The sequence below is a fragment of the Trichoplusia ni genome, chromosome 8, assembly GCF_003590095.1.
Source record: "Trichoplusia ni isolate ovarian cell line Hi5 chromosome 8, tn1, whole genome shotgun sequence".
Lineage (NCBI taxonomy): Eukaryota > Metazoa > Arthropoda > Insecta > Lepidoptera > Noctuidae > Trichoplusia > Trichoplusia ni.
Window position 1 is genome coordinate 6,589,113 of NC_039485.1, and position 121,896 is coordinate 6,711,008.

General features: G+C 35.4%; 10 protein-coding genes, 1 long non-coding RNA gene and 2 other non-coding genes across 18 annotated transcripts; 5 read left to right on the forward strand and 8 right to left on the reverse strand.

Moving 5' to 3' along the window:
- Positions 1-8,403: 8,403 nt before the first annotated feature.
- Positions 8,404-25,205, reverse strand: LOC113496441. Its single transcript, XR_003400815.1, has 2 exons — positions 25,121-25,205; positions 8,404-8,642 (listed from the first exon to the last, which is right to left on the reverse strand). It is a non-coding gene; the product is annotated as an uncharacterized LOC113496441 (long non-coding RNA).
- On the reverse strand, positions 22,974-23,045 carry Trnae-uuc. The gene has a single exon. It is a non-coding gene; the product is annotated as a tRNA-Glu (tRNA).
- Positions 25,206-28,442: 3,237 nt separating the features above from the next.
- LOC113496938 (myosin light chain alkali) lies at positions 28,443-32,562 on the reverse strand. 3 transcript variants are annotated; one of them, XM_026876341.1, is made up of 7 exons: positions 32,459-32,562; positions 32,082-32,109; positions 30,631-30,788; positions 30,257-30,407; positions 29,691-29,777; positions 29,239-29,302; positions 28,443-28,908 (listed from the first exon to the last, which is right to left on the reverse strand). In XM_026876341.1, exons 1-6 carry the CDS (start codon positions 32,459-32,461, stop codon positions 29,277-29,279), a joined length of 453 nt encoding a protein of 150 aa, XP_026732142.1. In that variant the 5' UTR covers positions 32,462-32,562; the 3' UTR covers positions 28,443-28,908; positions 29,239-29,276. The 3 variants fall into 3 exon arrangements, with proteins under 3 accessions (XP_026732142.1, XP_026732140.1, XP_026732141.1); XM_026876339.1 differs by lacking the exon at positions 29,239-29,302; XM_026876340.1 differs by lacking the exons at positions 29,239-29,302; positions 32,459-32,562 and adding an exon at positions 32,241-32,337.
- Positions 32,563-32,949: 387 nt separating this feature from the next.
- Positions 32,950-35,894, reverse strand: LOC113496937. Its single transcript, XM_026876338.1, has 9 exons — positions 35,819-35,894; positions 35,597-35,707; positions 35,227-35,403; positions 35,006-35,070; positions 34,539-34,937; positions 34,286-34,364; positions 34,068-34,210; positions 33,841-33,996; positions 32,950-33,263 (listed from the first exon to the last, which is right to left on the reverse strand). Exons 1-9 carry the CDS (start codon positions 35,832-35,834, stop codon positions 33,045-33,047), a joined length of 1,365 nt encoding a protein of 454 aa, XP_026732139.1. The 5' UTR covers positions 35,835-35,894; the 3' UTR covers positions 32,950-33,044.
- LOC113496935 (protein unc-80 homolog) lies at positions 35,891-65,828 on the forward strand. 2 transcript variants are annotated; one of them, XM_026876335.1, is made up of 66 exons: positions 35,891-37,970; positions 38,203-38,354; positions 38,907-38,933; positions 39,494-39,514; positions 39,917-40,062; positions 40,294-40,459; positions 40,544-40,760; positions 41,055-41,242; positions 41,503-41,663; positions 41,814-41,916; positions 42,000-42,103; positions 42,176-42,557; positions 42,632-42,774; positions 43,030-43,062; positions 44,143-44,287; positions 44,527-44,724; positions 44,944-45,132; positions 45,225-45,361; positions 45,536-45,774; positions 45,895-46,088; positions 46,478-46,632; positions 46,801-46,930; positions 47,224-47,416; positions 47,636-47,816; positions 48,252-48,346; positions 48,580-48,770; positions 48,942-49,059; positions 49,154-49,218; positions 49,301-49,436; positions 49,600-49,774; positions 50,721-50,877; positions 51,139-51,307; positions 51,494-51,586; positions 51,732-51,877; positions 52,203-52,322; positions 52,413-52,534; positions 52,685-52,841; positions 53,155-53,384; positions 53,657-53,882; positions 54,111-54,297; positions 54,529-54,698; positions 54,820-55,068; positions 55,147-55,276; positions 55,356-55,496; positions 55,588-55,781; positions 55,935-56,080; positions 56,353-56,547; positions 56,630-56,825; positions 57,019-57,237; positions 57,587-57,732; positions 58,004-58,169; positions 58,506-58,667; positions 58,998-59,201; positions 59,561-59,677; positions 59,910-60,044; positions 60,203-60,326; positions 60,669-60,881; positions 61,195-61,379; positions 61,727-61,892; positions 62,265-62,447; positions 62,916-63,035; positions 63,145-63,258; positions 63,501-63,694; positions 64,016-64,203; positions 64,633-64,754; positions 65,264-65,828. In XM_026876335.1, the coding sequence occupies exons 2-66, from the start codon at positions 38,217-38,219 to the stop codon at positions 65,380-65,382; spliced, it is 10,275 nt and encodes a 3,424-aa protein (XP_026732136.1). In that variant the 5' UTR covers positions 35,891-37,970; positions 38,203-38,216; the 3' UTR covers positions 65,383-65,828. The 2 variants fall into 2 exon arrangements, with proteins under 2 accessions (XP_026732136.1, XP_026732137.1); XM_026876336.1 differs by lacking the exon at positions 43,030-43,062 and having other exon boundaries at positions 52,670-52,841.
- Positions 38,757-38,828, forward strand: Trnae-uuc. Its single transcript has one exon. It is a non-coding gene; the product is annotated as a tRNA-Glu (tRNA).
- A 33-nt stretch (positions 65,829-65,861) lies between the features above and the next one.
- Positions 65,862-67,824, reverse strand: LOC113496936 (nucleoporin NDC1). Its single transcript, XM_026876337.1, has one exon. It carries the CDS (start codon positions 67,599-67,601, stop codon positions 65,910-65,912), a length of 1,692 nt encoding a protein of 563 aa, XP_026732138.1. The 5' UTR covers positions 67,602-67,824; the 3' UTR covers positions 65,862-65,909.
- A 1,110-nt stretch (positions 67,825-68,934) lies between these two features.
- Positions 68,935-84,112, forward strand: LOC113496939. Its single transcript, XM_026876342.1, has 12 exons — positions 68,935-69,487; positions 70,012-70,104; positions 72,920-73,032; positions 74,988-75,072; positions 75,397-75,476; positions 75,829-75,969; positions 78,820-78,924; positions 79,904-80,036; positions 80,225-80,283; positions 80,667-80,756; positions 80,838-80,978; positions 81,048-84,112. Exons 1-12 carry the CDS (start codon positions 69,387-69,389, stop codon positions 82,322-82,324), a joined length of 2,418 nt encoding a protein of 805 aa, XP_026732143.1. The 5' UTR covers positions 68,935-69,386; the 3' UTR covers positions 82,325-84,112.
- Positions 84,113-85,305: 1,193 nt separating this feature from the next.
- LOC113496835 (protein YIPF5) lies at positions 85,306-86,647 on the forward strand. Its single transcript, XM_026876198.1, has 2 exons — positions 85,306-85,523; positions 85,636-86,647. The coding sequence occupies exons 1-2, from the start codon at positions 85,415-85,417 to the stop codon at positions 86,316-86,318; spliced, it is 792 nt and encodes a 263-aa protein (XP_026731999.1). The 5' UTR covers positions 85,306-85,414; the 3' UTR covers positions 86,319-86,647.
- LOC113496836 (transmembrane emp24 domain-containing protein 3) lies at positions 86,644-88,185 on the reverse strand. The gene is made up of 4 exons (XM_026876199.1): positions 87,919-88,185; positions 87,628-87,745; positions 87,074-87,201; positions 86,644-86,919 (listed from the first exon to the last, which is right to left on the reverse strand). The coding sequence occupies exons 1-4, from the start codon at positions 88,072-88,074 to the stop codon at positions 86,689-86,691; spliced, it is 633 nt and encodes a 210-aa protein (XP_026732000.1). The 5' UTR covers positions 88,075-88,185; the 3' UTR covers positions 86,644-86,688.
- Positions 88,186-89,253: 1,068 nt separating this feature from the next.
- LOC113496832 (glutamate dehydrogenase, mitochondrial) lies at positions 89,254-106,318 on the reverse strand. Its single transcript, XM_026876196.1, has 9 exons — positions 105,737-106,318; positions 100,027-100,227; positions 98,014-98,153; positions 97,306-97,399; positions 94,638-94,795; positions 91,897-92,058; positions 91,111-91,315; positions 90,113-90,267; positions 89,254-89,608 (listed from the first exon to the last, which is right to left on the reverse strand). Exons 1-9 carry the CDS (start codon positions 106,167-106,169, stop codon positions 89,492-89,494), a joined length of 1,665 nt encoding a protein of 554 aa, XP_026731997.1. The 5' UTR covers positions 106,170-106,318; the 3' UTR covers positions 89,254-89,491.
- A 608-nt stretch (positions 106,319-106,926) lies between these two features.
- LOC113496833 (F-box/LRR-repeat protein 7-like) lies at positions 106,927-108,621 on the forward strand. Its single transcript, XM_026876197.1, has 2 exons — positions 106,927-107,274; positions 107,422-108,621. Exon 2 carries the CDS (start codon positions 107,425-107,427, stop codon positions 108,460-108,462), a length of 1,038 nt encoding a protein of 345 aa, XP_026731998.1. The 5' UTR covers positions 106,927-107,274; positions 107,422-107,424; the 3' UTR covers positions 108,463-108,621.
- Positions 108,622-109,768: 1,147 nt separating this feature from the next.
- LOC113496831 (transcription elongation factor B polypeptide 3-like) lies at positions 109,769-117,014 on the reverse strand. Of its 3 annotated transcripts, none has more exons than XM_026876194.1 (10): positions 116,832-117,014; positions 116,304-116,502; positions 114,942-115,105; positions 113,638-114,832; positions 113,475-113,563; positions 113,027-113,202; positions 112,567-112,655; positions 111,947-112,146; positions 111,419-111,568; positions 109,769-110,251 (listed from the first exon to the last, which is right to left on the reverse strand). In XM_026876194.1, the coding sequence occupies exons 1-10, from the start codon at positions 116,901-116,903 to the stop codon at positions 110,054-110,056; spliced, it is 2,532 nt and encodes an 843-aa protein (XP_026731995.1). In that variant the 5' UTR covers positions 116,904-117,014; the 3' UTR covers positions 109,769-110,053. The 3 variants fall into 3 exon arrangements, with proteins under 3 accessions (XP_026731995.1, XP_026731994.1, XP_026731996.1); XM_026876193.1 differs by having other exon boundaries at positions 114,942-115,108; XM_026876195.1 differs by lacking the exon at positions 109,769-110,251 and adding an exon at positions 111,245-111,343 and having other exon boundaries at positions 114,942-115,108; positions 116,832-117,013.
- Positions 117,015-121,896: the final 4,882 nt, after the last annotated feature.

Consider the following 121,896-nt stretch of genomic DNA (forward strand, 5'->3'; position numbering starts at 1 on the left):
AATATAAACGTCGAGCCAAATAATGGTAGTGTGCGTTTGCTATGGTATGGCATGAGAGGCACGCAGCGGACACGTGGGATGTGAATGGGACTCGCCATTTCTGTGATACTTCAACCGGAGTATCTGGGTGATTCTCTGAGGAAAAATATAAGTTTGGGAAAACATTAACTATTGAAAAACATGATAATGTGAGTGTAGTGTTTATTACTTCGATAAAATTAGAAGAAAAACATTTTAATTTCATAAATTTCACTGTTAAACAACGTGATGACGGTTACTATTTAGTTGACGTGTTATTTTCTTTTCTGAGAATCGCCCCTGCCTTCTTTCTGCTACTTCGATCGCAGTACTCGTTACTCTACCACTCCCATGGGAGCAGCTGGCCATGGGTGGGCCCAACCTTCAAATATCATTACGATTTCTCACCTCTAACCCTTTGTTCTATCACCTTGAAGGTTATTTTACTCCATAACTACTTACAATTGTAACTACAACGTAATTCGTGTTAGTTATGCGTGATTCAAAATATTGTTCAATACTCAGTAACGTTCTTGTTTAATTACTAACAATAAACTATGTTGCTTTTACACGCGAATTATAAATAAAATTAGTATTTAAAGCTTCTAGTTTAATTTCTCAGCTTGTGTGTAAATAGAAAATGTACTAAATATTACGAACCTAATTATAAATAAATACCTAGAAGAGCACGTGGCGACGCACGCGCACTCATTGTAACACTTATAAAATCCTTAACAAATCAAAGACACTGACTCTGTTCAAACTTGTTTCGTAAGGAGTTCAAAGCGAAGAGTAAAAAAAAAAACAAAAACTAAAGTTCTTTACGTCATCTCGTCACCCACACGTCAATTTAACATGCAGATCACACTAACAAGACGTGAACGATACAGTAAACAATTTCGAAGAAATGCAGCATTAGGTACATTCGGTGTAAAGGAATTATCAACAATCGATTGATAGAAAAGATGTTATCCTGAATTTACGCGTGTCGTGATTAAGACTTGCGCGGGCCGCAGTCACAGACGTCAAAAAGATATAATTAAAGTAGATGATATCAAAATTATAATTATGCAGTAGCACAGTTCAGTACGGATAAATTTAGATCAAAGAGGATCCAACAAACGTTATCACACGTTTGGACCGTGTTTTAATCCACAAAAGTCGGGTCCGTTTTTACATCGGGTTTTTACTATTGGGGTTTTTTACTGCCCAATTGTATAACACTGGGTATTTCTAAACTTAATAAAAAGAAGGATCTCATTCCATTTTAATAAATCAATTAATGGCAATGACAAAGGTAAATTACAATTGTTTTACTCCGGTCAAGGCGACTCTACATAGCGATGAACATTGAACTCCTTAATTGCTCACGTGTTGTGCCAATTGAAATCAGGTTTTCTCACAAAGTTTTCCTTTAGATGAGTACAGATCAGATATAGTTACATACCAGTGTAAGAGTTACAAGTACGATAGCGTAATTAGGTACATTAGCAGTAGAAAACCAAGAGAGAGATCAAGACCGGCTCTTGAAAGAGAGTATACCTACTGAAGGTATAAGAAGTCTATGCGAGAAGGTAGTAAAGCACAGAATATTATAAAAAAATACACTTTGAGCTGGCTTCCTAAAATTAGAAACTAATTAGAAACCGGAGAGAAAGAACTTTGCTCTAAACCAACACAATACACGTCATTAAGTATTATATAGAGTATGTAAGTAGGTGGATTAAAAATAAGTGTACATTTTATAACAATGTCTATTACGCTTAAAGTACAGTTAGGTTAACCCAATTGCTGGTACCGTAAGGACCCAAATCCCACAATAGGTTTTAATGTCAGATGCTCTACTAAACAATTTCACTTCTAATGCGAATTTGCGGAATACTGTTGATGTTCTTTATTCATAGTATCAGTCTCGAAGAAGTGCCATTTTATTATTAGTTTATCCTTATTTCTGTCGTATACCTACTATGAAAATTATCGAAACATGACTCATAAAATAAACTTTTCAGTTAATAAGGAGACTATACATAGATGTTAAATACGGATTAGCTTACAAACAATGACCTCACGATCCGAATAATCTTGTTTGGCAATAATATCTGACTAATTTTTCTGTTCTCAATTTTACGAAATTTAGAAATTGTTTTCCGTACAAGTTATTGTAACGTACTCTTTACTTCAATACTTATAACTATTCAAATAAATCTTACATAGTAACTACGTTGATTTTCCATCAAGATAATTTGTAAAACTACAAGCATTTATCTGACGTATCTTTGTCATATCTATGAACTAAATTGCCTATACAATTAACATGTTTGTATCCACTTAACTTTATCATAAAACAATTAGTATCATTAGTTCCTGTTACTTAGGTATTAATTACATCAATGCATTTGTCATGGTAAAGAAATTATCTTTACGGACAATTCCAAAAATTACCGGATTTAAGTGTTCCAAATACGAATTGAATCACTCTGTTGTCATAACAATTAGTTATCAATTCCTATTAATACATTCAGGCTACAACAGTCATTTATCTTTAGGTATCAGGTGCATGTTATTAGTACATGTTTTCAACTTAAAACTGGGGTATTTCTAAACTATACAAGAACAGGTTTTCCGCAATTTCCCTTTTAATAAATTAGATACAAATTAAATTACAATTCGTTCTTTTTTGCTTTTCATTATGACACTCATGAGCGACATGTTCTTCTGGTACATGGTTCGTGATTAGAACATGATATAAAACAGTCGTAAATGTAAAATAAAAATCATATTAGGATAGCCATCAACACCTAATAGTGTATCAAATCGATATGAGATATCTATTCGATACCTGGATTGTAAACTATTTATCAAAGGACGAACATAAACAAGTGCAATCGTACTGAAAATCGCAAAACGTTTGAAATTCAACTAAATCGATAAAGTCGACCGTGACATACTTTTATCATACTATTAATAACCTTTATTTTTATTATTGTAAATAAGAACGCAACTGATGATGCCGATTTAGCTGAATTTATGATAGTAGTTATGGTAAGCGAGCATAAACGTTAAAGAAGGTAACGACGTAAAGAAATACTAATATTACTAATGGGAAAAGAACATTCTACGACAAAGTGAAAGATGAGTCGGTAAGGTCAGGTCACGAGCACCTTACCGACGAATATTTGAGTAATAGGACAAGACGAAATAAAAATATCGTGTTTTTTTAAAAGAGAAAATTCCGTCATTAATAACCCACAGACGGCCTGGGAAAACGTCATGATTAAGAGGTTGTTCTTTCTTTTATACAAATAAATAAAACCTACTAATCTTAACTCCATCTATAATCATCAACTTATCAATTTAGTCATGTGTTTTCGGAAATACCTGCCATATAAAGTCATCGTTTTATGTCTGATTTACTTTTGGATAAGCTAAACTATCGCGTTGAGGCCATCCGTTTTTTTAGCAGTAATAATAGCGTCTGTATGTCTGGATACACGAATGTAAACAGGAAAAGGTTGCGGCTCAATAAATCGCAATTTCATCGATGAGATACCTACGGAATCTGAATTCACACACACTACGTTTAAAGACGCATTAAATGGTTTTAGCTAACTTTGGCGAATCACAATTATAGGACGTGAGGGCTCGTCACTTGCATGAAACTTCCTTGTACGTACAATAGTTCTTACCCGTTGAATGACCATGTAATTAAGAATGCAAAGCGGGGCTAATTCCTCAATAGACGTTTTGGGTTTACGGACGCGTCGGCCTGAAGCGAGAAAAACGCGTTGCCGTCATAACAGCGGGCGTCAGCCGTCAACGGCCAGTGACGTGTCACAGATAGAGAGCTCTCTTGCCAAATGTGAGTCAGAAGCGATATAAAACCGCGCGGCCAATCTAACCATCGCACATTTTACATTGCACAGCGAACCAACGCTGTACGCTCGTTAATAAATACATTTAAAATATTAATGTTTGTAAACGGTGAACAACTCATCATCTCTAAACTCGAAAAAATCAGTTTAAACTCAAATAGTACGTATCTTTTTTATTTAATTTTTGTTACAATTAGTAATTACTTAGAATAAAATTCTTTTGTTTTATGTTTATCAAAACATTCGATAAGAATAAAAAAATGTTTTTTTTTTAGAACTGTTTTAACCAATTAATATTTTTGTTACAGTAAACATGCAGCCGAAGGCAGATAGACCACCAGTGTGTCCTAAAAATCTACCTCAACTACATCTGACTCCATCAGGCGGTGGTCAGAAGCGAGGCGACGGGTCCCAGCAGGGTGGCAGTAATCCGTGGCTACTGAAGCCACAGCACGACATCCCTGCCACCCCACCGCCTCAAACCAACCCTCAACCCCTGGAATTCTTCCCACAAAGAATAGGGTAGCTTCGCATTCTGGACTCTCGAATAAAATTATTGAAATATAATAATAATAATAATAATAATAATATCTTTATTTCGAACCAGAGTCCATATTTAGAAATACAATTTAAATACTGTTAAGGAACACATTAACTCACTTAACGCTAAAAACAAGAATCGACGGTTTTGTATAGCCATCCAGTGCCTCATGATATCATTATTTATGTCCTGAGATACAACGGCCAGAAAACTGTTAGCGCATCCCTCACCCGCCGCAATAGGGATGCAATTCTTTTTCGCCTTATGGCAAAAAAGTCGTCTATACGAGCCTCTGCGAACATCCCGAAGCGCTGCAGAAGCGAGGTAGACCCAACAGCATCCTGTATCCGTTATTATACTGGACCCGTAAGGCACTGTAGGCCTTCTGCGTATACTTGACCCATAGGCTGCACGTGTAAAAAGATTGACAGTACGCTTTGAATAGCGTGTTTTTAATTGGTTTTGAACAACGTGCAAACCTACGAGCCAGCATATTGCATCGAACCGACAGTGCCCTACGTTCCCTCTCCAGATCCATATCATCACTCAGACTATCTACGACCCAGTGACCCAAGTACTTAAATTGTTTGACCCATGTTAGTGGTGATCCATTAAGTAGGACTGGTGGAACGTCATAACTTTTAGTGCCCGCTTTAAAAAGCATTAATTCACTTTTTTTAATATTGTACTTGAGCCCATGAGCCGCCGCATATGCTTCACAAATTCGAATCAATTTGTTCAATGCACTGATCGAAGGACTCAGCAAAACCATGTCATCTGCGTAGCTAATATTATTTGTCGTGTTCCATTGATGGAACACCCAACATTGCTTGCTGAGTCAACGATCAGCCCATTAATACAGATAAACATTTGCGAGGTTATACCCCCGCCTGACTCCGCAATCTAATCTATACTCTCAGAATATGAGTCTGCCCACCTCAAACATTATTGATTTAAATGGCAACCTGCCATTTTGTCAGTCGGGCCGTTCAAGAAAGTCGTATAAAAATACGCCTCGCTACGTTAAGCAGAATCTGCGTAAATGTCGGAGACAAACCGAGGGAAATGGCAGCCAGGCTTCATGTGACGTGCGTCAGAGCCATGTGTGGTCAACCTTTGGTATGGCGATAAGTGGTGTGATCGTGATCATTGTGTACAAACCGCAAGACTTCGTTACTTAAGTTTCCATGATAAGTAATGTTATGTGTAATGTTTTAAGTGGACAAATCGTAAATTTCGTAAATTCTAATAAGTGAGTCTCAGAATGCAGTGTCAGTTGTTTTATCGATGAAAACAGAGATTTTTATGTGAGATGCAAACTGGTTGGTGTCAAATCAGATGTTATAGTAATTTATAAAACATGTAAAAATGACTATAAGTACTAAGCAAAAAGAAATAATAATATCCATAGTAAATGTAGGTACTTCTTGAACCTCAAATACAATAAATACATGAACTTTCATTTACAAATGTGTATCATTTCAGTCTGCGTCAAAATATTTTTAATTTTAATTCATTGACGTCACTTTGAGAATGTAAAGAGCTTTCTTTCCAATGTTATTCTTTATCAACATTAATTCTGATTAGACGAAGGACAGATATAAAAACAAACGTGCGTATATTATAATGACTAGTTTGACATAAACTAGTTTAATAAAGAAACTGGTTCATCAACTTTTTACGTAGGGAAACGTTTTATAAACAATTTGTCTATTTAGATATGACGTTTGTAAACATAGCAACAAAAAAAAACTAACAGTTATTAGTAACGCAATGACGTAGTATTCGATATTGTTATGAGATTATATCATAACAAACAGTTTTATCGATATTAACACAATCAGATAATGTCTATATATCCGGGTCTTCTTGAAAATGTAGATCGTTGATAATTTAAAAGCCTATTAGAACTATATGGTGAACTTATTAAAATTATTGAAAATGATAGGATAAAAAACTTACATGGATATCACAATGGCTGTCATCAATTTCGACATTTTAAAATAGGAAGATTTAACAAATAGTCAACATTTTCATTTAACTGATGACTTGTGGAAACGTCGTTATGAACCTCAATGACTCATGACCAAAAGTAAAAATGAGTCATACGACAAATCCAGTGAGTACTTTTCCCAAATTCAATGAATCAGGCACTTAACGTTTGTAAAAACGTCATTCTTAATTGTCCTGCATTTGGTTTAGCAATTAGGCTCGTATTGTATTTGTTAAGACAATCATAAGTAATTAAAACAAATGCATGTCGAAATAAGTAGTAACCGGTTATTGTTGATTTAGGAAAAAAAACAATGGCGTACAGTTCCTAGTTGATTCGACGTGGGCGACAGTATGGCGCTGTCCATTTGTCCGAATGAGTCCCTTCGGTCTCTACATGACTGGGCTTAATTGATACTTTTGTCGCTACATTATAACTTTTCATGTTCTCACATATTTGCAATTCAGATATAAAAACATCGGAGCAATAGAAGAATTTCAAGTACCGAGACATGGACTATATTCAATATTGCACGTCTCTATAAAAAAAACAAATAGGCATTTTTATTATTATATTCAGTTACTTGCTCTAAATTGTCCCCACAGTAACATCCTAAAATCCATAGCCTTTAAGTTTGCATCGTCAAAGACCAAACAATAAACCATTTCGATAGATATGGAACCGTATCGGTATCTATCAAGCAAATCAACAAGCCAGCCTTCAGAATCAATCATCTTAATTGAAGTGAATATCTTATCTGATAATTAGAACAATTGTCGAGGGAAAACGTTAGTACCACTTATATCTCTGACGTCGATAAATGTCTTAAAGAGTTCCTTGTATACTAATCGTGTCATAATGTGTCACAGTTTTACATTAATCTTGCATTAAGTAATGCATTTACGTCATAAATTATACTTTAGGCACAAAAAATCCTCTACTCGCGTAATCACTGTACAAATGGAATTTAGTTAAACGTGACGATGATAAGCGGTGTTTACCTATATAATAACATTCATAAATGATTAGTGAGACCTCGATCAATATACAGAACACTAGATATTGAATAACTACTTCGTGAACAGACAAACGTTAAGTGATATTATTGAACAGGAATACTAGAACGTTCGAAGTGCTAACGCGGGAAGCCGTGGCAGTGCTCACACGATTCTCATATATTAAAACTCACCTCGCCTTAGACGATCGGGAAACACTTATTAACTTTGAAATATGACTGAAATACTGAGTAATACCATTGAAGGCTTCAAGCTAGGGGTGCGTTCCGCAATGGACGCCGGCAAAACCTGAAGTGTCGTGATACGTGCGGCCTCTATCGGCAACGAAGTACGTAAAGACCTACTAAAGTTTAGAGAAGTCTTCAAGCTAACATTTTTCACTTTCAGAATCCCGATGTTAAACCTATTTCAGGTTTACAATTACCAAATGTCCAGCTGAACACTGATTGCGATTTTAAGCAAAATTAAATAATGGCCATAATTAATTTTCGTCAAAAATTAATCGAGCTTTCAACTTGTAAAAGTACTACATTATTTTTTTAATCTAGATGTTATCTTCGAGAATTAAATATTTATAAGGCTTCGTTGAATTCTAAATATTTATAGTACTATACAAAAAGCGTCCTGCGCCCTGAAAATTGTGCGCGCGCAACCACCACCGGCCATTCCCTACAGAGAACACTATTAAAGATCACTCAACCTCCATTGAGAACGAAGATACGCATCCCTTTCGTTTTAGTATCGAGTGACAAGGACGACTGATCGGTTTTGTAGAGTTTCGATGGGAGGTAATACCCCGGCTTGTGAAGCTAGACGGCATGTTTATTTTTTCAACTTTCAATCTGCATAAATCGTATCAGAGCAGCTAAATCAAATCATAAACCTTTGAATACTGAATATAATTGAATCATGAACTAATTAGGTAATATTTCATCAATAAAATAGGTAGAAATAAAATAGGTATTCCCTGAATATTTTATTTGCGTCACAAATTTTATGACAGAGTAAAAAATAATTTAGGCAATACTTCTTGGAAGTGTCTTCTCGTTTACTCGGCGAATAATTATAATATAGTAATAAATAACATAATAAAGTCATAACACCTCTACCTACTTGCGTTTAAAATGAGCCAAACATGGGTTAAGTATACCTATGTAAAAAGAATCAACAGAAACAATGTTTATACCGCCACTTGTGTATACCTGAAACAAGAAAACAACAAATTAACACTATTCTTAAATAGGATCTTAAACTCTATTCTTAATATTATCTAATTAAGATTAATAGAGAAAGTTACAATAGATTGGGCCTCTACTAATTAAGTACATTATTAGAAACTTATGAACTACTCGTACATACAAAAGTCAGTCGTAGGCAGAGCGAAGGTGGGTTTGACATCCATTTTTCCCAAACAAGTCATTGACCTAATACGACAGGTCAAAGAATAAAATAAGCATTTGGTAGGAACAAACCCAATAATCTTTTATGCGGTGGTTTTCCGGCTTGATTGTTATGTAAAATTTTCCAATGGGTTTCTACCGCGTATCAAGTATTTGCAAATTATCTTTGATTGCAGTGCGGAAGAGAGTCTCACTTGGAAACCGCATATTTTATTTTTCATTGAATAATGTTAAGTTTGATACTTGGTAATTTTGTGAGAAAATTATATGAATCAAATAATTGTGAATATAATGTAGAGTCGTATAAAGGGTGCATAAGGTTTTAGTTATATTCAATTAAGTATTTTTTTAGATGATGTTTTTATTAAAGTAACACAATAATCTGTCTCGATTACGACGTAAATTTCTTATATGTAGATGAAGTAGTTAGATCTTATTGAATTACCTACGAACACAAATAAAATATTTGCTTTGTCAGTTTCGCTTCTGTTTCTGCCCCGTCTAAGATATACATTACTGTTGCTGTATCAACAGTTTACCTAGCTGTACCTGTCTATGCATCTTCAATCACAAATCCGCCTGCCAAGTGATGATTGCCTGTGATTGATTGATTGGATTGGGTCGGCGATGAGGCATTACACGCCTTAGGTCGTTAGATCTGACGATCAGCTTATATGTAAATCTATATACAGATAATTCAACGTTCAATCAAATGTAAAATGATCCTCTGTTTTTGGCATTAGAATCTAGATTGAACACAGATGTTCATTATCTAGACAGCATGTAATATTCCTGTATATTACTACTTCTACTTCGAAGTAATAGAATCTGCGGATATTTCCCGCTTTCCAAATAGTCAAGGAGCCCTGTTATCTTGAACCATCACCTAGTCATATTTACACGCATATTTGAAGCTAACCCAGATCTCGTAAAAACTTTCAAGTTATACCTAGTGTGGGTGTCCTTGAAGGTTACGGGTTTTGTCCCAACCAGGAAGTTAGGTCGATTGCGTGTCTGTAAACATTACCCAACAAAAGGTGCGTGTCTCGTCGTCAGGCGTTCGGCTGAAATGTGTGTGTCTCTACCAATCCAAGCACTGCGTTTTATCGGTCAATCGATAACTCTTTCCTTTTTCATCATTTTAGTTTTAAATAGGGCATTTATTTCATATGTAAATAGCATCCGTATGAAATAAATTTTGGTCTCTACATTCCGCTTAATGCTGACAAAAACAACCTGATATTTAAGGATGACTCATGAAGCTGTGACTATCCTAAGTCAAGCTACTCCTAATATGCAATGTACCCCACTACACCAGCTACTTAAAAAAGTTAATTTGTTGAAAACATTGTCCTTGGTCTAACGGTAGGGAAACCCGTGCATTACTCATTATTGAAAAAAGTAACTCATTTGCTAAGTGTTTCTATTATTATGCATGTATGTTTACATGTTTTTGTGTTACATTTATACATGCACGGACATACCTATGTGAAACATTTTACTATACTGGCCTATTTATTTTAAATGTAGAGCAACTGTAAATTTGAGACCGGAAATCTTAAACAGACATACATTAAAATTGTGAAACCTGCCGATCGTTAATAAACGTCACTACTACTCCTGACTCTATAAGAAATGAACTGTTCACTGTAAGCACCTACCACTAAAAACTTAAACTTTGCTTAGTAGATCAAAATCAACTCCTGCCTTCAAAAACAAGGCCTATCATGAGTCCACAACAAACAATGATCTCACAATTAAATGATTATATTATTGTTTAGATAACACGTTTTGCAATAGATCGCTCGTGCGATCATATCAATCTTAATTACCTACAGATGATAACGATATCGTTATAATCTTTTGATTTCTTTCCAACTTTGTACTCTCACGTCCTCGAAGGCTGTACGGTAATTACGCACATAAAATTTATCAATGAATTGAAAATGACGTTAATTTCCCAATGCGTTTATATACCTGCTCGCTATACCTACGAAAATAAACAGTCCTTGTGAAATGCATAGCTCTATCATAATACCACGCGTACTAATCATTATAATTCGGCTCTTCATTGTTTTAGAAAAGGCATTAGTAAAAATATGCTTTATGAGTATATTTTATTGACGACATACCTAGGATATCATCTAGGATAACCTCTGGGATAATCTTAAACCTTATTTCCTAAAAAAAGTAATATTCTTCGGAAATCGAAAAAAGCTTAAGATATCTTCATAAACGTGTTACCATAGTTTAATTTCCTTGCAGGTGTTAATAAATGATTCTATCCTGCAATCACGAAAAAACTTAAATTGAAATGTATAACTGTCAGAAGTTTATTTTCATAGATTCAAGGGAGTCAACATTTATAGAACTGTCACTTCCATCGTCGTGGCTTTACCACTTTGTACACATAACGCCATCTATAAAGCTTTCCAGAAACTAGCTCCTCGACGTTTTCCCTCGATCACGTAACTTTATCGCTCAACGATAAGCTACGACGTAGCGCTGCAATAAGAAACTACGTAGTGATAAATACTTTATCTGACAGATGGCGCTGTGGTTGCAAACGGTTTAATGAATCTAAAATCACAATTTAGCTAGCTACTTTGACGGGTTCCTACATGAAAGCAGATTGAATGTAATTAATTATTCAATAGTTTAACTAATGACTTATTCGTGATGTGATTTTATACCAATCAGAAAAAAAACAAAGTAAAATTTTAATATGCTAATGACAACAGATCATCAAAAACTTCTCAAGAAATTACTAACTTAGCATGCTTATACGTTGTCATTTGTTTATCCCAGCAAAAAAAGAATATTCAAACACAACATGAATATTACAACGATTGTTTACTACGCACACACAATATTACAGAGCCAAGGCGTAATGACCCGCGAGTGCGGCGTGCTCTCAAACAATGGCAGTTCTTGGATGAGTGCCCTGTAGCCATTCACCCTTCCCATCGCTAATAGCACGAGAAGGGTGAAATCTACCCATTTTCACCCCAAGGTGCATTAGACCGCTCACGTATTTTGGGTTGAAGCTATTATTGTGGTATTTTAATTTGAAATCTGAGTCAGACTGCATTTATTTCGCGTAGATGCGCTCTACCTTTTGCTTCATAACGAAGAATGAAGGTTTTATGGTCAATTTGGGCTCAGTTTAATTGACTATGTATAAGTATATAAAAGTAGGTACCGGAGAAAACGTGCAAGTTCATAATGTTGATGGTTATTTAAAAACTTGTGCAGATTAACGCTACATAAAGAACATAAAATACTTTTAAGTACATAAAAACGATACTCTCGCAATGAACCTTAACTATGTATGTTACTTTTTCATCAGTATATTGGATGATTAGCGCGTAACTATTAAAATGCTAATGCAATGCGGGTAACACTTAACCTATCTATACGTAAAGGTATTTGTAGAGCAAAAAGTATCAAATGCTTTGTGGCTTCACACAATCATCTGTTTTATGTTACTTTATTCTCGAACATGTTCATCATTCTACACTTACAACCACATACAACAGGTAAGTGATGTTCAAAATGTCTCCTTGTCTCTATATTCCACTCAACAATGACAGAAACAAAAAAACATGATACCTAAGCGCGACTTTTGCTATGAGTCGTTTTTATAAAGCTATAACTAAGTTTTTGAAATTATAACTTCTGTCAAACATGCATTACACACACATTTAAATACTATACTGTAAATCACTAGTGAGTTTAATTATGTTATTATGATGAGATCAACATTAGGACAATAGCCACAGCTGTAAATCAAAACATCTTTATAATAACTGACTGCATCATTTATTATGCATACGCTAAATAAAACACAAGGCTTTACGAGTATACGAGACTCAAAATGATTTTGGAAGAACTCTACCAAAACACGTACTTACTAATGAGGAGGGTACATGACTTGAGGTGTTGTCTGAAGAGCTGGTTACCTCACCCTTCCTCGTGAGATATGTGTACCTATCTATATCGTAGGTAGGAATATCCACCTATGACTTGACATTCCACAAGATTGTTAACCATCCAGCATTAATTTGCCTTTCTTTCTCAGAGGGACTGAAAATTTGTATTGTTAGGTTAGGCACTTTCAGGTTTTTGTTTATGGAGAGTAGGTGATATGAATCCAATGGAAAATGTATATGACCTACCACTACCACAAAACTGCCATAACTTGCGGTAAAATTGTGGCAGGTGGCTACCCCGTCTTTGATAGAGTCCGCTGGGCAAATTCATTGGAAGAAATAGTAGTTTCTGTCAACGGATTTTTATGTAATTTTATAACATAGCCTAAATATACAAACAATAACAATTTTCGTGTTTATTGATTGTATTTAATTGCATGCGTAAAACAGTAGCAAGTTTATAAATCATTTAAAAAAACAATACATCAATGAACATAATGTTATTACATCAAACAAAAGTCGTGTTTTTGTGTAAATATTTCCCACAATTGATTAGTCAGTACTAGGATGCATCAATTACGTTAATTGTGCTTCTTTGGACAACTTATCAGTATCAATAAGCAATTTATATTATTAACAATTTCAGTACAAGCAATCACCAATCATTGTGATATTGAAAAACAAATTGTAATTTGTATTTGTTTAATTTACTCTGTGCGTCCTTTAACCACCTATGTATTATATTGTGACGAATGTATGATTAAAGTATCTAATGACACATAAGAAGATTCTGAACTTGAGAGTTAATATAGCGCTATAAGTTTAAGAAACTTAAGGGCTAAGCTTTCACATAAGAAAGAAAACATAATCATAGCGTATAAGTTAAATACCTTAACTAATCTTTCGCATTCATGTTATTGTCAGAGTAATTTTCTTATCTCATATGTGTACACGTTCCCACGGCGGACACAAGAAAAGTAATCAGTATTCTTACATTGTAACAAAGGAGTTTTTCGTCCATACTTCAATTAGAAGCTACCTATATAAGTATGGGCGACTCTACCAAGCTTTTTATTATACTTTCTGCTCCTAAGGTCAAATGGATCTTGTCACGAGATATATGTTAAAACTTGCACTACTTACATTGAGCAGTTACCGAGGCAGATATAACGACGGTGTGAAAATAATTTTATAAAGAAATCGTTCTTCAGAGGGGAAAACGACGTAGAGTCAAATGAGTTGTAGAAAAAGTACCAGTTGAAATGTGTGGTTTAAAAGCTCCATGATTTAAGCGTGTTCCTGGTGATCAAGCTATATTTGAGACGCTTTTACAATAAGATAAATACAAGATAGATACAATAAGATGAATACTATTAATAAACAATGTTGCACTTCATACCCGATTGTATCTTCGTCGCATAAAGATACATTTCCTTTTCTATTTAACAATTATTAACTGTATAAGAATTTTTGAATGATTATATGACTTAGCGTGACACTGAATTCAAAACTATAATTTTCTGAAAATTTATACAATTTAAATACGTCGCATTTATTTTAATGGTTGAAACCCTCATTTAAACGTGATTCAAAATGCTTTATTAGTTACTCGCAGGACCTACCTAGACGTAATAAGTCAGATAACTACTAAACTGACGTGACTGAAAGCACTTCTGTAAACAAACTTGCTATGAACGAACAAAATAGTAACATAACTATAGGAATTTTGTACAGAACTTTCTACTGTTTTATTAGGTATTTTCAAAGATGCTTTTGAACTACACAAACCTAGATAGTTACATTTAGATATTATTATGGTTAGTATGAGATATGTTAGATTTTAACATAGTTTATGCACGTGCAAATAATTAAATAAGAATTGTTTATTTTCCTCTTAAAAACTGTAGATGATTTCATCTGGTCAAAAGTCGAAAGACCGTACGTACTACTTGCGTACTTAACTTATGAAATACTGTAACTATGGTACCACTACTTGTTTAAATACGTATTAACCCAATTATACACAAGAAAATAAACAGTTGATGCAATTAAATGCTTCTGCCGACAACAACTATTAAACCGTTTTTTTACTCCACCTACGCAAAGTACGGCTAATCTTCTAGTAAACTTCATTCAATTAATTAATCACCGCGCAATTACCTCATTCAACAGTCCTAGATCGTCGACAATACGATTACACGATTGTTTATTGTATTATTCAAAAATAAAGACATTTGAAGTTTATCTTTATTCGCCTAGGCGGGTACAAGATGGCCTAGGTTGTAGTGAAATAGCGTGACTTAAAACATCTAAAGGAACTCTGAAATGTAGAGTTAAAGTTTTAGTATTATTTTTCGTGCGCTTTAATCTTCCATTACATATTCATGGTAACAGTATTTGAATATTAAGATGTCTTTGCATTTGTATGTGTCACTCTCAAAATTGCTAGAATTTCCCACTTAGAACATTAATTAATTGAAAATGCTGCAATCGATTTTTGATTGCTCTACTATTAAAATTATATTAATGAATATATGTTATGGCACATTCAATGATAAATTATCTACATTATACTGAAGGGAATATTAAACATAATTTATAATTATAAAACAATTTATGACTCAATGCCACCAATAACAATTTAACAAGCAGTATGATACAATATTGTAGAGAAGTAGAATTTATCTAAAATTAGCACTTTTGGCTGAACATTCACTGCATGCCAAAAAACTAAGAACCACTGAGAGCCAAGGGCCAATGTAGTGCACAAAGTTGTAAACAACTATCATTGATAGTAAATAAATGTTGTTCATATTCTCAACTATCTTGATAAACCATGTCCCAAAGAAACACAGTAAAAAAAACTTAAACCAATGCCACCTATAATCATACGTCTCAAGAAACAGGATAATTCTTGCATTTTGACATTGATATGCAGAATACGTGACCCCTTAATTCTATTTTTAAATTGAAAGTCAATATGCAAAACAATAACAGATGTGTCAGCAACTGACCTTCGTATGTAATGATTAGATTCTAGCGAGTGCGGTTTCTTACATCACCGTTTTAAATATTTACTAGACACGACAAGTCACCGGCCAGTTACGTCAAGTTATGGGTCATCGATGTCGACACACCTCTACAGTCTCTATGTTTTGTTGGCTCTTGATTATCTTATCTATGTAGGATTTAGGTGTATTGCACTCAAATCTGTGAGATGAGCGCTGTAAATTTTCTTAATCTTAGATACGTGCTGCCTTTGTTTGTAAGCAATATTTTGTAGCAACGAACTTAAGTTACAGTGATCTTATAAATTTCCTCATCGTTCCACTAATAGGGACGAGATATGCTTACTTGAAACGAGCTAAGTTCGTCGGAAAATCAGATTAACACAGTGATAATGTTAAATCAAAATAAGCCTTCAGAAATTCATATTATAGCGCAAGGTATTTTCCGTCACGCCAATTTTCTTAGAAACGAGAGAGACCAACTACTTCTTGTCTGTTATTTACAATACTATTGTGTTTATGTTTTAGTAACTGAATGAGTTTTCTAGAAATTTCGTAGCGTCCTTGCTGATATAGTAGATACGTTACATTAGCTCGATTCTCTATAACGTAATTGAATACTCGTAGTGTAGAGTGATGTATGGAACCCTGCGCGTGCGCACCGCTATGCTAATTTGTATGCGGCATCACGCGCCGCGCGCGACACCTCCGGGGCCAAATCTCTTGACTCGCTACTGTATCATACAACTAGTGCAATAATGTTACATTCAAATCTGTATTTGTATACAATTGTTACTTATCCCTAACAAGATAAACGGCATTTATGACGTTTGTGCTCGCATTGTTCAAAAACCGCGGGGTCTGAAACATTTTAAGGCAATAAAAATATAAGCTTGGGTGAAGCGATACAAAAGGACACCGCTTTCTTACTAATAGTAATTTATTTTTGTGGCTCCAGCTTTAATTGGTGGTGCGATCTAATTGGTGAGCAGCACGCAATGTCGCGAATTGTCCTAATCGTTACAATTATATTGACGTAATGGTTAAAATTCGCTCCGTGGGCGACATTTACTGCCTTCATTTAAAACCGATTCAGGCTGAAACGAATGGACTTTATCCAAATAGAGTATTGTTAAATACGAACAATACCATTTTGAGTAACTCAAGCTGCGCTTGGACTGGAACATAAAAACGAAGATATATAAGCAATGAATATGTACCAAATAAATATATCTCTTCTACTACTTAACCCGACCAGCGATTTGTCTATTTTTTTTTAACATTATTTCATTGAGCGTATGCCACACTACAGTGTAACAAATCTTCTTAAAGTTACGTAAGTACATTTTAAAACAAATCTTAAAAACTAAGAGACGTAGGTGGGAAACGACAAGATGCGTTTACGCCAAATTCGTCCGGTAATTTACCAATCACGAATTAAGTTGCCACTAAAAATTGTCCCTTTATGTCGGTTCTAATATTAAACGACTACAAGAACTACACTTTATTTTCATCATAATTATCTTAATAAATCTTATTACAAAAATTATCAAAGTGAACTCTTACATACACAAACAATTGACTGAAAAAGGTTTATAGAATAATATTGGTAATTTGCTCGTAATATCTGAAACTATAATACATTTCGGACGAAAGATATTAAGATAATTCAATAAAACTAAATAATAAACGTAAACGTTTTAACTTCAACATGTTTCAGCTAAATCTATTTTCACGAGCTTTAAATCTATAAGTAATGAGTTCACTGCTCCCGATTGTCCTTTTTAAAAAGCTTTATAAATATGTCATCGTAAAATACCCTATTTTAAAATATAGCTTCGCTTACAATTGGGTATAACTAAAAATACTTATTATACAGTATAGTTGGTTAGAAGAAATGCTCAAACATTTTTTATCTCTTAACCATTCCAAAAAGGAGAACCTCAGTTTGGCATGTATGTACTGTTTGTCTGCGATTATCTCGCGTTTGGATAAACTGATTTTGATACGGTTTTCGTTGCAAACAAAAATATGTGATTTGAAATTTTCTTAAAGACAACCCAATCATAGCTTGGAAACAGTGAAGAAATTGGAGTACATAGTAAAGAAAGCCTAAGAGACTTGGCATATTGTTTGCAGTTCAGAAAGTTGTGTACCAAGTGTATCTTTCAAGACGCTATTGTTTGATTCACAGTTCATTAGTCAGCGGCATTGTAAGTTTCAGGATGAGCTTCGACCGCTCCTAACGAGCCCCGCCCGTTGTCTCGACTAAATTATATCTGGTTTATTAATTTTAAATTTAATCTATCAAACACATGATAATATACATTTATACAATGATTTATGTTGTGTGATGTTTAGACTTGTATGGTATTTTGTCAACAAACAAACAATTAAAAAGGCAGATAAGTTGTATCTGATTTTAAGATAAGATTTCGTTCAGATTAAAGATTTATTTTTGATTTTGATAATTGGCGGTCTACCTTTATAGCACGTTGTGTAGAAGAGTAAATATTATATCCTAAAATCAATGATCACAAAGGGGACAAGTACCCTATGATATGTGTTGCCCTATAAAGCATTTGCTGTAACCAGATGGTTTGTTTCCGGACGTTCGCAGTTCATTAATATTTGTATCTATAGAGTTACAACTGTGTTCTATTATGGTGAGAATAGTTAGAACAGAAGTATCTATTATTTATTACTTTACTGCTAATGGATGTTCCCAGAAGGATTATTGAAATCTTTAGTAACATACGCAAGGGAGTGAAAGGAAATTACCCGAAAAATAAAAGTTTTAAATTCATTCCTAATTTTCTTATAGCGGGTAGAGCTTTGATGTTACGGATATGGTGCATTAAGTAGAGGAAATAAATCTCGATGATCTAAGACGTTCTGACGCCCTGGTAGCGGTAAGTAGCAACAAAATAATAAAACAGATTCCGTGTACACATTTTTGGTCGTACGATACAAATAAAACTGTAATCAATACTCAATTGTATTTTTGCTTTTCAAGCAAAAACGCCTTAAAGTTTAAATTTTAGAAGCTAAACAAATCTATGGTGTTTATGACTATGCTAATACAGTACCTATGTTGTAGTCATTATTTTCTACGCATCTGTGTACGCTCTGTCATATTGCTAAATTCCTAGTTTATTAGGCGATAGACATTTGCCTACATTTGACCTAATTGCTCACTTAACTACCACCGCGTTGTTAGTCACGAACAGAGCACTAAGTACTTTAGATATTTAGAACATTGTTCAACGTTGCTAAACTTTTATTAGGATACTTCTGATGTCTGAATAAATGGAGCTACAAGTTTCTACAGACAAGCAAATATGAGTATATTTATGTACGAGTAATGCCTAAAGTTTTCTGAAGTACAACATCCAATAAATTGTATTGTTAAGTAAAAAATGATTCGATAAAGAAGAATGTTCATAAACAATCGTTGTGTTTATTACGTCAACGTTTCATAGCTGCTTTTGGGCAATCATGTATAGGTGTCTTAAAACAACAGAACATCACTACTAAAGCTGCAAGAGTGGACGTAACACACAGTACGAAATATCACAATGGTAAAATTGATTAGAAAGCAAACCCACAAAAATTAAGTAGTAAGTATATTTAGGTGTTTACGCAACCCATTGTTGTAATTTATCATTTATGAATGAGCTGCAATGCCCTGTTGAACTCGGCAGCTGGGTCCCAAAGACAATGGGTTGTGAACTCAGCATAATACAATAAGTCTTGCGGGCTGCTGACGCCAGAGGGCAAAGACACTCCGCATTATAACACTAACGAGAGTAAGTGAGTTTAATTGTATTTATGGCATTACTTAACACAATAGACGCCGTCGCCCTGCCGGAGCCCGGTCCACACTGATTTAATCAGTAGTTTGTGAGACTGGAATTATAATCTATCACACTTTGTTTGTGTTAACCCGATATTACTTTGTAAGACCACCATTAGACGTCGATATTGACAAGAAAGTTCTTGGTATTACCCATAAGTACTTAAGGAAGCTAGAAGCTTCACAGACATCATAGGAGCAAACATTTGTAAAATTTTGCAACGATTCTAATACAGTACAGTGGTTCATCTAATGATAACTACCATTAAATGATAGTACCTACTATTGATACAGTATATATTACGACCGAGATATGATTATTTGAACATAATGAGACAGATCTAGGTTAGCACAAACAAACATAAATCTACGATATAATCTGACAATAATATTCGAGAATAAATTCGAGATAAGCATTCTGTGGTGATAACAGTTAATAATATAACAATACTTGTAGGAAACACTTCATCAAAAGCCATGGGAAACTGCGTTTGAAGAGGTTAATTAGAATTTTATTGCTTTCCTGGTCATGCCAGCCCTTTGTTAGAGATCTATTTAATTATAAATTTCTTTCACGTAAATCAAGAAAGTTGTATACATTCTAGTTGTTGTCTACGTGGTTTGATTTAAAATCTAATAAAATTAACAAAGAAAACTAATTTGTGACGTAAGAAAGTCAAGAACAATTTTTTTTGTTGCTAACGTAAAAAATGCTTGTAATGACTTGATACGTATCAGCTATATTATTGACCAAAATGTGTTTGCAAACATTTTAACCGATCACTAGGTTAGGATCATTAATCAAATAGACCCAAATACAAAAATCTGCAAATCATTGTTCATCACTTAGGAGCACAGAAGCTAAGTTTTTTCAATGTCAAAATATTGAAAGCAATTTCTATTCCTTTCAAAAATTGGCTGCGTTTTATCATTATTTTGCTAAATCAAGTAATTAAAGCTGCCATAAAGATACACAAATACCGTAATTATGCAAAACAATACGGCTAAAGTTTTGCAAATTTTGCTCTATGCAGATTGCAAATAATAAAGAAATTATTAATATCGCAAAGTGGTCTAATTAAAATTCAGTGATTACTGGTGTAGCACGACATAAGACCTAGCCGCTAGGCGCTGCTGGTGTCAGGTACGAACGAATTCTTCTGGGAAGCGTCACTTCGCCCTTCACACCCCTTGCAAACCCCACACACAATTATCGTGACTGTCAACTATTGTAATCAATATAGCCTAGTTTTAACTTCTTATTGAATCTAGGAACCAATTAGTAGTTCTGGGTTTTGATGAACGGTGAGTTCACCTACGATAAAGTTATGTTGGAGATATTAGAGTTATGTATTTCTCCAAACAAAAAACGTAATTAATACGCTATGAAAGAAAATACCCTACTCACCTTATTTCAGAACTCTTTTATTAAACTTAAAGGAGATTTAAAATTAATTCTCTTTTTTCTCTGACTTTTGAAGTCAAGTATACCTTTACTAAATGCTTTGAAGGATTTCTCATAAAACAACCAAGTATGTTAATACTTACAAAATGTAACCTTTAACCTTCGGTGCTGCAAAACAGAGATCTAGTAGGAAATAGCTAAATGGAATAATGGGAGCACTAGATAAACGGAGTCAAGGCTCCGTGCACTGCAGCAGCAAGGGGAATCGAGATGTGTCAATTTATTGTAAGTATTCTTAGAAATGCCACCTACACCTGGTCTATTTGTAGTGACTCTGACCGGCGGTCATCGCGCCGAATCCGTTAGCTGAACCTAAATGTACGCGCAAAAAATATACCCGTGACCCTTTTTTCTTTTCTCCTTTTCACACTTGACTAATTCAAGGGTTTCTAGATACAATGGCTTTTCTGAAATGATCTATTGTAGTCTGATATTCTATAAATTTTTCTAAAGATAATCACCTAAAAACCTTCATTAATAAACCCAAATAAAAAAATCATGTTAAAATTCTGACTTGGATATCAACAAGTTCCAAGAATCTGAATACAGATATAAAATAATTACCACTGGAATAATGGATTAAGTATCATACTTACATCACGGCATAAAATACCACGATAAGAAGAAAATTTCTGATAAAGTCCAGATAGGAAATGATAATGCACCTAAGGCTGATAATTATTAACATAAGTCGATGCAAGCAGCACGTCAATAATTTATTCAAAATTTGAGTAAATCTTTCTCAAACGAATGAAGTCGCGCAGATGAACTAACGATAAAATATGTACGTCAAAGCATTGTTAGTCACAAGGACATCAAACAAATCAAAAGTGATATCATAATTCTTACTGAACTATCAATAAATCAGAATGTTGACGCAAACTAGGACGATTCTATTTACTCCAATACTTGCTGATTCAAAGATCTAATTGAGGAATGTGTCTCCAAGAAAGTGGATTGACGTTGATATCTCGCCTACGTAATGTGTGATTGCCACCGGGATGAGGCGACTAATTTACAGGTTTATGACCATCAATTTGTGACTTCCTATCTCCTAATGCAAGTAGGTGTCAGAACACAGCTTTTGAAACATGGTACAAAAAAAGTAAAGTTATAAACAAGATACTAATCTAATTCTAATGATAATTGGTACAAAAAACTTATTTGAAAATCCCGGACGTCGATAAATCCCTTTTAAAAAACTATTATAATCATTATCTTCTAATAAGTCGTCTTTAACAAAATAATGATTGATATAAATAATATTTACCGAATCTTCACGCACCTACTACAGTTCCATTTAGATGTTTATTTGAATTGATAGCATCATACCGACAATCATAAATTGTTTTTAACAAAAATAAACTGAGTTCAAAACCAAAAAGGCGGTCATTATCGAAAAGCGAAAAATAAAACCTTTTACTAAAGTTAACAGCTAGGAATTTACGAGTATGTCCGAAGACGGTAGTACGTTGTTCTCTATTTTATCTTGAAAATGTATATTTAAATTGACTATTCAAACATCGACTTCACACGTACAAGGTTTAATGATTTTTCCTCGATTTTATCACCATCACCAGATCCTGCTTTTATTACCAATGGAAAATGACCATTTAAATTAACAAAAATGAGTAAATAAAAACTATCTAAGCATAGAAGTTGCTTTTTATGAGACCAAATGGTAGACCATGCGGACCATGCCCCATCCAACGAAACGAATCATGTCAATCAATAATTTATTTTAGTGCATTAGATAAGATATACCAACAAAAAACATGTAGGTACATGACAAAAAAAGAAACAAAAAATACAAAACGCAATGTTGTCACTTCAAGGAAAGAATTACCAAAAGAGAAAAACAATAAGCAACGATTCCCGTACCGGGAATCGAACCCGAGCCTCCTGGGTGAAAGCCAGGTATCCTAGCCACTAGACCATACGGGAGATACCATATACTACGAAAACATCAACTATATAAAATAATGTTGTATAAGTAAAATGATGTAATCACTCTTTTAAACTCTTTTTATAATCATTTATTTCAATAAAAAATGTTGCCCACTGTGAAATACTTTTTTTTATAAATAACGACTCCCGCAGTCAGGAATTTAATCCCTGAGTCGCGGGGGGTTTTACAAACATACAATTCACATGCACAGGTAGCCAGACTAGACTCAGAACAAGCATTCGTGGATCACACAAATGCTTGTCCTACGCGGGGATCGAACCCGCGACACGTCGCGCACGGTGGATTTAGTGTGGTGACCTCAACCACTCGGCTATCCGTGCAATCAAACTGTGAAATACTGTTTCTATTGTGTATAGCTGTGTTATTTTTTGCGATATGACTGTATAATTTGAGTGCTGGAAACAACAGAATATTACGGAATGTATTTAATTATTTATGTATCACATATTGTAATATTCTTACACGTAATTAAAAAAAAATCTGTAATTTATCATTTAGAATCAGAATACGTATATTTTTCAAAGATACGGGATTAAAATCAATTAAACGTCCAATAGATCTTCGGCATGACTGTTTTTTTAGAAATATAAAATTTATAACAATTTCACTAACTCTACTCGACGAATTCGACTAACTTTTATCGTTTCATTAAGTTTCCTGAACAACTAAACCGCTCCACACAACTTAAGCATCAGCGTCGTTTAGCACTTAGGGCTAGCATTTCAGCCTTTGAAACCACAAAGAAAGTAAAATCTTATATATGTACATCACAATCACCAATAGAACGACTAAATCTGATACGTCATTTGCTAATTATCCACGGGAATATACTAGGGACTTTGCTCAAGGACCATCACGGCATGCGTAGGTAAAGGTTTTATTGCATTTGTTTTATAAAATCAGCATCCTCGGATAAAGACTAATGATTACAAATGAGTTTGTATTTAAAATCACCTCGAATGGCTTCAAATGACTTTAAGCTGATTAAATAAAGTTATGGTTACGATTTAATGAAAACAGGAAAAACGTTTTTAATCTCTTAATTTTTGACGACCTCCGTGGTCGAGTGGCGTACGCACCGGTTTCAAGGTGCCGCTAGCTCTGAGGTCCCGGGTTCGATCCCCGGTCGGGTCAATGTAAAAATTCACATTTCTACATTGTCTCGGGTCTGGGTGTTTGTGGTACCTTCGTTGTATCTGAATTCCATAACACAAGTGCTTTAGCAACTTACTTTGGGTTCAGAACAATGTATGTGATGTTGTCCGCATTGTCCGCATTCTTAATTTTGTTTTGCATATTATAGATATTTATTAAAACGGATCCGTTTTTTTTTATATTAAAAATCGATTTGATACAAAAAGTGGTTTTGTTTGAAGACTCTACTTTTTACATAGGTATGTCGACATCAAAAGTTGTGGAACTGAATCTTAACTATCGAATTAATTGAATACCAATTCGTATGCATTCTATATAAGTTTATTTGTATTTAAGCGGAGCATTGCAATCGGTGACGATTTTAAATACGACGACGTCGATAAAGGTTAAACAGTTTTATTAATCCGAAGTTTTAATATCAAGGAAAGTCGATAATACGTCAAATTATTGATCAGTGACTTTTTTAAATAATGATATTTTTCTATCACTTGATAATAGCCTGTTAAACTTGTTCTATGTATATTTTGGTCATATGTACAGGTTGCCCACCAATGAGCAACAATTTTGCACACAGAAAGTTCAATATGCACAAGACCAAATGTTGGTAATATAGCGAAATTTGAAACTGTACGTGAGCAAGCAGACCCTCGCTACTATTTACAATCCCGACCCCAATAATAAAAAAGGGGGCCGACCAGTCAAACTACTGTAGCCAGAAATTGTACTACGATTTTATGAACACTCGCAGCTCTACTTTTTAATAAAAAGGCCGACATATAAAAGTTGTTCAACTCGTCTGAGTATGTATTGTCTCTTTGCGCATCCTGCTTTACTGTGTTCTAAATGGACCTGAGTTTGTTGTGAAATGTTCCATGTTTTTCTAGTGTGTTTTTACCTGTGTTATGTTTGTCTGCAAGTTTGCTTCCAGCTTCTACGTTTTCTTTGACATCAGCCATTGCAACTTCGTACAGATATGCACCAACACCTGAAATTTAATTGACGAGAAAATGTTTAGGATATTATTATGCATTGTTGTCTCTTATCTAGGTTGGATTAATAAGCAGCGACGTGTATTTCGACGTTGATTATTATTTCATCCGTTACCAAGCGCTTAAACGTAACCTAATTGCCCTATTGGGCTGGGGGAAAGGCTTTTCGCATAACAATTAATATTTAATGAAAATGTCATGTTCTGTATTCGTTTTATGGAATTCTCTTTAAATCATGATTTTAATTTAGGGAACTTAATGATTATTAGGTACATCAACTGTTCTCTTACAAATTCGCGACTCTTCAATATAACTTATCAAGACTCAAAATATGCAGAGTATTTTCAATTTACTGGAATTACAATCAGTAACTGGTTTACGTATCACTATTCATTTTATGTGCGATAATAGTTGTAAAATACTTCTGCATAATCTACACATACAGCCACAACATAATTGGTTTTAACATTGTGTATGAGTGATAAATGTCTGTCTATATGTCGAGAGAATAACAGTCACACCGGCATCATAAAACAATTGACTATCATAATCACTTTGAATATATTTACAACACAATAACATTTACATAATCTATTAAATGGAGCAACGTCTTCATTTTTCGTCAAGTTTAAAAGTGTTTTGGCAAAGGAACTGCTAATTATTTAAAAAGAAAAAAAAAAAAAGTAAAAATAATATGATGTTTCTTGTTTCTCACTTGATAAGAAGTTGTGTACACCGGCACTCTCGTCACCTTATCACTGAGCAATCGGTCACACACGAAACGTAAACACACGAGACACGATGCGCGGTACACGCTCGCCTACGAGATAAACACTGAACACTGCCTTACTCTGTAGCACCTAGGAGTGAGCCCGGAGCGGGGATACCATACTCAAATCATTTTTTCCCATCATCACGCATACATAGCTTTAAATACTTGCGCTTTAAGTGTTTCTTTAATAAATAAATAAATAATATGTGGTTACATTTTTGTAACTCGGAATTTTAAAATTTTCGGGGTTCAAATCAACTGATTGCGTTTAAATAAAAAAATTGGAATTTTGCTAACAATTTCTTTAAAGGGCTTGCATTTGGATTACAACTACTTAATTCACATAAAAGTTTCGTCACAAATGAAAAGGTGATCTGAAATTTTAAATTACCTTTATTGTAAGTATTAATTTGAAGCTGGTCACACTTTTTTACAGCTTCGCACGTTACAAAAGCCGAGCGTTTCCGAACGTTTGCCGATAATAGCCGAATGCTTTATTGATGCCGGGAAAACATTTTCCGCGCCATTTTCTCTGGCGTGAGTGTAGGTAAGGGAATATTTTGGCAAACAAAGCCGCTAGGTGCCCCTGATTTCCAAAGGGTACCCGTAAGGAACAAAGGCAAATAAATCAATGTCTGTAATTGATATTTACTCAAATATACCAATGTAGAGCCAAATAACAAGTTATAAGTAATAACGTGGGCTTACATTTACTTTGTGGATTTTGTTTTTGTAGCGAAATTATAATATAAAAAGTTGTTTACTATTACCACTTACTTTTCATTCATTAATAAAGTACTTACCTACAAGCTGTTTTAGACCTAAGGGTCTTGGTGAGTTATAAATTCATGAAAGTGTCGAGGAATTTTCACAGTAGTAAGAAGTTATTGTGTTACATAAAGGTGTATATCACCTTTATGTAACACAATAACTCTTAAAAACTTTCTGAAAAAATTGTAGACGTGTTTACATTTTTTCAGAACGGTTAATATGTAATTTACCATTTTTTATGAAAAAGGTCAGTTTTTAGGCAGAAGCTACTTACTTAAACTAAAGCATTATATCACATAGAAGATAATTTACTCCATAATCCATTTGTTGAACATTTCCAGCGCATCCACCTTTTAGTGGTCATAAGAACTCCTTGCTTTTAGAGAATTAATGCATGTTTATCTTGACATTCTGCTCTGCATAGGCCTAAGTATGTTTAATACATAGGTACGCTGTGAAAAGATCTGAATTCTATGCGATTGAAAAAAGTAATCACTTTTTAATAACCAATTAGATAATAATTTCCACGTCTTTCTTTCTAACTTTTGCGCAAAAATAGAACGAAAACCGAAAATTAATTTTGCATTGCCTACATATTTGTCAAGCCATTTTGAAAAGTAAATTAACTTCAGGTTATTCATTTGTTTTTTATTAATCAATGAAGGAGCCATGTTAAGTTAAGAAGTTTTCTGTGACACTGGAAATAAGCGGAATTGATCAGAGCTTTGAATTGGAATTCAGCCTTCATACCTCATCGGTGGAGCCGACAAACCAACGGTGGAGGAAGTGTTAAAGAGATTTCAATCTCTGCAATTAGCCAAGCATCTATGCGTCAGTGAAAACGCACTACAAGAGTCAATTGAATTACTATCACTTGAAACCAAACAATAAATATCCACGTTGCTTTTTTAAAATTCAATAGATTTTTTTCTCATTCAATTCACTAATGGTTACTTTTTATGTGTCATCTTCGTGGTGATCATTTGATACCTACGTGCTTTCATCCTTTAATTCCATGTTGAATCCATCCACCTAGCGGTAATAAAGTGAACCTTTGAATGTGTTTACAATCCTGGTGAAATAAGGCTTTATTTGTGTTTATTAAGGTATTTCTCTTGTCTTATACAATAATCATGAGGTATTTGGATACTTAAACTGTATTCGTTTTTGAAGTTATTCATCTTAAATGATAATAAACTCTGTATGAGCTCTCCTATTAGTAAATACCTTTGAATGTGTTTACAATCCTGGTGAAATAAGGCTTTATTTGTGTTTATTAAGGTATTTCTCTTGTCTTATACAATAATCATGAGGTATTTGGATACTTAAACTGTATTCGTTTTTGAAGTTATTCATCTTAAATGATAATAAACTCTGTATGAGCTCTCCTATTAGTAAATAAGCTTGTACCTATCATATAATTGAAGACGCTGTGTTTTGTGTACTTTAAATCAGTTTCTAAATTGATAGAGAATAATTAATTCAGATGATAATTCTGATAGGGATATACTTATGTCTTACTTACATCGTTAGCTTAACCTTTTAAACCTCGGAAGTAAAAAAGTTACGAAAATTTACTGGTCACTATTTTTCCTTTTGAACAATAATTGTTAAAATTTCGACTCTACTTAAATTGAAAACCGATTCAATTTGTAAATTTGCTGATCAACAAAAGATACAATAAACTCATTGAGATAACACCAGACTGAACTTTTAATTGTTTATTATAAAATAATTTACGGCTTTTTGTATTTTTGTCATTATAAACGTACTTAATAAATAATAATAATTTAAAAGACACGTACAACGTGTTTTAACAGTATGTTTAATTTAATCTTACTTTAGTATGTACAGTCATTGGTAGAAAGTTGTACAAAATGGTTGTGCATAGATGTTATATTCGTATAAAAAAGGGGGTAGTCCGTATCTAAGATGGCGTATACGGGGTATCGATGTAAGTGGGTGTGGGGCGTAGGCAGCGCACGGCGGGCGACGTGGACGCAGCTCGCGCTCGCGGCGCGACCCCCGCCGTGCAGGCGCCGGCGCAGCCAACAGTCACTTAGCCCTCCGCAGGTGCTTCTTCTGCCGGCGCCGCCGCTGCCGCCTTAGACTTAGGCCCCTGCCACCCATCGCACATTTTTCGGAGGAACGCTGAAAACGTAGCGCAATATATGTCTTAGTAACACATAAAAATGTACACGCAGCTTGTTATTTGCAGATGTAAGGTTAACCTTATAACTAGTTTAAAAGATGATAAGAATATTAAAAATTCATAGATTTCAGTAAATATTGGTTAACATTAATACAAAATAAGTAAAAGATAAGTAATAAGAATGTAAAGCAGTAAAACCGATAGTAATAACAATAGAAACAGAGAACGGCAGAACAAATTATTTTAAAGCTTGAGTTTTATTATTAAGCTTGAGTAAATAGAAAGCAGAAACGAAGATAGCCGAAGAATCTCTACTTTATTCCACTTACGATCTTATAACTAAAGATATGACGAGATGAGTTGCCTTCTACGCCATCACCTTCTTCAGGAATGCTGCAAATGGAAAATTGGTAAGACAAGGGGTCACACGGGACAATGGTTTGTACCCTCATGCGAAACATGTAGGTTGAGGAAACAACAGGGTCAAATAAAATCTTTCTAAACACATATAATGTACTTGGTAGGGTAATGTTTTCTAGAACAAAGGTGCAATCTTTTAGGGAAAATCTTTTTATGTGGTGTGTGTGGTTGCGTGCGGAAATTTGATTAAGTGTACTTGGATACAAAGGCATATGGGTGTCTTATGTGCACGGTGTGACAAGGGTTCAAACTCGATATGGATTCAAATTTAGTGGTCTAATATACATCTTTTTCATACTTTGAACGTTTTGGACTAAATAATGTACAGATTTAGGGTAAAACAGAAAAGAGAAATACTTACGAGCATAGGGGATCATGCCGTCGTCATCTTCAGGGTCCATGCAGTCCTTTGTGACTTCCGCGACCTCGGTATCTTCCAGTTTCTCACCTAATAAATTTATAAATATCATTAATTTTATTTCAAAAAGAAACGTATACTCTATTCCATTGTTAACTAAACATTTATCATTTTTAAAACTTCTTGGTCAAAAGAACCAAATATTTTTCTTCTAGATAATCAGAATCTGCGTTAAAAATAAATGCGATAGATTTAAAAAAACGCTTCACAGATTTTAATTAAACTTCAAACGTATCAGAATAACAAATCATTATTTTTAAACGATCAAAATGGCTTCTAGCCAAGTGATTTTAGTTCACGTCCAACTGGAAATGAAGTCGATGCCAATTTGTCTTATTGACATGTTGAAGCTTTCAATACAAAAATAGATTTAGCGATCAAATAAATAAATAACATCGGACCTCTCTTGTTCAATATACCTTATTTTTCTACTTTTAGCGGCTTGAAAGATTTGGTGCTTTCAAAATTTGGGATAATATCAGAATGTATTCGATTGTCACAAATGTTACCTAGAGCAAGGAGAGTGTGGGTAAGCTCGGCGCCAAGCATCAGACCGTTCTCGTTCTTGTCGTACAGTTTCAGACATTCCAAGAAGTCCTCGTACTGTCCCTGGTCTTTGTCTTTCTTTGCTTGGCTGTAGATGGGAAGGAACTCTTCAAGCTGAAAAAAAAAGTCCGGAATCAGCTGATATTCAGAATCAGTAATCACTCAGGAAACCGAAATAATGCTAAACATATTTTCGTCATATCGAAATTATTATAATTATTATTCGATCGTATTTTAAACCCACTACGTCGATATCTTTGGAGTATCCCCCGGTAATAAGACATGAGAGAAGTCATCGTTTTCTATATTTTAATTTCTGGTTTGAAAAAACACTTACGGTGAGCTGCTTCTCGCCCTTCTTCTTGGTGCCGCCGAGTTTCTCGATGGTGGCGCATGTGGGGTTGGAGTTGAGCGCCCTCAGGATATCTCCGAGGTTGAAGGCGTCGACCTTGCCGGAACCATCGAAGTCGTAGATTGAGAAGGCGAAGGATGCCCCTGAGTAACAAATACAACCGTGCAATTATACCGTTCAGGAATACTTGAGACGAATCCGTTGTAACATACGTTCTCCGCAGTACCTTCGTTAGTAAAAAAAAATATATTTGAAATAATATTGATTTAAGATAAAATTTAAATACTCGATATTTAAACTGTTAGATAAAAATGGAGATATTAAAATTACCTCATTTTTGTTTTTGTGTTCCATTATAATTTAAAATTATCTTACGTATACCGTTTCATTAATCTAATATTCCATGGCTTATGAAACATTAGGCCAGATATTCAGATCTAGAACTACGTACGTGGTTCTGGAAATACGACTTGTTTAGTTCAGGTAGAGCGCGGCGCGAGGCGTAGGCGGACATTCTTCGCCCAGAATAATACTTTTAAACGTTACGTTTCAATATATTCAGCGTGAACTCCTGAGTCACATTCTAATTATAGCCCGATTGAAGCTGTACCCTATATTTAACTGAGTAGGTAGTAACTGGTTCAGCATCGATTTTTTTTATTTTAAAACTCCTGTTCCTCTATAACTATTTCAATTTAATTCGTATTAAATATTGTTCAAAAAGATAATTAAGGCACGCGCCTATTAGAGAGCTACATTAAATCAGAAAGAAATTTGAATTGTTCTAATTTGTGAAAATCTAGGGAATTATCGACGTAAATATTTATTACATTAATCTGCAGTTTCCGACGCATGCGTAAAGTGTCATAAGTATCAGCTGATTCAAGATCATCCACCGACCTTGATAATGACAGCTGATTTATAGTTGCAAATGCAATTGCTAAGACGAAGATATCGGTTGCATAAAGTCAGACATCAACCATGTAGGTAGAGTTTCGGTTCCCACGCAAAAACATAAGACGCACGCTTGCAGTGAAATCTGAGCGGAGTTTCTCTGTTTGGGCGGGCGGCGATTCGGGATCACGTGACGCACAAGTTAATTTTGGAACGCAGCGCGCGCGCAGCGTGGCCGTGCCACTGGCGCTGCTGCCCGGCATCTCTTAGTAACGCACGCCTTTTATGAGAAACGCTAAACTTAGATGTTATGGTCCTCACTCTTGTTTCATTTATGTAATATTGCGTTATTTAACGTTTCCAGAAATAATTCTGATGATGCCATCATCTCCACAGTCGTACCGAATTTTATCACATTAAACACCGAAAATTTAGGGCATTAGTCATGTTAGTGTACTAACCTTTTGTACCGACGAATCTTAGACTTATGTTACATCTGTTAAAGAATTAAGTAAACATGTAATAATTTCAATTATACTCACTTTCAACGTCGTTCTTGCTGAGGTCGCTCTGAAAATTACCAAAAACATTTCGTTATTTCCTTGTATGTAATTGTTGCCATGCATAGTGTAGGTATTAGTTGGTGTGCAGTCACAGCTTTGCTGCATGGTTTGTGTATAAGCATTCGGGTTATACGATACCATCTTCTTTCACTGGTTTGTAAGCACAACACTGATTTACTTTACGGAAGGTGTCGTGAACACATCCGAATCGCTCGCGAGCATCCGGTCTGCGGAATAACTTGCACGAGGAACAAACGCGTTCTACTTATTGCTTCATATTGAATCACTTGCCAAGCTAACAGTCCATTTTTCTCACTTAACACCTTTCCACATTTTCACTGACGTCAGTGACTCACCATTTTGTGTGGTGTTAGTTGGTTCCCTCCCGGTCTTCACTGGCAGACGTTCAGACAAGAAGTGGGGCTCGGTAACTTTTCGCGGGACTGTTTTAACTGGCTTAGATGGCGCACCCGTCTGGATATTTGAGATTTAGCCCAGGAATCCGCGACCGTTCTATTTTCGGCGGACTCGGTCCGTTTCCATAGCGTCTTCGCACACACACTACTTCAACAAGTGTAAGAGAGACGAAAATATATTTCACCTGTCCTATGTGGATATCGTGGTAACGCCAATTGTAATGGTAAATGTACATTTATGCTAAACTATTTCGATCGTATCTGTGGTATATGTATATGCTCCTTGGAATGAAGGTGTTTAAAATATGTTCGATAGTTAACAGATTGGCAGTTATCAAGTCTTAATGTCATTTTGAGTATGCTGTTTAATATATTCAACGAAGTATGTAGAAATGTGTGGAAAAAGGTTTTATTTGCAAATTAAATGAAAGTGAAACAGTAGACGTGGTCGCTTAAACCTTTATTGTCGAGACAATCGAAATAACAATAAACAGGAATAAGGTCAAGGAGTCGCATGGTTAGGAAATTAGTACTCGCCACATTCATCTGGTTTTACATCGAAAGTGTATCCCTTCCAGTGTGAGGAATTGACCAGGGCTTCGTTGACCGTATTGAACTTCCATAAAAGAGCGCGGCTTGGTGAAGGCGACCTTAGACTTCTTTGATCCAATAGACTTGCAGCTCGACGCCTTGCATCCGGCGATAACGGGCATAGTCCTCGAGGGGGACAGGGCACTCGATTTTCCTAAGAAATTGAAACCATAATTATATGGATGTTACAAATATCAAGATAAAATTTTATGAAAATGAAGTATGGCTATCGTTTTTTTTTTCAATCAAATTTTATTAAAATCTGTAATTAGTAGGAAATTCTATTCAGAACAAGAACCTATAAAATCAAAAACTTTGCACATCGTTAGCGATCCCTTTAGGTGATAGAAGCTTATAGCACGATCGAACATACGAGCACTATATGATGAGTAATAGTGATTTATTTAGTGTGGGTCAAGCGTAAATATTAGAACGTGTTATTTATAATGATCAACAGCGAGAACATAAATACTACTGACGCAAATTAACAACAACATGAAAACAAGTGATAAGATTGTTCATTAGTCTGAAAGTGCAACAAGTGCTGTAAAGGTGGATCTCTTTGTCTATTTATTAAATTATTGTCTAGTTGAGTCTTTCCGACTGCTGGGAAAAGGACTCTCGCTTCCAGGAACCCTTTCCACTACTTTAAAAAAAGCAGGTCTCGTCTTGGCCATATTCCACAAATTAAATCCGTAACAGTGTTGTTTTTATCACTTTTATGTTCGAACCTTGCGTCTCCCAGGGGTTCTGCGCCGCCACCATCCTCTAAGACATGCTAAAAGTCGAGCGCCTTGAGAACGACATCGACCGACCAGCGAGCTTTTTCTTGATCCACTAGCTGCTGCCGAGACTGCTGAAGTTGCTGCCAATTCCTTTGCTTTAGGCTAAAAAAAGACAAGTAAAAAATAGATTCCAAGTATGATGAGATGATATTTTTTCTATTGATTATACTTACAGAGGGTTCTGGCTCCTGGTGCGTTGACAAATTTTCATTAGAAGATGTATTCGCAGTCAACAATTCTACTTCTTGTAAGGTCATCCCTTTTGGATCTTCTAAGATAGGTTCGACTTCATCTTCTGAGCATTGCTCGTAATCACCTGACGAATAATCGAATATAAGTAGATCGTCATACGCGATCCAGTTAAATTTATAAATATCGACATCTTACTCACGATTTAAAGAAAGATATGCATTTTCATACCGAGCGACATCGTTGCTTTCGGTTAATTTTTCAGGAATTTCATTGCAAAGCTAATGGTAAAAATAAATGATTTTAAAACATAATATCGCATACATTTAATCTCGACTAATATCAAGCGGTTTTTGTCAAAAAGAAAATGCAAATAAGCATACTCGCTGATTAGTAAATATTCAGCAATTGGAAACTAATGTTTATTTTTTCTTAACTGTGTTAAAAATAATTACCTCTCTTATGTGAACTGAAGGAACTAAGTGCGAGACCGTACGGGATTTATCGACATCACCGGCTCCATCGTCGTGTATATAGAAGGCCATATCTCTACCAATTAAGTCTTCGGCAAACGCATCAGTCAAAAACGAATAGTCTGAATCTTCAGTGCTAGATGATCGATTCATTGGCACACCACCAGTTATTGATTGAGATGGTTGGTCAAATGACATACCCATTGCAGTGTTAACATACGATTCCATTATTTTACCCATCGCTTGAGTCAACAACTCACTACTTTCAGGATTATTTTCTGATACATCGTTGTCGTCACAATTAACAACTTTTTCAACGTCACTCATGTCGAATAGATGATTTATAAACATCGAAGTTGATTTTGTTAACTCGTGCTGGTTCTAGAATTTTCATAAAAAATATCATTTCCATTTCCAAATGCAAAATTTCAAGTAGATTATAAACTTACCGCTTCCAATTCCTCATCACCTTGACCTATAAAACTGGTCTCGGGTTTATTCTTTAGAAAGTCATCTGAAATAACATCTACATTTTATACCTAGTTTAAGGTACATTTTTAGGATTTATTTATTTATTAAAAAGAAAAAAAACAAGTTAAACATTTTGCACCATAGTTTCACTAACTTTAAATAAACTGGCAAGCGTATGTGTTACCTGAATAAGAATTACCTGTTACTTTTTGAGGCGTCGATGTAGCAACAACATTGGCAACTTGCTCCATCTTATTTTCATTCACGATGTCGCTATCGCCCTTTGACGCCTCAAACGATGTATCTTCATCATCACCATCGCATAGTTTGTCACTATCACTGTTTTTCAATAATGGCTGATATGGCCACGGTGGACCTATCATAAAAAATGTTTAACTCCAGCCTACTTATGAAGTTGTAAATTAGAAACTTGCTTATTGGGTTTACTGTTGTCTACAGGGTTGCTAAAGAGACGGAAGGGAACTCTGCTTTATGGAATTCTTGACCAAAATAGCGACACCCCTATTGACAAACTTTTGCTATAAACTAGGAAAGGTTTCCATTATTACCTGGCTCGTTACCAGCATTGGCTATAATATATGCTTCATCTAAAATTTGACTAACAAGGTGAACTGCCAATAAAGCAGCAAGACGCGGGTCGCAGGCCGGCTCGCCATCAACTGGACATACAAAATTGCAGTTATGATTTAACTTATACCACCCCCTGAATAGTATAAATGTAAAACTTAAATATACAGATCGAATAACATAAATATTATCCAGAAACACACCTTCTTTGTTTGTCATCTTGACGGATTTAACTCATTTTTTCATGACGTTTCTGTTACCTTTAAATACTTTTTAATTTATTTTTTTCAACCAGTATTTTAGCTAAGTTTTTATTTCAAATTACAATGGTTGTCATAACAAGCTTGATAACAAAATAGCATTTAGTATTATGTAAGCAAAAACGAATAAACAAATAGTTTCGTCAAACGATGTCATCCAAATTTCATTAAAATTATATTCGTCCATCATAAAATTTCTCGAATACGTAAAAAGCATTTTCCATTCAAAATACGACACGTCGCTATTTCGGTAACGCCCAGCCAATAGCTATAGTATGTTGCATATATTCTAAAACTTCAACCTCGATCTATTTTTGTTGAAGTTTCGTGATTGTATCACGGAATAATCTGTTAAAACCAGGAGAAGGATATAAATCTTGAACTAATTGCATTTGAGGATTACGAAGCCTGGTATTATTATTCTCTAGGTACAAAGCTAGGCACTAACTTTTAATGGGGTACTAACGAGTCGCTCTATATATTTACAAGGAATGGAAAAAGGTGTGTCACATGTGGGCGTAAACCAATAAAACTCTATAGGGCTATGACAAAATAATATCTTAACAATTCTTCGCTATGTGCCTTTTTCATGTGATTATTTTGTTACATATCTATTAATATTTTATCATAGTATTTGTACAGTGTGAAAATATGACCCTAGCCTTTCATCCTGTAAAAATCATATCTGTGATTTAATTATGGATTGGTATCTAACACTCCATAATAAATACTGCACCTCCATGCTAGTTTACGAACTAAATCAAGACACTGGCACTTGTTAAGGTTCTATTAAAGTTATAGAAATCCCATAAGAAATACGAAACCATACCAAAGAACTCACTGAGTAAAAATAAAATTAATAAACTAGGCGATCCAATCCAAGCATCTTATAACATGTATGTTTAAAGTTTTCCATCAAATGCGCCATCAACTATTTTTGCAAAAAAATACCGTATTTTTTTTGTAAAGTACCTCTTAACTCTTAAAACATGTTCCTATAGAAATAATAACAATATATGTGGACACAACTAACGGAAACAATCTACAAAATGAGTACTTTCTGTTTAGTGCCGGCGCTCCCTGACCGTCACTATTTATAAAGTAAATTGCCTGCCACAAAGTGAACATTGATATCTACGCCAATCTTGTTAATTCAATGTCTTTATATGTTTAACATTTTATGAGGGGACATCAAAATAATGTATTGCTTGAAGCAGGGTTGAATGATTAGCCAATGTAGTTCAATATTCGTCAATATAATACTTACACCGATAAGTAAAACTAAATTTTTGTCTAGGCCTGTTTTAAAATTCTACGTACTAGTAAAGTAGATACATTTTTGAATAGAATATTTGGGGCTAATGCTTAACCTAAATAACCCGTCGAAGGTAAACGAACATACATCTAGAACTCCTCTATTAATTGATATATTCGTACTGTTATTGTCCATAATATGTAAGTTTGTGCCTCAATGTCATCTATCAGAGCAATTAATCAAGTTCGAATAATCGTATGGCCTACATTTTCAGCTGGTCGCAGAGCAGCCATGTTGCCGTTTCTATGGCAACCGGAGGCTGCCTCTCCGCCACTCGACCCGCGCGCACAGATCAATGCTGAAAATTTACTAGGGTTGCTTCTTACTTAAAAGCTATAAAGTGTTTGTGCCATGAATTCACAATGTACTTATTTTTATACATGCTGTGTTCTGCGCTAGTCTAAACACAAATTTATTAAGATTTATAAGAAAATTGTCAATCTCATTGGGTTCCTAAATGGACGTAACATACCATACCATCGCAGTAAATATATTTTTTGAACCAAAGATCCCATTTACTTCATATGAAAAGTGAATTGGTTATCTTTACTAGTTCTTAGAAGATAAAGTTAGGTAAACAAACGTGCTAAGTAATGAAGAACTTAACAGCGACAACCCTACATACCGGTCTCGTCACAAATGCGCGGAACCTCATTCCCTGTCTCGCGTTCCTTCAGAGAGGTCCTCGCTTCGTCCCTCACCTTCCCATGGTGCCACCATACAATGTAAACAGTGTTTCTCCCATAACTAAAGTAGGATGTGTTAATTACTGCAAGTGAGGTATGTTTGCAAACTATAATTATGTGTTGTCACTTACTACAATTACGTAACCTTTTAAGTGTATTAGTTTCAAGGGAACAGTTATAATAATAAATTACTCTCGTAGAATACCCGTTTCTTACGCGTTTTCCTTATCGTTTTTGGTTCTAACAGAGTTCGGAAACAATTTTCGGGTTACTAAAAATCATCCCCCTTTTAATTACCTACACCTATCTAAAATTTTATTTATCAGGATAATTCCTCAAAATGAAATTCAAAGACATGTCCGAAGAAGACCCGAATACTGAGGAGGTGGTCCCGATCCCGGTTCAGATTTTCCTCTGGAGACAGACCACCCCTTTCGTAAGACCGCGACTTGGGAAAGTTCACGATGCCGCGTGCATGGTAAGTCGCACTTCAATTAAATCCCATCCTGTAATATATTAACAGCGCCTAAATCTAAATGTTCGCAAAATGTGTACATACGCTAAACCATCTTTGTTTTTCTGTGGTGTATGTTGAATAATTTATTATATTCAGAAGGTATTCGATTATGGCTATCACATTTAGTAAATACGTTAGTAGATAGAAGTATTTATGTCGGAAACCTTCACAGTAAGGTCTTATCTAAAAAAAAAGTGTGAAGTACTTACTTGTATTTTCGTTTGCCATTATTCGTGATGCTATCTCGTCTACAAAAAACAATAACGTTATCGGTAATCAAATCAGTGTTGTAAATACAGCTGTTTTGTGAAAAATAAAACTGTTTTGCTGATTGTACATGGAATATATGTTTCTTCAAGTATCTCCCGTATGGTCTAGTGGCTAGGATACCTGGCTTTCACCCAGGAGGCTCGGGTTCGATTCCCGGTACGGGAATATCTTTTTGTGATGTTTTGCATTTTATGTCTGTAGCATTGTTGTTAAAGTTTCACGTTATTAATTTGTAACACACAGTTCTGTCAACGTGCTCCCGGACACCATGTAAGTAACCACGATCATGAGCTTCTGGCTTTACCTACGCATATAAACTTCTCTTCTTGTACATACATAAATTGCCTTTCCCAGTATTTTCTAATTGTTGCATTAAGTTATTCTACAAATTTAATACTTTTCCTATAAAATAAATGCTTTATTTTTCATGGAAGGTAAGTATAACCATTATTTATAAAGTGTGTTTTTTATATAAGTATGCTGACTATATTCAATTTCTTACATCATCATAGCTATGTGATATTTGAAATTATAACTTCTTAAATTGTTATTTAAATAATTTTGCTTTTGAAATATATATTTGAAACAATATTGCTATCCATTTATGTATTTAGGGGTGGTTTTAAGAATGATGTAGATTTAATAATTACTACCTGTATTTCAATTATTTTATCTGTAAGTGACCTAATCTTTATAAATGTCAAATTGACTTTAACATGTTTACCTTTAAAAGTTTAAACTTTTAATTCTAGTTTTGTTTTACCATTTGAGCAGAAAAATGATGAATTTAAACGTTTTAATGTTATTTTACTTTTTCATCGACCTCCCAGGAAGTCAAGGAAGCATGTAAGGTATGTGTGCATGAAACTTATTTTGTTTTGATAACAGTTTTGCCTATATATTATTACTGTTTGGGGTACCTACTCAAAACTAATATCATCAAATAAAATAAAAATAATGATACCTTTGTGAAAAAGCGACTTCAAATCTATGACTTAATATTTATATAGTTGTAGTTCCTAGCTGTCGCATTAGGGTAAAGCCTGGAATGATTGTTTAAGTTTAAAGGAAGAAGTAATGTTCAAGGTTTTTTAAATAAATTTAATAATAATATACGTTACATACTTAGTTTGCTTTATGAGAAATATGATACTATAGATAGTCAATTTTAAAATTTTATTTGACACTACTGTAAATAAATTTTACTCAATTATTCTATTGGAACTCCTAAATTATTTAATAATTATTTTCAGTCTTTTGAAAAAGTGTTGGTTCAAAATCTTCGATTTGGACTATCTATTAGTTTAGCGGAAGCTATAGAATCTATTCCACGATGGAGACTCATCCAAGCATCATTGCCTCATGTGATGCATGCATTAGCAGCTCTGTTACACAACAGGTAAATATAAATAAATGATCATAACATAATATAGTTTTAAAAATATATTATTTGTTAATGTAATGTTCACAATTCCACGCATAATTCCCACCAGTACTGATATTTTTAGGTGAAAAAAGTTTAATATAATTATATGGCAACTTCATGGTTCTGTAGTTTGTTTATTGAAATAAAACAATACTTTTCAATTTGATTAATATGTTATAACACACTGTTATTATTTTCTTTCAGAGTAAAAGACAACATGCAGTCCTTAGGAAATGTAGAAACAAAACTACTGTACACACTGCACTGGATCTTACTTGACGCTTCTGATGAATGTATTGAAAGTGACTATGAAAATAACATCTTCTACTCAAATCCATTTCACTACCTGTTCTCTATTCCGGCACTGACGGTATGGACTTGCTTTTATAAAAATCTTTTTATTTCGCTTAAATATTTTAATAATCTATTAAAAACGTATTTATTTTTCTTCTAGCTATTTGTATTCCTGTTTGCACCACTGTCTCACCACCTGAAAGAATCAGACTTCACAAACAATTATCGGTTAGAGAATGGCCTAAAGATGTGGCAAGCTATGTGGGAGTTCAGGCATCCAGAGGCGCCATGTTTTACAACGCTCGTCAAGCCAAAGCCCAAGCCTCTAGGTGGCAAGTATTCCAAGAGACATCAGCCAGGCGACGTGTTCATGGGACGTATGTAGAGAAACCTATCATATTTTTACTCTATAGTAATTTTATTACTATTGACTATAATTTATGGTACTTTTCCTTAACATCATTTCTTGCTACCCCTGGACTGACTCCGCTGGATTTTCATGTTTATTACTTATGTTCTTTCTGGTTTCTTAGGTATTTAGTATCCTTGGGCAAATGCATACAAACTTTATGGCTTGGTTTTGATATTTTATATTCAATAAATAAAATAACTAAATATCCTTATGAGTACATAAAGATACATAATTTACAGTCCATCATAAAATTTGACAGGGAAGTTATCGAAAGAGGAGGGAAATGTGACTGGAAGTCCTCCAAGTCAGAACATTTCTATGTCTCAGTCGGAAGTGACGTCGAAACAAGCAAGCACTGAAGAAGAACCATGGCTCTCATCACCGAAAGACACGATATTCCCTGAAACTATTCCTGAAGAAAGTTCGAGCACCGAAGAAGAACATGTGGTGAGTATTTTTGGAGTGTACCTAATCATATGCCTCCCAATATCCAGGTTTTTCTATCAACCAAAATTCGAGTAGACAGAAGCAAGTCTGACAATCAGTCTAACTAAGAGGTATCGTGATGCCCAGGTAACTGGGTTGAGGAGGTCAGATGGGCAGTCGCTCCTTGTAAAACACTGGTACTTAGCTAAAACCGGTTAGACTGGCAGCCGACCCCAACATACTTGGCCGTTGATGAACTAAGCTGTTGTCTGTTCTTTCAGTTTATTTACCGTCTACCATCGGAGCAAAATTTCGGAGGTGCTGTAAAGGAAGCCTACACGGTATACGCAGCTGATCCCAGTATATTCCAGCTTCGTAAGAGTGACATTACAAAGCAAGGTCTACCTGGGATCAAACCTTTGCCACAGATTACTAAGATGAGGTAACTAACATACACATTACCACTACAATACTTTTGAATTCCAAATACCAATTTACTTAATACATCACACTTCCAAAAAAAGTGTGAAATCATGTAAAAGTAAGTAGAAGATTGAAGTGATTTAATGGTTATTCTTGCTTTGTTTTTTAGTTCCTCAGACAAAGAGTCTTTGTCAGATAGTGGCGGCGGAGGGGGAGGTCCAAAAGGTACTCCAACATCCACAGAAAAACCACCGACTGCAAAACAAGGAAATGTTAGTATGCAACAAGAAAATCAATGTATTTTTGACATGATCTAGCAATTATTTTGCTGATTATACCTAAATTATTTGTTCAGGTTTCTGCAGCAACTTTCCTAGACGTTGCTACTTTACGCTGCTTATTTACATCGCAGTGGCAAGAAGAGGGAGTATATTGGGCCCTTCACTACTTATATAACAGGTACATTACTTGATACGTTAAAAAGTTGTGTTAGTAATAGTATTCATCTACTAATACCATTAATTATTGCAGACTTCGAGATATATGCGATGATATGTCTAAACAGACACAACCGAGGAAAAGAAGCAACTCTTTGCCTATTCCCAAAATAGAAGTGTCTGTTTACCAAAGCCCTGACATGAAAGATCGGGACTCGCTCAAAAACTTCATAGAAGTTCCCGAAGTCAAAGACATGTCGCCAATCACAGAAATGCCTTTCACTTCACCAACGAAAGTAGAAGAAGATGCTCTTATGACGAGAAGAGCAAGTGAAAAGATAAAACGTAAAATGAAGATGGCGGACCTAAAAGCTTTCGTGGAAACAAAACTGCTGTCGAAGTCAGAAAAAGCTTTAGAGAAAATTGGACACGATGACCAGAAGTTCTCCTTCCACACCGCAGTTAGGATGATATCTGTAGCTATTTTTTTAGCTTATTTATACCCTCAAGCAGAGCATGAAGCTTTAATTTTAACTGTATTAAATTTCAGGAATACCACAGGAGCTTGGATAATACAGACGACAGGCCAAACTCGGCGTTGGCTAGTAACTTTCCACCCTTAGCTCCCAGACTAGCTGGTGGTGACTTGTTCCATTGCAACCTTATTAAAGGAAAAAGTATGCCGAGTCTAAGGTAAATACCTTCATACCATTCTATTTTTATTTTCTTCTCATGGCATTTTCCATTTGATCTTTCTATAGCTAAGGTAATTTTTACATAAAAATATTTGTAACATTGAAAACAGCGTAGACTTTTTTGTATCTTCTAAAACAATGCAGTATCTTATTTCATTTCTTACAAATTAACTTATATTATGTAAAATTTAGATATTTTAGGTTTCTGACTCTAATAGAAGTATGTAGAAAAAATATATTTGTTATTTACTAGATTGAATTGGAGGGGGAGAAGTATGACTAACATGTAAGGCGCACTTTGAATGCATCGTGATGTTTTATAACAGTTTGATTCTCCCTCTCTTACATGTGTTTTTCAAAATGTATTAAGCTGCAGTAAATCGCTAAGCAAACGTTGAAGCTACAATGATTCACAATATTACCTAAACTCTTTCCTCGTTTTGTCACTATCACATTATTTTTATCTTCCAATATCAAAGCACAGCATGTTTATTTTTAACAACACAAACTCTGGGTGAAAATTCAGTTTTAAAATTATATTTATTTCTCTTTCTCCCATCTTGTTAACGCTTATACCCGTACACTATTGTAATGGACAAACGATATGGTCGCTAGCTGTTTGATTGATGAGCTAGCATCTAATGGGTAAGTGAGCTGACAAAAGAAATTAGAGGCTTCGTTTCTTAGACTTTAGATTGGTACACCTACTAGTATTACAATATTTACTAGGAGTAGATATTTGCTTCACATTTTAACAAGTATCCGATTATGAGGCCTTATAATTGCTACGTAAAGCAAGCTTATTTTGTAAACCACACAATTACTTTGATAAGTATAGTACACATGACACACATCCAAATTAAACATACATCAAAGTAGTTGTATGCACGCAAAATGCTCATTAGAAACCTGATACACGAACCATAAAATATCTTGGTACAGTAGAATACAATGGCAAAGTATCGTAGTTAGAAACTAAATGATGGAAAAAGACTAATACTAATCATGAAATCATTAAAAATTATACACACATAAGATAAAATTTACCGCATACAGTTTTGGAGTTTAACGCTTTGTTTGACATTTAAAATGCAAGTATTGTGACTTAACCATTTCAATAACGTTATTTCATAACCAAGCATGTCAATTAACAAATCCGATAGCATGAACTAAATATACGAAAACACACAGCTATAATGTGAGTCGTTAATATAGAGAGCATTATACATTGTACTGTGTTTGCAAGTAAAGAAAACTTCAATGCACAATATAACCCGTTTTTTAAACTAAACACTTCTCTAAGCATTGAGAGGTAAGTATGTAAATGTATGATTGTTTGGCATCTAATCTGGAAAAATGATTCCAGGTATATTGGGGAGGTGAAGACGGAAAGAACACAAGGGCCGTCGAACACAATGCCTTGTAATATGCAAAAGAAAAAGAACCCTATCATCACTGTCACTGAACATACGCCCACGCCATCGCCTGATTATCTATCGAAAACTAGACAGGTTAGTAACTTATTCTTAATTTTTGTTAACTTAATTATTCTCTATGTTCAAACCTTCACTTCCTGGAACACTCAAAATGTAAATGCTTAATACGCTTTTAAAAAATTAGGGATCATCCAAAACGGAAGAGATTTAGATAATAAAAAAATGAGAAGTGAAGAAAATGGAAGATTTTTAACATCAAATACTCTCAATGCTAGGTTTAATAGAATACACACCATCTTGTTCACTATTTTCAGGGTTCATTAGAATCTCAAATCGACTCGGTAAGCATGCAAGGTTCCCAACATATACCGACACCAGAGCGCAAACCAAGCCTGACCCGTTCGCAAACAGATTCGAACATAACCTACGTCGTTGAAGAAATTCAAGAAGCACCTGGATCTATCCATTATATTACCAAAGATGGGGAAATAGACTTCCAAGTTGTGTTAAAGGTAACTATAAAGCCAGAACATAAAAATAACTTACGAACTTTTCTTAAACAACCATTTTATGTTTTGTCTGTCTGGATGTTTTGTAGTAGAGGTCTTTAGTCCAATAAGAAACAAAGATGTGGTTTTATTTCAGAGCATTTTCACAAGACGTGCTAAATCAATTTGTAAAAGATGTAAAATTCTTGTACCTATAATAAAGTTTCCATAAACACTTTTCAGGCGGTCTACTCGGTTTCGACAATGGACAGTTTCTACATAACCCTTCGTGTCATGGAAGTGATGTTGAATTTAGTGGATACTCTTATGGAAATGGGAGTTCACAAAAATTGGCAGAGTTGCAAAAACGATGAAACCCAACCGGGAAATGTAGATCCTATGTCCGATTTTAATAAAGATAACCAAAGCAAAGTAAGTTTAGTATACCTTTCTCTTTCTACTAAGTTTGAAAAGAACTTGAAAGATAAAGATGCACAATGTTGTTATTTCGTTTTTTCTTGTAGGAAAGAGATTCTGGTATTCCTTGCGCTCAAAGCCAAGAGTCAACGAATATCGAAGGTGGTGATAGCACAAAAGATAAAGTTAGGGAAGAAGATAACTTGGATTGTCCGTATTACATGATTATGCACATTATACTAAGGTATGTTACAAATACAATGCATTTTTTTAGGCTTTATATCTATAATTTTTATAATATATTTTAGGCCCTATTTTTATGAAATCTACTTGATTTTGTCAACGTAGCTAATTAAGATAGGTACTTAAAGAACCGCTTAACATTTTCCTAGCTCAACTAACAAATTCCAATTTCTAGACTGCTTCGTCAACTCGGATGTTCTCACGGTTGCACTACCGCCCTCCGTGGACCACAAGCCGAATGCCTGCGAGTCCAGGCCCGCAACTCCCTTCGCGCATTGCGTTCGGCCTGTATACCTAAGTTCACGACGCGTTTGAAGGAAATGACCAAGTATTCTCCAATAAGAGAGGTTCTTGACAACTTACATGCAGCCGTTGGATTTTGTGCTGAACCTGCTACTTTAGTTTCTCCTATGAGTAAGTGCTTTTATGATTATTTTTCGCTTGAGATTCTCTTAAAAACCAAGTTCTCAAGCACGTTCATACCGAAAACAAACCTGATACTTATCATTTGATGCAATTTATATTTCTTTCTAGATCAACAAAAACGGAATTTCACAAAATCTCCTGATATAACGAATCTGCAAACTGGTTACGCTACTAACTTCGGCGCTGGTCAGGGCTCTAACGCGAACCGAGCCATAGAAACGTTCATCATTGAGTCAACATTCAGAGTACTTGTCACACGGTTTGCTTTAATGCATAAAGAATTGAAGATGCTTGATAATTCTGTGAGTATTTGTAGTTTTTATTTTGTACTAGCTTTTCGCCCGCGGCTTCGCCCGCGTCGATGTCGGTTATATCGCGATTCCAAGAGAACTCTTCAAAAGTCCGGGATAAAAACTATCCTATATTCTTTCTCAAGGTCAACTCTATGTTTGTACCAAAATTCATTAAAATCGGATCAGTGGTTTAGACGTGAAAGCGTAACAGACAGACATGTCTGTCTGTCTGTTACGCTGACAGTTACTTTCGCATTTATAATATTAGTAGGGATTGTTCAAACGCCATCTTCTACTTTTTAACGAAGATTCTCAGTATTCTCATGGATTTTTTAAACTCCAAAGCCAAAGGTCTTTTGTAGTAAAAATAAATACTCATGCTATCATATTTTTTGTAGACCTTATACATGGAAGTACGTCTGCTACTTAGCTATGTGCGTGAAGCTCATGGTGGGGAGTTTCGAGTGGTCGCCTTCAGTGCATTACTGGATACAGCTGAAAGACCCGACAGCCAACAGAAAGAGTCCAACATGCAGACTACAAGAGTTATTAGGTTGGTACACATGGTCCATAGTAACAGTGTTCGTTTCAGATATTTCCAACTTTTCATTAATAACTAACACTTTTAAAAATTATACCTTGAAAGCAAAGACGGGAAGCGAAAAGCTACTCTGTGCAGATAGTAATAAGGACTATTTTAAATATATAATACAAATTACAGACACATTCCCCGCCAAAGTGAAGAAGAACGTGGTTCCGATACGGGAGCAGACTCAGGATGCGCTCCTGACGAAAGATCACACAAGAAGTTTACATTCAAGAAACGAAGCACGTCTTCCACTGGAGCTCATGTGAGTAAACATTGACTTCTTAAAGGAATATTACCATGCATTGTCAAAAGCATTTATATCTATCGTATAAATATAAATTTGAATCTCGAATTTTGAAGAATTGGCAACTCATACCCAGTGTTACAAACGCAAAATCAAAACCACATGATGGTAGTAGATCTAAATTCGAATTAATCCAAAGGCAATCTAAATTTAAATGACCAAAATTTCCAAGAACTTTCTTTAACGTAGAACAAAAGGCACCATGGACTCGCCTATCGTACTAGAAATTTACATAAACAAATATCTTTCAGAGTCTTCTAGAAACGGAAGGTGGTGATGAGTCAGTGAGCCAGTCTCCGCTATCAGTACGAACAAGACGCTACCAGCTTACGCCGCGCCAGTCAGAGCGGACAATCCCTTCTGCATCTTCTACGGACATCACACCGCACCATAAGATCTCACATTCCAAATCTATACCCTCCAAGTTTCATATTAGCGGGATAGGTAAATATAAACTTAAGCTATATAGAAATAAGGTCTATTCAACAAATCATGATTTGAGTTGCAATTATTTCACTAGTAGATACTTAAAATCATATATTAATCAACTTGCATTAAAGCGCCATTACTTTAGTATGTTAGGAGGTAAGAGAAGCAAATGTAGAATTAACTTCATATTAGATCAGTCCTGTAAATTATAATCTTCATTATTTCCCTTCACAGTAAACTGGTTTCGCCAGAAGCCTCAGCACTCACAATCGCTGATCCGTAACGGCGGTGGTTCGGGGGAATCTCTACCAATATCCGGCAGTATGATATCCCTAGCGCGACCGCCACACATGCCGCCGCCACACACATCACGACCCGTACATGTCAAGCGAAGGGTTGGATATACACTCAACAGGTAATAATCACAACTTTCATGGACTGCGGGCTCATCAACAATCCCTACAGTCAAATTGTTGCAATTAAGGGAGAGAGACAGCGTATTACCCTATGTAGAGCAGCATCTCTCTGACACGATTGCAATACTATCATAAAGGAGATCGTGGTGGGCCTTGGAAACTTCAAACCTTAAATTTACTAACCTCTTTTGTTCATTACACTTTTAAGCTTCTTTTTATAAAAGGTAATTCAAGGTAAAACCAATTTAGTGTAAGAAAATATACTCATTAGGTGATAGATGGTCAATAGTGAAAGTAGATCAGGCCCTTCTTTCCCAACTAGTATCATTGTCTTGTGCAAGTGTGAGCATTGTTAACTAGATAACTGCTAACATTAGAGGACTCTTCCTATTATTTTTTTGGAGACTGTAAGTAAAATCCTGTCCATGTTTCAGAGCGCGAAAAAGAGTAGAAGACAGACTAAACAGATTCGGTCTTAGAAAAATGGGAAAGAAGAGAGATGGTAGTATAGAAGATACTAGCGGTGGTTGTAAGTATATAACACTTTTATTTAAGGAATGTGTAAATTAGTTCCCACACCTATTAAATTATAAACATGAAAGAAAGTCGACTTGTTCCAATAAAGAAGACAATGTTATATAACCTGCTCTCTATATACACACACATTTCTGTAATCATCCATGTATACTTACACCGGATTGACCAAACTTCCTGCTACCTGTAACAAGAACAAGCTTTCACGTGATTTAATCTTTTCTATAGATATGTCTCGTCGTGGTTCCGCTGAGGGCGGCTCAGGGGGTGGCGAGTCAGAAGTAGTTGTTCTGAAGCGACGTCGTCTAGTGGCAGCTGCGCCGCTATACGCGGGCTTGGCGCGGTTCAACTTCTTATTAGACGCTACACAGCCGGGAGGAACACCCGACGCGCTCTTTATGGCCGCTCTCCTAGACTTAGTGCGTACCTTCAAATTTAATCAATGTTTTATCAGAATGGAACAATAATACACATGGCTCAAGTTGTAAATGGAACATTCTCTCAACAAAAACGATACCTTTTTAACTTCAAGTAATAATAGATCTTACCAGAATCTGAATAAAGTTGTGTATCTTATGTATACTTTTCAGCCTCATACGGTCGTGGTCGGAAGAGCTGCAATATTACTTGAATGTGCACATTTAGTACATAATTGTAATAAGGGTCAGTGGCCTTACTGGCTTAAATCGAATACTTCTAAAGCTGCAGGTAAAATTAAGTTAAATAAATGTGTGTTCTGTTTTGTACTTGAATCGAACTGAACCCATATAAAATTGTAATATAAAATTTATTTTACTTACAGTGTCGCTAAACCCCCAATTGAAAAGGCAACGATTAGCTGGAAAACTATTCTACCAATGGGCAGAGGTAAGTTATATAAAATATATTCAAAATAAATAATAAAAACTTCACCTAATCATTTACTAATGAAATATTATCTATACTCTAGGCCATTGGTAATAGATTGGAAGAAATGTTGATTGAAGACAAAAAACACATAGATACAGTTGTGAACTTGGTTAATGACCCTGATGGACAGAGGGAGCTACTGCAACAAGATGAAGAGGAAGATTTTCTTGACGAAGGTAAACAATCCCTCAGTTTATATAACTCTATGTAACTCAAATAGATGGCAGCACTGACGTCATTCATCCGTCAATTAGATGAAGACTTGATCAACAACCGCGAATTTATAGACATATTTTCAAAGAAATAACACATATTCCATTTTAAGTAATGCACTTTCAGCCAGCATACGTATTCCTGGAAAACCAGTTGGTGCTGAATGCCCCCGAGCTTTGAGAATAATAGCTTGTGTTCTGCTCTTTGAAATAACGACGTTTTTGCGCGAAACCTATCAAAACCTCCCAAAAACCTGCCGCTCTTCACTCAAAGAAAGAGGACCCTGGGACAGAGTTTACAGGTACCAATTTCTCTTTTATAAACATTAGAAGATTCATTTTGGTAAGTAGCTTATTAATTCTTTGGTGTAAACGTTTTATTTTTTTGTCATTATGTTATGCGAAGATGGATGGAAAAACGACGTATTTTGTGTAAGACTAAGTGAGTTCATTATGTTCCGTTCGTTTGAAATGTATTAAGAGGAGTGCATATATTTGACAATACTTTTATTTTAACAGGGCTCTTAGCAGTCAACACACATTAATGCCAGTCGAGTATGTTTTCAAAAGAAATAATGCATGTTTCCTTGCATACGGCACTAAGCGTGCATGCGTATGTAGAATGTACATAATATTAAATAACGTACACTTTTAAAATGGAAGTATTATGTGCAAATTTCAGTTGGACAGATGTGACTCATAGCGAATAACGTTCACTTATTGGCGATTTTGGCACTCGAGACTCACAATCGTAGCCACATGTCAGATAGTTTAGCGAACCTTAAACAGAAAAAAAACATCACATTTTCCTCCATACTGTACATGTCGCTACAATTGTGTCGTTCTCATCTCCACGTTATGATTTATAACAACGAAATTCAAACTACGAAATAATGTGCGGACGCACAATTAATATGCATGGAATGTTGTAAGATAATGACACCTAAATTGCTATTACCTAAAATTATTCTAAAACTACACGAAAGTTAAAATTGTTTTGTGAAATACACCCTTTCAAAATTTTATCCAATAGTTTTATGAAATAATAAAATAGTTTAGATGACATTAGAAAAGAAAGTACGAACGCTTTTGCTACATTGGCATGCGAAAAACATCTGTAAAAATGAAACGAAAATGTATAGCAAACAAAATAGAGGCTAAATGAGTTAAATAGCTGGTAAAATGTAATTACCTTTCGTGAATTATTCGTGCATTAACGCGTTGAAATGTAAATAACTTGTATCACAGGGAAGCTAACCGTCGATGGAGTATGGCTCTGTCGAGCATGGGTCATTCACAAGCGTCTGCCCAAAGCCTACAATCGATTGCGGGAGCTGAGACAGAGCGTAAGATATCGTTTGTACTGCACGAACCTGAAAATGTATCTGGTGGAAGCAACGTTACTGTGAGTATGAAGTTTAAGAATAAAGTCAGAGCATTATATTTTGTATGAACCAATATTTATAAGATTGTAAAAGTACTGTAGTTTAAAAAAAATATAAGAAGAATGGGTATACACATCAGTACTTGCCGCTGTCAAAGCGAGATGCCTCTCCGCGTAGATTGGTGTGCTATCTCACTACCACGATGGCTTTTTCGGTATTTCTTAAAGAGCTCGTACCACAGTACAAGTACTGGTTCGTTCCTTATTGGAGTCAAATTTTAGTTAGCAGATGCCATACCCCCAGCTGTGGATGATAAGAAGGGTCGTTTAGGATCCCGCGGTAAAGGCATGCATCGCCGCAACACTCAGCAAACACACTCTGCGTACGGTTCCTTCAAGCGACGATCTATTAAACTGCGGCAAAAAGATACGAGAGATGTCGTTGATGAATGTATGTATTAATATTTATATCAGATCTTTTCAATTGCAATAATGACTTTTGCTTCTGTTCTGCAAAAGAATTGGTAAGTAATTTTTGCTTTTGGTAAGGAATTAGTTTTAATGACTAGAATATTTTAAGTTTGATTCTATAATGTTTCGATGTGCTCTGAGTAAAACTAAAAATTAAATATTGCAGTCGTTACCAGAAGATCAGATTCAATACAAAGTAGAAGAAAGGTGTCCTCTTTGTCAGATAGAAGTGATACTTCGGAAGTTTATCCAGGTACAGGTAAGAATCCCTAGTAGTTGTTTAGTCTATTTTTATGAAATCTACGTAGCAGGCTTTAGGCTTATAAAAGGCATTTTCTAAGTTCACTTTTACTTAACAAAAAATCCTTTTTTATTTTAAACATATCTTACTTTTTGTAACATAGGTACAGTAATAATGTCAAACGAAGTGGACAGTGGTGGGGAGGAGAGCCCCGGTGTACTCTCTGATGATCATGACCACCCACCGGACAGCCCTGACAGCAACTCTACTGACCCACCAGATACTAATAAAGGATTCCCTTGGCTTAAGGTTTGATTTTACCATATTTTGCAATATTTTTTGCTCACGGTCACGCATATATGTCGATAGTTGCCGATTAGTTTCGGACCCAACCGGGGTCCTTAATCATGAGCTGACGCGGTGGGATCGCGATTCGAAATAATTGTTAGATAACTTATAGTGGTTTTCTATGATTTGTTCAAATACACTTAAATAGTTTTGAATGAAATTGGAATATGCCATAGAATCTTAGTTTGATATTCTCCTAAAAAGTCATGAAAATTCACACTTACATGAAAAACAATACTTCGTATAGTAGATTTGACAGGCTTAATAACATTTGAACACATTTCAGGTGATGGTCAAGTTCCTAAACTCTTTCAACTACGTATGCTGTCACCAAAACTTTTGCCACCCTTACTGCTTCCGGCGAAACATGAGAGCCAGTGTAAGGCTCATGAAATCTGTACAAAAGGTAATTGGTTTTACTTAATATTCCTTTTGTTTTCCGCAGTCCTGTATTCCAGATGTTAAGTCTTATTATTATTTGAACAATACCTTTTAGATTTATGGGGAGAAATTCGGCCCGGAAATCAATACGACAAGTTCAGAAGAGGGTAACGGTGGAACACGTCGGGGAAGAAGATCCAGAAAGTCCTCTGAGCATTCTACAGATAGGTATTCTCAGTATGACACCGATTTTTTACTTCATTTATCATTTTTATAATAATCGAATCTAGCATATGAAATATAAATGTTTTTCAGTATTTATGTTTTAATAGTAATGAACAAAAAATTCTAATATATAATTTATGAGAAAAGTTTTCTTGTGACCAGAATCGAGCGTTCAGTGATTGAAAGCGCAGGGCTTGCATATCGCGCGGCCGTTGGCGAGCAGGGCAGTATGGCCGCTGAAGGCTTGCCGTCCAAACCCGCTGCTGTGCCATACCCACCTATAGATCCCCCACCTATACTGAAGTATCTTAAAGGACAGGTGAGTTGGAGAATAAAACCATTTAATATTTTTAGGTATCAGAGTAATTAAAATGTACTAGAAGTGAATCCATAATATTTGTTTTTCTACAGGTCCCAAAGTCTATAATGAGCTTATGTTGTCACTCTCAGTGCTTTAAGAATTACCACAAATTATTCTACCGTAGTACGTCGCTTACCTCGACACTATCCTTTGTATCAATCTGTATAACATTGGTATCAGCTTAACAATAAGAATATCTTCCCTCCTTTCTTAAATAAAGAATCTTCATATTACCTTCTTCTTCCCCTCCATCTTATAAATATTGTTTCAGGTCCGCGACGCCTACCATACGCCTCTTGCAACACTCATCAAAGGCGCCACGACAATGGGAGAGGATATGTTCGCAGAATGCGCACCAGTCGCATGGCAACTTCTTCTAGAAGATGACCGCGAACTAAGCTCTTGTGCGGCTGCATTATTCATACTAGCTGCGGTTAAAGCGCCACATACAGCTACTGAGATCATGCATAATGATTTAAAACATACTGAGCCAGCTACCAGGTATAAAATTATACTTGACTTTAATAAGTGTTACAGAACTTATTGCCCCCAGGTCCAATGTCAGGAAAACCCTTATTACCTTATCTTATTTTTGTGCCTCAGTGACAAAATGTTTCTCCAACTCTAATAAATAATCAAAGGTACTAAAACTTTTCTTGAAACATTGACGACACATTTGATGCGCCATGTTACTGGGAATCCATATTCTAAGTGCACACTGTTTTCGCCTCTTAAACCACAGGCTAATACTGAATCGCTAATAACACTTTCAGAATTAACGCTATATTAAGATTTCAAGTGATGTGGAAGCTAAGGTACCAAGTATGGCCGCGAATGGAAGAAGGTGCATCAGTTACATTTAAAGTGCCACCTCCAGGAATTGAGTTCACTTTACCTTCACCGAAAATTGGAATAGAGTCGCTAGCGGTTGTAGACCCGCCTTGGAGCCCACAAGTAAAGGATAAAGATATGGAGATGACATTGAATCAAGAAAGACATGTAAGTAGAAATTCTCTGACAGAAAAGGGTGACTTAGAAGAAAAGCGTTAACTTTATGCAGAAATATTTGTACGAACATTCATAATTTTCGGTATATTATAATATCGTTCATTATAACATTCATAATATCGTTGAGCAGTTAATTTGACCTCTAAAACAACTACCGCCTTTACGTCTGTGTTTAATATATTCATGCCCTAAGTAACAACTCGAATATTACCTTTTTAGCGTTCTCTAGTCACAGCCACTAAAACTCGTAAGAAACAGCAGACAGAAGCAATAAAGCGAGCGCTACAACAGCGTAACGACAAGAAACGTGCGGAGCGAGAGAGTTTCCTAATTACGACAATACCTATTACCAGGCAGGCCGCCCGCGAGCCTGCATTAGATCATGCAGCTGACGATCATGTTGAACGTAAGTGAAAACTGAGAAACATCCTTCAACAAACCCCGTTCATATTTTAAATACCATTTGAAAACTAAATAACTTTCTTTAGGAATGCCAAAACTTTTATAGAGTTAGTTGTATAATTTGTAGAGTGCACAGAAGCCGTTCTTTATTTAAAGTATGATTGGTTAAATACTCTATTACATTATGTTGCAAACTAATATGAATAAACTGAGTCATCTTAACTCTAACCAACAGCGCCAGCCGACGAGGAACTGGTAGAAGGTGTGCGAGGATCTCATCATACACAAGTAGCTTCTGCACTATTTCCGTCGACCTTATGTTCTGCGGTTGCCGAAATTGTGTCACTTTTGGACGACGCCGCTGTGTCGCAAGATGGCTGTTCTGTATATGAAGTTGCTTATCAGGTATACAATATTTAAATAAAACAACTTTCAAAAATATTTAAAAAACTCCGTCAATTTATAATTTTAAAGCATTTATTGTTTTATTTTTCGTGTTGGTCATTATATAAATTGATTCTTACAGGTCATATGGTGCTGTCTTGTCGAAGACTCAGCGCTTTTCCTCCGTCACGTACTAGAACGTCTAACTCGCGACCACCAAGATGAAATGTTCAAGTTGCTGAGACATTTGATACGATTCATACCTCGGTTGCCTCAACAAGCGGCATTTGCTTTATATAACTATATCATTGGATACGTCATGTTCTATGTAAGGAGTCCACACGAAGAAGGACAGAGGCTTGTCGGTGCAGCTTTGTCCATACTTTGGATGGTAATATAAACTTTGATACTTAATATATCGATTTTAAAACGTTAGTGAATCTTTTGCTCACTTTGCTTGATTTTTCAGGTGGTACACAGTGTCCATGGTATAATGTTCAAGGATTTAAAACAGATATTGCGTAAAGAACAATGCGATGCCTCAATATTGCTTACTGCCAACGTTCCTGCAGCTAAAAAGATCATTGTTCATGGACCACGTGAGTATTCTTCTTAGCCGGATAAATTAAATTGCTCCTTATGTACCCAAAAATACGGTTTACTTTTGCTCATTTTCAGCGGACAACGAAGGCTGTATACCATCTCAGTTCCCTGTTCAAGAAGACACGGTGTTTGCACAGATATTGAAAGAGTCGCTTGACTTCTTTGGTATCCCAGAAAAGTTACATCGAGAACATTTTCTCGTCGATTTTAAAACTCGTAAGTCGCTTTACAATGAGCCTATGAATTACTCCAATTTTATTGGAATCTTAACAGAGCGGATCGATTTATACTTTGGTCATTTTTGCAGGTCAAATACATAACCCGCAAGGATATGTGAGAGACCACTACTTCTTCAAACGCTCCCAATATCCACAGTTAGTACTGATTCATATGGAACCCGATGAAGCCTTCCAAAAATTACAAGAACAAGAACTCTTGCAGAAATTCGTTGAGATCGGCAAAGTTCTTCTGACTTGGGCTATATTGAAAAATGTTGACATGGTACGTATATTATTAGAAAATTATTCAAATGCTAGTTTCGTGTTTGAATTGGTAGAAGCTTTTGCGCAGCAAGAAGAGCAAAACTTAAGCGTTTATCGGTCTTAGAATCATTTAATTTGTGTGGATTACCTAATCATGTAACCTTTCTTCTAGGTTGTCCAACGTGTGGTGTTTCTACATGATGAACTGATGAAGCTGCCGTCTTTTCCTCGTAAGGCACTTGAAGCAGACTTAGTACTGTACAGCCGGGGAGCTCTCGGTTCTACCCTTCTAGGATTAGACGTGTTACATAAGTTCATGTAAGTTAGTCAACCTCGGTTTTCCTTACATACTTTATGTAGATCGGTGTTTATAGCGATTTTAAACCTAAACCGCTGATACTTTCACACGAATAAGGTTCAAAATTGCATACAAAAACACGGCAACGTCATATTGAGGTTTTATTATTTTGTAAGGTCTTCAGTTACTGACTAACTGCAATGTTTTCTAAACTCGTTACTTGTTCAGGCAATGTAAATAATCCTCTTTATTTCCGACCTTATTGACAGTTTTACAACCGTTGACATTTCAGGTGGGTACGACTTATAGCTCGTATGTTTGAAGCGATGGCTGGGAACTTTACGTCATCGAGAGACATACATCTGTTCCTGAATGTTCTGAATGGGGCTTTGATGCTGCATAGCGAAGACTCCTTAATACTGAGATATGTCATAGCGACATACGTTAACGCTGCCTTCAATTTCAAAAGCATTTTCTCAACTAACGGGTATGTTTTACCCAAAAACTAATAACTTTGATGCCTGCACTACTAACAACAGGCAAAATAATGAAAATTCTCTCTTTCGCAGCTACCTTCTAATAATGCCAACATTATTACAAATATACTCCAACTTCCAAACGAACAAACTAGTGACAACAACTATTGAGTATGCAGTGAAACAATTTTATTTACTAAATCGGAAGCCATTTATTCTGCAAATGTTTGGATCTGTATCGGCCATTTTGGATACAGACGAAGAATCTACGTATGGAGATGCGAGTAAAGTATGTTATTACTACTCATTATTACTCTTTTCTTTATTAAGCAAATAATATTACTAACTATTTTAGTGCTTATTGTATATGACAGACAGTTGCAACCAAAAAATGGCCACCTGAATATCTGGATACGCCGTCTTTGACCGTTTATCCTGTAGGGTGCTAATGGAACATTTACAATATTTCTCTTTACTTTAAGGTACAGTCCAGCTGTCTATTCAACCTTCTGCTAAGTCTTGAGACCCCTTCACCGGATCCTCTTCACATCGCAGAACTTATTAAAGAGGAAAAACCATTGAAACCAATAGATTTCTGCTATCGCGATGAAGAGGAGATGGTCAATGTATTGGATTGTATCAGTTTATGTGTGATGGTCGTGTCGTACTCCGCTGAGAGTATGCGGGGTTACCAAATGTTGGTACGTATGAAAAATACTTTATTTATTTCTTTTTCATGATAATAATCACTGATGTATCGCTCCTAAGTAGTAATAGTAAAAATATAATGCAAGTTAGTTTATGACAGCAGTATTTGTTAACAAAAAAACACCAAAAGCTTTGCTACGATTCGATTTGCAAAGCTCCTATTTCAATGATTTGAACAATTTTGGGTCCATATTACAAAAAAAACTTTTTTCAATCCGATAACTTTTCTTAGATTTCAGTGGTGTAGACTGGTTCTATGCTCAATATGCTCATCTACTGCATCGCATGTTGTTGTAGTTTTACTGTCGCTCCAATTCAATCTCCTTGCAACTCAAATTGCAGATAATATTAGAAGCCATTCTCCCATGTTACGTCAAACAAATTCAATTGCCAACCTACAATCGCGAGGGCAAAACTGAGAAAGAGATCATTCAGCAGTTGGCTATTGCCATAAAGACACTTGTCAACAACTGTGAGGGCCTGTCGAAGTGAGTTCTTATCTAACATACTTTTTGTACTGAAATCCCTATACCTGTATACTTAATTTGCGCTTCATTCTTGCATACAGCTCTTTCCTTACGCATTTTATTAGTGACTAATTTCGCTGGCGATGAAAAGCCATTCACGAAAAAACTAAATTATAAAAAATTCTCTAAGCTATAAATTTAAAAAGTTATGTATAATGCGAATGCCTTATAAACTGCTTTATTAAACAACCAATTATTTTTTTATGTTGTCCCTTTTCGTGCAATATTATAGATCTTACAACGGCCCGTACAGAACGTCGCCTGAGCATAAGGGCTCGTCACAGAGGACGGGGCCACGCACGGCCGCCGCAACCATCATCGCCTTCGAAGAGTCCCATTCTAAATACGATAACTCCAAGATACCTGTTCCTGAGTATACTGGGGCTGAAGATTCGGAGGTAAAAGGACAAATCACGTATTATTTATCCATGTGCGTCCTTCAAGGAAGTTGTATTTGCTATGTATTGAGGCCTATAGACTCTTTAGTAGTCAACAGTATCCAAAGTGAAACACATACTGCCTTGGACAGTCAACTACGACAGTCCATGAAAAAAATCAGATTATGCATTATAGCACGTAAATATAATACAATGGTAGAAAGAGAAGCTTTTCTTCCTAAACCAAAATATAATAGATATTCTTTATAAATCTCATAATACAGCTCTCATCTATCGTTGCTTACCTATTGTGTGACCTTCAAACAACAGCTTAAAACAATATCCTCTATTTCGCAGTTGGTTCGAGCAGAATACCGGAGACCTCGCGATGTGTTACTATCGCTAGTCGGTGAATTCATTGGCCGGGCTACAACTCGCTTACTGGAAATCAACGGGTCTAACCGTAGCGGTGGTACGGAAGGAAAGCCTGTAGAATTATTGGATTCCAAGTCACACGCAGTAAGTCACAAAAAAGCTTTTATTACACAATCACACGGTTAAGTATAAGGTGACGATGATGAGAAAAAAATCCCGACCCTCCAAAAAATAATGCAAATTAACTCTTGTGGACTTCCTCATATAAAGTCCCACATTTCTCACAGGGGAAAGGTCTCTTACTTCATATAAACCTCTCTTACCTCTCTATCTTTTACAATTAAACGCGTGAACAGCATTATTCACAAAACTATGAAGTGTTTTGTATTAAAAGCTTTCTACTAATAAAGCAATGAAAGCACACCTATTTCAAACTACTTTAAAAATCAACTCATATTTCTATCCACATTCCAGCGCCTTGCAGAAATCGCTCACTCGTTGCTAAAGGTCTCTCCTTACGACCCTGAGTCTATGGGTTGTCGCGGCTTACAACGTTATATGACGCAAGTACTGCCGGCTGCGGACTGGGCTGATGACGCATTAAGACCAGCCCTTATCATGATTCTAAGGAGATTGGATAAGGTTTTCCTTAAGATTGCTAAGAAACCTAGCATCAGGGTAAGTAGAAATAAAAAATACTTTTTATACATTTTTATTTCATTTTATATTTCCCCCGCTGTTATTCATAGATTTTTGACGGTGGTTACGAGTAGTCAGAAGCTAGAAAGTCTGACAACCAGTCTAACTCAGTTATATCGTGTTGCCTAGGTAACTCGGTTGAGGATGTCAGATAGGCAGTCGCTCCTTATAAAACACTGGTACATAGCTACATCCGGTTAGACTGGTAGCCGACCGCAGCATAGTCAGGAAATACTACGATAATGACAAACCCAAGAAAAATCTCTGCTAGGAAGAGATGTTTTTATTTGCCACATTTTACTCTAATTACTTCTGACCTGTACAATATATGCTTACAGAGAAACACAGACTGGGATTCAGCTGCAGTGCTTCTGAAAGGCGTTTACGAAACAATGATTCGTTGTCCATATATAATGCACTGGCAACAAGTGAAAACTCTCCTAAATACCGTTCAAGTAAGTTTTTCCTGCACTTCTGATCGTCAAATGTATAGGAAAAAACATTAAAAATTCATCAAAAAATTCATTCTTGAACACATGCACATTATTGACTTAACTAAAATACGTTTATTTCGATTGTCACTTTTTGCAGAAACTATTTGTACCTTTAAGTAAGAAAAAAGAGAGTGTGAAAACATGGTTTTGCTATTACAATACGTAATATAATTGTATTTTATTGTATTAACAGGCATTGATAGTGTCAGACAACAACTGCGGAGAGAACTTATCCTCAGCCACGGCGGCCCTAATGTCACAGCCACCGCCGCCACATTTCTGCAGCACAGTCGTCAGACTTATAGCACTACAAATCATTAACTCTGGGGTAAATATCACACTCTCTAAAAAATTACAGCTATATAACATTATTTTTTTCAACATGATACACATGTGACCTAAGTTTAAGCTGAAATTTAAATTACTTACTGCTTCCACTTGTAATCTGTATGTTTATTAACAAAGTACGTACTATCAATATTATAGGATAACTACTCATTGGAGCAAATGTGCGGAGGCAGCGCCAGTTTCCCTTCGGCTGAGAAAACAGAAAATATGCTGATGAATTTGTTTATGCCACTCTGTTTACGTGTTGGTAGCGGTAGAAAAGGTAAATTGGTTATTATAACAATTATAAATATACTAGGCTTATAATATTTCAACTGTATCAAGATAGGGTTTTAAGGTCATTTTCAGTTGTACATTTACTTTTAAAAAGAGTAACTTATGGAGTTTCTTGCCGGTTCTTCTCCATAAGAGTGACACTTTGGAACCGCGCAACTAGAGCCATCACCTTAACGTTTTGAAAGTGCCTGGAAAACGGCCTACTTGAAATAAAAACTTTTGATTTTGATTTTGGTCCAACTTCAAATGTACTACTTTTTAAATTTACTCCAATTTATTCTTTTTTCTTTCCCTAATCTAGTCTATTTTAAATTGACCTCCTTTTTAGATGTGCCGCCCCTCCGTCAATCAGACGTGAGCTACCTCGTATCAGTAGTACTGAACGCGTTATGCCCCCCGGCGCCGCCCGGCCAGCTAGCAGCCGTCAATGCTAAACTCAACGCTGCCGACAACCGCGCCAACTCCCTTACATTTACAGGGAGTAGAGACACTAGGAATACTACCAGACTGTCCAATCAACTTTATAGAATCGCCTTTCTGGGTAAGTTTCCTCTAATAATGTGCCCTGTAGGTAAACAAAATTATAATAAGATGATGCTCGATAGATGGCGCTTTCTTCAAATTATAACGACAAATTGCTTTGCATTACTATCTTTAGTTCTTTTAATTGCATGTGTGTGTGTATTTGATACAAACTTTGTTTATTAACGTTCCCACGATACAATTATTTTCATAACATACCGAGACCATTTTCAAAATGAAGAGTAAACATAGGAATAGATACTTAATAAAAATATATATATAGCAGAACGATATAATCCTATTATTTTTCCCCTCTTTTTCCGATATTCCAGCATTGAAGGTATTATGTGCGTGTTTCACGAGCGAGCTATGTTCGGAGTGGGGCCGCATCGCCCGCGCCATGCGGGACTTGGGCCGTCGTAACGAAGCCGCGCACCATCTGTGGGACTTCCTAGAACACGTTGTCACGTATCGCTCTCCGCTGTACATTCTGTTGCAGCCGTTTATTGTGCATAAGGTAAACACATAAATATATAGAGGTATGTACAATGTAACTGTTTTTCTCGTGGTATAGTTATACCTAAACTGTCCAGTGTTTTACTATTTTTATGCTTTTGACTTGATAGCACAGCGAAGCATTCAAAAAGCTAGACTCTTCTGTACTTTAATCCAATTCAAGCAGAATAGATCTTTCCATTTAATTTTGGTTCTAATTATTCCACACACTGTCATTACGTTTATTTTCAGAAATTCCAAAGCACATACTTTGTTATAAATACTACAAACAGTATAGCGACCTTTTTGCTGCCCAGAACCTATCATCTTCTTAATGATCCTAACTCTCATATTATTATGCTCTCCCAGCTCTCCCAGCCACCTATCGGTGACAACGAGCGCCACATGCAGTTCGTAGTACGTGAGCGGGTGCGAGGACTCAAGCTACCGGCCGCACGCGCTAGGGGGGCGCTACTGGCGGAGCTAGCGAGGGAACTGCGACATATGCGGGATACACACGATCAGTTTAAATTTGGTATTATATTATTTATTTTTTTATCCTCATTATCATCAGCCTTGACCGCCCTTTGTAAATACCCTTCTTCTCTATCGTTTGTTTCTTATGCTGCAATAATTTTAGGAATTTCTTTTAGCTGAAATTAAGCGATTTTTTATTTATCTATAAATAAAGTTGATTTTTGGAACTTCTTTAGCTTTTGGTTATATAATAGCACTGTGATTAGAATGACTGTGACATTTCGTTAACAGAAATTATTTATACTTTACACTATTAGGTATAGCATAGCAATATTCATCGATATTTATGAATATTGTAAATAATTATTATCAATAACCTTAAAATGTCCTTTCAAACACCGAATGACGTTCTGAACTATTCGTTCGGCAGAGCAAATAGCGGAGAACCTGGGTACGGGCGCGGGCAAGCGCTCGTCGGAGGTGTTCCCGCGCACGGGCGCGCTGGCGGACAAGCACGCGGCGCACCGGCCCTCGCTCATCTCCATGCTGGTGGGCCGCGCCGCGCCGCTGCCGCGCACGCCCGACCATGTGGCGCCGCTGTCCGCGCAGAGGGGTACGTATAGGCAGTGCAGTGCAGGGAAAGGCGGACGAATCCTCATCACTCAAATCCTCGGGGAGTCTCATCTCGCTGCAGACTAGGCCAAGCCTTCATACAAGGCTACGTACATGCCTACTTGTAAGAGTGCCTCAAACACATAGGTTTTGGTTTCGTTATCAACATTTTGGATATTTGATCCAAAACTTGTTACATTAGTTGCGTCACTTATATTTCATTAGATTTCTTTTTTTTTCACATCTCTGCAAACATTTTTGAACCTCTTCTCTCTATTATTGCGTTTCGGCTCCTTAGTCTAAAAGATACATTTACCGTTTTTATTCTACGCAACATATTTATTCAGCACCAAAAAAGTTCGACTAATTTAACACAAGAATATGTACTAATCGGATGTGTTTAATACAGTCTCGGAGTGATAATAATAGAATCTTATATCAGTAAATAAAATAATCCTCATTTTTGCAGAATCGTTATCTAGCAGTTCAACCACAAGCCAGCATATGCCAACGTTTGAAGCTCCATTGATAAGTGGTCGGCTGAGTGAAAACAGCAATAATAATGCTAGTAGTGGCAACTCTCACGTTGGTAAGATAAACACCAATTTATAAAAGAACGAAATAACAACCTTAATACCATTTCAGTTGCTCTATCCTCCGGTCCTTTAATTATTGTTTTATTACATATTTTTTATCAGGCTCGCTGAATAATTACGGCAGCGATACGAAACCTACCGTCAGTACACCGTCATACACGAGCAATCAGACTAAATTGCGATTTGTACCGTCTGTGGAATTGAAGTTTACTTCTGGTAAGCATTTATTACTAGCGTCCTCTTTATGTTTTGCATAGAAACCAAGCCAAAGCCAATGAAGGCAAGTTACCTAGAAACCTGTGGACGGAATATCTCCTTTCAGTATATCGCCCCACAGACGTTTTGACAAGTCAAATAAGTTATAGCTTTGGCCGACTACAAACTGAGTCCTGAAGGCACTTTGTAGCCTCTTTCTATAAATATTATGAATAGGTGTATGATCGCATTGTTGCCTTTAGGAGAGACATCAATGAGTCCCCTGTCCCCGATGTCCCCGGGCTCTGCGTCGTGCGGCGAGGGCGCGGCGCCCCGCGTGGAGTCTCCCGACGCGGCTGACGTCACGGACGCGGCCGAGCGACCGCGCCTGCAACGCGCACACGGACCCTCCAAGAAAACGTTTAAGTTCCGACGCAGCAGGCATACTAAGCCTGAGGTGGGTCCAACAAAACTGAAACTTGAAAGGCAGGTAACAGCTATGAGAATGACTTAAGAAGTTTCGCTGGGACAGGACGTAGAAGGGGGTAACGTTTGGAGCTATTTAACCAATTTAGCACATAACTTTACATGAAATTGACACAAATAAGATGGTATGAGGTGACATAATATTAAAGTTATAGATAACAGTTAGAATTTTTGGAGAAATTGATGGAAATAGTAAGCGCAACACAACTTTATGTGAACATTTACACTTACATAATTTACAGGTTTTTGAGTTACACCTAGAAACGTAATTGAAAATGTTGTTCGGAAACAGGTGTCTCACGCACGTCTAGAGTCTGACGACGGTTCATCTCCGGGCCCGGAATCAACACCACTTCGCCGCGCGTGGTCGCAGCCGCCGTTCCTGCAACCCGCCTACATCAACACCGACACGTCGTACGACAGCGAGATCTCCCAGACGTCGTCCACGTCGGGATACAGGCTAGCATTACCCAACCATCAGTAAATAGACGACCAATACTAAGTGTGGTCAGCATGCCGTCTCGATGTATCGAACGCCTTGCGCAACGGGCTCTATGTGCGGCATGATCGTCATTCAACGTTGTGTGCACGATGCGTTCCTAATGTTATATCTCTATCTATGTACCTATCTTTATGCTTTTGGTTTAAACCCTGCCTATCGATGTATCACCATTATACTCATATGTCAGCTTAAATGTTTACTTGACCTCTAAATTTAAAAGGCAAAAAAAGAGTCCAATATATTTAAAGACAAAATGCCATAAAGACGGACAGTATAGTATTATATGATGAACTAACTTACCAACTTTTGTGAAATTACAAATCTTAGAACTCTTTAATCGTAAAAAATGAACAAGTTAACAAAGCAACCCGTGGGCCCGTATGTCCAGCGTCACTTGCGTGTTGCAGGGAGAGCTACAGCCTGCAGGCGTCCATGACGGAGTCTCCGGGCGGCAGCGCGCGCGCGGCGCTGGCGTCGCCCGAGGCGGGCGCGCGCTCGCCCAGCGCCACGCCGCACGCCAGCCCCGACGGTAAACAACCCTTCGTATGTACCGCTCAACTTATACGCAACCCCCGCAATCGTCTCTCTCTTTCCACCTGTTGTCTTGCCGAGCCGCCTCCTCTGTCGTGAGTTATACTGTCTCTGCTATTGTTTCTCTATTTCTGGGTTGTTTGGCGATGATTACTTCTTCTTATTATTGTCTCAACATTTTGTCAATATTCAAAACAATTCGATTTGTCAATGAGACGATAATCGCCTTGTCGCTAACTCATCTCTTGCATTCATACGTAAACTGAATATTTCATTTTGATCAAGAATACTGAATATACTCTCTGAAATCAATATAGTAGATAGAGTAGGAAATCATAAATTTGATGTTACATCATTGACCACTAATATTGCAATATTTATAAATATAGGAGTAACATTCATCGCCAAATTACCTATCTATGTCTCTATTTGTTGTTGCTTTTGTGTATACAATGTATTAAATATTCAAATGATACAGTTTTATGCAACACTATATTGTATATCTAGCTTCACTGAGCTGCGAGTCGGGGACGTCATCAGCTGAACGCACAGCATTACTTGGTGCCGCAAGCCAACGATCTCTACTGCTGAGTAGCGATCTGCGCGATGAAGATACTCTACTCTGAATTCTTCCACAGAAAATTGCCAAAGAATACAATGAAAACAGAAAAAAGCAGATTCAATCACCACTTATACAAGATGTTGCGATTGTCTAATTATTATACTCTTTTAGTAATAAAGCTACTAGTTCAATATTGAGTAGATAAAGTAGAACGATCACTTTAAGATATTGATACTCCATCAGCAAGAAATAAGTATTTAGTGATAATATTGTCCATGTTTTGTCTTAAATGTAGCAAAAATTCTTATGAGCAAAATAAAACACCACATTCTTATGAAGAATTCCAGATAATTACTGTTATCACCTTAAAATTCTAGTCAAATTGAAATTAATGTGTTAAAATCAATATTAGTACTATGTATTATTAATAATGTGATATGGAGTTTAATTTATTAATGTATGATGGGTTACATTTTTAGAGATTTTTAATAGACATCTTTGTTTATAAAACTTCTTTCAATCATCCCCAAAAAAACAACATCATTTAAAAGTAAAAAGTTTATTAATTAAGGTATCACAAGTAAATAGTTTTCAAGCTTCTTTACACATTAAAAATGGCTGCAATGCAATTTGAATATCAGGTTCTAAAGGTATTTCATGAATGTATTTTGAGAAAGTTATGGCAATTTTATAAATGCTTCTCTTTACTGATGAGATCAAGGCAGTCTTCATCTTAATAGCCAAGTTATCATTTAATATGTGCTTCCTAGGCACCAGGCCAGGTTTAACCAGCTTATCTAAGTTTTGCTTAAGATTAATTAAAGTTGATATCACAATGGGCAAATCATTTTGCACTACTCCATATTTATCCTCATTCAATGATGCAGCAGCTATACAAGCTAATCCTTCACATGTCCACATCACAGGTTGAGATTGCATTAACAAATACTTCAATTTAGTGTCAGTCAGTTCTCCGAATAAATAACTAAAGCCTGGTTTCTGGCAAAGCTTCTGAATTAAATTATTTATTTCATTCTTCACCACATTAGACAAGGAATCCTCTATTTTATTTCTATTATGATCTTTAAATTCATGTAGTTTTGGAGACTGTGCCATGTTTCTTATTTTACCAGAATAATCAAAGGCTGTGCTTGGTGACATGGTTCCGTTGCTTCTGAGCATAGGATTTTCTGCCTCAGTAGGTTTCCCATCACTATTCACTGCATCCAATTCTTTACTAAAGTCATTTATAATATTCAGACATTGTTCCAATAAGTTGTTCCAATTTCTCGGGTGACCTCCAGGTTGTGATAGAGTAAAAATGATTTGCCGTCTTGATGGATCAGTCATTGACATGATTCTTAAATCTTGTGCTCCCAAGTAACCATTGAATTCAGCCCTCAAAGCCAATGCATTATGGAGCATTAAGCAATTTTTAGACTCAATAGGAAACTTCATTGGCTCGGTCAGAATTATGTTGAAGATAGTTCTCATTGTGTAAACAGACACGAAAAACAGGCTAGTGTAGAACCAGAGGCCAATCCAAATGCCAGAACTTGTCAGATTAAATACATTGTCCAAAGGAGGGTCTTCCAAATATAAACTGTAAACCTCAGAAACAACACTCCTGGGCTTATTACCCCATAAATAATAGAATAAGCAGTAATAAACCACTGGCATCACAGAGTTCCTAAATCCCATAGATAATATGTTGTTGATAGCCAGTTTAATTTGCTGAAACTTGTCCTGATAAATATGTGGAAACATGAGCATTGTTGTTCCAAAGATGTGAATATTCAGAAAGTAGTACAACCCCATCCACATGCCTCCAAACTGTAAGAAGAGGCTCTGTTCCACAAGGCATTGAGCATCGTAATGGTCACATTTCTTCTTAAGAATGTTGTAATTGCTTTTCGCTAATGAAGAATACAATCCCATTGTGAAATAACCACTCAAAGCATACAGAATACTAAACATTATGTTTTGAACTGAAAACATATTCAAAAACATTGAAAATCTGGTGAAATACTTTGGCAGTGGTTGCATGTAGTAGCTTCCATAAACGTATGCTTGAAAGAATGATACCAAGCCAAGAAGCACGATGTTAAGTGCCATCTTCCATCCGAATATGTCGTGCAGAGTCGAAGTGACCCATGTCACAGGATGCAGCAAGTCTACTTGTATGACAAACACTAACACAATGGCAAGAAACGTCTGTAATCCGATGTTCCACAACACAGCAATAATTAATCTTTGGGGAAATATTTCAGATTTCGTTTCCATATTGGCAGTTGTTTATTTCTCCTTTCGTTAAAATTGTCTATTTCCCAATCAAGTATGAAATGACATAGTTTTATGGGGTTGTTCGCAATGAAGAGGCTCTCTTTATATAGAGCAATAATACGTTGTTACAATAACCCTTATACTTTTGCGGTCTTTTCGTTTGAATAACCTCCAAAAATCAACGGTTTCTGAAATACAATTGAAGTTCATTTGACATGACTACATTTTCCACCACAGATTATTAAATACCCATGCATCATTGGTAACAAAACGTTTGATCAGAATTTCATTGCCTAATACTTTTATGAATGTAAAATAATTTAATGATCTGCCCTGTATCGAAATAACCCTTCAAATGCTCAATCAAAATCTATCCTTTAATTTAAATAGGATAAAAAAAAGAAGAAACCTTCTAAACAAAAACAATTAATATTTTACCTTCTTGTGCCAATTAACAGAAGCTTTTTAATTAGGCTTAAAATACTTACTTTTCTTGGTTAAATGTTCTTTTTTTTTATTTAGAATATTTATTTACTTGGCGACATTTAAATGTCATTGATTATTTTCTCCAGTGTCTATGAACCGCGTAATGTTGCACATTGTTTATCGATATCATCAAAACTTCTAAAAAAGTGGACCAACATTATATTTTAAATTTAACTTGATCCGTGTCCACTCACTTGGCCAAAAGTAGCTTCTGTCAAGACTAAACACTAATCTCTAAAGAAGCAATCAATATCTTTACTAAAATGTCTCCTCTGTCTGTCTCATTTAAGAGATCCAGCTTGATAAAGTCAATCAGATGTTTTTATTCCAATTATTGAGCTTCGTACGGGTAATGCGGCCAGCTCAGTTCAGTTTTAGCTTAGCAGTGTGGAGTCCCATGAGCCACGCTGACCTTTAGCCGGCACTGATTCCCAAAAGCTTACATTTTAACCGAACCGCTGTTTCCCTGTTGAAAGCTATATGTACATTCTAAAAAGTTTCGTAATATTATCATACATTTTGGCTGTCAATTCCGATGGTTAACGATGGAACAGCATGGCTTTAAAACCAGCTTATGGAATTGTTTCGCGCGTTCTGTTCAGCGGTAACGATAACATTATTTGTACTTCATTAGCCTTTCGCAAACCTTAATCTCTCTGTAACCAAATTTGACGTTGACTACAAAACTGAAAAGTATTAATTTTATCAACGTAAAACTAGTCTCTAAATAATTTCAAAACAATTACTCTAGTAGACGTACAGGTCACTGTCACTCAAAATTCATTTAGGTTAAATTAAATTGCTAATTACCTCTATAATTAATAATTTTAATTAGAATGGTCATCTCAATAATAATAATTATAATTTTGTACCTCTGACAGCAGTAATGTTCATTCACGATTAGATTTTATCGATGTTGACATTTGGTATGGAAACGTGCAACACTATAAACGTAATATTGCATTATTATCTGTGTCGATGGATATGATGTGCATTGCTTTCGCTTCTACAATAAATGATAGCAAATAATTATAGTAAAATATTATGAGCTAATTAAATATTCATTACCTTTACTTCGTTATAACAGTGGTAACCGAGTTGTTTGTGTTTGAGATTTAACTCAATATATGTGGTCGCGTAGTCAAGTGTCCTACATTTCAACACTTTTTATTCAAATGGAAGAGAGTTGTGTACATGTAATGTTTCTGTTTAAGGGAGTGACTTAATGTTATATTTGTGATGGAATATTTCTTTAGAAAACCGCTCGTTCGGATTGGCATTGATTGACAAACACTTGTTATGTATACTTTAATAGAGATAGCTCTAAGTGTGGGGGTGCTTGTCACTCTCATTACAGTACTTTCAGCATGTGTCTGTGGCTGCAAGAACTCCAACCAGAAGTGAGTAAAATCCTTTTATTTTATTTTACGAAAGATACGGATGTTATCCAATTAAGTAGTCTTAAATGAAGCAAGTAAAACATAGGGAACACAACATAAATAATTTGAGAAATATAAATAGCTTTCACTTTAAATCATTTAGTAAGTAATAAATCACAAAAATATTAGAACCATATAGAATATGTAAAATATGAAAGAATAAAAAACATATTTTTGAAATTTAAATAAAATAGGAATATGTTTTGTAATACTTATTGTATCACATTAATTTTAGTCTGTAGAACAGAGCTAAATTTTTTTTTTATTTCATTTAGATATTCCAATTAGAATACATAAATATTAAAGTTCAAAGTTTGTATATATAAAGAAATAAACAGAAAACTTTTTACTATGGACGAATACTTGGATGAAAACAAAATCAATAGGTACAGAATAAAAAAATATTCGTCAACACCAACATCATAAAAATTTAAGAAAATAAAATTATGTATAAGATAATAAAAGAATATTTTTATATTTAACAGAAGTGAGTTGGTTGGTACGGCCGGTGTGGTCAAAATTCGTTTTGATGAGGAGGCACCATCTCCAACGCCTACCACTCCGGCCTCTATCAAGCGGTTTGTTATAGATCTAGCATGACCTAGACTAGACATACCTAACTCAGGGGCTAACATCTCGGTCTAAAATCAAGATATTTAACAATTTAATAGATAATGTTATCTAACCAATTTTGCTCTTGTATTTTAGCATTGGTGTTATAATAGTATATTTATTAATCAGATATCTAATAATTAAATTTATGGGGATGTTATATTAACTTGCTAACAGTTACTGGGCCATAATAATTTTCCTCTATAATCTATACTCTTCCATCTATTATCGTTTTAGATCCTGTTCGTTAAACAGTATTTGTATCTCTTCTCCTTAACATTTTTAGTGTTGTTTGTTTCTTGTTCATTTTAAATATATCTTGTACATACTAATAGAAGAAATGGTAAATCAGTTTATTAGAGATATGAATATTATTATTGGTTTTGTGTATGACATTCCGCAAAATCATGTTTCTGCTGTTCCTAATATAAACTATTTGCATGCAGGATAAATAGGTAATTGCATGCATCATTCTCTTAATGGATAATACCTGTTACCAGTTATTAATTTTGATTCAGCAGTACCTTAATTGAATAGATTGTTTTATTATGACACGGTTTAATTGTTTCAGCTATTTAGGTAATTAACTGCTCTACAATTAAGACTATTCTATAGCAATCGCCAATTGGTCTTATTTTCTTAGTAATCTTGATTTGAGTCATTCATAAAACTTTGTTGACTCACTATCTGAAATGACAAAGTTTTTTGTTGAAAAGGTATCCTTTAAATGCCAGACAATTTATTGTGTTAGTCATTTTTTAGCTTGAGGTCTTACACTTGTTACAGTTAGGCAGCAAACGTCATGACGACGTCGATGAGAATGTCGTCATACATACGACTATTCAAGACTTGTGAATTTCTTAAAAGTACGAGAAAATTAATTAATTGAATTTTTTTCTACATTTAATCTTAGCCAGTGTAACCTACTAGCTGGTTCGGGAATTCATAGGTTTTGTGTATAGACTCATCATACATTATATGAACCCAGTAGGCTTACTCCTGTGAGAATCAACTTCTAGCGCTAATTAACACGGTTTCATGAGTTGAAACTATGCTCGATTGACAATTAAAGTCGCTGACAACACTGGTACGCTACTCGATCTCAAAACAAAATACAACCACCAGATTCTGAAGTAACCCTGATAAAAACGTTCTCGATTTTGTTAGGGGGCTGCAAAAATTTAATATCGATTATAAATGACACATTATCCCCGTGTTTCTGGTTTCCGGTATCATAATAGATGAAGCAAGTCAAATATTCATAACTTATAAGTATGTACGATTACAAGAATAAGGAGGGCAAATCTAACTTCACGGCGCCTTTTATTTCAGTGATTCAAATCTCACCTTTACGAAAAGGCTGTATAGCTTCACGCTTGCATTCTCTGAATACGGTTCAGAGAAGTTCGAAATGTCACGATCCGACCTCAACTGTTGCCTAAATGTAAAGGCATTCCTCCATAAAACTTTCGTCTGTTAAATTGAGATGCTAATCAGTTTAGCGACTGAAAGTGTGATTTTCTCTGAGTCTACACAGCTCTCCAGTCTCTAGCCATTCGCTAAATTGCAATTTCTAAAAAGGTTAAATGTATGAAATAAAGATGTTACAAATATTTATTTATTCAAACTCTTAAACCACTATTACATGAGATTGAAGCCCTTACGTATGAATATTACTTTATTTTATGAATGTGAAAGTAACTCTGTAATTTGTGTTACGCTTTCACGGTTAAACCTCTAAACTGAACTTGATGAAATTAGTTATAGAATAGCTTTAACTTCGGGAAAGGGCCTAGGGTAATTAATTTAGAACAACTACATAGTATTAAAGAACTTAACCTGTGGTGTAAAAGTTACTAATAGATGTGTATATTTTCGGCATTAACGCCAGTTTTCTAGATATCAAACAACCAATAAAATGAATTCTATTGGACGAGGAATTAAGGATACACTATTATGGTAAACAGGCACAAACTAGTTTGTTAATTTCTAGGTGGCCTGACCATGTTAAGTCAGACTAGATCTGTTCGTCTCAAAGCCCTAAAAGCTGCGATGTTCGCATTCTAAACCTTCGACACCAAGTGTCTAACATTAACCGACATATTTCTACATTTTCCTGAACGTACGGTGTACAGTACCTACGATCCTACTTACATGCTTACATCACTTTATAATCCTTATAGGGATGCAGACGCTTATCGATTTCTAATAATAGTTAATTGTTCTGTAATTAATTATGGAGTCTCTCTGAAGTTTAATTAAGGTACTGTTCAATATTCATGGGATGTAAGTTCTCGTACGTTCTCTTTATAGAATAATTCATGATACACGACATGACGTTTAGCGAAACGACATCTTTTTTGCTTTACTCTCAACATTGACCTAGAACTTTACAATGTTCCAAAATGTTATAGTAACGGAGTAAGTGGTGTAGCGGCATTATGACCTTTCAATCGTTGCGTGATGCACGCAAATGTTGCTTTTGTTTTGGTTCGGTACGGTACTGTATTACGACAGCTTTTACATATTTCACCGAGATCGTTTTACCTTCTCTAGACTGAAATATTCCTTCCTATCTTTGATGTTTTTATTACGTGATAGTGACTAAAGAGGTCTGTAGTAGCATGTATCCATGTCCCTTACTTTCATAGTAGATAGGTACTTTATACTTCTTGGTATATGAAGTTTTTTTTTGTAGATCAAATCCCTTTATCCCCTTAACCCTTTGTATTCCCACAGTATCGAGAGTGTTTTTACATTTATTTCTTGTTCAATTAACAGGGCGTCTACGCAAAACAGTCAAAGAAGTTTGCCGGAGATACCTCAGCCCGTTGGACGGAACGACAGCGGAGACACTGCCTCAGAAATATATGCCACCGTGAATTTGGATGAAGGTAAAGTATCAGAATGCAAGTAACGTTAGTATTGCTATATTTCCTCTAGATACATTGTATTGATTGATCGACATTGATGAATTAATTAACACTGCTTCAGTGAGCCAGAAAAAATAAGGTGCATTTGAAATCAATATTTCTCGTCAGGTGAAACCTACCTAACAAAGGAAAACCACCTGTGCGGAGCGCATAAACTTGTGACAGTCGTTAGATAAACATTCTGCGTGACCTACGATACCTCGAACAATATCTAGTTCAATAAAGGTCGTGAGCGAAAGTATGCGCAACGAGATAATGCGATAATGGAAAATGATCTCTGAGCCGACTGTCAATGGTTTAAGTTTCAATCTCTTAGGTTTTAAACGTCTTAAGGTCCTGTTTGTTGTTGTGTATCCGGCGTTTATATGTTAGTAAGTTGCGTGATTTGGTTATGAAGGCATTAAAAACAAAGACAAATTATTGTCATTCATGATCGGATGGTTTTCCTCCGTAATGAGATTTTGGAATTAAATAACTAGAGAAGTAGTAGATTAGATTTGAAGATCAAAAGCTTTTTTTTTAATTTGTACATAATCGTCTAAGATTATGAAGCGAACTAGGTATATTGTGTTGTCTCTTCATTGGCCCATAAAAATATAATTCATAGCCACGGCAGGTTTCATAAGTATTTGTAAAACTAAACCATACTCCTACCTAAGACATTTAATATTAAATACCTAGCAAGTTAATAACAACATACCAGAATCCAGTTTCTTGCATAATGATGATTTAAGATAATATTCCTTCAAAATGGCACTCTTTACCGATACATTATAGTTATGATGTCTTATAACATACATATGTAACTTTGCACAACGCAATAGATGGACATAAAGTGTTTTATTTATGTAGTTAATAAATATGCAAATACATTCTTAGCTAAACTGCTTATTAAGTACTTATTGTTTATAAGATAACTGGTACCTATTTCTAATTGCATGTCAGTTTTAATGGTTGCAATAGAATGTTGAAGGTATTTCCGACTGATAATGTTGTATTGTTAGTGGTTGTTCTTTTTTATAAGGATAGCAAGAGATTTCGCCAAATGAGAAAAACCGTCCTGCTTCTGATCGAGAAATCATACATCTCCTTATCTCATTTCAGGAATATTTAGGACTTGAGCAATTGTTTGTATAGGTTAATGATTTCTCTAGTAGAACCCTTTTGTTTTATTTTCTTAAACTAGACGTTGTTCTAAGTCGGGTATATGCGGAATGCTCTTCTTTATTAGAGACTTTCGGAAGAAGAGCCAGACCACAGCGGTCTGTCGCTTCTTTCGAAAAGCTGGACGGAATGGAGGAAAGCCTTAGTCTAGCATCGTTAGTAAATTGATTATTATGTGGTTAATAACCACATAATAATTTTAAAGCGGTCATTCGGGGAGTTCCCTAGTTTTGTTATGCGTCACGCTAAGTCTCTAGTGGTGCCCTTTCAATGAGGTAAAGTAAGAAAGGTTTACCTTCCCTCATTAAATATTCAGTTTTAAATATATGATAGCACTATACTGACTATTCAATTCCAACCAGACACTAGATTCTCTCGACGATATAATTATACAAATGAGTGCTATGACACATTTTTAAATCCTCTTTCAATTCTCATAATCAAATCAAAGCAAAATATTTGTATTACACAGTCTAATAGTATTTATATCACGTCCAAAAATATTCTAAATCAAGGTTTCATGAAGATAAAGAGAAAATTCCTCAATTCGATTGCACATATATTGGAATATTAAAAATATCCTAGTCTTAACAGTTAAAGGCCGTTGCTACTGGGTAGTGATGGTTCATTCATTAGATTAGCGATAAGATCGACACTATCGGGGTTTCGATCTAATTGTGTGAACAAAGAAGCCGACTTTAAGTGGTAGTGCTAATCAGTGTTTTTCAGTAATCAGTGTTGTATATCTACAGGTAGCAAGACGGTAGCTACAGCTTCGACTAGCCGTGATCATCCCTACGAACATGCCTACGCTAAACTACAGAATGAGAGTCATATGTTAGTATTCAATATACCTAAATACTAATTTAAGATTTTTGAGTAGTATTGATTGAAGTCTTAGAAGCAAAATTACTTTTTAAAATATATAATATACAATTCCAGTTCTAAAGATACTTACCAAAGTGTTTTTTTTTAACTTAATATCATAAAACACAATTTGTTTGATAAGTCATGAAGAACCCACTTGAACTGGAAACGGTAATTATGTAACTAGTAGTAATAAGCTTAATGATTCTTTGTCTATTCACAACACGACTGAGACGCTAAATACAAGAATTGATAAGTTTATAATGATTTTTCCCTATTTTTTTTTAATTTCAGCCTTGTTGAAGTGACTACTGATCAATCATCCGAACGGGAAATACAAATCGATGAGAGAGAAGTGGGCCAAAACCCTGCAGGTATGTGTAATTACTAATTAATTAGTTAACTAACATTGTTTTCTCAAAGTCGATACCACATTGTAGTAGATCCAAGATTTATTCTCGTATACGTTATTTTTAGACTAAAATCCGCTATTTCACATAATTTTCTATGTATAAGATGGATCACAGCCGTATAAAAGAAAATACACAGAATTAATTTCCTTTATTTAAATTCTGATTTCAATATTATCTGAAATCATAACTGAGATATAAGAAACATAGGCACTTAAATGGTTTTAACTATACAATTCAATTATAAAACTTTAAAATCAAGATTGATATAAATGTTTACCGTAACTGTTTCTAACTTTTGATAATACGTTTTCAGAATCGGTAGTAATATCGGCGTCGGTGGCGATAAGCGGGCAGCTACCTTCGAGTCAGGAGCTGCCGTATATAACGCCGCCATCACCACGACCCAATACCGATAATACAACACACTTCAGCGGAGATTCTACTGATTCCGCAAGTAAGTATATGTTTTAGAAGGTACTTTTATTACGGCTACAATATCATCTAAACCTGAGCCTATAGCTCAAAAAAGAAAATTGAACTAAAACGAATAAAAAGTTTGTCGACCAACTAGAAATCTACTTCAGAAGTGGCAATATATTAGAAAAAAAAATACATAGTACCGGCTAGAGAACGATGGAAATGGTTCAAAAAGTCACGGAACTGTGCCCGGCAAGGAAATTTGCTGACAATGACGAATAAAAAAATATGAAAAAATAAAGGAAACAGACAAAGTGATCCATCGTTGATTATAATGCAATGCACGCTATTTATGCTCGGCATTATAATATCTGGACTTTGATTTTATATTAAAACTAAACAACAGAAACACTTATCGCTCGCAACGATACGATCAGTTAGACAATGACATTTATAAGCAAACAACTGGAGGAGGTTTCGCCACAGTGCAACGTTCCCAGAATCCTCTTTGACTTTTCGCATAAACAATAACACAGTGTAGACAACAAAGAAAATTGTCTTTTACTACATAATCCTAATAGAATGCATTATTAACTCATCTCAAACGAATATATAACACTTCATGCCTAGAGAATATTACTGTGACTGTGATTTGAAATCTCGCGTGACGCCACTTACCAGTAAGCTTTTTACTAGCAAGAATGTGTTTTGCCCCCCCCAAGCACTTAGATGATGTAATATATGGTAGCATATATTACATCATCTAAGTGCTTGTAATCTTCCTTGCTTTCTATGATGTGATCAAATGAAAAATACCTAGGTACTAAATGTTTTTTGGAATTCTGTCTGAGGAGTAAACAGTTTTATAATATTTTGCCTATTAATGCATACACTGTATTAACTCGGATTTTCTATACAGTCACCAACCCATAATTTTGTTGAGTCCGGTTGCGAACTTCATAACTTCTTGTTATAACGATAAGTATATGATCATTTCATACTAGAGACAATGTTTCATTAAATGTAACGCAAGGAGTCTAACCAATTTAGGCCAATTAATAAAAATTAGAGAATGTAACCGTCTTAATGTATTTGTCGCTTAACATTCCGCGTTGTACGGAAGTTTGATATCAACTGTGATATTACGCGGCTCCAATCTGTTTATCAATCACATACCAATCACGCTTTTTGACATCAATAGCCCCGTCATTCACGAATGATCGATCACAATACAGATACACGTATATTAATAAAGTATTTAAGCGAGTACTTAAATAGATATTTTAATATAATATTATTCCTTGGAATCGTAATGCTATAATTTGCTATCTCCACTTTCTAAAAGGATTTTTTAAATGTTCGCCTGTCAACTAAAGTCCAAAAAATAAAAAAATAAGTTCCACGTTTTGATTACTTTGATAGAATAAAAAAGGGTAGAAAATAGCTGATAATTATTAATTATGAATTTAAATAAAGTTTATCACATATATTATTTATAAACTGCTATCGCAATATAATCACTGATGCACGCGAGCTGATGCATAGAACAGACTCGGCTGCCTTTATGTCCGTAAATAGATGTAAGGTAGACGAAAATAATGTACGTATGTACTGTATGTACTGAACCCTCAGTTTCGCGAGTCCGACTCGAACTTAACCGGTTTTATATTAGCACGCTTGCTCTCGCCAAATAGTCTGCGAGTACTCACATAAGACATGACGGTCTAAAGAACGGAAAAATCAGCTTAATAACCTGTAGATGTTGACAACGATAAGAAGTTACGTTAAAAGTTCATTTTTAACTGATTAGATTTAAACGAAGATAGGAAATGAGTGATTTATATTTCATATTGAACATAAAATTTCAATTTTAATTCTTCGCCTTAGAGTTTAAATTCACTTGTGTTTAAAAATGTAATTTAAATTCTTATTGCATCCGCGTGTCCGGATTCCTCGAGGAAAAAATTATATTACAATTTATTAAAAAGTATTTCAAAGAATTAAAGTCTTTGTTTGACATTTCCAAAAAGCACTTGAAACACATGACTTATCTATTGGTTCAAAGGGCAACAAGTTATTTCGATTCTTAAAAAAAAACATCAGGGCTTACCATCAACTCCTAAAGTAATATTTCTAGTAGTCGCGGAAGAGAGAAGCCGCTCTACACCGAGTTGGGCTGTCTCTCCTTCTCTTTCTCCCCAATTGCAATAATATTACTTTAAGACGTGGCATTGACCTCTTATAGCACTTCCACTCCTTGCTTTTGAACTTCGTGTACCAAATATAAGTTTTTTTGTTACATAACACAATCTTAATCTCTTTATCGTCTCCAATCTCAGTGCATTACCATCCTTAATTACCAGCCGTACAAATATCATCAAAAATCAATAACTGCAATCAAGATTGTGGATATTTCATGTATAATCTCATTAGTCTTATTATGCACATAAAATAATATGTCCATTAACATTCCTTTTATACTTTTCTCAGAAATCGATAAAATCTTAATTTATTAGTGCCATTTGTGGTTCTTTAAAAAATATCATGGTAATTTCCTTCTAGTTAAGAATTAATGAAGTTACTTTAAATCAAACCTTGGTAGCTTTCATGAGGCTGATACAACGGTTTACTCATCCGTGTTTTTCGGAACTACCCGAGTAATTTCGGACGCAACCGGAGTCCGTAATCATGAACTGACGCGACTGCCGGCTGCGAGTTGACAGCATGAGTGAACCATCAGGGTAATTTACGTGTGATTTATGGGATGATTTACTAGTTTAGGTAAACATTCTGTGATTTAACAAGATGTGTATGATTGACACTTATATTGTTTATAACTTATAAGTACTTTAATAGCCCTTGTTTATGATTTCCTGCTTTATTTCAGAGGGCTACACAAGCATCTCAGTTCGAGAACCACTGAGTAACATCAGGGCTCAGAGCAGCAAGCCGCCGTCACAACCACACTATGCAACAGTATCAGACGATTCTGGTTAGTATAAATCTTTGTATACTCTAAATAGACGATATTAACTTAATTTAGACTGGGCACGTTACTTTTGACCCTTATATGGTTAGAAAAGGCAAGAAACACACATCTACGTAAGAAAGAGTGGCCAGAAATATCTGCGATGCTTAGGTGAAGACGAAAAAAGGAAAGAGCACCGATATTAGCTTCTACTGACATCTATCGCCATCCGATAGCTGGGAAAGCAATGCTAGACTGTATTCTTTACCGTCTTCATGAAGGACGAGGTTTCCGATTTGGACTGATTATTTTCTTATATATTCCGCGGTTCACGCTCATTGCCGATAAGATGTTCAGCTACCAGTTGAAAGAAAAGAACTGTTATCCAATATGTCACTAGGAAAACAAAGATATTTTTTTCGCAAAATTATCAAGAAGCGATTCGTTTCTTTTGTTTTAGGTAATAAAATATTAGAATTATTACTAATCATAATCACTGATATCGACGTATTATTTGGCGCCTCGTCACTATCTCGATCTTAAGACTTCTAACATCAATTAACTTATTATTTATAAAAATATAGCTGTCGTATCACTTCACAAGTGAATGATCATATTTAAACTAAGCCGCAAGTGAATAATTCCCCGTAAAATGGCAAATAGCGGTTCTTTGAAATTGATGGATTTTTGTCGTAGTAAAATATACATAAAATATGAGAGTTAATCTTTATAAAAATATGTAAAATGTAGGGATTACACTATAGTGTATTCGTTCGCAAAAAAAAATAGTTTACAACTTCATTCATGGCACGGTTCTTTTTGTATTAAAAAGGCAACTGAATAAGACTTTAAATTAACAATCGGCTCATCCAGTCCGAAGCTCTGAGATAACAACCAAAATACAGAAGAATTAAGAACCTCCCCCTTGGTTTAATATACGAATAATATACAAGTTAGTTTTAGTGGTACACACATCTATATCATTATTTTCTATTTCTTACAGATGAGATGTACGCTGCAATTGAGGAAGCAAGCGTGGGCGAGGGTTCGGACACATACGCACAGATCGGGGCCGAGCCACGCCGGCGGGACCCTACACCCGACTTACTACACTCAGACCCCGCTCACGTCACCCGGTAAATATCATTCACTATGTAATGAAATATGTACTGTAAGGCAGATGTGATAGAGTTCATTTTAATGTTCACTATGTAATGAAATATGTACTGTAAGGTAGATGTGATAAGAGTTCATTTTAATGTTTTCTAAGTAATCAAATATAAACTGTAAGGCAGATTTAATAGAGTTCATTTTATGTTTACAGAAGAAGTGCACCACCTGAAATTGGCGCTTCGACGTCGCATGCTACACACTCTAGACAAGGTATTATTATTCTTAATTGTTTAAAAACTGAACTTAAGTTTGACTTTTTATTATTGCTTCTGATTGAGGTATGAATTAATTGTGGAATTGATAAAAAAAACTTATATGAGTACTGATAGCTGTAACGAGTTGTGGCCATATAACTGTTTTTTATATAAAAAAAAATTATATCAAAATTAAGTTTACGTTATAAATGGGAAAGTATCTCTTCACGCACAAACTTAAATTTGGTATGGAGGAAGCTGATATCTTGGACTAACACAAAGACTACTTTTGTCCAACTTCCTTAAACCTTAAAGGAAGGTAATATTTTTTCGAACAGAGCCGCGAGCAACATCTAGTCACTAATAAGTTGACATATTAATGATAATTCGTTCCACCAGCGTCGTCCTCATCATGCTCCAACTCGACGGGCGCGCTGGGCTCGCCGAAGCCCGAGAAGCGTCAGGCCAACTCCCCGCTGCCGCCCCCTCCACACGCGACCGCGCCCGCCGCCGCGCACCCGCCCGCTCACACCAGCCACGCTGCACACGCCACGCACGCCACGCACACCACGCACACCACGCACACTGGCCACGCCGCCCACACCACGCACACCGGCCACGCTACGCACGCCACGCACACAACGCACGCGCCCCGCCAGCCGGCTATAGACCAGGCTCTGGCACAACGCCATCAACGAATGTCCAGTACAGGTAAATAAACTTCTTATATTAACATATACTGGTAATGCTAATGAAACTTCTAATACTGGTTCTTTTTAGGTGATCTTCACTTTAATCACGATAAGTTACGGCGCAGCCTCAACGAGAAACATCAAAGAAACAACAGTTGCGTGAGCTCATCAGACTTTTATGGTTGTAACTATCCCGTCGAGAAACACAGGTTTAGTTCTGGAGATCTAATCCGCCCACTTGTTGCCAGAGAACTAAACTTTGATATTGATCAACGTGACGGCCAAGCTGATAACCTTTACAACTCTATCGATGGCCCAGGATACAGTGACTATTCATCAGCTGATGCCAATACGAGCTTGAACTCGGATCACCGGGTTACTGAAAGTCCCTCGCGAAATGTCGAAGAAATGTACGCCAAAGTTATGAAGAAAACTAAAGGCAGAGCTGAGGATACCACAAGACGATCAAAAGAATTCAAAGAAAGTGGAGAACCTCATACATCAAAATACCGAGGTGACGATCCTGGCTATGAAACTATTGACCGCAAGAAGTCCATTAATCACGGATACGAAACGATTGCACACAAAGAGCGGAAATCGTCACAAAATCAAGATCCTGGATACGAAACAGTTAAAGACAGAAACAATATAGGTGCGAACACAAACTTCTCAAACAATAACCTATTGAAACTGAACCACTTGGTCGTCGACAGTGGTCCGAACAGCATAGTGAGCAGTGACGCTGGATATGAACATATTTCCAAGACTGATAACAACGCTTCAGATTCCGATCCAAATTACGAGGTATTGAGAAACCAACCGCCCACGCCACCTTATGCAACAATTGCGCCTAATTACAAAGTACAACCTACGTACTCAACTGTCAATAAGAAACCCAGTAAATATAATAATTGGCCTGCAAACAACAATGATGAACCCACCTTAGAACCAAATTACGAGTCCATGCCTCACGACCCCCTGTACAATACAGGCAGTGAGTCAGATCCCAATTATGAATCTGTCCGCCCCAAGGATCCCAACTACGAAAGTGTGAATACACAGGATCCGAATTACGAGTCATTAAGATGTAAGGATCCTAAATACGAGTCGGTTCGATCAAAAGACTCAAAGTATGATTCAGTACGATCGAAGAAAGATCCGAATTATGAAAGCGTAAAGTATTTCGAACTATCCAAGAAGGAACCGCCTTATGAAAAGGTTCACAGTGAAGGAACAGCGAGCTCTAGCGTTGAGAGGTCAGACTCAGCTGCGGGTTACGAAAAGATTAGTGTACCAAACCGAAGCGAGCCGAAAAGCAGTATTAACGGAGGCGATGCCACCGTCAGCGATTACTTTCAAGTGTAAAAGTGCAACTGAAGAATATTATATATAAACTTTTTTTGTGAACAATGAAAACAGGAAGTCGAGCTAATAACATGAATATTTTATTAACAGTATTCACATAGGATTTTAAGATTGAGTGCTCTTTATTTATTTATTAAAATATTTTAGGGACTGTATACAGCACCTCAACGATAGATATAATAAGTAATATCTTCCTTAGGTATCTGTGATATATGTATGTTATAAAAATTTTGATTTTTGTTTTTATTTCCATAAGATTTTTATATGAGCATTAATAGACATTATATTATTCAGAAAACACGAATAATTTGTTACGAAATCTCCATTTATTAGTGTGTTCATGAGTGTGATTATTTTCTACACTTTGATATTATGCTGATTATAAAATTGTATGCGTGTATTGTATATTGCATGTACAAAATGTAGATTGTACATATTTTTTTAATTTTAGGTAATTTATGATGACTAACTTTATTATGAACTTTTTATCGAAATTGTATATTAGTCATGAATGTTTTTGAGAATAATCTCGTGTCATGACCAGATAATATAAAAGTGTCGGTAGACTATATACATTTTTCACATACATTCCAGTATTATAGACCAGAGAATATATCAATAAAGCTCTGCGAAATGGTGCTTTCTTTCCCATGAATCCTAATAAATATCAATATAGAAGCCATATTAGACAGACTGTCTGACATAATTATATGATAAAGGGTTTCTCCCGCATATTAATCTAGATCTTCCGACTGGTTTCGGGCCCAACCGGAGTCCTTAATCATGAGTTGGTGCAGCGGCGCGGTCGCGAGCCTAACTGTTCAGTTAGTCGATGTATATCGATAAATACGCGTGAGATAATTATGTAATCATTTCGACAAAGTTTGAAATCATTAACTGAACAGATTTTAAACTTTATAGAATAAAAGTCTTATTCAATCATAGCTACCGACACTTTTATGATTTAATCTGTAAGAGAATTATTATTAAGATCAAGTTTTTGGAGCCTGCATTTTAGCTTAAGACTGCCTTATGTGTTTGTTTGTTCAGTGGGTGCATTAATATGAGAAAGGCATGAAAAATCGACCGTGCCGCTAATCGATATTTGCTAGAAGTCAACGTTAATTAATATGATAATAATATATGTAATCAAATCTGAATAAAAAATAAAAAATGATTCACTTGTAAATTGACCGCGATATTTGCAGTATTTGCACCCCAGCTGATATAAATATTATCAACTTTTGTAACATATTGAGGGTTGATGACTGTTCTCCATGTATGTCCATTCCTTTTTACGTAATTAGGCACCGACAAGTTACTCTAATTGGAAATGTCCCATGATATCAGAAATTATACAACATGTAATAGAATTAACGCAAAACCTCGAAAGCTGGCATACTCATTATTACGAACAACTTTTACTATAGGACCAATACGGAAAAACAAATTATTGTTGTTCAGAAAATGTTATCGAGTCGTACGCCCAGATATATGGAGCATTCGATATTTTTTCGCGGTTATTGTATTTATTCCAATGATAAAAGTTGTTTAAAATGATGAGTAAAATGACCCCTTGAAAAGTCTTGCGTTTATTCTGATACATGTTGTATATTATGTGCAAAAACATGAGTCAAACAATTTCAAAACAAAACCTAATGCACAAATAATTCATTCCAATGGCAATACACAGATTTTTTACAGTCATCCACCCCGTATAAAATTTCTTAATAAAATGATAATGAATATTATTATATTATTTATAGTATCAGCAAATATAAAATATAATATGAGTTAAAAAGTTTTGATTTATATTTTGTTGTTAATTTTGTTATTAACTTACTGTTGTAAATTAAAATGTATTAAACATGTAATGTTATGATGTTAGGTAAAATCTGAACACAAGATATTTTGAACAAGAACGAAAGTTTAAAATACTGCCAAAATGAGTTTCATAAATGGTTATTTTAGTGCTGTTTTATAAGAGAAAAGTACCTGAGAATATTTTTACTGACATGTGTTATTATAATTTCGTATGAATGCACTAAGGCTGAGGTTTAAATTAAGACATGGTATGGCTGGTACCGTGTGCATTCGTTTGAACCTCTGTAGCAGCGCACATTATAAAACTATGGTGCACTCTTCTATAAGGTTGTATTATACCCTGTGCTATGCAATCTCTCCATACATGCAACATTCTATACAATGACCTCTTTTAAGGTAGAACAGAACTTTTGGATTAAAACAATATGGTATTATTAATATAATTCATAATCACTTACACATGTAAATAATATAACAATTTTATGTGATTTTATTTACGTATATCATTTCAATTCATTATTTTTTCCTTTGCTTACTTAAGATTAACTTAAGTGGTGTAAAACATATTTACAATGTATCTTCACGTCGTATCAATTGACTATAATGTTATAGTAACTATACTTACTCACTAAACATGTATTATGATAACTATATCTGTGTAATATTCAAACAAACTCTAAAGAAACATTCCATCGTTCTAATAGCTCCAGTGACTAAACCATATACATATAATGGAATAAAGTATGCCATATAATTTTGCAATTTTTTATTTAAAACTCCTTACCTAAAATATATAAAAGCTATACGTACCTTGGTGGTTCTAGTACAACTTCTACTCAACTAGTCCCTTATAGCGAATTAGGTATTTTGTGAGGTGTAAGGTAAGTGACTAGCAGGCTCTTGCAGGTAAGAACCTAACATAATTGTTCGGCTTCACAACTGGGCAATTATTTTACATGATCTAATGTATCAATAAACTGTCTCGTAGTGATGACACATGAATATAATTTTCTTTTATTCAAAAGACAATGTTGTCAAATCATTGACCAACAATTTATTGAAACCCAAAGTGAAATTTACATAAAAAGTTGTAAAATATAACGTTATTTTAAGATGTGTGATGTCACTAAACGTATTTCACTTGACATTGACAACTATGACAGGTAGTGACATGGAAGATTGAATCTTACAAAATAATATCAAATATTTATGCTAAAAAATATATAAGTTTGTGCACAAAATATATCCCTCGACAAAGATTTAACCATGGCCAATTATAACAATCAAAATGACTTCTCATGGCAGGCGCAAAATAACAGTCAAAACTACTCATTTAATTCCTCCAATACTTTCGCCGATCCAGCACAGACGTTGGGTGAGTTATTTCTCTATTTTTGAAACTGTATTGAACCTTTTTCTCATAATGTTTTGGTTTGAATACTATTATCAACTTTTTACCATTAAACACTAAGACTTGTCTTTTTCAGATTTTCAAACATTTCCAACTGATCAAAATTACTCCTTCGATCAAACTCCAGGGGCTATGACTGCGAACAACAATCAGTACTACAATGCAAACATATTTACGCCAGCGCCCGTTGCTGGCGAACCTATGACCGAAACAAATGACTTTGACGAACCACCCCTATTAGATGAGCTTGAAATATACCCAGATAGAATATTAGAGAAAACTTTGGCTGTACTCAATCCATTCCATGGTCAATCAAAAGCTGATGATGCAAACTTTTTATTGAGAGATACTGATATTGCAGGACCAATAGCATTCTGTTTAGCATTGGCTGTATGCCTGTTTCTCTCAGGCAATAAAGCCCACTTTGGATATGTGTATGGCCTTTCTGTAATGTCAGTAATTTTGATGTATTGTTTGCTGTCACTGATGAGCCGCACTGAGGGTGTGTTTACTGTATTGAGTGTTGCCAGTGTTCTTGGCTATTGTATGTTACCCATGGTTGTGTTAGCTGGGCTTGGTATTTTCATCTCTCTTGAAGGATCTTGGGGAATGAGTTTATCAGCTATTGCTGTTATCTGGTCGGCTCTCTCTGCTAGTAGACTGTTTGTTACTATGTCTGGTGACGCTGAACAAAGACCACTCATTGCCTATCCTTGTGCCTTAGTTAATGGTGTATTTGCTCTGTTAGTACTATTTTGAGTACAAAATAGGCAGTAAACAAAAAAAACATATTAAAAGTTTTAAACACATTTGTATTCAATTGTTATTAACATATTAAAATATATAAAAATACCATGCTGATAATTAATTTCCATCTCAGTTATAATAAATAGTAGGTTACTTAATTGTGCAAGTCAAGTGTTTTTTTAGTTAAGGTAAGTATATAATATTTTAATGATAAAAATGTTTGGCAATATGCTGCATTGGTAATTTTACAGCCAAATAAAACATGTTCTTTTCGCAGATTTTTATACAGAAATAAGATCATAACTTGTACATTATTGCAAATAAAACTAAACTAAAATAAACCCAGAAATGTTTTAATAAATAAACTATAATTCACTATGCATTACATTTTATTGTATAATGTAGGTCGGTCGCTGAAGAAGTTCTTTAATACCATGACTTGAGCAAAGGCCACGCATACTATTGCTAGGGTCTCACACATGGACCACCAGAACACCCTCTCGTTGAGGTCCTCAGCCCTCTTGCGGCCCTGGGCCTCTCTTAGTCTGTGGTGGGTTTGGTGGTCAATAATCCTGTTGAGTGCTGAGTGAATTTCTTCAGCAGAAGTTTCCAGCTGCAAACAAGTAGATTCAAATCAGTTATTAAATATCATAGAAGTGGAATTAGATTATTAAAAATAAAATTTTAATTGCTTTTGATATTTTTGTCAGTTTGCTAGTTTACAAAATGTATAAGTATAGAATAGTTACTATTATATTTATTTTTACCTGAGTGAGGACAGTTGCATGATCACCAATACCAGGCAAAGGTTTCTCTGGACCCACATTTAATTCCATGTACACAAGCTTGTGGGAGAATGTACTGAATTCATTGCTAAAACAAACTTTGTAAATACCTGCAAAAATATAAAATAATCATTAAGAATCTATAATCACTAAAGTAACAGTTAAAATAACTACAAAATTACGAAAGCAATTAACATTTCTTATCTGAAGTGTTACTATGATACCTTTATTATGTTAAGTGTGACTAATTGTTTTAACAACCACAACCTAACTAAATACACTTGTGTATAATGTAGGTATCATACATATTCATATTTGTACAGTACTCAATACATTGCATATGTAATACTTGACATGAAATCCTATTACACATACAGTAGCACGATATATGAAAAGTGAAGGAGGAGAATCAGTCATTTGTTTTGTTTTAAAAGAATAAATAATATAAAAATCAGGAGGGGAATACATATCTACAAGTAATATCATTAATAATAAAATAAAAAAATAAAAATAAAAGTTGAATAGTTAATTGATACCTGTTATTTGTGCAGTAAACTGATGAGAATCATATTGCATTTTCTGTTGCTGGTAAATTATTTGCTTATTGGGCCCTTCTATTTTGACGTCCACGTCATATTGACCTCCAGTAATTACCTGAAACATAACAACGATTGTATGAACTAAAATCCTTGAAAAGGAAAATAGAGAAACAAATGAAATTCTTATAAGGAGGTTAGAAATTAGTCCTTTTCTTAATCACATCTTGTCATTACAGCGTTTTTAAGTTTTATATTAATTGGATTTGCTTTTAAGATTGTACATATTACCTGATATTCTAGAGCCGCAGAAGTATTCTTTTCTATTTCTTGATAAAAACATTCTACTGCACTATCCGGTAGTTCGAAGGTGAGTTCAACGCTTTTGGATAATATTCCGTTGACTAATGACAATAATATTGTAATAATGAACGGTGAGAAGAACATTTTATTATTTATAATTTCCTCAAATAGCGTAAGTACAAAAATAATTGGTAACGTAAGTAAAATTAACAATTCGCATCGATTGACATCTGATGAACTGACATTTCACCACGTAATTGGAAGCGTTCGTAGAATAACGTCAGCAACCGAATGGCGTGAAACACTTGTATTCACGATAGTCTCACCGACAATCAGAAAAAGATAAAAATGCTTTACTGCCAGGATTTTAATAGAGTATATATTTTTTGTTTAATTAAGTTGAAATATTCTTGGTTTTTGCGAGTTGTGTTCAGGTTTTTTTTCGTCAGTAAATTATCATTTAATTCACACAAAAAAATCTCCGTTGCTTGATGACTTTATTTACTAAACTTAAAAAACAAAAATAACTAAATTGTTGCATAGAGTTTATTTACAGCGGTACATACTGAATAATGGTACATAAAAATCGGTTAACTTTTTTGTACAATCAGCAACTATCGATAAACAAAGTCAAATTAAAAAAAATGTGTAAAGTTCAGAATATTTGTTTTTTTTTATTATTGGAAAAGATATGAGAAAGATCTTTTGTTCCCTACCTAGCTCGAATACCTACTAAGTTATTTCATTTCGTAGGGCTAGTTTTTGAAAATTTTGTAGGTTTCTAATAGGTTATATATCGGGGGCAATCAGGTAACAGGAAGGATGCAATTCTGAAAGCTGCATGTCATTGGTTTGAAGTAATTTCATACCTGATTACACACAAAGGAAAAAAATCGTGAGTGCAGGTAGCTACACACTACTGACCTGGCCACTGGGATGGCCATATGACTACGATATATTATAATATTCTATGTTATTTCAATAATTACCAAGTGTTATAACTCTATGTATACATTATTTTTAGGCCTTAATCGAAAAAAAATGGATGTGGCTACGAATGGCAAGAAAGCCGAATGCCACACGCCATTGGGCATAAAGGTTCAAAGCCGGTTTCAAGTTACCAGTACAAAGTTTTTTTGTGTGTGATTGCTTTATAAAAAAGGAGTGTTCTATTGTTTGTTGAGGTCCATAAGATTTGGGTAGGCTTAGTTCCTTCCAACGGGCCTAATCAATGGAATCTAGGAACATTCAATAAAAATCTATTAGATTTTACTTAATTTCTTACAGTACCTATAACAGTAATAAATGGAAATAAAACCCAAGTTCGGAATAACAGTAAAACAATTTTAATCAAAAATTCAAGACGATACAATAGGATAGTCAAAATTTCACTTTACACATTGAACATTGATTCGCTTATCATTACAAGTAAAAAAGCCATGATTCCAAGAAACAAAAAAATACTGTGAATAATAATGTCTTAAAAGTTACACTTATGTGCATAAGGACTAAAATGAAGTCAATAAAATGCAGACAATACTTCGAATTATCTAATGAGTGTTTAGAATGCGAGACCGGCGTCGGCGTATGTGGTGAAGATCTTCTCGATGGAGTTGGCGTACGCCGCTGTCCTCAGATCTAAGCCCAAGTTGAACTTCTGGGCTGTCCTCATGATGGCCTGTTAACAACAATCATTAGGTCAAAATTGTTATGAAGCATTTAAATACTACAGAGGTCGATGGATAACCTATGTTGTCAATGGTGATAAGTCGAAAATCCATTACCAAATGCATATGCAGAACAATTACTTTTTAATGTTTCATTCCTACATTGTTTTCTTGTAATTTAAATTTAATGTCTTTATAACCTTAATTAAAACTTGTGCGAATAAATTCAGTGATTTTTAATGTTATCAATATCATTAATATCAATCAACGGGGCTATTTTTACTGATACGATCGTTTGGAAAAAAATAAATGACGTATAAGTCATAAGTTTTGCATCATCAACATCTTAGCTGCTTATGAGGTTACAACCACAAATAAAATTAATGATTTTTTGAAAGCATGACGCTCTTTTCCATAAGAAAAAAATACAATACTAAAAGGTAGTTATGCCTCACATCTTCTTTCAGGTGCATTCATGCCTTAACCAAAGAAGATCAGTTACTCTCGTTACTTACCCTCGCAGACCTCTCCATGGTGTAGTCGAGACCAGAGTGCACGATGTCCTTTTCGGAGGCACCGGAGATCCTCTTCTGGAAGGACTCGGAGGGTGTGACTGGAATGCGACCTCCGACGCGGCCGAAACGCCTCTCCAACGACTCTTGTACGGATTCTACGATAAAGGTACAAATTAGCAAGTGAGTTTGAGTTTGCTAAGTGCTAAGTCGCCAGTTTTCAAAGATAGTCCATAAAGTATATAAAATGATGTTTCCAATCATTCATCATCGGCCTTTCCCAACTATGTTGGGGTCGGCTTCCAGTCTAACCGGAATCAGCTAAGTGCCAGTGTTTAACAAGGAGATACTGAGCCAATCATTGATGTAGAAAATGTATCTCTTATATTGTATTTCAATTTATGAGAAAATCAAACAATAAGTAGTCTATAATTAAGATGGCCTTCTATTATCACAAGAGCACAAACTAAACGTATCGTGAGAGGTAGTTCGTTTACACAAATATAAAGCAAACAACGTTGTTTACTGGAGACAAATGAAATGCAAATCGGAATGTCGTTTCTATAAGAAGTAATTTGTATTCTTCTGGCTATTATATGTTCATACGTAGTAGGTGATCTATATTGTCTTATACGACATATTGACATCTACGAGGATCTTGACTGCACGGACTTAAGGTTGACGGTAATTGAGGTTTTACTATTAAAATTTTAATGTTAATTTGCGACGACCAATGATAATAGATACAACTAATTACGTTCTTCTAGCTGTCCAGGGGCTGATAATATATTCATGCCATGAAATAAGCTCGCAAAAAATCACAGAACCGTGTAAAAATTAAGAATTTCTTTCGACCATGAACTTCAATCGATCTATGTGCGACTTAAGAATACACAAATACCCCAAGTACGACCTCAATAACACCTCAATTTAGTTTTTGCCTTTGCCCAATCCTTGTGATTCCGGCCGCCTCGGTCCTTTAAGTACAAGGGGAAACTTACCCAAGAGGTGGTAGTTGGACTCGCGCTCATATTTGAAGGTAAGACGTCCGTAGGAAACGTGGTTGAGGTTCTTGAGCCATTCGAAGAATGAGACGGTGACACCACCAGCGTTGATGTACAGGTCGGGGATGACCAGGATGTTGCGGTCGATCAGGATCTTGTCAGCCGCGGGCGTTGTGGGGCCGTTAGCGGCTTCAGCGATGATCTGGTGGTACAAGTTGACTTTAAGTAAGTTTTAATTATATCGGGCTACAGAATGTTGAACTCATTTCAATATTAACCCTTTGCGCTTTAGAAGGCTTATTTCTTTAAACAGTTTTTTTAATGACGTTATAAATAGATTTTGCCAAGTAGGGTAAATTAAAAAGTTTTCTACCAATCAATAACGACATTGCACTCGGTATTTTAATACCTACTTGTAACATTGGCGTACCTCTGAAACCATTGTTATAAGTTTGACTGTTTGAGTACATAACAAACCTATTCAAAATAGACTTTATGACGAAATATGAAAATGATAAGTATTTTTTTTCTTAGATACGTTATCTTTAGTAAGAGTAACGTAAGGGAATTTCCGTGTCGAAAAAGTTTAAAGATAAGAACCTAATCTCATTAAACATGCCTGTATAGTTATATTACCGGGAAAGTCTATCTCCGAAAATTATGGTCAAGGGGGAGGAAAATAACGCAGATATAGGTAGAACGGTAAACCGTGGCTTAAGTTTCTAAGAAGTCAAAACAGATTTTCTCCGCATCAGAAATTCAAGAAGCATTAAGTATAGTTACCTTAGCGTTGATCTTGTGAGCATTCTCCTTGTGGATGACCTGTTCGACGGCGGCGGGGACGAGGATGTCGCACTTCTCGTACAGCATGTTCTCACCCTCGTAAGCCTTGGCTCCGGGGAAGCCAACAATTGTTCCATTGTCGATCCTGTAGTCTTCCAGAGCCTAGAAATAAACATTCTTGCTCAGAACTTATTGAAAACAGAATCATTGACAGGGTGATATCATCGACATTTTTACGTAATAGGTATCTAGATATTTTATCGCATATGGCGACATATTCTTTTTGGCAAAGGTTATGAATTCATCACAATATTTGATAGGTGTTGACATACCTACAAATTTCAGGGGCTTGTTTTTTATAGATATTCTCTATCGGTTAGGTAAATCTGTCAATTCATGTTAAGTTTGTCGTTTCATCTTACATTATCGATATGTCAAGCCTCCTATCACATCTAACCTAGCACATTTAATTTTGGACCAAGATTAAAACGTCATATCTTTCACATAATCTACATATTATATAGTCAGAAACTTTAGCTAAAATCATTTGTTCAGCATTGCACCACACAATAAATGTGCCGAACAGATGTTCAGATATAGGCCAAATGATGTTGCCTGGTTTACGGTCATTCAAAACTAAGACAGGATTTAGGTATAAGACAAAACAGACTCATATCGTGTATCATTTTTCATCACATTAAACCTAGACTAGCTCTTATCATCTAAACTATCCGTTTACTTCGATTTTCATGTTATTTCGGAGGGGACACGGGGACACAGGACTCACGTATGATAATAGAAGCTTTAATTTATCTTCTGCTAGAATTTTAGTAATAATTAAGATTTTCCAACCCTTCTGGAGTCTAGTTCTACATTTTCGCGGAAGTCTACGAAAGCGTTCCCGCTTGGCCTATAGGGAACGGGAAAGCGTTCCGGTGGTATTAGCCAGTAAGAGTCTGGGACACCGTACTTCCCATCGCCTTCTTCGGAGAATTAAAAAGTTTAGAATTAAGTCTATGAAGATTTCCACCAGGTCAAAATATATCTACATTGCAGACACGGTTAACTTAAAAAAGCTGAAAACTCATGACATGGTATCGGAAACCGAGTTGTCAATGGTCATACGATTCTAAAAGATAAGAAGAAACGTGAATATTTTCCATCATATCAGGTATTTGTAAAACAAACATCCGATAACTTAGTGCGAGATATTAGGTACGTTTATTTTTTTTTTCATTAAAATACAACGTACTCGCGGCGGTTACCTACAAAACACCTGTAACCTTGCTGATAAAACTACCATTTTTAGTAACCGTGATTTTTGGAGTTCGATATACATAGGTATAGTGGAAATATGAGCATGACAAGACTGAAGAATACCTACGAATACGAAACAACTTTAATTACGCAAGGATGAAAAACACTTTTTAAAAATAGTGTTTACAAAACTTTTTCTACTGACTCATTCAATTTGAATTATTAGTTGGGAATCATGTAATATTAATCTTTTATGAATTATCTAGGCACTAATGTGATAACAATTTAAGACTTCCTATCGGACAGTGGCAAAATAAATTACAGTAAAAATCGTCACCACGCCTGATAATCCTATTTATTATACAAAGTTATAGCTGTGCTTTCCAATACCCACGTGTTCACATTTCCTCATCGCGTATCGTCTGAACCAGATGATTATGTTAATCAGGTATTATGACTTGAGAATTTAAATTACAAATACGTCACGGATGAATCACGTGATTACAAACTGTTTCGCGCTCAATTGATTGGGTAGTAATGGGTGTCGGATACGTTTTTATAGCGAGTAGGTTTTGTTACTAAGTAGGCGTTTCAATAAACAGGTTTATGTGGTATTTATGAACGAGGTAAATTACAAGAATATTCGTTCTAGCTTTTTCTGTTTTAACGTAAAACTCCTTGGCATCTTAAGATGCAATTTCCACATGTCTGTTAGGATTTGCAGACTATTTTTTTGTCGTATAAACCCCTAAGTTAGTTGTCGACAAATAAGATCATCATATCTAGATCTCCACACGGCTTTATTTACCGTTCCCATAAAAAAACACGCGATACCGGCACGCAATGGTCGCGTCATGGCATCACAATCAATGTCTTTATTTCACGTTTTGCATTTTCCTTATGTTGGTACTAGCTACTAAAACCAGGTGGATAACAAAAGTAGGTGTGTAGGAGATCTTTAATCATCAGGCTATCATATCTTTGTGAACGATCGAAAGACGTTGTTGTATTATTTTTATCGTTCGAATCACTCGGCAATCACGTAAGCTTATTTATTTCTCAATAGATAATTTGATCGGATATTAGACTGTAATTTAATCGCCGGCTCTTTAATTTCTTGGCAACTGAAGACATAGCAACGAGGTTCGCCGACACAACGGCCTCGCGTATCTTTGACTGATGGCACTTCAGATTTATTACCCATTTTCCCTTTCAATTGTTTTGAAAGGGAAGGTGAAATTAGGTTAAGGGATAAAACAGCAAAATGACATTTTGGCTGAGGATATATGATCGAAAACAAGTTGTACTATACTCCAGACGAGGAAAAAGCTTACCATCCATCCCTGATAACATTCTTATTTAAATAAATGTAGGTGACATATTCCCAATAGTGTAGATACGATAGACTTCTTAGTTTGATTTTGGACTGGCTTTCTTTTTCAAAGTGATGATATTCAAGTACATAAGAGTTCACACATTCTTACCTTGGGGTCAATACCGTCGGGGTTGTGGATGGCTCCGTCGTGTTCGATGACTCCGATGCAGGTGGCGCCAGCGCGGACCAGGTAACGGCAGGTGTGGAGACCCACATTACCGAAACCTTGTACGATGAAGGTCTTGCCACCCCAGCCGGGGGTTGTACCTGATGGAATAAGGTAGGATAAGTACAAGCATATCGCATTTTGGGTTAAAATTAAATACAACAATCTGTGAATGATTTGCCTGGGATGCCTTACATTTGCCATTCATGACAAAAGTAAGATAGAGTCATGTAATATTACCACTACTAATATTGATTTTTTTGCGGGAAAGGTCAGTGTGCAAATGGGGTTGTCAAAGTGTACGGCATTTGAATTGGTAACTACCTACCAATAGTACCAATGCTGAGTTAAATGAATTATAACTAGCTTAAAAGTAGTATGCATGGAATTGATAAGAAGTTTAATTTTGTCCCAAAAGTATTTTCGCTACAATCAGACTAGGCAGGTACCTCACAATTAATAAAAGCAGACTTGTTTTACTAACTAAGGAAGATCCTATTAAATAATAACAACATGTGTCACAATAGTAGTGTTTATATACTTGTATGGATGTAGATTCATTATACGTATCCGGTCAGCAATTGTATTTAAACACATTATTTATTTACAACATTCGAATTGGTATTTTTTTTCAAATAGCGTTTCGGTCTTTTTGTGACAGCTCTAAATATAAAAATAAAATTTATTCCAAGCTTTTAAGACCCAAGACACATATGTACGCAAGGACGTATATACTTTGTTAGTTATAAAGAAAAACCATCTATTGACCTCTTTTTCTCCCTAATAGACTGCATAGTGCTAGAAATGAAGTATCATTAAGTAAAAACTGAGGCCCAATGCGCCGGTCTGGGAGTATGGTCGATATTTAACACCCCGCTATTGTGTGTGTTTAGCTCTTAGCGTTGCAAAATCAACATTTACATTTTACGAACATGTTTGACAATCTATTCAGCCTTACCGAATATTCATTTTTAATGTTTTTTTTAAGCAGCTATGCTTCATTTCTATTTTTAAAATTGAATTTGTTGTTTTTTTATGTGTATCTATTTTTTTCATGAATCATAGATAAGGAGAGGACGCCATTTTCCTCGCCTTGTCTATGTTCCGTAACTATTGTGTTGCAGCCTCACGTTATGTATTATCTATGCTCACGTTTTACAAAACCACATCGTTTCATTTCAGTAAGTAAATCATTTTTATGACCGACTACAATCAATCAATTTATAATAAGTACGGTACTCATGCAATGCTGATATGATAACGGGTACCATTTATCTTCTGTGACAGACGGTCTGCTGTATATCGCGTATTTATAATGAAAATTGAAAAAAATATGGTATTTTAACAATTACTTAAATATTTGATATAATAGTAGGTAATACCTAACCGTCTGAGTTATTAAATACCTACAGATAAGTCTTATTATATAAATTACACGTCACGTTGTTGTCAGCAATGAGCTAATAAACTACTAAACCGATTCTAATCAAATTTGCAAATCGTGCGCAGTTTAATCCAACTGGAAACTCTGGAAAGATATGGCAGCTTGATTTACTTACTTATTTTTTATTACTGTCTATATTTGTTTATCATTGCGCTACGAAGCTCGCAGAGACAGTCTGTTACTGACAAGATACCTAATACAAATTTAAGGCACTGACTTAAAATTTGATTTAACAAGGTAAGTAGGTACTTATTTGACCTTGTCTTTTATCATTACGATTCAGAATTCTGGAAAAACAACACTAGACTAAATTACACCTACTATGATAAAATAATTTATGAATTAAATTGCAAAATAAAAGAAATATCTCCCATGTAGGTACCTATATATTAAAGATTTTGATAATTTTTATTAGTGTACCCAGGTATAGGATAGGTACAGTAATTATAGGTAACGGTAAACAGAAAGATAGTAATTTGTGTTACATATCTTACTTCACGAACAAAACCCAAATATTTTTTTCTAATCTTCCATCACTTAGGTACCTACCGCGAGAGTCGAGTCACTCTTATACATAATTAAACTTATCTTTCAGCAATAAAAATACCTCACGTGACCCTGAACTTGAGAATACATATTATTACACAGAATAATAATATATCTATATTACATGATTAGGCTGAATAGTCATGATACGTTACCTAATAAGCGGTATATTATACATTTCGATAACAATTATGTCAGGTTAATTTCGTTGTAAATACTTTGGCTAAATAACTCTAAAAAGTCTGTGTAGAATTTTAGTTTATATTTTTAACCCCTTTATATGAAACCACTGAGGCCATTGATTAAAGATGATTACTATTCTAACCAGCCAGTTTTATGGCATCCAATTTTAGAATCGGACCTTTAACATTATTAACCTACAAAAAACTCCTATAAAAAAGAATAATTATTTATTAAAGAACTTGTTATTTGTTCTATTATTAAATACTCTTTCACTCGAATCCTTTATACATATAAATGTAGAAATACAGGTCCACTATCAGATCACATGATCCAAGTGACGCAACTACCACTTCCCATTGCTAATTTATGCCAGTACTTAACGGTATATTACGTACTCATGAATATTTCTACGGGTTACATAAATATGTTTGTACTCACCGATCATGCTCATGTAGTTAGCCTCGTTGATGAAGTTCTCGAGACCGTGGAACACACCCCTGCCGGTGGCGGACACTCTACCGTGGATACCTCCCTGTTACAAAAAGATTGGGTTAAATATACTACCCAAACAATAATGCAAAAATTAAGGTGTTTTTCTAAAATCGTAAATTGAAAGGAAAAAGGATTTAAATGACAGTATTCGTATTCTACTAAGCAATTTTTTAAACTCTAATTCAATAATTGGAAAATCAGTAGGGTGCGGAACACTCATGGTACAACACAAGGAATTTTGTGTCGGCAAAATATTTAGGATATACGAATAGTGTCAAATGTAATCTAATTGCCATTCATTCATCGGTCATTGTAAATAGTGGAATTGGGGCCCTGCTGGTCGAAGTCACGGTGACAATGATTAACTATGTTTTGTAGCCACTAAAGTCAGTGACCTTCAACTTGGGTTCCTATTCCGTGTCATTTTCCCATAAAGAACTGACAACTCAATCTCAATAAATACTTCTCGACGCACGGAAACAGGTAAGTTATTTTTAAGGCCCAGTTTTTCATAGCTGTGAAGACAGTTTTTCAGTAAAAGTGATGGCGTTTCAATAACAAGTTGTAAATCATGATTGGAGGATGATGGAGGTTGCACTCTTAGAGCAGCTTCTTCGGTTAATCAAATCGCTGTATTTTCGCAAGGTTTCTTACCTGGTTGATGGGCTTTCCAGTGACGCAAGCGTGGGCGTTGATGTCCTGGTAACCAACAGTCTTGGCGTAAGTGTCGGCGATCCACGACATCTCACGCTCTCCAGTACCCATGTCGGGGGCTGGCACATCAACACCGGGCCCTGGACAAAGGGAATATATTGTTTAAGACAAGACAAGCAAGGGTTTACATTACTGCAGTTGAGTTCAAAGGAGAGTCGATTGTGAGTTTGAATGTGCCTATCTGTACAGTTTGTCTACTTATAATTTTCTCCATAGATAATAGATTAAAGCGCAATAGTTTCTGAAAAATTATTATTTAGGACTGTATACAGAGCAGCTTATAGCCGTGGATAATTCGAAAGCTACATGTTCATGATGTAGTCTTTGATAGTACATTAGTACCGGAAAGTGGAACAGATTATAAAGTACCTAGTAATGTAGTTACCCAAAAAAGTAGGTAAACTTATGACATATATTTTCGATTTCATTATCAGTAGGTAAGCAATTAGATTGGATTTTTATTAAACGCTTTTATCGCGGAACATAGCGTTTATCGGTTGCTATGAAACTTTGCATGAAGGAATGGATTACGAACTTATCAGAATCATACTTGTTCAATTCAATCTATCTGATAACCAGTAATGACACTATGGTAAATAAAACATGGAAATGAATACTTTGTTGTTATTGTAAGATTTCATTTTATGGTGTTGTCGAAAGATAGTTGAGAGATATCGTCGAAAATATTTTATACGTCTTTTATGTACACAAGTACATAGAAGTTAGACGTTGTATATTTTTAGAACCGGAAACACAAGTATTTAAACAAACGTTGTTATTTCTAAATAATATGTATTCCTAAATATGTAACTTCGTCTTTGTCCCCATAGTCAAATTAATCGCGACAAAGTAGTCAACAACTATAATTACACCACATGACATAATAGCTCCTAGTCCCACATGTTTTCATGGGGCCACAAAAATCATCATATTGTCTATGTCATCGTTGTCCTTGTCTTTGGCCGTTAGTCACGCAAGCGTAATTTACCAGCACGGGTTATCGACCTAGGTAAGTGGTCAGTTGACTGCCGTTGAACTGAACCAAACAAGGTCGAAACAAGAGGTTGCAATTGTCACATTCTATAATAAAGTAACTAACTACAGTATAAACACTATGAGGAAAACAAGTAAATATTATGATATCTACGTCAGTGGATTTGTGTATGTGATCAGAAGAGTGTAAACATTTTGTCGTGCGTAAACAATAATAAAATATTACGAAGATCTGTTAAAAAGCAGAACTCCGTAGAACTTGCAAAAAAACACACCGAGAGCAAAAATTAAAATGAAATTTTATTACTATTTTGTAATCTAAGGTACGACACGTGTCACTCGCGTTTTCAATATTCCTATTTAGTAATGGACACTGATAGTCACACTTCACGTTATCATAAATCTGGGGGCTATTTATTTAGATAACACGAAGCTATCAATATAATTAACCTTTTAACAGTTCAGCGATTACAGACCTCTTCTAAAATGGTAATGAAATAATAATGACAACGCACAATATGTTAGGTTGATGGTCGATTGTTTATTTGACGAATAGGTATTTTGGTTAAGTAGAATTAGACATGCTACTGTATGTAAGATATTTTCAAGTTTATATTATCTCCTAGTAGGTATTAGATATTTTTTTTGCCGTCGCAGTCGCATCGCAAGACCACTCGTATACTAGTTATTTTAAAACTAGTCAAACCCGCTATATTAATAATAAACAGATGCAAGAATTGATAGACCTCAAATTATTAAATATTCATCAGCACTATCTGTAGCTTCTAAATAACCAGGGGAAGGGGTGGTCCCTCCATTCATCTCTTAAACCAGTAAAAGCGAGACAAGGCGGTAAACAACCTAGAGGGGCATCTCTTTTCTACACCCTTTTCTCACTTTCAAGTAGGCACAGTGGTAGGTCATAAAACGATCTATTGTCATTAACCATTGTCAACTTACCAATGAAGCCCTTCTTGGCGAGCTCCAGAGTGAATCGACGAGTGATCTTCTCAAGTTCGTGCTCGGAGTATTCCTTGGGGTTGATCTTGATTCCGGCCTTAGCACCACCGAATGGCACATCGACGCACGCGCACTTGAATGTCATCAGAGCGGACAAAGCCTTGACTTCATCCCTGGAGACGTCGGTTGAGAATCTGATACCTGTGGACCAGAAAATGGTAAATTAATTATAAGTTAAGCTAAAGTCAGTCTGGAATGAGCTCCGCTATTCAACCAATAAAAGGTAAAAAATACCACTGTCGTAATTTGAGACACATGAGATTACAAAAGACCGCTAGCGCTAGGGATTATTTCGGAACCCTTCTCGAACTTCCGAAGGGTAAGAACCGTTATTTTACATATGGCGGATCGGATATCATATCATGTGTCGTAGTAAAAAGAGATAAACATATGTGACAAGCATCGGTAACATCGCAACGATGATTGGCATGTATATTCATTTGCAATCGAAGAACAACATGTCAATAAGGGCTGGCGCTCGACACGCGTAAACATAAATATTTGCGTTATTACATTTACATTTTAACCCGTCCACTAAACATATTCATGAAAGTGTTAATTGTTGTAAATTGTTTAATAAACTGACAGCAACGCTTAATTAATTCAGGCATGGTCGGTGTAGTTTGAACTCTGAGTAAACATCGCTATCAACGGTAAAAACAACATAATACTTGTTATTTTTTTCATGCTATAGTTCAGTGATAATGTTAATATTTTGTAGGTATTAATCTTTACTGAAACAAGATAACATTGGAATCAGATGTACAAAAAACGTGTTGATAACTCAGTCATAAAATAGGTATGGCAGAACAATAGGTAACTCCAGAGATCCATCAATATGTTATGTTTTATGACAAGCGAGATAAAATCAATTTGTTTTTACCTTCGATGAGGTGATGCGAAACAACCATTATGATAAGTGGAATCTTGACATTCGTATGATGAAATATTTGTTACCAGGTGATAATTAGATTCAACAGAGTTGTTATCATTGTTTGCAAATCGACCATACTAAATGGCAAAGTTTGATATTTTTTGTAATTTTACTTTTTTATGAATTATATCAATTCAAGCAACAAAAAAAAACAGTGTGAAGTCAGGCCCAAATTCCGCTGTATAGATTAGCCGATAAATGAATGGAAATATGATTGAAATGAAACTATTTGTATACTAGTATGCATTTTTCTAATAAGTACAATAATTTTAAAAACAATACGCAACGGAATACTCCCGGTTAACACAAATTATTGTGGTGGCAAAATGCTTAGGCGAATATGAATAGTGTCAAAATTAATCCAATCGCCATTCGTTCTTTGGCCTTTGAAAATAGCTGAATTGGAGACTTGAAAGAATGTAGCTTAATTCTTTTCTTTTCAGATGACAAAGTCTTCAATGGACCAAAAAGGTAGTTACTAAATCAATATCACTTCCTTATTATAGTTATGTAACATCCAAGTACCGAGTGTAGATCAAGGTTTATTTTTTAAATAGGTTTGTTTAAAACGGGTAGATAGATACCACCTGTCAAGCAGATACTACTACAAAAAATATATTCATCATTCAACGACGATTTCGCTCTGAATATTTTCGAATAATATAAATAGATCAGCCGCCGAAACACTGTGCCTATGTATTTGAAAGTATTCTCCGTTTTTTAACACAGCCCCGACGACACGGAGTAGAGTAACATCTAAAAAAATGAAACTGGAACTGGTCCAAAATATATGAATGTGAGTTTATTACGTAATCATTGATCTGATTGTTAATCTATAGGTAAGTATTTAACAGTTAAAATAATTTTACTAATCTATATCGCACAAAGAATGATCATAATCTATGTAAGGAAACTAAAACTTCGTATCAGCGAAACGTGGCAAGTTGTTACTTGTTGTCCGGTTGGTGTTTATTAAGTTATGAGGACATTGACGCATAGGACCGATAGTCGGTATAGGGTAAGAACCTTTCCAGTTAATAATTGTCTTGGGAAGAATTCTTCTAGTGGCCTGCTCTTATTGAACAGGGATGGACCCAGTCCACAATTACGCCCGGAAATAGCTCAGCTTGTTCTAAGTCTCCGACAATGTTTTTGTAGTTCTTGTTGCCATTTTTATAACTCGGCAGTCGCGTGCTAAATAAGTGTCATTCACTGGCACCGAACAGAGGCTATCGTAATAGTCGGCACCATTACTTTCAATCTATTGTTTGGATTGAAGATATCGATGCATATCACAAGGATTGCAAATCTAAGGTAAAATTCTTTTCAGATAAGACGTGCCTGACGTTAAGCTTTGCGATAAGCTGATTTGGAATTAATCACTAGGATTTTGGAGCATAATATTATTGAGTAGTTTTCGGGCTAAATATTGGACAGGATAATGACAATTAGACGCAAAATTATACTTATAGAGGGTATGGAATACCTACATATGCCTAGCAGCTTCATTTAGATTCCTGCTATACCAAAAAGTCACAAAAGACTAGAAGGTGGATGTATTTGGAAGTGAGATGTAGGTCCATTCCTAAGCAGACATTTTCAAGAGGCTCTCTAATCATTGTTCCTCGTTTAGAAGTTGGAGATACGCCGAACAATATTAAACCCCAGCTGTCTCTGGAGTAAATCAAGAACTACCATTCACCCCGACGTGGCCTGACAAATAATTTAGTTATAAGAGCCTCTTGAGGTTGAATGAATGCAATACAGACGGTCGGAGAACAAAATAGAGTAACAAGTTCTGTTCAACTGTTTATCCTCAACATTCTTGCTCTCCCAAATGTCTCGAAATACTAGATACGTACTAGATTAGCACTAGCCACAAAATATGTTAATAATATCTTGAATACATAATAACACGTGACTCGTGACTTGTCTCATATTAGCAGGAGAGTGTGTGCCATTCTAATTTGTGTAAATGCGTATACGCCCCTGAGAATAAGGTAGGTGTCGCCCATGATGTGAAAATAACACTTGTTACTCATTTAAATTTAGAAGTTACGCAATATGGTCTGACGTGACCCTACGTCACGACCACGCCCCCAGTTGCCAACCTGCTAAATAAACCTCAAATGTTATCATGTTTTGTTAAGGAGGTATCTTATCTCACGAAGTACTTATTTACATATGGCAAGAGGCAATATTGATAATAGATGACGGGTATTTTTTACGCTTTTTTCCAGAAAAAGGCGTCAAGTGTAGTAAACCAGTAAACACTACTAGGCGTTAGAGGTGTTCGATAAATAAGTTTCCTCTTATAAAAATTACACACGTCTAAAAGAAAAAAGGGGAATAAAATACCCTTACGAATCCATTTTTCGTTATCTATCTAAAATAATTGAAATCTATTGTTTCTAGGACTGTTTCTGCTTTTCCAATAAATAGATTTGATGCAGCAGTTCACGGTTTTGTATACAGTTCATGCTTGTTTTTTTAATGCTAACGCGACTTACAGTTAGTCCCAATTGGTCACGTCTTTATTAAATCATAAAAATTGATTTATTAAAGTACTTGTTCGTAAATGTTTAAGTAAGAATATTTTTTTTACGATTTAAGAGAGAACATATCAAAGTTACTCAACCCTGAAAATGGAGCTAATTGTCAAAATAATTACAGAATAAAGGAAGTTGCTGGTTAAATCTTAAGCGTCTCATCAAGAACAGTTTTAACGAACAACTTTATAACAATAGCATCCTCTCATTAAAACGCTAATTATAGACGCGTATAAGCGTATAAACAACTAAGACCGTCTGGTTAGTAACAAGTCAATTTATTTATTTGTAAATTAATTGACACACAATTGTCGAAAATCATTTGGGGCACAATTTTTAACACTGACAAACGAATAGTCATTGGACTGCACTCCATTATTTTACTCAGAAGCCTTAACTTTGGACCATTTATTTGGACAATATGCATTTATCGATTTTTGTACAGGTGACAAGTCTGAGCTAAAATTGTATCTCGACGGAGTTTTACTTGACCTACATTTGATTTGGGGACCTAGATTTCTAAACTTCTAGGGTTAAGATGTGTACCATGTTAACTGTAGCAAATATAATCTACTTTCCCTTTAACAATGGCGTATAAACGGATATACATCAAAGAAAGACTGAAAGACAAATTTGAAAATGAATTGAATGATTATCTCCTCAAAACTGGATTTAAAAAGAATTTTAAAACTTTTGTTGGAGTCCGAATTCTATCACAACGTATCGCAAGCTGTCTGACTCCCATCCATATGAGTTCGGCGCAATGCGTATTATTCTTCTACTATAGTGCCTTACTTGGCTGCTTGGTTTTTGTTAGTATTTACCAAACAAAAGCAGACCCTTTTATGCAGGAGACGATTATGAACAGCTGTTTTGTGACATAAGACTGTTATGTAAGTTAAGCATTTTTTCTTCTGAGGATAAGAGTATTTTGTTTATTTTAGCCACTGCTGAATAAGAATTTTTACTGCTTTTACGCAATTAAACTAAAGAAAAGGTCTTACCGTAAATTGTTTTTCATACCGCAAGTAAGTTAGTAATAGCAAATTGAAAACAATCGAAATAACATTGTTTCATTGTTTATTTAGTAGAATAGAGTAGTAGATATCCAAGTAAATTGAAAAAGTTGTCATGTACCTAGATTGTTTATTATGCAACCCGTTATTTGTTTAGTTTAAAATGAAATTTTGAAATAAGAGATACCTACGGGTTTTTTAAGGTTACAAATCTACTTGTTGCTAGTTTTTTTTTTTAAATAAACGAGGAAACGCATTTTTAAAAATTATCAATTTTACTTTTTTCTAAAAGACTTAGTAAAAGTAAGCAGTTAATAAAAAGTTTTCACGCTAGATTAGTAAATTAAAAATAGACGTTTGTTTTCAATTATCAACGTAAAATTTGCCGCGATAGTTGCTCATGATGACGTTTCTAGGCATTCTTTTGTTATAAGTTGCTTACCATCGATTATGTAACTGAAATAGTTTGCGTAAATTATGAATAGGTACACCTAACTTTGTGTAATGTCAATAGGGTGTTATTATTGAAAGCTCAAATTGACAATTTTAAAAACAAATAGATTTCGCCCACATTTGGACCGCGGTTTTTCTTTTCGATTTATAGCCTACATTGCTTAGGTTAAAAAGTATTGCCCATCATTGAACAAGATCTTCGCAGTTCATTAAACTATTTGCAAAAAAACATCCGCCTTGATCCTAACTAAAGCATAGTAAACGAATTCGTCGCTAGCTCAGAAGTAATAATAGTAAAGTACCAAATTATTTTTAGGTTAAAAGCAGCTCGATAGCATGAATCAAATCACGGAATCAAGGTGAATGGCATTTAATTCAGCTAGGTTAATTGAACATGTGACGGGCTAAACAGGTTATATACACTTCTTCCCATAGTTACAACCATTATTTATGGATATTGCTGTTAATGTAAATCTGAAGGATAAAATGGCTACCTGCTGAAAAAAATTGTAAGTTTGAAATTATATTTCCAATATTTTAAGCATCTACATATCAAATTTACGTATTTTAGCGAATATAACGTTACGTATGTGTAAATCACGTGTCTAGCGGTCTATAAATAAAACATACAATTAACAATAACTATCACATGGATGATGTAAGCAAAGCTACGCGGACTCTAAAAATTTGGCACTTACCTCCTTTGGTTGGGGTCCTGTGGGAGGAATGTTGAGCTCTGTAGCCAAGGATCATTTCGTAATCGCCGGAGTCACGCCTCAAGGGAAATTGAATTTCAATAATGTGGTCACAGGGCTGCATCATGTTCAGGATACCGGCTACCTTCTTTTTCTTCTCTTCAATGGTAACTCTGGATTTCATGTCTTCTACCAGTTTGTCTTCGATAACTTGGCAGGCTCTGTGGAAGAAGTACTCCACCATGTCAAAGAACCTGGGGTTTGCGCTGGTCGGGATCTCTTTAAGCCTGTCTGGGATTTCATGGCTTGCGTATGTTCGGCAGCATACATTAACAGCAGCAGGAGCGAGCTTCAGCATGTTACTCGCAGCCTCATTTTGGATGCTGTTTTTTAGTGGTGGAACCACCGACTTGGCGATATTCTTCAGGTGAAGCATTGTGAATATTTAATTAAGTACGTTAGTCGGGTTAATAATCGGGTCGCCCTACTCTACACTAAATGTGTTATACACAAATGTATATAGTGTTATAATAGACTGTAGTGACGACCCGCCCCGACGGAATCCGACTCACTGAGCAAAGTGGAGTATGGCAAAAAATAAAAAGGCCCCAAGTGCCGCTGCGGCTATTTTGTCTCGCTCACACTTACACAATTTAATACGGCTATCGCACACATCACATTATCGTGAAGTTGGGAGCGAGGTAGAATCGAATCGAAACTGTAAGTTCAAAGAATTACAAAAGTAAATAAGGCGGAACAAAAGGCGGAATAATGTTTTAATTTAACATTAAATAATTTTAGATTTTGGACCAATGTGATTTAAATACAGGGTAATACAAGTAAATACTATTGATTAAAAAAATGCCGGCTTGACCTGCTGTAACGAATAATGTTTTTTTTTAGGTCTACCCTTAAACGGTTCTGAAGAACACATTTCAATAAAACACGAGTTACAAGATTAGAAAGCTTTCGGGGTTTTATTACTACATTGGTTTTAGGGATTTATCGACGCGATTCTAGTTTGGTGGTGTGTTAGTCTGTGGAAGACAGAAGTGCCAACATAAAAGTTGTTAACTGAAACCTTCATGTATGTTCTATTGAATTTTATATCTGAATGCTACCATAACGAACCATAATGCTCGAATGCCAGGCTGTACTTATTTATACCTATAGTTTTGATATGTCAGAATTCTACCACTTGACAATGATATCTGCGGCCAAATAATTGAACAAAAAAACATTGATTTTGTCTATTCGTATTACAATTTGTTAATGAATTTGCTCCGCTTGTTGTAGAATTAATTTGATAGAACGAAATATATAAAATATGACATTAACTGCTTATTGGTATTTAGGGTCAGCTGGTATACCCCCTCTCCCAAGTTTTGTTTACACGTGTGAAAAAGCATCAAAATACGCAAAATAATTGCGAATGGAGCCAAATTTAGAAAACCAAGATGTGACTTAAATGAGTTGCATTTTAGAAAGTGACGCAAAATCTACTTTCCATATTATTTGAATGCAAAGGAGCTAAGCGTAAGGTAGGTGCTTTAGTTTCTCATTATTAAATAGGACCATCAATGTTAGTTTCCCAAATACTTACTCTACATTTTCAAAGTGCTCCTGTAGAAAAATAGATACTCAGTATTATGTCGTTTTAACAATGTTTGTTTTCTTTTTTTATTTAGATCATGGATCCTGTAAACGAAGAGACTCCTTATGACATTGACCTATTACCAGATGAGTTAGTGATTCATATTTTTAAGTTTTTATCACTTAAGTCCCTACTTAAGTGTGAGAAAGTGTGCAATCGATGGAAGAAACTAGCTCGAGACTCAGCTCTTTGGAGACCGATCGTTTTTGTTTATTCCGGTAAACCGGGACTAAGCGAAGAGAGCAAAAAAAGCCTAAAAATCATAGAAACGCATAGCGAATGTGTTTACTGCCTGAAGATCCAATATGTTTACAGTTACTCTGTTATTAAATCGATTATCCAACAGTGTCATAATCTCACATCACTAGAACTTATAATGTGTCGTATTACCAAGGAGTTCGAAGATGACGTAACGAGATGGCCGAATCTGAGGAAAATGAATTTGAAGAACTCTTTAGTGTTGATGAATAACGTCGACGTGATGGTTCCGTACGATCAGTTCAAGTATTTAAATTACCTGGCGTTATCAGACTTCGGTCTTCCCGCTGTGACACGCGACAGCTTACTTCGATGTAATAATTTAAGCCACATATTTATCGAAAAAGTTAAAGACCTTGACCTAGAATATGTGCAAAATTTGATCAATTCTAAAAAAGAGATTCTAACCGCTCTGCACATTTACGGCGGCGATGCTGTTAACGATGAGTGTCTGTTGATGTTGTCACAGTGTCATCTGTTAAAAGATCTGGCAATAATACGCTGCGAAAATTTCACAGATGCAGGTCTAATCAAATTGACAAATCTGAGGCACTTAGAACATTTACAAATATGGAATAATGTTAACTTCACAGAGGCTAATTTGCATCGAACGTTAGCTAGTCCAAACTTGGTAAAACTTAAAAGTTTGAGTTTATCTAGGATAGGGAATGTATCACCTGTGATTGTCGATGTTATTTCTGAGTACTATAAAAACTTAAAATTTCTAGCCCTATATCAATGTCCAAGATTTATAAACATCGATTACGAGAAACAGCTCAAATCAAAATTAAGGAATATCGATGTTGTTTTGTATTAAAATTAAATCATTCTAAGGTTTCTTAACAAACCTAATGACTGACTGAAAATAATGAAAAAAAAACTCCATAAAATCCACATATGTATATTTCACTGTATAAATAATGGCATACGAGTCAATTAATTAGAAAATTTCAACCAGACGAAAAATAAGACAAAACTTATAAATAAAACATACATTAAAACTAGTCTTTCGTTAAGATTGAAATGATTCCCTCGATGTGGAATTCGTGTGCTTAACAACAAAAAGAAATATATTGTTAAAGTGACCTTAATGTGCTCATATACAGATATCCTTCGACTACCGTTTATTTTTTTTTACATAAACATGATTACAACGATTCATCCTATTGTTAAAACTTTTGGGTGTTTCTCTCACATTATGTTGTACTTCATTACGTAATTTTGTGTGTTATTTGTGATATTATTGTAACAATACATGGTTTACGATAATTGTGTTTTTATTTTCTTGTTGTGATGTTTCATTATGCATTATGTTTAAGACATAAGTATAAAATACTCTATAGAGTACGAATGACAAAGTAAGTTTGTTTTAAAAACATTTACACGCTAACACTTTTTTAAATAGACACACCATCGAAACACTTTTCGCGCCTTACAAAACACTACATCACAATTACCTATGTTTTATTTCAAACATATCACAGCAACCCGAAAATTTGGTACTTTTCTGACATCCCCTGGAAAATGACTACGATTTCATGTTAAAAGTCCTAATGACGTAAACTAATGGATTATTAATTTACATAATAGATGGTAAGATATAGTTAGAGTGCCGAATAATACGCTAAATACACTAACTTACATCTACGACATTTTGATAAGCTCAAAATTATTTTGTTCTAGGTATTTTACAAAATTTTCCTTTGTACACTGTCTATTTTTTGGTTTCAAACAGGAACAAGTTAGTATTCTGTTTATAAAATGTTCGACAGTGTTTTAATTTGATTAAAATAAAACTTTTTTGACAAATAAGTATTCAAATATTTTTGACAAGTAAATAAGTGTTACGAAAGGAAATGTAAATTGAAATTGTATCGTTTTGGATACGAGGTAGCATTTATTTATGAAAGTCAATGTTGCATGGAGAATAAGCGAAACTACTAAAGCTGAAAATGTTAGATTAAAATGTTTAAAATCTTGTTCTAAATCTTAAAACGTATTGAACGTGCTAGTGGAGCTATGATCAAAATGATAAAATACAATTAAATATTTATTCACACACTAAACGACGGCTAGTATACGAATTTATGAAGCGTCAACAAAATCACAAGGCATGCACGAAATGTCAAAAGTAAAACGTTACAAAACGTAGATTTATTCTGTAACTAAAACATTCTGCACACAATTCTCTACTGTTTCTAAAATATATACATGATGTTTTTGTGTTAATTGCGATAATGTACCGCTATTTATTCGGGATAGGGCGACGGGGTGGGTTTGTTCGAGAATCTATGTATAAAACGTAAAGTCGGTGTAAAAAAGACTCTCGACCTTAAAGAATCACGGGGGTAAGGAGGCGGCCCGAAAAGATCATGGGAATTGAATAAGGAGGGTGTCGAGCATGGCGATCATCGTTTGCGGCCGCGCATGATCTGCAGGGCCTTGGCCATGAGCGGGGCCTTCTTGGGCTTGAAGGAGGTCCCGCCGCCGGGCGCGGGCACGGGGCGGGCGGCGCCCCCCGCGCGCAGGATGTTGGGCTGCGCCGCCAGCGCCGCCACGCGCGCCGCCGGGCTGCCCGTCGCCAGCCGCGCCGTGCCGTGCTGCGCCTGCGGGACACCCACACTTACTTACAGGCCGTGCCCACACTCTAACACTAATCTATTTACAAGGCAAATATATAATATAAAATATAAAACGTGGTAATGAGAGTGGGACATAAAGAGCAGAAAAAGTTTACTTTTGATGGTCCATGAATATGCGTTTCTTCATCGACTTTCATTGCTGACTGTATTCAACTCAACCTAGCCATCAACATATCTCCTAGACCATTTATAATAAGCCTACGTTGCAATTGGCAGCATATATCAAAAGCTTTTACGTAGAAACTTATCTAAACCAGGGATAGCAATTAATACAAGGCTGATAAACAAAAAATATTTCAAACTGACTGTCCCCGGTGAACTACGTACCGCCTAACAGTCAATCATAACAATGAAGAGAAAAATACGTTGTTTTTCAACTTTTATATATATACATATATTTTATCAATATTTACACCTTCCCTGGACTTCAATACTAAAATAAGCCATATCGGTTCAGCCGTTTCCGAGTTTTAGCGAGAAGCTCTTTATATATCTATACTAATATTTTAAAACATTGAGGAAGGTTTTAGGCCTTATAACCATCACGCTGCGACTAATAGGAGTGAAGATACAATGGAAAATGTGGAAAATACAGGGCAGATATAAATCATAACTTATATCTTCTAACCACGCGGACGAAGTCGCGGGCAACAGCTAGTTATAGATATCTAGCTTCTTGACAAGTTGTGAAATTAATTAATAATAATTATTATTAATTTTATTCAGTCCATGAGTCATGAGCGGTAAATGTAATGACCAATCAAATTTATTGGAAAAGCCCATAATCAGAAGGATTGCAATAACGAATGTAACCTATTAGTTACATACTGATATGGCCAAATTAGCCTTAATAATGACATCCGGGGTTGAAACCATATTGCTTATTGATCAACTATCAACTTACAGGAAGATTATTTCTCAATATTTGTTTTTGATATTTGATAATAACTTCAAACAATTAAATTAGGTACATATATAAAACAAAACTTACTTTTCAAACTCTTTGATGTGAATAAAGTATCCAAGTCATTTTTTTTTACGTTTTCTTCGTCGTTTCTGGACAACAATATTGTATATCTATATCTATGTTTTAAGAAAGCAATACATAGTATGTATTTAAAGGATAATTACCTGTTTCTTGGCGACATTCCGTGGTGGTTTTGCAATTGAATCGACATACGCCATCTTGGTTTGTTTTATGGGCGCTTTTTTAGCTTCTTGGGCTATTTTTATGTTAGCCGTTAATGATTTTAACCTTATTTCTTGTTCCTCTTGACATCTCTGAAAAAGAATTGTTCTATGGCTAAAAGTTTGAAACACCACAACTTCAATATTGGTTCTAGTAAAAGTGTCCTTATTATAGACAAGATATTTAACAGTACATTAGAAAGCTAACCTAACCTTTGTTAACTGAAAGTTACATATTTTATCAGAAATCAGAACTTTATTCGTTTAGAATCAAGGTATTACAATAACCTGGTAAAATGAGTTCGAGAGTCCTTTAACTTAAATATAGCATACAAAACAGAATCAATGATCAGTGCAGCATTCGAAAGTAATAAAAAACAATTGGTTGTATAGATCCCGAGTCTGGCCCTCACACACTCACACCGCTTCATAATATAACAGTATAATATATGTATATGAACAATGACTTACAGAATACATCTCCCTCCAAGCTTCCATTTCATGCCTCTGGTTATTACGGAAGTGTTTCTCGCAGTACTTCTGCCACAGATGGTCGGTATCCTCCATGAGGTAAGGGTTGTAATGCTCCAGTATAAACAGCTGCTGCGGGGTGGCTCTGTCTACTACCGGCTTCAGGATCTCGTATGGCACGCCTCCGGTGTATTCGAGTGCTAAAATAGGGGTAAAAAATAAAAAATGATAAAAATACTAGGCTTCCATTGAAACAGTCTCTTTCGGTGAACTTCTGAATGTTATTATTCTGTCTTTAACTTTCTGCCTCAAAAGTTCGGTGGTACTTACACCTGGACTTTATACTAATAGTAAAACATACATGTGATATAGGGGAAGAGGTAGCCCAAACCCCTCCCTCGTGGTGATACGTCTCATCATGTATCACAAACAGAAAGAGGGGGGCGGGGAGGCAGGTAAAATGCAAAAAAACCGTCGCTAATGGTCGGTCAGTAATATGTCTGTTCATATCTCCAAGTTAAGAAAAAACTGTTGTTCACAATATGAAGTTAAAAACCTATGACTCATTTGCTAGCAAGATAAGAATTGGAGTTCTTATAAATATTTACAGAAAAACTTACCGTCTATGTGCTCTTGTAGAACGTGCACGCACATTTCATACAGCGTAGGTATTTTTCCTATGACTTTGTTTCCCGAATACACTTTGGTTCTGAAAATAGTAAAAATATTATACAATATTCAATAGATAAAAAATATCATAGTAACGTGACATTTCTGTATACAAAACTAACTGAGGCTAGAATTCGACATGTTTGAAAATCAACTAGGGTTACAGTATTTGCGGAGACAAATCATCCAAGCCCTAACACGGCATGATGAGATCGCTCGCTATTAACTTCCAGCTCTATGCTATACATACCCAGTTACAAAGCACTATAATATAAAATTGCCACTGAACTTAACTTTAATTGAATATCTATACAAGTTTAGCCTCTATTTAACATCACCAATTGCCAGAATTATAAAGGAGGAGGTGAAATGAGTTATAAATGATCTAACAAATGTTGTAAAGCACTTTACCTTTGGTTTTTGGACGATATCACGGCGCTCATAGCGTCTTCATCATTGAAGTGTGGCAGCGGTTTAGGTGGCGGTCGCGGCTTGTAGTTCGGCGATATTTCTGGCAGTGACGATATTTCTAATGCAGGCAAAGGCGCAAGTTTAGCGGTAGGCGCCAACATCGTGGCTGGACCCAACTGGAAAAACATTGAGATAATCGTTAATAAAACCGCATCTAAACCGTAGAGATTACAAATAGCCCGAATGATAGCCCACCGTCGAAAGCAGAAGGTACTAGGTAAAAGAAGAAATCAGTATTATAGATTAATAAGGAATGACATGCATATAATTTTATAAATGGAAAAATGTTAATACTGGTCCGAGCAGCAGATTTGTCCGAGTTTGTAGAACTTAAAATTCATTTAGTTGAACAGGATGTGTACATTATATTGTTGAAATATCAACTTACATCATAGTTTGGAGAAGTTACGTCTTTAAACGGTTTTTTCTTAGACTTGACTGGGCTGATCATGCCAAGAGCTTCCGCAAAACTGGCTCCTGTAATATAGAAAGTAACATGTTAAAAGATATTATTTCGAACAAAAACTTTAAATCGATGGTGTGTTATTTACCTGAACCACAATCAATTCCGTCATCGCTATCACCACCATTTTGTATTTGAACTTTTTTCTTTGGTACTTCTTCCTTCTTACTGCTGCTGGATTTACTGCTCTTATGTGATGAGGAACTAGATTTATGCTTCGACTTCTTATCACTTTTATCATCCACTTTAACAGAACTACTTTTACCGTTACTACTACTTGACTTATTATCACTCGACGACGAATGTTTTTTCTCACTACTATGACTACCTGGCTTTTCTTTCGAAGAGCTACTTCTGTCTTTTGACTTGTCCTTATGCGAGGAACTATGTTTTTCCTTAGAACTACTACTACTACTAGTGCTTTCTTTAGCGTTTTGTTTGGAGATTTCCTTTTCGGACGAACTTTTATGTTTTTCCTTTTCAGAAGGTTGTGAATGACTGGAGGACTTATGTTTCTCTGACTTGCTATGTTTATCAGAGCTCGTTTTATTTTTGTCTGACCCGTTTTCAGCTTTGTGGGAACTGCTCGACCTATGTTTCTCCGTACTAACGTGTTTTTCTGTGATACTATGCTTTACTGAGCTGCTGTGTTTTTCTGAGCTACTGTGTTTTACTGAGATACTGTGTTTCTCTGTGCTACTATGTTTCTCTGAGCTCTTATGTTTCTCAGAACTATGATGTCGTTCGGAACTACTTAGTCTACTAGATGTCTTGGAATCTTTATGATGTTTTTCTACATCTGTTTTGGGCTCTGACTTTATGTACTTCTTATCAGAACTGGATTCTTTTTCTTTTGAACTCTTGTGTTTGTCTGAACTGTGGCTGTGACTTTTTTCTTTTGATGATGGCATCTTCTCCGAAGCATGCGTTTCCTTCGAATGCGTGTGATGTCGAGAGCTCTTCTCTGACTCGGAGGGTTTGTTTAAACTGGATGATTTATGGTTTGAGGACACATTATTTGACGAGTGATGCTTTGATGAACTAGACTTATTTACAACTGGGACGTCAACCTTTTCTTTCTTTATGTCCTTTTCTTGTTTAATTTTGACCTCTTCTCGTGAGGAGTCAGACATGTCTGAGTCACTATCATCACTTTGTGAGTCACTGTCATCATTACTGTCACTGTCAGTATCAGATTTTTTGGATTTACCTTGTGATTTTCGTTTGCTATCATCTTCACTTGAACTAGAATGCTTTGAACGTTTTATTTCAGTTTCTTCTTCCTGAAAAGATTTATAATATCTTTTAACATCTGGAGTAGTTGTTTCCATTTCATTGTTTGTAAAACAGCTTAAAGTTACAACATCTGTGGATAAAACGGTTATTGCTTACCTCACTGCTCTGGTATTTCCTCTTGCTTCCGCTATAATTCCCATTAGTTTCCCTGTAGTCTCTTGATTTTGGTGTAGAGTTTACCTTTTCATTTCCTTCAGACTTAATCCTAGATTGAGCATTATCATCTGAATCCTTCCCACTCCCATGGCCATTGTGTGCTGCTGCTGTAATAAAAATGTATAGCTTCATGATTGCAGAAAAATCTTTTATTTATATTTAATTAACACTATTATGACTCAATATTTATAATTAGACTTTGTAGCTTTTCAAAGTAACTGTATTGACTATCTTTAAAGAAACAAGTAATGTTTTTAGATTTCTAAGCAATTATATATTTGTTTTTATAGCAGCAACAAAATTAAATGTTAGACAGGTAGATTTCTGGTGCCCAAAGACTTCAGCATATAGATTCACAACCTACAGAAACTTGGGATGTGCCTCAGTATTTTTTCATTGAAATAGTTAACTAAGAGGTTTTCTAAATATATCTCTGTAATGTAAACTCCGATAAGAACATCTCCTCAGATAACTTCTGGGTTTGGGCAACCATAATGTAATTTGCTGTTGTAATTTCCCACGAAAGAAAAGCATGTGTGGTCTATAATTGGTTGTCGTTCAGTTTTTCACTAGGATTTAACTAAAATCTTTTACATTCTTAAGTATTTGTTGTTTTGCCAAAGACACATAAGTGAATGTAAATGACATTGATTAAAACACGCACTCTAAACATTTTGCCTTTGGAACATAAGAGTACTGACACTTGTCACACACTCATTTAAATAAGATTTCTGGGCTTGTCTAATCTTTAAAATTATCTCGCTTTATTGACTAACTACAAAGTAAATAAAAAAGTCAAGCACTTGCTTGCTTGCTGACATACTAGACCAACCATATATTTCTTACTCCTGAATAAATTATAAGAGGTATTTTTAATAATGAAATCAAGCATGTTCTGAATATCATATTTAATTGTGGGACTATAATATATAAAATAATGCATTGCAACTTAAACCAAAACAAAAATTGTTAAAACTAGCTACAGAAACAACTAACAGATCATGTAAATAAAAGTACTTAGATAATAATAATGCTAATTAGTTTTTTAAATAACATGCATTGCACAATATTTTTTATTTGCAGTTTTCCATCTGTAAATGTCATCTGCAACATGCAAAGTAGTCATGCACAAAGAGGTTAAACTTGTTCTTTCTGAATCATGTAATTTTGTTGTACATAACCACTAGGTAGTGTTTGTAAATAGAACAGTTTTTTTAAATATACATAGATGAACAATATTTTATAGTTAAAGCACAGTACTTTCTCACTAAATACATAAAGTTTAAAATGTTTTTGGCTCACTGTCATTATTTTGTTCGGTTTCTGTATCACTCTCCTCTGCAGCAACCATCAACTTCCATTTGTATACCAACGCGCGGGCTGCCTGGCCGACATCGCCAGGCTCCTTGCGCATAGCATTCACAGTGCGACCCACTCCTGTCTCCTGGAGGTGCTGGACTGTCACGTCCAAGTTGAATAACTTGTCTATGCATTTTAGAAGCTGGAAATAATACACATAATGACGTGCCTGATATACAACCTTGTCAATGTTTTGCTAATTACGTGGTGCTTATTGAACATTAAATAATATTAATCGTACTCGTATGTCATAACTTTTGAAGGGAAAGGTGAAATTATATTATAATGCATATGTTCACTACAAATTTTACGAAATTTTATCAAATTATATTGCGTGTTATTTAAGTTACAATAAGCCATGTTGCCTTTTTGATTGCTATATTATCACTATGTCGATTATTAACCATTCAGGAATTATCCAAATTCTGTGGGAATTACACCAAATGGAAGATGAATACAATGCGAACTTACTTTTTGCTCGTCATTTGGATGTTTTTCTATTGCATGCTGATAATGTTTAACTAAATCAAGAACTGACGCCATGCTACTTGATTTTTAACATAACAATGTCAATTCTTTATCAATAAAAACTGGATGCCAGCTGGTAAACGGGCACCATTTTTATCATACACATAGTAATAATACGTCATGACGTTCAGAAACTTCACTCTGTAACATCTGTGTGTTTATTTTCGGATACGCGCAGAAACAGAAACATAATGTAAAAACAGACTGATTTATAAATTAATGAGAAATGTTAGAGGAATATAAAAAAAAATATATGACTAACATATAACTAAATCAATTCTACTCTTATCAGTGCTTGCGAGACTTAAAAACAATTTACGCACAAATGTGCAGAATGCATCTGAACAAATGCCATGATTGTACCGTCCTCTTTAAATAAATTGGTTTTGGATTACTAGCAGCTAACCCTCAGTTATTTAAAGTATATTGTGCTCACATGAATTTGTATTTCATATTTAAATCTAACTTTAGTCGATTCCAACAAATATAATCCAATAATCTTCCTGAAGTATACCTACGAAAAAAAAACGTGTCGAGTGCTCATGTTTATGCTAACTGATTTTTTCTAGTATTGTAAAGGCATTATTTAGTTTGAAACTTACTGATTGGCTTTGTATTTTCGGACGGGTAACTTGAATCAGAGTTTTCATCAAAGCCTTATCTTTTTAATATTGTAAATTATCGTGATCTGCAGAAATATGTTTAGGATTATATCTTCGATGGATAAAATAAGTTATATTACTCCCTAATTCTGTAATGATAAATAAGTAGATAATTAGTATCTACTTTAATACTTTCAAATAATATTAGAGTGAAAAATAAATTAATAGATTGTCATTTTATGTTTGACTGTTAAACAAGTTTTTTTGACAAAAACACCCAAATAGATGGAATATGCGGCTTTTCTACCGGCCACTTCGCGGCTGACCTTTGAACACCCCTTTTTTGCGCCGGTATATATACCTACTAACTATATAATTTATGTATTAATAATAAAGGAGAGTTGTGGGTGAATGCAAGTATATGTAACTTCGGAACGAGCGCCTTGTCCTTTTGCCATTACTTACTATTCAATGAAATTTTCACCAATTTTCCATGAAGTTAACAGTTATGATGTATCAACCTAGATTCATATTCTTTCTGAATCTAATATGCCTCGCACAGCAGAATATAAATATGTATATTAGGTATGTAAAAGCAGGTCACCGCATTTTCAGTGTTATTTTCTGCCGAAGTTGTGTCTGAAGCTTTTAGGAACGAATTCTTGTGTCGCAGTGGGCTTTAAAATTTTAATGTTTGTGTATCACAAGGATGGTGCCATGCGGGGATCCAATTCGCGCCTCGTAGTCTTATTACTTATCTGTCAAGTCTTGCAACTCAGTAACTACCGTAAAAGTTAGTAGATTCACGTAAAACCAAGACGGTTAATTTAAAAAACAAAGAAACTTGGCCATCGCTTTTCTTTTGTAAGGTTTTGATTGCCCAAGTAGGTAATTGAATTTAGTACAATTCGACGCTCCTTGCCATGGATACAACACTCTTTTCTTTTTTGGATGGAAGATCATCATAATAACATAATATGATTCCTTCCTCTTTGGGTTGACCGGAAGTCAGACTTTTATTGACTAAGACCCATGTACTTTTCTTTGCCCTTTGTGTACCAAGGCAGCGGTAACTTTTTTGGTCAAACCCGCTGGAACCCTAGTCTCTTACTTACCTAGTAGATCATATTACTAACATTGCGTAAAGAATAATAACAAATGAGTACCTATATAGTTTTAAATTACTGTTTGACAAATACGACCAGTTTGGCCAATCATTGTAATTTCACTTTTACTGCGTTCATATTTCATTAAAGTCAAATTAAATTCACAATATAAAAATACAAAACATCTAGAACCATCACTGTTTCTTTTTAGCATAATGAAAGGGTAAAAAATAATAATAAGCATGAATTTCAAAAATCTCACATACGTTTGGAATCATCTACGAGTGTCATGCAAGTGCGTACCAAACTCAAATCTCGCTGTGTTTTTTTTTTTAATGTGGTTATAGTTTAATTTCAAATACATCATTTAAAGCTTACTAGGAAGTGTAGGTATACGAGTTATTACCAGTATAAATGGCATCATCCAAGTGCACGTTCAATAAATTCCATTTAATACGTATTATATTCTTTCTATTTAACTAGTATTATTTACAAGTACGGTACTTAAATGTCATATCATACCTTACAGAGTAATAATTTATTGACTTTAAATGCGCACGACAATACAAAGAACAGACGTACAAATGATTTACTTGAAGCTCCGTACGGTGTGAGTGGGTACACTGTAGTTAAGTGCATATACAGGATTAGATCCTACTTATAAGTATGGGCGGACGCTAGTTAGTTGTCATCTCTAACAATTTATGGAGCTGATTGCGCCTTGAGGCTGTGGGTCAATAGGGCATGGGTGAGCCCCACAGCCGCGCGCGGACTAACTTGACCTCTGTCAACTACTATCTACCTTCCCTTACGCTTTATTTACTCACAATAGCCGCACCCTCCCTCTATATTTAACCTAATACTCATTCTTGGTCTTTAACCTCCGACATAGCTTTTCATAAGAGCAAGCCGGCGATCAATTACCCACTTTCCCATATTGGGTACAGGTACTTTACTGTTACTACATTAAATACTAACATGTTATCTTACTTTTATGGAGATCAATCATTTTGTTTATTGGTGTATAATGAAAAAGATTTAAAATGCAAATCAATTGCTTATTAAACTCAAAATGTACATCTTGTTAACTAGCAATCAATGTGTAAGTGCACGTTAGTTTATGAGCGACCCGTTACCTCGTCTTGCTTTCAAGTTGCCACTTACAAAGTAGCGAAATGTGTGTTCTAGTCACAGGAAGCTCATCGAATTCTGGGCAATTGATGCCACTATCTGAGCGATGCACGACGGGCATCATGACAAGAGCGGATATGTATTATTATTCAGTTAATTATATAGAGAGATGTAGTGTATTGGTGTGTGGTGGCTGGCGCCCGCTTCCCACGCATTCGCAGTTGACCCTGCTGCGTACCTGGCTTCCCCTACATACGAGTACATGGCGAATCCTGTGTACTTCGGGTGAGTACACGTCTAACGCTAATGTCCCCGTTATCTCTGCTCCCGCCGCCCTTCGTGCTGTGTTGTGGCTCAAACAACGGCTTACCCATAAATCGACCATAACTTCAGTGTTAGACAATTATTGTATTATTATTACAGCTCTACCATTTTCAATGTGCCTATTTCAACGATAGATAAATATTATTGTAAATTTACAGATTTATGAATTTTTGGCGCCTCACGTTTTTATAATAATTTGGTCGGGAAGTGAAAAGTGCCTGGCTTGCCATGTTTTGCATTATATTTGAACTTGTTGCTAAAGCTTTCTCCGTAGGCGTTAATGCGCTTCGTTATGGCGCAGTAACGTTGATAAAACTTTGACATTAATTACCCTCAAGACCAGCTTCAATTGTTTGTGTAAGTATATTGTTACTGTTCTAGATACTGAAAGGGTCGTTATTCTTGTTGCTAGTACTTTGAACTACTTAAGGTTATGACTTAAGTCTTTGAGATTCACTTTGGCAGATAATGCAGGTTAGGTACATGCTAATAACAGTAGTCCGAATAAAATTACCGAGTATTTGTCCAAATAAGTACCTATTTATCATACAAATAGATTGTGCATACATAAATTTGCAATATCTGCAAATAATTTTCGTAGATCATTATTTGCAAGGATAGCTAAATCTATTCCTGGTTATTATTATGCTCCGTCCGCAACCAGGGCGATTGTTATCATTTGAGAATCACACTAACAAGTAAACGTGAACTGGTAATAGGAGTCGGGACCGTTGGTACCGAATTCAATACAGCGTGCGGAAGCATTGCGACGGTAATCTGCCCGCACAGCGCCCGGAGATCGAGATATTTGCTTGTATGCAAATGGAGGCCCTTACCGTGCGACCGCGCCGAGAACAAGCTGATGTGATAATACCCAACGGTCTCCATATAGAGTGATACTAACACAAGATACACGTGTAGATAACGACGATGGTGGACAACCCGTAATAGAGACAAAGGGACAAGGGCCCATTGCCGGCCCGCTACACTGAAATAGGCGCTCATAACAATAATTCTGCAATAATATTATTTATAGCATCAAATAACGTTATGCGCTAGATTAGCATAGAAGTTCCCTATCTCTGTATAAGTCAACAGGAAGACTCATTATGTAAACAAGATGGTAGGAAAAAGTAAAAATAACTCAACAGGCCGGTTAGTCTAGCTTCAGCAACTGATTTGACTTCCTGCGCGTACGGCTAGGAAGCATGTCCTGATTGGCGAGGGCGCGTGCGTACTACCTCGTTATCTATAATTTACCAAGAGTCTGATATTAATCGTAGCGCTAGATTGGAGGGTTCATTAAATGCCTATTGTGCAGCATAACAGGTGCCTAACTATTTGTCCAAACTTCAAAGGTCAACAGGTAATTACCGTGGAGTCTACATTAGCCTGTCGAATACTATAGATATTGTGTTTCACGCCTCTAACTTTATTATTTACTGCCTACGTACATGAAATTAATTTCTCGTTAACCTCTTTGCGGATTCCTGACCAAAGGTTAGCAAACACGTAGGTGTGTATGGACACTGAAAGAGGACAGGTCTTTAGTAATCGTAGACAGTGAAAGTCGCAAGTTAAATAATTTCTTTCTAGTTTTTAATGGACAAGTTTTCCTGTATCTAAATTGCTTACAGGCAGGTGTCAAGTCGCATAGCGATTAGTTTGAAACTAGCTACGATAGCGTGTACAATACTAATAGTTTTAGCCGACGTCCATACCACGTTGAACACTAATAGTTTTTTTTGCGAGGATCGGATTCTAGATATTTAATAGGCGTACTAAGCCAACTGCATTGTGACTGTGGTAATTACGTACTTAAATTATTAGGTTTTAAGAAACGCT

Bases quoted from the DNA above. Each gene is read 5' to 3' on its own strand.
- LOC113496938 (XM_026876339.1), bottom strand. The intron at 30,789-32,081 runs GTGAGTATAATT...TTTGTTACTCAG, and splicing joins CAGCAAGAACGACGTTGAAA to GGGCATCCTTCGCCTTCTCA. The intron at 30,408-30,630 runs GTAAGTGTTTTT...TTTTTTTTTCAG, and splicing joins AGGGCGAGAAGCAGCTCACC to CTTGAAGAGTTCCTTCCCAT.
- LOC113496937 (XM_026876338.1), bottom strand. The intron at 35,071-35,226 runs GTAATTCTTATT...ATGTTATTTCAG, and splicing joins GACGCCTCAAAAAGTAACAG to ATGACTTTCTAAAGAATAAA. The intron at 34,211-34,285 runs GTGAGTAAGATG...ATTATTCGTCAG, and splicing joins TGCATATCTTTCTTTAAATC to GTGATTACGAGCAATGCTCA.
- LOC113496935 (XM_026876335.1), top strand. From the start codon at position 38,217: ATGAAATTCAAAGACATGTCCGAAGAAGACCCGAATACTGAGGAGGTG. The intron at 49,437-49,599 runs GTAAACAATCCC...ATGCACTTTCAG, and splicing joins GGAAGATTTTCTTGACGAAG to CCAGCATACGTATTCCTGGA. The intron at 55,069-55,146 runs GTAATATAAACT...TTGATTTTTCAG, and splicing joins CTTTGTCCATACTTTGGATG to GTGGTACACAGTGTCCATGG.
- LOC113496936 (XM_026876337.1), bottom strand. From the start codon at position 67,601: ATGGAAACGAAATCTGAAATATTTCCCCAAAGATTAATTATTGCTGTG.
- LOC113496939 (XM_026876342.1), top strand. From the start codon at position 69,387: ATGTATACTTTAATAGAGATAGCTCTAAGTGTGGGGGTGCTTGTCACT. The intron at 75,477-75,828 runs GTATGTGTAATT...ATACGTTTTCAG, and splicing joins AGTGGGCCAAAACCCTGCAG to AATCGGTAGTAATATCGGCG. The intron at 80,979-81,047 runs GTAAATAAACTT...GGTTCTTTTTAG, and splicing joins TCAACGAATGTCCAGTACAG to GTGATCTTCACTTTAATCAC.
- LOC113496835 (XM_026876198.1), top strand. From the start codon at position 85,415: ATGGCCAATTATAACAATCAAAATGACTTCTCATGGCAGGCGCAAAAT. The intron at 85,524-85,635 runs GTGAGTTATTTC...TGTCTTTTTCAG, and splicing joins CGATCCAGCACAGACGTTGG to ATTTTCAAACATTTCCAACT.
- LOC113496836 (XM_026876199.1), bottom strand. From the start codon at position 88,074: ATGTTCTTCTCACCGTTCATTATTACAATATTATTGTCATTAGTCAAC. The intron at 87,746-87,918 runs GTAATATGTACA...GTTATGTTTCAG, and splicing joins CTGCGGCTCTAGAATATCAG to GTAATTACTGGAGGTCAATA. The intron at 87,202-87,627 runs GTATCAATTAAC...ATATTTTTGCAG, and splicing joins GTTTACTGCACAAATAACAG to GTATTTACAAAGTTTGTTTT.
- LOC113496832 (XM_026876196.1), bottom strand. From the start codon at position 106,169: ATGCTTCACCTGAAGAATATCGCCAAGTCGGTGGTTCCACCACTAAAA. The intron at 94,796-97,305 runs GTGAGTACAAAC...TTATTCCATCAG, and splicing joins TAACTACATGAGCATGATCG to GTACAACCCCCGGCTGGGGT. The intron at 92,059-94,637 runs GTAAGAATGTGT...GTTTATTTCTAG, and splicing joins CCGACGGTATTGACCCCAAG to GCTCTGGAAGACTACAGGAT.
- LOC113496833 (XM_026876197.1), top strand. From the start codon at position 107,425: ATGGATCCTGTAAACGAAGAGACTCCTTATGACATTGACCTATTACCA.
- LOC113496831 (XM_026876193.1), bottom strand. From the start codon at position 116,903: ATGGCGTCAGTTCTTGATTTAGTTAAACATTATCAGCATGCAATAGAA. The intron at 115,109-116,303 runs GTGAGCCAAAAA...TTTTTATTACAG, and splicing joins AACCGAACAAAATAATGACA to CAGCAGCACACAATGGCCAT. The intron at 110,252-111,418 runs GTAATTATCCTT...GGTGTCCCGCAG, and splicing joins GGAATGTCGCCAAGAAACAG to GCGCAGCACGGCACGGCGCG.